Genomic DNA, 143108 nt, shown 5'->3' on the forward strand with positions numbered 1-143108 from the left:
CACAAGAATATTATACAATAAGTAATTTACATGTATATTATAGAATAAATGCTGCATTAACACACATCTAATGTGCATGCATCAAATACAAAATAGGTTTTGCATTCCATTCAAAAAAGATTCAGTTGCCAATTTTCCCCTTTCCTCCATGGACAGCAATGTCTTGGTAAAGATTGGCGACAATTATGTTGTTAACCTGAATTAGATTCCTATGGAAAGGTTGATTGTATAAGTGCTTTACAGTTTTTCTATGTGTAATGAAGTATAGTTCAAGTCTGTTTTCTTAGAAAGTTCAGTACGAAAGTATACCTTCCGTTAGGCAGATAGCACTTGAGTACTCGGCTATATTTAAGCAGAACCCAAGTAATAATAGTCTCTGATTTTGAAGATAATTGAAATCACAAAAAAGGTTTCCTCCTGAAGAAGAGGGACCTACATAAGTCGCTCTTAAAATTTTCTGAGTTTTATTTAAATTCTACATCAAATTAACCTTTATTTCCTTCTCCGTCTGACTAGTTTTAAAAATAGTTTTTCTATTGAGTATATATGTTTGAGTTACCGAAACGTAATTGGTACTCATTAAACAATTAAAATTGGATAAACATTCTCCCATTCCTATAAAAAGATTACTTAGAAAGTAAGTTATGTTTAGCTACAGCGAAGAAACAGATCGGACTTGATAATTCACATTGCGACAAAATAAGTTAGAGCTATCCACTTAAAGGAAGGGATGACTTCTTTGACGACATTTTAAAGGAAACTGATTCGTATTCACACTAAATATTAGAAAAATCACAAAATTGTATGCAGCCACTCAAATTTTCAGTATTTGATTTTAGGTTATTTCGCTATGGCAAATCACAGGATGGCTAATCCCTTAGAGGAGATGCTTTTGTAGAGAATGTTCTGGGGAAAATTGGCTTTTATTCACGTTACACATGAGAAAAACCATAAAAACCAAACATGCAGCCATCCCGTTGCTTGAGATCGAGCTTCCAGCTTTCTGCGGTCTTAACAACTGAACTAATGATTGGCCTTGCCAGGAATTGAACCCAATTGGAAATATCAATGTTCAAATGATTTTAGCATTTGTCCGTTATAGAAGACATGGAAAGGGAACTTTATAAATATAAATTACCAATATGTTCTCACTTTTAAACCATCATTTTCATAATTGCCAAGATGTTTTTCATTATCTGGCTGCAATATTTTTATCCATGTTTCATAAAGATGTGCCACTTGTCCACATAGCTAACGCCGCAATTCACTTTTCGCTTCTTCACCAACATATCATTATGTGGTGAAGAATATTTTTAATGCAGGAAAATATTAACTCCATATAGAATTAATTATGGATTGTATCTAGAAAGCATGACTCATTTGTTTCCAACAAAATAACTGGAAAAAAAAAGATTTACTTCTGTGTATTTTTGCCATGATGATGCTGTTCTATATCTTGTGCCTTATGATTCTTGTTATTGAACTGCTTGACGAAACCTATTTTTGAAACAATGGATTTCTGAGAACATCGATTTTCATATACGCAAGAGCTTCGTGAGCAAAATTCTATGCTGTTCCGGTGCATTAATCTTTTTTGGTTATATGCACTTGCCTGACGGAAAATCTTAAACAAAAAATATTGTATGTTGTTCCTTCTCTGGAGCAACTTACCCAGAAAATAAATATCAGGCCGTATTTTGCATTCGGTAGCATTTTAAAACATTTTTAAATCTTAGGGCACAATGATTTATGTTCTAGAACTTTAAGCAAAATGGCCTCATTTATAAAAGTTTTAAAGAAGTAGCATAAAGCCTTGTGTAAGAAACATTGCTAAATTGAATTTAACTTTCTAACAACATGTCTCGTATGAATAACAGAATATCAATCATTCTCACTTCAGTGAAATTAGACCCACTAGCGGCCGAGTGGTAAAATCGTTGAACATTGGTACTTCGGCCGGGGTTCGAATCCCGCGAACGGGATATCTGCATAGGCGTTTTCGTGGGATTCCCATGTGTAACGTATATATGAACCGGTTTTCCTTAGAAAATCCTCCACGAAAGGATCCCTTCCCTTTGGGCACATAGCTCTCGAAACTTTGTTGTAATCACATAAACCAAACCAAATATTTGGTAAATAGTTTAGATACGTACGTATTATCCCGTCGACTGGCGAAGTAGCACATTTTAGTGCCTATTACGGATGACTGCTTGCTTTAGATTTTCACAGTAACTATGGCGATTGACGAACCTTGCCGAAATTTCTCCTATCGGTCGAAGGGTTGGTTTGGTTTTTGGTTTTGGTTTATTTAGTTATGGCAAAGCACACTAGGGCTATCTGCCCTAAGGGGAGGGATGCCTTCGTGGAGGACTTTTTAAGGGAAACTGGCTCGTATGCACGTTACACACGCCCACGCAGCCAGCCCGTTCGCGGGATTCGAACCTCGAACCGAACTACCAGTGTTCAGCGACTTTACCGCTCGGCCACTGGCGGGCCTAACGGTCGAAGGGATAACACGTCCATAGTTTGTATTAATCTTTTCAGGTAATATTTCTGTTCTTGGAAGGTAAGAAAAACATTACCAAATGAATGAAAAAAAGTTTTACTGATTTTCATTACCTGTTCCAAAGTTATGTACGTCGATTAATTCTTCATCATGTATGATTTCATGCCAGTAATGCTTCAAGTACACTTCCCGCCTTCTACTACCCGAGTGCTTTACATTATTGAAATCAGGTACTCAATAGAGAACGAGTTGGCTGTATGGGGGTGTTCTTGGCTTTCTCCATGCTTAATAATTATAAGACACTTGTGTCAATTTCCTCTAAGAAGTTCTCGATGCAGGCATCATTCTCCTTAGGCAAACAGCCCTCGTGTTATTCGAAGTGTCCAAATTAGCAAATAAATGTAATCGGTGTTCTTAAAAAATGATTTAAAACCGAATTCCTTGGTATCAATTGCGTGTTTAAATTTTTTATGTATCGAGAGAATTTACACTACTAAAAGTACGTAGTATGTTTCTTTTAACGAGGCGCCAGTTGTAAAATGTGTGCCGAAGCGTCAAATATTGTATCGCATCACGAAAAGCTGTGCAATGATAAGTTATATGATAATTATCAATGATAATGATAACTTATCTGATAATTAATGATAATTATATGTTTATAATAATGAAAATTATCATTGCATAGCTGTGCGTGATGTCGAGTAGGCTATTCTATGGTGTTTCTTTAAGCGAAAACCAATCTCTGTGCACACAGGGAGTAAGTGTAAATAGTGATCTGTATTCACTTAAAAAAAATCAGAAAGTTGTACAAATTTGGCATCACGTACAGCCTTGGATTATGCACATTAAACTTTGTATGTATAATATCGTTAGGGCTGATGCCATCTGGTTTGATTTCGCTTCAACATTTATGTATGGCTTTAGCCACTCTGTTAACAAAAGAGTACCAAAAGCATGATAATTCCTTTTTTTGTTTGTTTGTTTTATGTGTGTGCGTATGTTCTAGTTATTTATATGCGAAAGTCTGAAATTCGCCATTTCACGAGCTTGATGACGCTGGCCAACTGGTAAAATCAAAGCCAAGATATCAATAATTTAACATGACATCGATTTGGGTTTGGCAGTTCTGAGTTTGGGCGATAAAAACTGGCAAAAATTTTATATCATCCTTATTTCTCTTCCAATGATTTTTCATGAAGCTTATATGTCTTTGGAGGATGAAAAGTTTGGTTTATATTATTATGGCAAAGCTTCGAGGGCTATCTGTCTAAGAGAAGAGAGTCTTCGTGGAAGACGTTTTAAGGAAGACTGGCTGTTATATATTTAATCATGAAGAAAACACAAAAACTTTCATGCAGCCAGCCTGCTCGCGGGATTCAAGCCTCGGACTGAATTACCAGTTTTCAGCAGTTTTACCGTTGGGCTGCTGGTGAGCCCAGAGGTTGAGACATATTATATAATATTTACTATTTAATGATATAACTGTTAATATGTACATTTTGTCATTAAAACATAATTGAAAATCTCTCTGAAGATTTCTATGCACATCAATCATAAAGGGAAATAAAATAAATAATAGATATGCGTTTCTCCAAACTTTAAAAAATTAAATAAAGCAGAGAAACCATTGATGATCTTGTCTTGATTTTACTTCCTTATACGAAGTAAAAAGGAAGTACTGTAATCGCGAAAAGTTTCAGCCATAATATTTCAAAGAAAACATTCATTTTCACCGCTGTCGAATGCAATTTAAAGATATTTTTGCGTGACATCTGTACGTAAGAACAGAATAAAGGACACATTTCCCCCAAAAAACATTATAAACTGATTTAAAATGAATTCTGAAGAGAATTTTTCGTGGCGTCTGTGCGTACGTACATATCTCGCATAACTCAAAAACGATTAACCTCAGAACGTTGAAATTTTGTATATAGGACTGCTAAAATACGAGGTGCAACATATAGATGTGCACCTCGTATTTTGGTTGCAATCGGCCGCACCAAAAGTATATAAATATATGTATATTTATATCTACTTTCTTCCTCGGCCCAGTGATCTCAGTTTCTTTACTCTTATATGTTTGTAAATTGTGCATTTTTTGCTTTAAAAATGATCGAATTATGTTGTTCTTATCTTCTGGTTAAGGTTTTTATGCATTTAGTTAACTTACATGCAATAATTGTGGAATTATCAACAGTTTAAAAGTTTTTTAAGCGCGGCTAAGCCTAATTTCTGATTACTATGGCGTCCATGTTTGTATACTTTAAAAATTTACCAGAATAGTGGATATATTTCCAATCTATAGAAACTAAGCTTCCCAACAACAAAGTAACGTCTTCTTTTATTAATGCCAATTAAATTATGCTTAATTCATTATGGAATTAAGATTTAAGTTATTAGCTTATTTTTTCATAGAAATTGTAAAAATTGTTTTTTAATAGTTTTAACTGTATTTGGCATTTTATGTTTTTCTATAGCTTTCAAATTTGAATGAAAATACTTTGAATTTTATTTATTTTTTGCCTTTCCGAGAAGTGAGAACTGAATTAATTATTAGCGCATGTGCATTAGGTAAGCGGCGCTGAATCGTCTGCAAAAAAGTTTTTTTTTTTTTTTTAATTTGTTTAATATGTTTTATATATCGTTTTAGATTTATTATAGTATTTGAATAGAATTTATGGCAATTCTTCAGATGAAATCATTTTTGTGCACTCTGAGTTTTAAAATGAATGTTAATGCTGTTAAGTGAACGTAGCGCCGAAGTGTCGCTATGGTTAATCAATGTAGTGAACTTTAAAGAGTGCATTTATTCTATTGTGGTTTAAGTGCTATCGACGAAGTAGATTTAATTAAAAATTCGTTAACTGTTAATTCAATAAATAAATTTAATATTATTTATTGAATTAACAGCATTGTTTAAATGAAATGCGAGAAAATTGCGTATAATTTAATATTCCGTACAAGGAAGTCCTGTGGAGCATACATCAGATTTTTCACTTTTATTTGTTTGTGAAGAAGGAAGATTGCATTTACTGCTTCGTAATATAAGTCAAAGGAAAGAATCCTGGGATAACAGCGAATAAAACAGCATGCGCAGAAAGTGTCTCCTGAGTTTATATCCCAACGTATCTGAACTTTCGCTTTCGTGGTTTTCCCCATCCATGGATCTGAATATAAACCAGTTTCGTTAGGAGAGTCCTCCGTAAAGGCTTCTGTCTATACAAGGAGGTGTTTTTTTCCCCTTATTTATTTTTTATTTATTTATTTTTTTATCTATTAAATCCAATTCACTTGAATTAGATGTTATAACATTACAGTGTCAAACTGTGCACGAAAGAGTGGGGAGGGAAAAGCATTTTATTTAACTGATTATGGCAAAGCACATAGTGGCTCCTCGCCCAAGGCCCTAAGGTAAAAGACGCATGTCTTTGCAGAGAAACTGCCGTATTAACTTTATTCATGCGGAAACACCTATGCAACCGGATCATATGCTGAGATTTAGAACATGGGTGGAATCACCAGCATTCAACGGTCTTAGCTACTCGACCATTAGTGGGTCAAAGAAATAGGTCATAATATAAAACTTATTGTCTATATGATTTAGATATTTTTGAGAAAATGTTTATTACTGTGTATGTTTATTTTACATTTTTTTCCTGTGTAAAGAAATCTACGCATTCATTTCTAATTATGCATTCATTTAAGCTAATGATGGGATTAATGATGTTTTTGCTTAGCTTATCTGATTACGGCAAAGCACGCAAGGACTATCTGCCTGAAGGAAGAAATGCTCTAGTGGAGGATTTTCTAAGGGAAACTTGCTCGTATCTATGTTAAACAAGGAAAAACCATGAAATCGCCTACACGAGACAGCCTGTATACCTGGAATCGAACCCAAGTAGAACTAGTAGTGTTTAGTGATATTACCGCTTGGTCGCTGGTGGGCCCTCGTATCTAAATATATAAAGATGAGTGTCTGTTTGTTTGTAATTTATACAAATGTACAGTTTTTATTTTGATCTTGACGAAATTTTGCGCATTTGATCTTCCGCACGATAGGAAGGTCACTGTCTACATACAATTTCTCAAAAACCACTCGATAAGCTTCAAATTTTTTATAAAAAGAGATTTTGCGCGAATTTTATGAACTTTAGGTAAAACAATTCAGCGATTTAAAAGCTTAGTGTTGCTAGTCTGCAAAGGATAAGATATTTATGTTTTAAACTAAATCAAAAAGCTCAGCGATAGAAAAGAAGTCTGTTGCCATTCGACAAAAAGCAATTATATTTATTTTTCGTGTTTAATAAATAAACTTAGCCATTTAAAAGAAATAAGTTTCCACTGCCTGAATTAAAGTATTTTTATCATGCACGCGGCAGTGCGTTGTTGTCCAGAAAAATATAAGATATTTTAAATTATATTTCAAATTTATTCTGATATCAATTAACAAACTAATTTATTTAAAATTAATAAGCTCGGAATAATTAAAGTTGTTATTAATTATAAAATGGTCCGGTGAAATTACACTAGCTGGATTCATTAAAATCATCTCTCTCTCTCTCTATATATAAGCGTGTAAGTTTGTTTGTGTGTGTGTAGTTTATAAAAATATGCAGTTTTATTCTGATCTTGATGAAATTTTGCGCACTTGACTTTCAAAAGTCACTTTCTACTTAGCATTTCGAAAAACCACTTTACGGGGTCTACACTTTGTGTAAGAATGTTGCGCTTACGACACCTATCTTGCGTACACATCACTCATGTTAGGTTCACTTCACAGTTGTTGCGTTCCCGCTATTAATGGATGTCAAAGAATTTATCTGAGCAAGAAATTTGCCATTTTGTATAAAAAATATATATTAATATTTCTACAGTTTTAATTTTGAAATCCCATTACACATCTTAGGTTCATGTCGCCGTTGTTGCATTCCATCTGTCAGTTCTCACTGAAACTATTACGTAGCGCCTTTCGCTTACTCTTTAGAACAGCGTAGAACTTAGTAAAATCTAAGAGGGTTTTCTGTTAATTTTTCATTAATATTTAAAAAACGTCAAAAAAATCGTACACAGTTTATGGTTATTTTCCGAAACCTTTTTTCCGAAAAAAGACATAACTAATAGCAAAGCAGCACTCAGCTTTTCTAATAATTGATCGAAGGATAGATATTAATTCATAACTAAGTATCAATCCGTGTTATCCAGGAAACGGTTTCCTTCAAGTCTGTCACGTTTTCATCCATTGATGTAGTAGAGGGATTTAGAGTAAGCTTTGTATTATCTGACAGTATTTTTAATGCTCTCGAACCTTTATAAATACCGCCATAGAAGCTTACTTTAAATTAAAGGATCCTCTAATCATATCATTACGTTACATCGATCCGCCAATCCTGTGGAATGGAACAAGGCTCACCCTAAAGAATGTGTTGCCGACGGTAATAGAAGTAATAATGCCATCATCACGAGCAACGTCACAATTGAAGACATATTCATTCTTCGTATTCTTTTCACACCCAATGACTCAAATATGTCCTTCGATTTCAAGCGACTGCCGTTTCTTATCCACCTTGTATTCGCTGTGGGTATCAACAAGATGCACAGGGATAATGACTTTGTGGAGTAGAAATTAACTTGAAAACACCACGTGCTTTTATATAGTCGATTACACGTGTGTTATTCAATATCCGGCACACCATATAAATTTTATGCTCCGAAAAAAAAACAGACGAAAAAATTTTAAACTTTCAAGTTTTTAGATGAAAGGTACGATAAAAATAATGTTTGTTTTCTATCTAAATAAAATTTACAGTTTTATTCGAAGCTGTTAAAATTTTGGACATCTCACCTTGAACTAACACAAGAGGAAAATCACTGTCTACCTGAGATTTCGAAAAAAATTCCTCCTACATTAAGCCTCTTCACACTGGGTAAAACCAAAGCAACTATCGGGTATTTCAGCTAGTTAATGATAAAACTGTAGCTTTTAACATTAATATAAGATAACAAATATTACTTTTTCCTTCATAATCAAGTCGAGTTGAAGTTGTCATATATTTGTCTGTTTCATAAGACATCTACACCTTTAAGAAAATGTTACAAACGATTCCTTCCAGTCCCCTGCGAACAGAAATATTTATAGAGATTTCTACTTGTATGCAAGCAACAAAATAGAGACACTCCTTTAACATCAGCAACGACATTTACGGTTAATCTAAAATCACAGTTAATCTGACAGCAGTTAAAAAGTTACAGGGAAGAAAAATAACCCCTATTATAATTAACAGGAAATAGTCTCAACGGTTTAGCTATATTTTTATGTAGTTTGATTTAAAGAGTAAATTTATTTCCTTACGTATATTAAATTAGCATTCAAAACAAAAGCACACTTCAAAAGACAAAGAAAATTTTTTTTTCTTTATATTATTCTCGTATTTCGATAGCAGTCTTAAAGATAATTTAACAATGTTTTTATACCAGGATTTGTTCAAGAAAATTTTGCATTCTTATGCATAAAAATAATTTTTAAATATCGTGACATCAACTGCTGTTATTGTTATTATCCAATTCCACCAACAGCCCAATTGTTAAGCTCCTGAATATTGATAGCTCGATCGAGTTTGAACCTAGGCAAACTGGCTGATTACAGCATAGTTGGGTTTAGTATTTTTCCAGATCAGTAACGGGAATACTCACGAGCCAATTTCTCTTAGAAAGTTCTCCATCAAAACAGCTCTTCCCTTACACAGATAGGCCTCGCGCGCTTTGCCACATTCGAATAATCTGCCAATCACTGCTTCTATCTAAATAATTTTATATTTCTTTTCGTATTTCCCGTAAAACTTCTGCTTTATTCTGATATGTCATATTAATTTCCTCATATTTCCGCAATAAGCAAACTTAAACGTTTTTAGAGAATAACCAGTTAATCCCCAACTTGGTTAATCGGGAGTCTACTGTATAGCATTTAATAGTTACTACGTCAAAGGACATCAAATACACTTTCATCCGCAAACATATCAATTTTGTGAAACGCACAGTTAGAGATAATTCCTAACTTGACCATGTTCTCTTGACAAAAGCTAGAACTGTCCAGCCAAAGCTCTAAAGTAGTGATAAATTGCTTTTGCTTATGCTGCTTTGGCTCCATCAGCTGGCCAGTGTAAAGAGCCCACTTTCGGCCTTTGGCTTTTAACATAAGCACATCTGCGCGCTATTCTTGGAGTTTTCTAAACGCAATTTACTTAAAACCTCTTCAGCTCGAAATTTCGACTATAGGAAGCTCTTTTCTGATGCCTTTAATTTAAAGTTATTGAAATTCGATTAATATTCGAACAAATGTTATAAATATTGCAAATTAGATTACCAAATTTTGAATTACACACTTTAAATTATTACATATTAGAAATATCACAATAATCGTTTCAGTATTAAACAATAAATGTTAAATATTTAAAATGGTAGTGCATGCAGATGCTTCGATATTCAGTTAAATGTTATACAAAATGCTACATAATTCGATTAAACATTATAAATATAATTTATTAATGAAGTTTTTATAATTTTAATGATTATAAAAATTACAAATTTAATGAAAAAAATTCGGTTAACTATCATATATATATATATATATTTTTTTTTTTTTATTTTCTATTAAATATTTTCTGCGTTTTGTTTACAGCAGTTCTTGCAGTGATTTATAGCAATTATTAAGCATCAGGAAAGATAATGTTTCAGAAGACAGTTTCTTTGACAACAGTTAAGTTACGAAATACGTTCTGACAAACTAAAATGTGAAAAGTCGCTTCGTGTATCATTATATCTTGTTGGAAATGCAATAGCGGCTATTGTCCACTCGGTATTAATCGGAAATGGCAAGCGAATATCCCCGAAAGGTTAGCTGTCGCTAAAGGTGGGTCGGAGGATATGTTGCAACAGGGATTGAAAAGAAAATTTCCTTCTCGGTTTGTGAAAGGAAAAGTTGATCATTGGCGCGGAAAACTTTTTCTCGCCAAGTCACCGGATGGGATAAGACTAGAGGATACAAGGAGAGAAACTGATCAGTCAGCATCCTGCGGCTATCAGAGACTATTCGGGACTACTAGTGATTTACCTTCTTGTGTGACTATGAACGGTCAAGTAAACGGGACGCCGGGTAAGCATATAGATAGATTTTATATTCATATAGATTATACATATTCGGATACATTTTATCTTTAGCGCAAATGTGTGATTTTGTAAAAGTGTATACATCTTCTGTATTATTTTTGACGTTTTAAGAAGAAAACGCTAAGTTTTTATTATTAGTTTTTATTGTACTGTATAATTTGGCTTTTACTTCACTTTAAGAGGCGTAAGAAATTATAACAATTTTTTTTCTTTTTTATGTTAAGTTTTATTTTTACTCTGTAAAAATTAAATTCGAAATTGATAATTTGAAGAATCAAATAACTATTTTATAGTAATATGCACACATTCAAACAATCATTAAAACTAATTAATGAGTTCTAATTACGTGAATTTCAATTCGAATATTTTTTAAATTTTTATTCTGTTTTGAATTCGGAGTGTTTTATCTACACTTTAAAATATTAATATTTTATTTATAAAAAATCTAAATTAATGTATATTATAACCATTATTAAGAATAAATACAAAAATGTTTAAAATAATTCAGCCAGTGCCTTCTATGTTATGAAAATAAGAATAATTTACAAAATGGAAGATGCGAAACTGAGAAAAATTCATTGAAACTTTTATTTTAATCTCTTTAATTTCTTCAAAACGCTTTCAAAGCATTTTAACATATTTTAAAGTTATGATATAGGTGTAAATTTACACTACAGTACTATTAACATAAAAGCAATAGTTTCCCCAAAAATCGTTGAATCGATATTTTAAAAGAATTTCCTAAAGAACCATGTGGGGTTTCAGCTTAATTAACTTTTATAAACTTTTAACTTAAAATTATATGAAACGTTCAGTTATATAATCTCTTAAAACTGGTTTCCTGTATACTGTTAGTACTATATTATCTTCTAAATAAGTGTGTATTGACATCTCTCAGCTTAATTGTAGTATCTCTTATATTCTACCTCAATATAAATATTTTTACACGTAAGGAGAACACAGCGATAAATAACTTTATACAGCTATTATTGTTTATAAAATGGAATATTATAACAAGAGTATATTTCGGCAAGTAGTAAAAGTCCGCAAATGTGTCTGAAGAATAATTCTTGAATTCTTATAGCGAAAACTATTAAGATTTTATATTAGTATATAATCTATGATGAGTCCAGGGAGTAAATATACATGTGGGATTTGAATTTTAAAGTTTAAATTAAATAGAAAATTTATATTTTTTAATGGAGACCTTTGCTGTCTTTCACTAATTCAATCCAGGAGCGAAAGGTAACCCAGAGAGATGGCAGAAAACTAAAGACATAACTTTATGCGTTTTTCTATATTTTCTCGACTTTATACGCATCTATTGTATATATAGATGTACATACAAATGCATAGAGGAAGAAAGAATCATAAAAGCTGATGAAGATTCTAGGAAAATCAGATCGTGTATTTCTTTTGAAATTTAGTCAGTCAGAATTTTATCATCTACGCTGACAAAGAATGCAAAATTCAACCTTCAAAATCTGCACCAATATTTTTTTCTTAATATTAAAATTAAGTGTACCTTAATTCAAAGTTTCTCCCACTTGTTTTACATTAAAGATCATTATTTTTAGGCCCCACCAGCGGCCGAGCGGTAACGTCGCTGAACACTGGTAGTGTGGTCCGAGGTTCGAATCCTGCGAACGGGCTGGCTGCATGGGCGTTTTCATGGTTTTCCCCATGTGTAACGTGTATACGAGCCAGTTTCCCTTAGAAAGTCCTCCACGATGGCATTCCTTCCCTTAGGCAGATAGCCCTCGAGGCTTTGCCATAAACACACACACACATTATTTTTAGGGTGAAACATGTTTTAAACTTTTTTTCCCAAGTTATGAAGTCATCTGTTTCCTGTGAAAAAATAAACTATGAGTAAATTACATTTACATGATGTAAATGTACTTCTCTACAAATGTCTTTTTAACATCATAATTCGTTCTTTTTGAGTTAAAAAGTATCTTATCTTATTAGTAAATTAGTAAAAATTGCAAAAACTTTAATTTATATAAGAAAACTTCTTCTTTGTCGGAATCAATGAAGTTTGATTTAATTAGATATGACAGAAATCCAATGCTTTTTGCCTCACAAGATTTATGCATATCCTTCCTTAAAGTAAAGATCTTCAATAGTTCTTTATTTATACATTTAGTATTTTTTGCATTGTATTTCAATTTTTACACCTGCACTTTGAATTCTTGTGAATTCAAGTGAGAACATGATCATTCAATTCAAGAAACATTGCAAAATAAATCTTTTGAATCATTTATATTATAAGCACCACGCCCAAACTCCGAATCTGCAGAATCGGTTGTTTCGAGAAAAACATGTTTAAAGTTTATTGCACTTTCTTGGTTCAGAGAGAAATCAAATTATGCTTTCTCCGTAATAATCATGCATTTACCTTATATAATGTGAAACTTTGTAATGCAGTCGGAAAAAAAAATGTTGCGGAAAAACTCCTTGATTTTTGTCATGATGATATATTTCTGAATATGTTACATGATAATAAAAAGTGGCGTTTAAAATAGCATTATTCAAGAGTTAAGACCGGAAAATATTTTATGCACGGTTTTTCTTTCTTTTTCAGACTCTAGATTTTTTGAGATTTTACGCAATTAAATTATTTATACGAACTCTTGTACGCAACCTTCGAGTTTTAATGTCTGCAAAAGTTTTGCAATTGTATCCAGACTGATTCCTTTATGAACAGAAGAACGCTTAAACTTCTACTGGAGAATTATTCTTGCTACGCAACGCACTTTGTAAATTCTCTCGTAAGCTTTGATTAAAAAATTGTTTACATAATGGGTTTGTGAGGATTTGCAAAATGAATGCTTCATTACGAATTAATAGTTTTAAGTAGTTATATATTAGCAAGTAATTCGCAAATTACAATACAAAATTATTATATTAGCATATAATATGCTTTTCTGTACAATTTAGCATTGCCAAAATTTAACACCCCATCGCTAGTAGAGCTCATTATTGACTGATGTCTATTATGAATATGGGTTTCTTTGCCTTAAAAATCCTCCTTGAACGCATCTCGTCCCTTAGGCAGATTGAGCTATTATTTTGCCGTAATTAAATAACCCAGAGACAAATCTGTTTTAAGAAGCTTCATCATCTCATATGGGAAATGCGGGTAATAATGAGCAGCTTTCACTGCCTTTTAAAGGCAAGGAAATGAGCATATTTATACCGATATTTCGTGGTTTTGGCTTATCAGTGGTGAATAAGACTCCTGAACATTCTTAGTTCAACCCAAGCTCAAATCCTGGCAAACGGATTGGCTGGCAGCATAGGCGTTTTCGTACTTTTTCTTACGTATAACGGGAGTACAGAGTCATTTTTCTTAAGCTCCTCCGCAAGGGTGTGGCTCTTTTTCAGGCAAATGGTCCTTACTGGCTTTGCCATAATTTCGTAAAAAGTATTATTAGCAAAGTATACTCTTAGCTACCTAAATTGTTTCGCCAAAATATCACTATATTGTCTAAATATTTCTTCTGATGAGTTTTAAAATATAGAATTCTAAACAAATGCATTAAAAATTCTATTTCTTTGTTTAAATATACATTTTACTGCAGATGTTTTGCTTACTTCCAATGTGAAGTAACTTACATAAGAAAAAATGCTATTATGTAGTTTTTCAAATGGCTGGATACTTGCGACTAAATGCCTTCATCTGGAATGACCTATACATATTGGTCATTTAGCTGTCTCATCATCGAGATCGATGCCTAAGTTGCACTTTAAGCACGCACTCCAGAACGCGAAAGCTATGTTTCAATTTCGTTGGAGAACCTTCCGGAGGAAAACATCCGATGGTTTCCTAATCCTTTTCTCCCTCTTATGAAGCGTCTCAAAAGGATTAAATCGCCAGCTCGCCAGAGCTCCCCTTGCTTCCCATCTACTATGTACTTAAAAACATCCAAGTCATCTGCGGGCTTTAAAACTGGACCCAATAGTGCGGCAACAAGCAATGCTAACTATTACACCAGGGTAGCATCTAGTACAATGTACCGAATAGAACTGCTAGGCCATTATTATAGAATTTTGTCAAGCAATTATTTTTATTGAAAACTAATTATTGTGTTCTATATTGTACCTTGGCGACTTACATCGTATAATTATTTCTGTAGCGCTCACCTGTGGCCAAACGGATAAGATCATTAAACACTCTGTTAGGTTCCAACCTGATCTGGGTTCAAATCTTGACAAACTGGTTGGCTGCATGGGTATCTTCGTAGTATCTCCTTATATGAAAGGGAAATACGGTTTCTCTTCGAAAATATTCCAAGAAGACGATCTTCTTCTTAAAATGAGTTTTGGGGTATTCAAATAAATACAACACTGTAATTGAGTATTAATAAACTAAATTTAAAGTTTATTAAAAAGAAAACTACAGTTGATTTCCTAAACAAACAAGATAAAGAAACAGCTAAAATATAAGCTCAGTATTTAGCTGGAAGGTGGGTACAAATTAGAGTGTAATAAAGTTTACAGAAAATTTAAAACAGAAAATATCTTAATTTTCCAAACAAATTAACGAATAGGAAACATTAGAAACTCCTTTCAGTTTTAGTGAGCTTTATGATTTTCGCAAGATCTTTGATATTCTCTTTAAACAGTTTTATTTCTAGCTTAATTACCGTAAACACAGTTTAACGAAATAATTAACTCTCCGTGATTGATCTCAAGTATTTTAACTTGTAGTACTTGTAGTCAAGTATTTTAACTTGGTACGATGGTCCAATTTACTAAAATGGGGCCCGAGGCAAGACCTTACGGAAGCCACTCCTCTTCTAATACTTTTCAATGTAGTAGATAAAATTAAGGCGAATTATGCAAGCATTTCATGAAATAACCTGATTTTTTTTTCATTTAAAGTTTTTATATAGAAATCTCATTTCACCTTCCTGCATGCAACGTTTCCATGGTTTCATTTTATTATGAATTGTATAAAATATAAGCCCATATATTTTAAATTGCTTCTTCTCGTGGGGGTGAAACTGAAGTAAAGAGAACGAAATTTTTACTGATTTTATTTTTAAAAATGAAATATTAAAGTGATGAGATAAAAATGAGATTAGTTTAATAACCAAAGTTTGAAGTAAAGTCTTCGTTTACAAATCTAAGACTTCGCTAAACGATGTATAGATTGTCAGTACGAGCAGAAGATAATGTTCCAAGTCTGATTTTTGACAACAAAAACATTAACTTTTATTACTAATTATTAACATTAAAAACATTAACTTTTTATTACTAATTATTCTAAAATCTTAGAATTAAAAATGTTATTAATTTCTCTAAAATCTTAAATTTCTCTAATATCTACTTGGAAGTAATTTCAAATTTTACACATTATAAAAGGATCTGGAAGGCCCTTGAAAGGGGTGGCAAAGGCCTTGTGTTCCATTTATCCTTGAATATATCAAGCCTTACATATTAAAAATAACGAATTTAACACAACGGAGTAAGTTCTGTTAAACAAAAGTCTGAACCCAAGAGCAGAACTTTTATATAAACATTAGCTCTAATATTTTAATCCTGGCAGGTATTATATTTTACTCAACGATAGTGAACATTTCCTATGGATAACAATTATGTTTATCACCATTATAGAAACTCTTAACAAAAAGAATTCCATGTTAAACGAACAACGGAAAGAGAACAAAATAGAGTTAGAAGAAAAGCGAAAGGCAAAACTTATCAGTCAAGTGATCAAAAAATCCGTTATTTGTTCCTTATTGATAATCTACTTCTGGAGTCCCGAAACGGCATATTTCACAGCCTGGGGTACCATAACCTAGATATTTACGAGCTTTCTCACAGCTGGGTAGCAGAATGGCCCACTTTTTCTACCTCTTGTAGTAACAGTGGTCAGTCAAATGGTCTTTGATTCACGGCTACCGTTTGTTGTTCACTTGTCATCTCTCACCTGAATGAGAGCAATGGGACATCCTCGTGTGATTTTTGCAATACCCTCAGGGTTTGTCAATCAAACGGTAGCAATTAAGATTACTGAAAACAATCTTAATAGTATTAGAAGACTCATGAAAAAAAATTTCCAAAGCAGTTTAATTGTATTTTGCATGAAGAATCAAAACCATGAAATGCATTGGTGATTTTATAGTATACCACCGTGTTTGATAATGGAAACTGGCGATTAATCTCTTGTATTCTAAAAACTAATTAGGCGTGTGGGATCATCTGTATCTAACATATTTTAATTTTTCTTGCGCCATTTCTCAGAAACGATTACATTTCAAACTATTCTAAATAAGTGAACTAATTGTGTGTTTTAGTATAATTTTATATTCATATAAACCTTTCTCATAACCCCAATTTGCAACTACAACGCATCCCATGCGATTATTTACATACGTTTTTTAATTCAAATTTATGCTATTGCCGGTTTGGAAAAATAAACGAATCTCTTCTGATATGAAAAAACACGACAGGTTTTCGTATAAAGACATGTGTGCCAATATGATACTGCCAACGAGAATCGGCTGTCGTCATTAGTTCATGGCAGTTCTAAAAGTCATATAAACGTACAATATAAACCATTTCTTAGGTTAGCTATTTGAATAAATGAAGAACAAAATAGAAGGACACACTTTAAAAGCATTTTATTGGCAATATTTTAGTCCCACTAGTGATCGAGTCGAGCGGTTAAAGACCGCTGAATACGGACAGTTTGTTTTAGGTTTGAAGCCATGTGAACGGGCTGCGTGGTTGGCTTTACATGGTTTTCCATATGTTTAACGTCAGTACGAGCCAGTTTCTCTCAGAAAACATCCATGCTCCGTGAAGATATCCATGCTATTAGTACATGAGGGAGATACGTGCTTAGGCGGATGTCCCTCGTGGTTATTGAAATATTTAAATAACCGAAGTTAATTATACTTACTTTGAAAACAAGAACACTTTTTTAGGCGACGAAAATAACTTTAAATTTAATGGTGGCCAAGAGGCAACGTTAACGCATATATCTTTCTATGCAAAATTGTTAACAGAAAAGATCTAACTAAACATCTTCTATTAACGTCGGTAATAGACAAGCTTTTATTATATAAGTGTTCCGCCCTGAGGCACTACACGGAAGGGAGGGATGCCTTCATGGAGGACTTTGTAAGGGAAACTGGCTCATATTAACACGTTACACATGGGGGAAAATCACGAAAGCGCCCATGCAGCCAACTCATTCGCGGGATACGAACCTCGGACCTGAACTACTAGTGTTAAGGGACTTTACCACTCGGCCGCTGGTGGGCTAATAGACAACATTGCCGAATATACTTTTGTGTAGGATACTGTTTGGTGCACGCTGCTTTATAAGTCTAAAAGTCTGCTGTCTTATAAATCTGCCTTTAAGTCTATTGAACTATCGGATATAATATTTACAGCTAATTTTGTCATTGTTTTTTAGCTATTTTCGTTAAAATTAATATTTTGGTTCTCATCAGTTTAGTACGTTACTGGTTGAAAAATCAAAAATTTTATCAATAATAATTTATAACTTTGTGATACTTGCCAAGAGTATTTTTTGACCTCAAACGCGCATCCTACTGGCCAAATGAAGAAACCTATTGAACACCGATAGTTTGACTCCAGTTCAAGCTACGGTGAATGGCTTGGTTTCATAAGAGTTTTCATGGATTTCATCATGGGAATACGAGCCATATTTTCTAAGAAGGTTCTTCATAAATGCATATTTCTCTCTGTCAGATAGTATATTTATCTTAATCAACTCACTAACCAGTTAACCGATTTTAAAGATTTAGAATTAGAACAGATGCTTAATGCCTGCAGTATCAGAAAAATACAATACTTTGTTTTCAAAATTAATAAAAAGAAATTATTTATAAAATTGTAATATCCAGTTGGATTTACAAGGACACAGTTTGAAATTTCTAAATCTTGAAAATCCAGAGTTTTATTTCTAGGGCTTACCAACGGTCGCTGAACATGCTGGAAGTTTTTTTATATCCATTTTAAACCTGCATTAATACGAATGGCATGCTACTGAAAATTTTAAGTTATTTAATTTTCCTTTTAAATGTATTTTGAAGCTATTTCAAATTGTTAGTGATGTGTGAACCCTTTAGCAGATGTAAATATTCTACAACTTCCCTTTCTTGAGATGCACTAAAGATTAATCTGTTACTTACATTTTAATGGCATTATTTGCGAAAATATTTATAAAAAAATATTTAACTTGCTTCAGAGTTTAGGTGATTATTTCTTTCTTTTAATTACCATCGAATCGAATTCGGTTTTCAAATGATTACGTTCTGTAATATTCACATATAATATTTGATAATTGTACATTAACTGGCACCCGCCGATATACCGCCTTAGAATCTGTTAGTATCTTTTGGCGATGATATATAGTATTTTCGATGCCAATAGATGAAGGAAACAAGTTTTTTGATTTGCCTCCACATATAATTCTTGCTAAAGTGGAAGGCAAGTGTTCGGACTAACTACTGCCTCGATCTTAATCCAACAACTTTTCTGTAGTTATTGACTTTTCATGAGTTTTTATTGCTAATTTTTTGCATTGTTTCGTTGCATAATAATTAACACACTTTTTTTTGGAAAGTACTACATCCTTGGAAATAATGGATTGCTTCGCCTTCATTTCTCGGTAAATCTAATAAACTCATGATGAAAATTACAGTAAAAATGAGATGAGCAACACGTCTTGAGAATTTTCCGCTGCAAAAGGATTACTCAAAAAAAAAAAAAAAAGGCAAATATGCATTCGCTCTAGCTTTTCTAAAGTTGATGTTGAAATAAATATACGAGCCATCTCCACTAAATGGAAAAACTTTTTGTAAAGAAAAATACGAGTTAACTGCTATTCTCCGTTCTTCTTTTGCACTATAAAAAAAATCTTAGACATATCTTCTACAGAACTGCAAGCAGTGGATTATTTTCAAAATTAAGGGACTGTTTATACTAGTGCGCTAATTCAAAAGCATTGAAAAATCTTTGCAGTTTGGCAAAATGGAACAGTAAAAAAAAAGTCCACAACCGCGATTCCATTACTTAGATTCGTATTTAACTGGGCGCCTAATTAAAAAGAATGACTATGTTGCTATTTCAAATGCAATTAAGGAATTTTCGCCACCGGAATGATTAGCACACGTTTTAATGAATTTGTCAAATAATCTGAAAGCTTCCTCATACTTAAGATATATATGCCAGAATGACTGGCGTGATTAGTAGGATCCCGCCAAATCTCATTATCGACGGGAAAATACGTAAGTATTTTAAGATTTCTCTCTTAATAGAAAAATGAGAACATTTCTTGAGCTGCAGCAACGCTAGCAGAATAGCATGCCAAGAGTGCTGTCATCAGCAAATATCGAGTCATACCTAAACGTCGAAAGTTCTTGCAGCATGGCACTGCTGCAAGAACTGCGTTTTTAAATCTACATCTTGGCTCTCTCTCATCAAGCATGCTATTAGACATTAAGGTTACTTTTTAATATTTCAGTGCTGTTTTTGTCCCATCAATATGTGAAATCTTAATTCTGATACTTCTTCGCATAACCCCTTTGTTTATGTCTAGTGTAATATTCATCCACAATGTTTCATCGAAATTTCATTAGAAGTCCACTGAATACTTATTTTTTAACAGTAGCCTAATTTTCCTTGCATTCAAAACTAATTTAGGAAAAATTTGTATGCATTGAGTTCAGTGATTATACTAAGTTGACAAAATCTGCCTTTTTAATTGCTTGTTGCATAATATAAATCTTATTAATTGCAAACCTCCTAACAGTTAACATATTATATATTTACTAATTGTAATATTGTCAGTAACACGATCATAAAATTTAACAAGAACAGTCTGAAAGTGAAAATTTCCTTCTACTGCTGAACAAAAAATTTGTATCGTTAAATCTCCGCTTGATGCGTTGCAATGTAGCGATTTTTTTCTGAATTAAGACTATTGACTTCATTACCATTGAGAATGTAACTTTTATACCTATAACAGGAGGCACATGAAAATATGTACAAAAAAAACTTCGATTTTTCGTTCACATTTTCATAAGCGCTAGTTTTTCTGTACACATAGCTGTACGGATACGTCATACTTATGTATACGGATTCGAGTAGATACGCGTAGGACTGAAAAACATGTATTTTACATAGATTAAAAACTAAATTATTTCGTACGGTAGCTTCATTTCTTTCAACTCTTAAGTGAAAAACATAGGATATTTTATAACCTCTTATCCTATAGCTTTTGATCTAGTTTTTAATCTTCGTTATCCAAAAATGTGACTTTTAAATTATTTTAACTAATACTTGTACATGGATGTACAATTTTTATTGCATGATATCTAAAACTTAAATATTAAGCAAAAACATTTTTAAGAAAGCTAACGTGATCTGTGTTTTATAGCTCATTTACCGTAAAAACGACATCTCAATAATGCGAAATACGTTAATATTGATTAGAATATGGAAATGTTTAATGCAAGTTAAAATGCGTTACAGACTTTTCACGAAAATCAACAAGAGAAAGAGGAATCCGTTAGAGTAGCGTTTATAGTAGTTCTTTACTCTCTTTTTCCATTGCACAAGTAAAAGTTAACGAACTCAAATCAAGGCTATGGCACTGACCCTCTCTGCAAATCGGATTCCTATTGGGTTTCACACAATAAAATATAGTTTTCGTTAAAACACATTGTTCTGCAGTATGCACCAGTGCTTCTTAGCTAATTTAACATTTTCCTGCGAGATACAGTTTTAATATTGGCACTGCTGTAAAACAACTAACTTCATACATATCCAGTATATAACAAGATGAAATTTTTATTTTCGAATTGAAAATTACGAAATTTTAGACAATTCATTAATGTGTAAATTTTTATTACAGGTTAGACACCATATTTATTTAATGTTTAGTTTTGGAAAATTAACAATGAAAACGTACGTCATCCATTGGGATTTGCAGCACATCTATGTTTACATGTTAAACCCATCTATGTTATTCTTTCCTAATAATGCTGGAATACACTAATATACTACTGATCGTAGTTTTACAATGGCATTACATACATACAGAATTTCATAACAATAGAATTCCGTACCCTTTTGCACACACGTTTCACCAGCGCGCCGGCACACGACAACTTTTGAAACGCTTAATGAAAAATTATAGAAATTGAAATTGTTAAAAGTTCGCCAGTGGTCTTGAACTCTCTTATTATTCAGTTGTCTCCAAGGTAAAAGAAGCAATAACAAAATACCTAGCAGAGAACTAATTTTTAAGTCTGTTCATTTACGCACAAAATCAGCTTAATGGCTTAAAAGATAAAATCGTAAAACCGCTCTAACTCTGCATTAAGATATTTCAAATTAGTCAGTTTCAGCAAAGCGAAACGCATAATTGTTATTTAGGTAGCTGCAAGGTTTTTATTTATTTATTTATTTATTTTTGACTAGGATACATTTAATGTTTAACTGTCGAAGTAAGAATTTTACTATTATTTTTGTTTCCTGTTCAGTTATTATCTGCTTAAAGGATAATATAACCAATCATAGCCCAAAAAATTCTGTATAATTTTTCCATTTTTCTATTTAGCCACACTTTCGACTTACACTAAAAGACAGTCGTGAATTCATAAATATAATATGCGGAAATTAAGTAATTATCGGGTAATTTATTTGAATTTTAACTATTTTTAATTTGGGGTTTTTATAGCAATGCATTTAATGCATTGAACTGCTTATTTATGATAATATGTATTCAAATATATCAGTTAGTAATAATACCACGAAAGGCAGATCGAAGGGCACAAAAATTACGGGATAGTTTGCAAAAGTTTTCTTTAAAAGCCTTAAGATTCCTACTAGACTATGAATAACAATGATCTTTGAAAAGTAAGTTTGGTTTGGTTTGGTTTGTGTAACTATGGCAAAGCCTCGAGGGCTATCTGACTAAGAGGAGGGATGCCTTCGTGGAGGACTTTCTAAGGGAAACTGGCTCGTATACACGTTACACATGCGGAAAACCACGAAAACGCCCATGCAGCCAGCCCGTTCGCGGGATTTGAACCTCGGACCGAACTACCAGTGTTCAGCGACTTTACCGCTCGGCCGCTGGTGGGCTTGAAAAGTAAGTAAAGTCTATTGAGGCCATTCATTGCTGTCGTTAACCACACCATAAAACGATCCAATGGTGAATGGTTACTTATTAGAATATCTTCCGCATAGTGCACAACTCAAGCTCTTTTCAGAAATTTTTCAAGTCATGTCCAATGGGATCTAATGGATGATCTAATGGATCTAATTAAGACACGATCTAATGGAATGTCTTATCTTGTGATGTAGCCTCCATCTGCAATATCCACGCAAGTCTGATTAAATCAGAATAATGCCAGAAAGTTTCAAAACGCGACATGAACAAATGACTTTCCTTGCACATATTTCTCCCTTACAAAGCCAGTGAGGCTCATTTTGTCGTGATACTGAAACCAGAAACAGAAAAATAAACAGATAGAAAGTCTCTAAGACTCCATGTACCTTGACACAGATAGCGACCATCGGCCGCGGCTGTTATCCTTAGTGCCTAAATCCTTTCTGGAAGGGCTCCATCAAATTCGCTGTGTATTTTCATGTATAAGCCAAAACTTCTTTACAAATATTTTGCTACTGAAGTTTAGAAGTCAATTACATACGAGCTCAAAATGTTTTACAAATAATTCGATCCGAAAAATTGTTTTAGGCTACATAATTTTTAAATATTTTATTTAATCTTCATTTTCATAGGTAAACCTTTTTACCGTCGGTACCGAATTATAATTTTCTAGCGAATATCAGAAATCTATATGTGTAACGTGACCAGTTTTCTTTCGGATGTCCTTCCCGAAGGCATCCATTTCCTTAAGAAGATATCTTAGGAGTAGTTTATCGTAATCTAAATAATTCTATCCTCAATGCTTAGTGATGCAGACAAGTTCGAGTGAAAGACATCATTCTTCGTTTTGCCTAACATTGTTGCTATTTCCCTCTTAGATAAGCACTCTTCAGTTCTATTCATAGCAGTGCTAATGCAACATTTTCTAAACAATTCGATGATCGTTTCTGGCGTAATTTTTCGAACAGACGGGGGTTCAGAAATCACCTTATTTAAGCTAGATGGCAATTTTTCGCATTGCCTGTATACGACTCGATTTGTAGTGCAATTTTAAACTTGACTATTAGACGGGTTTTGAATATTTGTTGGAGATTTGCAGCAAGCTCTTACTGTATATTTCCTAACGCAAGCCGACAAGTATCTCCTACCGTAGTGTCAATGCATAATTTGTTTTTGTATGTCAGTGGCAAACACGTTAAAGTATCTTGCAAGTAATTTACTCAACAAATGGTACATATTACTAAAAGGAATATACTATGATCTGAATAAGTGAAGGGGTAAATTGTTTTATTTTTACCTTCAAAAGCTTAAAAAAAGGTTATTAAATTTTAGTTCTAATAAATAAGTGAAGAAGGAAATACAACAATAATTTTCCTTTAAATTTTCTTAACGCCCTCGATTTAAAACAAAGCAAGTAATAGTGGTAAATCTTCTGTTGCTTTGTCATAATACATAGCTGTTTAACCTTAGATCCAAAGAGGAAAGGTAAATAAACAGTTATTTATTTTTGCTTTCATGCAACTAGTTTATCTCGAGTTCAAAAACCGAAGAAGTAAAAGCAAAACGGAAAGTTTAATTTGCTTTCAGCTTTACCACGTTTAACTGCTTGTCGAACATATGTTTACGAGCAAACATTTACATTGTTGGATGAAAACACGTTTTCATTAGTTACTTTAATTTATTTTATTCTTTAGAATTCTTAAACATAAAGTGTGATTCCAAAAACCTTAACGTGCATAATATGTATGTACACTTTATATTTGCGTACTGTTCGTTATTAGAAACTAAACGTTAAAATATATAAATAAATAAGTCGGTAATCAATAATAACATAGTGCATCATTTTAACGCCATTTACAGAGAAGAAACTTTTATTATCGGTTGGGAATCAGAATGGGAGTGTGTAAATCTGCTCGAACAGAGATAGAGAATAGAAAAAACAATAAAAGAAAATAACAAGAAAAATAAATCTTGTCTTTAGCCAAGTAAAAAATTTTTGGAAGCCTATATCTGGCCATTTCTGATTTAAAGGGGATTCTCCAACTTGTTGCACTAAACCTAATAGTGCAATATTAATAACCAAAGTTCAGAACTTTTAGACCTCATGCTGCTCAAAATCTAACAGAAGAGTTGTTCTCTAGTTAAAATTCTGGCATCACATAGTTATTATTAATTAAATTTACGTACCACTGAGAGACTGTGCCAGATTGCTTGACTAATCTCTGTTCACTTTCCGGTCAGCATAGATCTAAAAGCATATTATAAAAGAACTCAAACATTTGAGCAAACTGTTCACATTTTGGTTTAACGTTTTTCTTGATATCCATTTACCTTCTTAAACATGTATTATATTTTCATACCTTTTGACAAGGTTCAACTGAAAGGCGAGGAGTAAAGGACGTCGTAACTTGAAACAAATGATTAGTTAAATTAAAATTTACTAAACAAACGAAAAGAATAAATATTTCAAAAACAATTCTGAAATTGAATTATTGTACCGTATAAATGTTTCACGGAAGTATGCAGAAGAATGAAAAACACTATTGCTTCTTTACATTATTACAAGTACTCAAGAGCTCATTCAAACAGTCAGATTTTACCTACCCCTACCCTTGCACAGACATGACAACTATCCTTTCGCAAACATTTTTAAGTCTTACCCAGAATTTTTGACTTAAGCCCTTCCGATAATCATCATACCATAACATCTTAAGCGAATCCATAAACTGATTATTTTTTCATTGCTGAAGGGGCAGATCACTGATTATCAAATTTATCAAATTTGTCAAATTTGATAAATTTTGAGTCGGTTTTGAAATTAAAAGATTGGCAGTTCTAAATAGTAAAAAGTAGTTTTCATAGCGTTTCGTTTTCGTATAATAAAATTAAAGACTTGTAATAAAATGAAAATTTAAAAAAATCAATAATCAATTAAAAAATAAAGATAAACAATCAGTGATCTGCCTCCTTAATAAGTCGATTAATTGTCACATTTTGAATTCTAACTAAGCAGAAGAAATTTGTTTTTAATAGGATGGCGACAAGATGGATGGAAAAAATTTGTTTTTAATGGAATCTCTCGCCTTTTCCAACGAGGCCGTTGTTTAAAAGGTGAGCTTGAACAACACTTGCTATTTACATAAACACGAGGAGACTACAATGAACATTTTGTCACAATACCAGTACATGTTCGTTCAAAATAATTGATCCTATTTCATATATTATTTTATAACTTACAAAAAATGGTAACAAATAATATTACTTGGAAGGCTAATTATTTAAACTCTACTTCCTGATATACTGATCGATATTGTATAGTTACATAAACAATATCAGGAGGATAATCAAATGGCTGACGTTCTTGTTCAAGCATTTTCATTGTTCTATGTTAATAGAAATAACAGCGAATTATTGAGGCAACATAGGCTTGTTGGCACAGGTGGTACAAATCCGAACAGCCTTAATATATGCCTAAACGGAATGGTGAAAGCTAATCCCGTGACCTAGAAGGCCAACTATGGAACACTAATTGGCCATGTTGTCTTTCCAGCCACAGAAGAGCAATCCCAAAGTCATACTACATTTATATTAACATACTAATCACTGGAAATGCTAATGTCGCCTAAAAATACCTATAACTTAGAAAATGATGGCTTGTTCCCATGACATTAACGAACGAGTCTTCCGCTCTACCTGTTAGAGAACAATGAAGTGATTCTGCTATGCCAACAGTATCGACTCTGAACGAGAGTACCATTCCATCCCTCTGCCACCTCTTGCCTAATCTGCTTCTTAGAAAACGATGAATCTATTTCATAATCTCAAAACATTTGAGCTAGATTATCGGTCGACACTCTCTTCTTAGCAAGCTTTCGTTTTAGAGAATGATGAAGCGATTCCATGACATCAACGAAATTGACTCTGAATCGGATAACTGATCCGCCTAACTGCTTAGGTTTGCCTCTCTTAGAATTATGAATTATTTCATAACATCAGTGAAACTGAGAAAATATTATACGCCTACCTCTCCGCTTGTAACCTGCAGCACGAAAATCATGAGTAGATGCTCTTGGCTGCAGATTCATAATGGTAATGCCATCTTCGTTTTTGATGGCGTTCTAAAATGAAGACACAGCACATTCATACAAAGCTAATCAGACGGAATTATACTCATATGAAAAAGGATCGATTATTTTGAATCACCTTTTATTATAATATTTCCAAACATAATTTTAATATACCTTTGTACATGATATTATTCTTCAAGTGTAGAAAAGAGAAAAAAAGTTGTTTTTACATAATTTATTCAAGTTTATGACAGTTTAAACTGAAAACAGCACTTCGTTAAATATCTATTTTTGAACTTGTATCTAAACATAAGGCTTTAATTTAAACCAATTAAAAAATAAAACTAGGAATCAAAATACAATTCCACATCCGAGAATTTAAAATTACAAATCTAACACCTCAAAATAGATCTTAAGTTGAATGAACAAAAATATCTATTTCCTAAACTAAATTTTTACTGTTAAATAAAATTAAAGCTCAAACAAATTTTAATTAATTTTGTCTGTAACAAAATAAATAAGAAAATATCAAAAGCTTCAAAAGTACACTACCATTTTTAAAAGTTCGCTGTTTGATTAACCTTAAGGTAAGACATATGTTGTAGCGGATTTCAATGATTTTTAATTAGATAATAGCACACACTAAAACCACAGGCAAAAATTTTAAAATGTACGTATTATATAGTGCTTGAAACATTTATTACACTGATTTGTAAACTAGCACTGGCTGCATAATAGATTGCTTTCTAAATGATTCACTTTGTAAACTGAGCACACACTTTATATATGTAGTTGAGCAATATTATCAAAATATTAGACATATTTTATTACAGCAAGCAAAGACAAAATAGAATGAACATAACTGACCAAGAACCAGTGTGTTTTCAAGCGAAATTGTAAAGTTTCTCACCTATTTTATTCTAAATTACCTTTCTCTGGCTTATATTTTTAATTTTTGGAAAGGAAAGGGAAGAAATTAGTTCCATGGTTATCAGAAACAATTGTAAGTCACGAAACATGGTAATTTAACAAGAAACAAATGTAACTGCAAGAAAAAAAAAAGTAGCTACTTAATTTTATATGCAAAACTTTATTTGACTTTTTGCCAAATGAAATTTTAAAAGACAATCTAGTAATCAGTTGGCAATAAATATACGAACATTAACAAGTTTGAATCTCCGTTCTGTAGACTGATTTCTCATGGAACCTGTTTCAACGAAACTTTAAAAACTTAAATCCTTAAAACTGCGCGGCAGTGATTCAAATACTAATATTCAGCATTGGTTGGTGATACATGTTAGTTCAGCATTGTTAGTTCTCCTTAACTATTCTTCAAATTCATGCACATCTTCTGTTATTAATCAAAACTTCTTCCTACCCGTTTATTGATTTTTACAACTAAAAGTCGATCAGAAGTTGTTTAAAGCTGCTGTTGCCAAGAGGCTACAGAAAATAACTTTTTAATTCCAGATGCGTCTTTTCTATGTCCTTGTGGCTGGGCTCGCCTGAAGGTTACTCAATGAAATGGTAATTACCGTAGTTTTTCTAATAAAAATATTAAAAAGATTTATTGATCTGTTTGTAGGAAATGGAAGCTGTGTGGAAGTTTTCTGTAATATCAGAATATTACGAATGTGTAAAGAACATTTGAACAGATTACTTAAATGATACTTATACTAGCAACAAGGAGTCTTCTGTAGGAAAAATGCAAGGATATGTAAAAAAACTGTTGATAGCCAATTTCTAATTTAGATTCAGCTTTCGGAATCACTAATATTTAAAGAAGTTCATTTTAAAGAGATGGATTTATTACTTTTCGGAGAGTAATGTTTTCCATTAGTAGCTGTTTTCTGTCAAATCAAATAAACAGCTTACTATGAGCTATCTTTGAGTGTGAATTGATGATGGTAAATAATACCACTGAACCGCTGATAGCATTAAGGTTTGATTCACTGCAAACGTGCTTGCTCCAAAAGGGTTTCGTAGTGTTCCGCATGTATAGCATTAAAACAAGCCAGTTTTTATTAGGAAATCTACGATTTAGATTTTCTATTCTTCTTTCCTTTAACTCGGGTAGCGCTTGAGTGAGTAGCTTTTATTAACCAGATTTTATTTATCGTTCTACTTCTTCAGATTTGGTATATCACCGTAATGAAATCAATTGTTACCACAGAATTTTTCTTTTACACTACATAAGTATAAAGTTTATTTATAAAACTGGGGGGAAGAGGATCACTTCTGGCTTCAGAGTAAGCAAAGCTTTTCGAACATCAGAACAGCCCTTTAAAATAGTTTTGCCGGGACAATAGGTCAGTTTAAGGAATTCAGTTAATTTTGTTAGTAAGAGGAGGAGGGAACTAGAAGTTAAAAAATTTCCTGAAAGAATTCAGAAGGTTAAATGTTTAAACTTGTTAATTAATCGTTTATCAAAAGAAAAAAGAGTTCGATCAAAAATTTATACTACTACTATTGTTTTCTGCAAATTTTAATTAAAATTTTGAAGATATCGGATGTTTTCACAATATGGATTCAAAATAAATAGCAAAAAAAAAAAAACTGACTTCATTGAAACAAATTGTTTTGAAACCATTTCCATTTGTATAAAAGAAGGAAATGAATTATTACATAAAATCTGAAACGAAATAACTTAAACATTTTTTATTTTAAAATAGTAACATTTCCTAGAAAATATTATTATAACTAAATTGTTTCCACATGTCTCTCAAAGAAAACTTTATTCCATGAAATATTTTTATTCATTACAATCTTCTAGTTCCTGGTATGTATGACAGAGTAAAAAGAAAATTTTAATTATAGCTATAAAAAATATAAAACATATACAAATTCTGTTTGAAAATATGAGAATTTTACAAACTTTATGAAGATATGAGTTAAAACTCATTTTGTAAAGAATTCTGTCGGTGGAGAGCAGTGCAGGATTTACGTATAAGCTTCACAAGCTATAGCTTAGGGCCCCTCAAAAAATCCTCTTAGGTATCCCAAAATCATATTTGCCACTGACATATAATATCTGGACTTATAAAAGGCTCCATATCCCAAATAGCTTAGGGCCTTATAAAGTCTAAATCCGGCCCTGGTGGAGAGAACACAACGGTTTCTTATCCGGGGAGTCGTAATTCTGCTTTTAGATGCTTATATTTTCTTGTTGCTGTTTTATTCCTAGGAATTAAAACATTTCCCTGCACTATATTTTGATATAAAGAAAGCAGCATAACCCTTGAAGAAGGATGTGGTATATTATGACAGTTTCTTATTTGTGATAATGAAACAAAATATTAATAAAATGACCAATTCGAAAAACATTTTGCACAATTTAATACTGGAGAAATGAAGTTCAATGCAATAATCAATATTTGATCCAATTTCTACAGTATTCACAGCCATAAGAGTAATTATTAATTGTAATTTCACTTTGCAATTTCGTTGGAGTCTAACTTTATTTGTCAGCTACATATATATATATATATATATATATATATATATATATATATTTTTTTTTTTTTTGATTATTTGTTCTAACTATTAAGTTGAACTTAATTTATTTACTATGATCCGACTCCATAGCGTAACCAAAAAGAAGTAATATATAGTGAAGCATAAGTTCTCTGAAGCTGAACAGAGGCCTACCAGCGGCTAAGCGGTAAAATCGCTGAACACTGGTAGTTCCGACCTCAGTTAGATTCCAGGCGAACGGGCAGGGGTCATAGACATTTTCGCGGTTTCCCCATGTGGTAATCTGTATACCAGCCAGTTTCCCTTAGAAAGTTCTCCAAGAAAGCATCTCTTCCTACAGGCAGATAGCCCAAGTGTGCTTTGCCATAATCTACCAAACCAACTGAAGCTTAACAGTTAACTATTTAATATGAAGTTCTGCTTGTGCAATACGGCTGTTTGCATTTTAATAACACTTAAGATACGTTACTTATCTTCTAATTTGATAAGAAAGTTTGAATATAAGAAGTATACTAATAGTAAGTCTCTAGGCAAAAGGGCGGAAATATTACAATGCAACACCTTTGACAAGGCGAAGAGAGAAGAATTAAAAGAAACTGCAAGCAAATACTTTGTTATTGATGTTTGTTATTGATGGACATACAAATACGAATATTAATTATGTAACATAGACAAAACGAGAGAAAGATATCTTTAGATAAATAATAGTAAGAAAATGATTACTATATATAAGCATTAAGTTTTAATTTTTCTACATTTTATGGTTTTATACAGAGAATTTGTTACAATACTTTGAGAGTACAACATAGAGGAAACTTCTCACTTTGATCTGTCTCCAGTTAAATTACACTAATTTTCTCTGTCCTTGATATTTTCTGGCCCACCAGCGGCCGAGCGGTAACGTCTCTGAACACTGGTAGTTCGGTCCGAGGTTCGAATCCCGCGAACGGGCTGGCTGCATGGGCGTTTTCGTGGTTTTCCCCATGTGTAACGTGTATACGAGCCAGTTTCCCTGAAAAAGTCTTCCACGAAGGCATCCCTCCCTTAAAGACAGATAGCCCTCGATTGCTTTGCCGTAATTTAATAAAACCAAACCAAACACCAAACCTTGATTCCTTCTAAAATCTTTGTCGTCTCTAGGTAATAAAAGTTCCCGATTTTAAACTGGGATAAAATTTTACTTCTACAATGTAGTTCGAATATGGATACCAATGTGTAATGGGTGGAGTGGATACATAAGACAAACTAGCATTTATGTATATATATAGAATAGTTGTATAAATTTTTTAATCGCATAAATTCCTATTTATTCCTTCCGTTAGAATGCACATTCGGTTTCCTGAACTCCAGCATCTGTTCTTGGGATTCTCGTTAAATTTCGAAGAAAATCTGTGGGAAATACCGGGAATTAAAAATTTGCAAATATGAAAAAAAAAAAAAAATCCAATCGTAGCACAGCCCCTTGAATTACCTTTTCGAAACTGTTAAGTAATATTTATTAGACGAGCGCAAACTGAAAGAAAACGCTGCAATAATGATCAGCTGTCGAATAATATGTAACACGAATAATTCTTAGATTATGAGCATAATTAGACTATCTAACATGTTTGTTTATATCTGACACAAAGATATTCGTTTCAGACTGATTAATTTCATTTCTCGATGTTTTTAATCGGCATATTTCAGAATTATGAAATGTTTATATCTTTATGAGACAGTGTTCAGTAAGCAAAAAATTAACATATTAGTCTTCAAGTCATCATTCGCACTGAAAACAATGGCGTCAATTCACTAGTTTTAAAAAAAGCGAAACGCTGAAAGCACTAGGAAGCGTTGCATGTACTTAAACATGCATTTCAAGAATATTTCAAAATTAAGGCAAAATGTTTTAAAATTGCCTTTTAAATCATCTTAAATATATTGCGGAAAGTAAAGATATGAATCTTTAACAGTCATCTTATCCTAGAACTGCGTTTTTTATATCGATTTTCTTGTTTAATTGAAAATATCTTGCATAGCTCGGAGCCTGAATCATTTCTCCGTGAAAATACTGTGAATGTATTTTATTTTGAAATATTTATCATTTCTTTGACAATCTCGTTTTTTATTTGAAATTTTCCCGAGGAAGTGTAATTGCATTTATCGTCAATATAAAAACGGCTATTCCAATCAAGCACAATTATAGTTAATACATCGATTTAGTTTACTTTTTTATTATGTATATTTATTTAAGAAAATTAAAGAACAGAAATAATTTTGAAAACAATTATTAAATAGTTAAGAAGTGAATAGTAAAATTTACACATAATCTTTCTTGAAATCTGAATATTATACCGCTTCTTGGATTTTGAATATTATATTTGAATATTGTTTTCTTCAGCCGGGTACAGTTCTTCTCTATTGTACATTGATTTATTATTGCATGTGTTTATGAATAGTTAAATAGTTTTCGTTTAATGATATAAAACTTTACCAGTAGCGAAAAAATACGTTTTTCATCTATTGAATGAGCCTGAATCTATTGAATGGTAAAGTCGTTGACCAGTAATACGACCTGAATTCAGTTCCAAGCAAATGGGCGGCTTTCATGGCCGTTTTTGTGGTTTTTCTCCATGTGCAACGGGTATACGATCCATTTTCCCTTAAAATGTCCTCCAAGAAGACATCAATCACCTCAGGCAGATACTAGATCTAGCGAGATTTTCTAAGTTTCTTTCAAATCAAGGCCCACCGGCAGCCTAGCGGTAAAATTGCTGAACACTGGTAGTTCCGACCTGTGCTCGATTCCAGGCGAACGGGCTGGCTGCATGCACACTTTTGTTGTTTTCCTCGTGTGTAACGTGTATACGAGCCAGTTTCCCTTGGAAAGTCCTCCACGAAGGCATCACTCCCTTTAGGCAGATAGCGCTTGCATGCTTTGCCATAGTCCATCAAACCAAACCCTTTTAAAACAAGTGCCAAATAGCGTTCGTTAGCAAGACACGTTATTTCTCAGTGAAACGCTCTACATCTTCTTGACACATTTACTGTTTTATTACATCTTTTATACTATTTATCTTGCGTTATTTTCGGAAAATTTATTTAAATATATTTAATTTGAATATGTTAGGCGGTGATTTCATTTCACGGTGATTTGAATTCCTGTTATTCTTTATCAGCACATTTCAGAATTATGAAGCGTATGATTATATCGTTATTGCCAACTTCATATTCTCCTTTTTTAACTTAAACGTTGGTTGAAAAATAGTTGACACAGATCGGTCGTCACAACTAAATTTGTACTGTCAACCTGACTGACAGCTTTTTAGTTTAGCTTAAAACATTTCTCATGTAGTTTATCACTTAAACCTGAATTATTCGTCAGATACTTAAAAACACATTATTTTCATATTAGTACTTTTCAAACGTTTATTTCCTTCTTTTCTTTCTTACCGTAGTTTCTTGCTTTTCAAAAATTTCAGATGTCATTTAAGCATATCTTTGCGTATAAAACTGGCCGAAAGTTCGAATTCCAACTACGTCAAAGAGGAAGTCAAGCTGTACATTATCCCGTTTCGTTTTTCAAAACCAATTTTAAACCTGTTAAATAAGTAGCGATTGATTATTATTATTTTAATAGTTTTTGTTGTTGTCTTGTCCATATTACATGGAACAATGGTAGCCAGAACCTACTCCGAAGACAGGTTGGACTTCTATTTTCCACCCCCAATTTTGAGGGAGAGCGCTCCGGAGGGAATCCGGGGGTCTCCCATCACTCCCCTCTCCCACCAATCCACACTAGAGGACTTGCGGCCTAACGCATACTTATAGTCCCACCATGCCGCACCAACAGTTGTACATTTACAAACATCCATGTCTTACCCGGGATTCAAACCCGGGCCCTTCGGTACTGTAGTAGGCTTCCCTAGCCACTATATCGTCTGGGCGACGATAGTATTTATATTAACTCATTAATAAACTATTAATAAATAATTAAAATTAAACTTTAACTAATAACATTATAAAACTGAACACAGACTGAACACTGCTTTTAAGAATTTCGTTAAGGGACTTTGTGAATTCATTGGAAGTTATTTATGTAATTAATGTTCATGAATAAAGAAAAAAGGGTTATTTATGCAAGCTTTAAAAAAACTGATATATTTCTTTCAATAAATGTATTAAATATTGATTTAATGCAGGTTTTTTTCGCATTTTATATTCCTTTTTAAGTAATAAAGTAAAAATATACGGTTATTTGCTTCTGTCACTGTTGAATGAAAATTTATTCGTAATACTCCAGAAAAGTATCCTCATACTTGAAAGGTTCTTCAGACTTTATTCTTGTGGAATCCTTGATATAATCATGTATCAGCGGCCTTGATCGGTATGTTGACTATTGGTGCCAAATGCCAGGTACAAGTTAAAGTATGGGGGACACTAAGCGATGTACCACAGGTTAACTGGTTGTGACATTCTATTCTAACTATATCTTAAAATTGCTGCAAGCTTTATAACAGCTCTCAAATAAAAGGCTGAGTTCCACCGAGGAGATGAGCATTTGAAGTTTCCAAAGGATCTAAGGGTATACCTGTTATGGTACATCGTGCAATCCCACTGCACACCCCGCATCCAGCATTTGCTAGAAAATAATGATTTAGAATGTAATGAGATTACAATACAATTTCAATACAATCTGAAATTCTCAAATTAAATTAAGAACATATGTTTTCATGTAACAAAATAACGGATAATCATGAGAGAAGTATGATTTGATGTAATTAAAATAGCAAATAAACAGTCGATAAATGCGATAAGTACTGGGAATACAATTTTATAATGAAACTGTATTAATAATAATCACTAAGTGTCCACGAAGTCAAATCATTCGAGAATATCATCAAAAAAACAATGTGAGTTAAGAATCCGCCAACTCAGGGACTTGGTAATGCAGAAAATAATTTTCACAGAAAACCAACAGTTAAAAAAAAAAGTATTTAAAATGCTATGCTAGAGTAGATAATTAGTTTATAAAGTTCAAAAGTGGAATCTTTTTTACCATATTCGCAATTCATTAAACTTATTCAGCAGGAGGAATTTATACTTGACAAAGGAAGAGAATAATTGCATAATATTTTGAAACTTAGGATGCTGATGTTTATCTTTAATTAGAAATCTCTGGAATGCCAGGAAATCTATTTATGGAGACTTTATTATTATCATTAGTTAAGATTCATGACGAAACAAGTTCGAAATTAAGCAACTTTATTAAATGAGAGCTCTCTTTCTAAAATAAACTAGAAAAAAGTCTAATGGAATAAATATAAGAGAATTTTTTGAATTAACAGAAAACACTAGTGTTAGGAAGTGCATTAGATGCAGACAGAGTAAAGAATTGCTAATCTAGTTAATGATAGATGCTTCTAACCCCTGCAATTATTCTACTCAAAGATATTAGTTTAACGATCTTAATATGTAAAACAAAAAAGAGTAAAATATCCATTATATTATCGATTTAGTCTCATCTCCCTTTCACTACTACATCAATAATTATTGAATTCCGATGACTTCGATAGTTTTGCAACGGCTGTCGAATAGTACTACGAAGCTTTTCCGCCTGTCTTGGCAGATAGCCGCAAAATCTTCGTGGCACGATTCATGTAGTAAAATTTCTCAAAAAAAAAAAAAAAAAAAAAAATCGAATTTCTGGAAGCGATTTTTGAATTTATTTTGTTAGTGGGAACTTTTGAGTGGTTGTTGCTGAAAATAAAGTCCAAAATACTATACTGGCAATGTATGAACATATGAAATGTGCCATTTATAAAAATATATGCAGTTAACACAGAGCGTAACAAATGATTGGACGATGATTAAAAATTTAAATTCGGTGCTAAATGTTGTTAACCAGGAAAAAGAGAAAATGTAAACAACATGTATTATACTGTCCCCTCCCTCTCAAATATTATTCATAAAAAAAATCAGGCTTCAGTGATTGAGAAAGGAAGCAACATAGATGACATCTTATTTTGATATAAAATTTTTAGTTATTTATGATGAACTTATCCTCTTATATAATTTCGTGAATTAGGAACGGTAAACAACATTTTGCTACTTTTCATTTTTTATATAATTATTGTATTTTTCCTTTTTCGCAGAGCGCAAAACTAAGAAGGGGTTGGTTGACGTCATTGCTTCCGAAACAAGGTGTGTCTGGAACAAGAAAGTTGAAAACACTGAAATCGAAAAATTCAAGGCTGTCATCAACAAGAAGTACCAGACAAAACTACGTAAGTCTGCATTAAATATCTTTGTCTCGGAATACCGTTTTCAAGTGCATGTTAGTTCCGCTACCATTTAAATTTTTTATTGTCGTCGCAATTTAACTATTTTTCAAGCGTGAGGAACACCGCTATTGCAAAATGTTTACATGTAATGTAAAAAAGAAGCAATTTTTTTTCTTTTACCGGAAACCTCATGAAGATTCTTAGAAACTGAAAACTCTTAATTGTTTATGGCTTAATCCTCTTGATGAGATGAGTCTTATATAAATGGTTGTTGTCTTATGGAAGTAAAGTGTGCTTTCGTATTTACTTTAAAATGAATTTCGTCTAACATAATGTCATAGGAAACTAATATTTTCCTGAAATTAGTTAAATAACGTGAAACTCTTACACAATGTGTTTACTTCGCATGAAATGTGCCAGTGTTTCTAGATTAAACATTATCTATAAACTTTTTTATGGTTTACGTTATGTGAAAATTTAAATGTGAAAATTACTTAACACAATTTTAATATCAATTTTATTCCAACTAATACTTTCCCATACTGTAGGCCAATAGTGAATCTAGACATTTCCTAAGATACATTTCTGTGGTGGCCAACTGGCGGTATTCGAGGTCATTTTCGGAAGTCTACAACCAATTTCATAAAACTTGTTATTTTTTGCTATTGATTACTAATTTTCTGAAGCTTGTATATTTGCGTACTAAATTTGCTTCATAACCCAAAGAAGTACGGTATATCAAAGAAAGATACTATACAATTGCAGCCCACCAGCGGCCGAGCGCTAAAGTCGCTGAACAATGGTAGTTCGTTCCGAGGTTCGAATCCCGCGAACGAACTGGCTGCATGAGTGTTTTCCCCATGTGTAACGTGTATACGAGCCAGTTTTCCTTAGAAAGTACTCCACGAAGGCATCCCTCCCCTTAGGCAGATAGCTCTAGTCTGCTTTGCCATAATTACACCACCACCACACCACCTATACAATTGCAACTATATGACTACAAAGTAAATGCTCTTACAGTAAAATGAAAGGGTATTTATGTTTGAAAAATGTGCTTACAAGTAAACTAGCCCGATTGGGTAATTTTAGTATTTGAATTGCAAGCACTTTGAAAGTACATAAATATGTGACGGTATGAATTTACTGCATAGGAATTGAGTGTTTGATGACCATCTTCGGAACCTTTCGAAAATATGCACACCGTTGGAAATTCTTTCTGGGGCAATTTCTTGCTTCGCGTGAAGGCCTACGGTATTCTCATTGATTTGTATTTCATTCTGCAGACAGAAATTATTCACCGAAAAACATGCATTGAAAATGATATTTTATGCATGCATTTTAACTTTTGATGCATGATTTTGAAAGTGATTAGAAATAATTGTCTGTATGTTTTCAGAACTTGTTCTTGAGTCTGTCTGAATAAAACCTACTGTGCAAATCTTGTCTCTTGCTTACTGTTCTTCGTCAATCTTGCTACTCTTCGCCAAAATATCATAAACTTTTATTTTTTCCCCGTCTGCCCAGTCGTATTAATGGTTCTCAAGATTTAAGATGCTAAAATCTATCAACTCTGCCAAATCAATCGCAGTTCCGTTTTCCTTTTAACAGAGTCTCAACTGGACTTCGTCAGAAATATTTCTTTTATACGTCTTTCTTCCAACGTTCAATCCATATATAACCATATCAGTCTTCGTCTTTAACATACTTGACAATGCGTGATTCTTTATATAGTTAAACTTCCTTTGCCATATCTCCTTTATATCATCAAATATGTTTCCTCAAGTCTTTAAAAAAGTTCCTTATCTAGCCGGCTTTGCTTGTATACGGCCCTTCGGTGGGTGAGTGATAAAACCGTTGAACCCTGGTTCTTCGACCGGGCTCGGCTCTCTTAGCAAACGAGCTGATTGCAGGAGAGTTTTCGTAGTTTAAATACGTGCAACGAGCTTACTCTTAGAAAGCCCTCCACGAAAACCTCTCTTTCCTTAGGTTTTACGCACTCGCGTGCTTTACAGGCTTAACAGGGATTATTTAATCTAAGTAATCTGATTCAGAATATTTTGCAGTTTGAAAGGCATGTTAATGACCAGGCCTAATTTTTAAAAGAAATAAATTGATAAAAATAAAACTATTAATTTAAGAAAAGCAGCACCGATTTGTTTTGTTAAATCGCCTTTTATATAGTTTTTCAAATAAAAACGGTACGAACTAAATTTAAGATCAAACAAATAATATAAACGATATTTTGAGCAAACATTTTGATAATTCATGGCATTAAATTTAGAGATTTAAATGTAGAACAAGTTAACCAGAACTTGAATTATGATACAGGTTAATGAGATACATATGATCGTATAAAGCAACAAGTTGAATTAAGTTAGTTTATAATTACATATTGCTGTAAATTTTCAAATGTACTCTCTACGTTTGTGACAGTTCATATGAGGACTGCCCATTATAAGAAAAGGTATAATATATATATGCAAGGAGGAAGTTCGCGGGCAAAGATAATAAATTTTGCTGGCCTTGGCCTTGAAGAACCCATTCTCTTGACCTAAATGGACCTGTTGTTGGCTACTTCTGCTTTAAAGCATTGATAAGCATACATCTAGCTTTCATTATGAATAGCGTTTTAGTTATTTTGCTTGAATCCGGTTTCAGGGATTTATACAATCCCAAAAATAGCTGTAATATTTTTCTCTAAACTGTATGATCCTGTACCACATTTAATATTAAATTTTAGAAACCTCAATAAAACAAATTATCGGCGTTTTCAAAATAATTATTTGCTTTATTAGACTTAATTCGGTAATAGGATTAAAAATCTCCTATGGTATGACATTTTAAAAAATTTTCTTAAAATATGATTTGGAGTTTGAAAGCCTGAAAGCAGTAATTTTTTCTGACATTTTATGTTTATTTTGTTTTATATTTTGTGAAACTGATTTTGAAAAAAATTAGAATTTTCTGTTTAGGAATTATAATGTCATTTTATTGAATTTGCACGTAAGTAATCAAGATATTAAATACTGGAATTCTACCACTTTAGAATTAATGAGAAATTTAAATATTCTGTTGTAAATTAATAATTTTTTTAAATGATATCTAATTAAATAAAAAGAGTTTTTTTGAACACTGAAAATAATTTACGCATAACTACGTTACTAAAATTATGGAAATGAAACTATTTTGAAATAACGACTGATATATTTGTAACTTTCTTCCTTGTCATTACAGAGAGCTATTGGGATCTCCATGAATGGTCTGTAAAGAATTATGGACGCTTTTGGGAAGAAATATGGAATTTCTATGGAGTGATTCATTCTAAGCCTTATCAGGAGGTTTGTCTTTACTTTTTAAATATTTATCACGTTTAGCTGCAGATTTGTTTGACCTTTTAAACTTAATTATCAGCTGTCACCAACAAAAATACAGTTAAATACACTGTGTAAAGCATGAGACCAACAAAACCATATTTGTATTAATTTTCACATTTGCTAAAATTCTGCACTAAATTTCAAAACTCAGCAGATCCCTAATCAAGTTTTTAAATAGCTCAATTGTAGTTTGGGTAATCGAATTTATTGCATTATCAATAGCTTTTAGCTAAGTTTCTAAATAATTAAACAATGTTTGTTCTTTTCCAAATTTTAGATAGGCTTGGCTCGTAAGTGGCCAATTGAGTAAGGCCTTTAAACACCGTAAGTTGACCCAAATGCAGATTCTCGGCTGGCTTCTTGGGCTGTTTTTGTGGTTTTCCCTATTTTATCCTATGAATACCAGCATGTTTCCCTTTGAATGCCCTCCATTAAGAAATCTCTGTCCTTTGACAGATATCCGTATCCTTACGTAATCCAGTAGTGCTTCAGAAAAGGTTTTAAAATTGTTTACTCGTTATAACGTTTCACTTGTTCTGTGCAATAGTTAGATTGTAGTTTGAATACATGAGTAGTACTGAGCAAAATTAATATTCTGATCATCTTCCAACCAAATTTTAAAGATTTTGGTGGGACTTCCTGGCAGAGTTTTACGTAATTCATTAATTTTTTATACCAAATTCATATGGGCAAACTTAATAGTAAACGAATTTGGAAAAGCGAGTTATTTTAAAACCTTAGAAGAATGACACTGCATAAAAATTATCAAAGATGTTATCACTCTCCTTAAAAGCTTACTTTACAAACGGAACACTCTAAACTCGCTTCCGCTACCTACGTCTCGTGTAGGGAAGGAAACATTAATCCCCTTCCGGCTGAATTCCGAGCATCTCTTGGATCTCGGAAACCTTGGCATTCAGAAAAGTTTGCTTTGAGGAGAATCGAAAAGGAAATCTTGCATTTAATTTCAATAAAGCTCCTTACAAATATGTTTCCTTAAATGAAAAAAAAAATGGTATTTTTTTTCTTAACAGTCATAATATGTTTGATGTGAATTGTACAATTTAACAGGAAAATTTCCTCAAAAAGAACGTTGAAAAAGCCATTTCAGCACATCATTAAAAAAAATGAAGTTTATATTTTATGTAAAGGTTTTTATTTAAAATTAAATATCAAAAATCAGCCTACCTTTTCTTCCCGGGGTGACTGTTGCTACGATAATGTTGAATCGGCATTAAAAAAAAATAAAAAAAGCGTAACTAAATTAAGAGGCCACACGTAGATGAACACTAGAATATATTTAAAAACATTAAAAATTACATTTCAAATTTTCTCTCTCAAGAATGCGTTGTTTACATGTCATGGAATACATCATTATCGCCGCTTGTTCTAAGCGCGCTGTTAGAGAAGCGTTGAGTTTCAGTGTGCTTCTCACAAACGATAATTATGCGCGAAATTTTAAAGGCTCTGTTTTTAACAATTGTCATTGCTATATCTTCTATATATATGGTATGTGATTGTTATTATTTAATGGTTGAGCTCATGAAATTCGCTGGTATGAAAAATTAAAGCAGCCAATATAAACCAATTTAGTTAGAGAAAATAAAATAAAACCTATATCTTCGAGTTCTTGCGCCACCTAACAGAATTACATTTTTCTATAGATTGTAAAGAATGGTAAAGGTTTTGTGGACATAGACTGGTTCAGCGGGGCTCGACTGAATTTTGCAGAGAATATGTTAAGGTGCAGAGATGAAACCGTTGCCATGATATGCGCCGGTAAGTATTGCAATATTTCTTGTTAAGTCCAAGCATAAGTAGGAAAGTCTTTAATTATAATATTTTTCTCTCTAAAGTAAAGTAATAAAAATCGCTTATTCAAGCAAAAGGAAAATCGGCAGGTAAATTCTAACTGTAACTGAGTTTGACAAGTAAATAACGACAGAATCGTTAAAGAAATCTCTTGAACACGAAATTTTAAAGACGGTGTATCAGAAATTCTAAAGATATGCCCATTTTAAAATTATTTTATACTATTGCTGTTAAATTGAATTTTATGTGGTTTCATTGCGAAGAACATGATATTTAATATATAAATGTAACACACAAAACGTTAAAAAAACGCCCCTTTGATTGTAATATAAATTCTCAAAGCTTTTAGATTTTTTAAAAATTTGTTTTTAAATTAATACATCGACATATTACTCATCAAAAAATATTAACGGAAATCAATTGATTTTTATGTCTTACTTATCGTTCACAAAAGTAATTGACCACGACCATTAGAAGAGATTCTAGTAATAATTACCTTTTTATTTTGTTTTAATTGCACTGTCCATGAATACTTCTGAAACAAAAGGTCTATTCCAAGCACTATCTTCCTCCCCTACTACATTTTCTTTGTTTTTCAGCGGTAAAGACGCTGAACACTGGTAGTTCGGTCCGAGGTTCGAATCCCGCGAACGGGCTGGCTGCATGGGCGTTTTCGTGGTTTTTCCCCATGTGTAACGTGTATACGAGCCAGTTTCCCTTAGAAAGTTCTCCACGAAGGCATCCTTCCCTTTAGGCAGATAGCCCTCGTGTGCTTTTTCATAATTGGATAATCCGAAAAAAAAATCCAAATCCTTTTGTTTTTTTTTACATTGGCAAACAAAACGAAAGAATAGCTGGCACTTTGTCCCAAGGTCTATATGCTGGAAAGGAAAAATCACTGTCTGTGACAGGAAGGTAAATTAGATGAAAATTATTTAGAACAATATCATTTTAACACGTTTCTGTGAATATAATAAAAAAAAGTTTTCAAATATCAGTCAGCATTAGGCTTGAGTTTGTCTACTACTATGAGAGTCACGTATGTCTATTCACCGTTACAACATTGCACTGAAAACAATATTTTATGAAAGGATAAAATCAAGTACTGCATTTTGTTTAAGGCGAAAAATTTTTAGCCAATTTCTTCATGTTAGTTTTATGGCCGTATAATATAAAAGTGCAAAATTATTTACAAATAACTCGATCATAAAAATGCTTAATATATGTTGAATAGTAGAAGAAATATTGTTTTATTTGATACTAATGCACATTCAAATTTCCTAATATCGATATCCTACTCGGAATTTTCTAGAAAGTGCTTGTTTACTGAAAGCGAGTCCGGATGAATATCATTTCTCCACTGATATTTTCATCTTCCTAGTAGAAAATGCAATCTTCAGTTCTGTCCTCAACACTGATTAGCAGATAGACTAATATTTAGTATAATGTGTCAGAATACCCAAAATTGGTAGTATTTAGCTATGTTGGAACATTAATTATTCTCACTTTTGATGATATATACAGGGTGATTAAAAAATATCTGGAAAAATATAAGAGCACATAGAAGGGATAAAAAAATCTCATTTTGTAATTGATGTATGTGCGGGATGGTCCCCTTGAACGATTGATAAAACGATTCGCGATAAATCGTAATTTTCCGCGTGCACGTAAAGCGGTATGCGTCTCTATACAAATACGAAGCTCAAACAGCCATTTTATCTCTCAATCCGGAAGCGAAAGAGGAACACCTGTTCAGAGAAGGTACTCTTCATTGCTCTCTGAACTACCTTTGAGTAACTGCTCCGTTTTAGGGCTCGCCTCAGTTTTAATAAAAAAAATGCATGTTAGCGGGCTCTGCACTGATGTAGTGATGCACATCGCTCGAAGTACGAACGGGAAAGGATGATTTCACCAATAGAACGCTTTTTACCGCTCAACTGTGCCCTGTACGACCTCAATGCGCCGTTTTGGCACACACATTTCACTACATAGTCTGCTTAATTCAGTCTCCTTTGCCTGTCTTGACATTTTTATCAGATATTTTTGGATCACTGTATAGCTGAATTTTATAGTGATTTTAAATTTAGCTTATTCAAGGGTTTTCAGTTTAACTGAACTTTTGCTGCCCAAAATTTTACCTTTTGGTTTATAGGCGGATCGACTTGTTCGAAAATATACGTTATATATTATTTATCTTCATAACAAAACGCGGTTTGCCTTAAATGAAAACTTAAATTGAATATTAATTTCGCAAACTTTAAAACAACAAAACACTAAATATTTAGCTCATGGCCCAAAAGTGAATGCAAAATTAGCCAGATACTTTTTTCTGTGTAATGCACACTGAAAGTCCGATAACTCAGCATCCAATAATTTGGCATACATGATAACCTGGCACCCTTTCACAAACACTTCTGTCTCAATATAATGATACTAGTATTTCATTTCATCGTTTGGCATTAGGCCGGAAGGACCAGAATCTATGCACAGGTGGACATTTAATTTCTTTATTTGAAGACTTAATACGCTGGCAGTCATGGCGATTTCTAAGAAAAAAGTGATTAAATTCAATAAAACTATGAATAAATTTTTGACTTATTAAATATATTTGCAAAATTTCTGTATGCAATGTTTCCATTCCTCAATACGTTCAATAGCACACACAAAAATAATAAGTTTACGATAGTATCCAATTTCAGCCCAATAATCCTGATCTTTGATAATCTGAAATCGCTCATGCCGGATTGCTAAATTCTGTCTGTATAATAAAATGCATGCTTCGTGAAAACACTAGAAAAAATGTAAACTACTACATTAGTTTCCGTTTGTTAAATTTCGAAGGAAAAAAGACTCCTAAATTCCAGCTACGTTTGGTGTATAATGAGGAGAGATAAATATATAAAACCAATTTCAGAGTCAAAATCTTAAAGCATGAAAAGAAGATATGCAATTAACATCTACCCCAAGAATATATAAAATAAATTTTACCAAGCCAAGTGGTTAATGTTTTTATAAATGTACCTTAGGAAAGGTATAATTTAAAAAATAGGTCTACAAATACTTAAATAATGATTGAGGGAAACGTATTAGCCATATATTTTTTAAGACTCCGAGAAGCAAAAGCAAATGACGTCAAAGTTCACTGTGTCAAATTTAAGCAATCAAATGCTTTAATTCTCTGAAGATTTGACTCATGCTGTTCTACCTACTTCAACAAACTATTAGTTCAGTTTAGTGTTCTTTAATGAAGCACCTAGAAAACCTGCTGAAGTGAAAACAGCAGTCGTTTATAACGCTTTCATTAAAAAAATAGGCTTAGTAATTTAGGCACTAATTTTTGGCTATAATTTGCAATCCATGTGCTAGTTTTACGATTACCAGTTTTGGTGTCGGATTCTTCATCGCGGTGCTAGATTTTTGCTCTTTAGAAATCCTTTAAAAAGTAATTTCTGTGTTGATTAATCATTTTTAATTACCTGGTTTACGTTCATTAAAATAATTATATACTAAAAATTTATTTTCTGAATAATTATTATATACAATAATAAATATTTCAGTGTTAATTAATAAAAATGTAACAAAGTGATGTAACATACAACAGTCATATTATATATAGGTAATAAGAGATAACATAATACCACAGAACTAAGAGACGTAAATTATAGTACGAATATTGCTCGTAAATGAGGTTTGCATGTCAATAATTATCTCATATGCGCTTTCTGCAATATATCAGATTTCTTAATCCTCTAATAAAAAATGTAATTTCAAAAATCATATTTCAACATACACTTTTCTATATCCTCTGAGTACGTAAACACTCTTTTACACTCCAAAGCATGACAATCACATATACAGCAGATCATCTGTTTAAAAAGAAGCATTTCCATTACATTATTTAGTGTTTTTATGTAGGAACATTCGAAAATACATGGGGCATTTCTCATCATTGATGGCTAATTACGATGTGAAATAGCTTGCTCTTATTCTTTTGATGCTGACCCTTCGGAATATTTTCTAGATGCAGACTACTTTTCCCTTGAATTCCATTTTTGTTTCCACGTATGTTCACTTGCTCTTCGAGATGAATTTTTCGAGTATCTACAGAAACTGGTAAATGTACATCAAAGATCACTTTTATTGCTAAATTGTTTGCTGCCTGTTCAGCCAGCTTACTGCCTCTTATATTAAGAACGGCTTCGAACTGAAAATTTGACTTTTCACTAAACTTTTATTTATAATTTCTTTTTAAAAATTACTAAAGAATTATGGTTTAATTTTAAAGAGCCTGGAGTAGATATTGGCTATCATACAATATGTTGACACTGATTTTGAATATTCTCTGATTTTGAAAATATAGTTAAGACTTTTGTTAGTGCCATTCGATACGGCATGAAGATGCTTTTGTGGAATATAAACAATAATCAAATAATCATGCTCTTTAAATGTGTGTTTTAAAGAATGCGCTAGGTGCAAAAGATTTTTAAGGGACTGGTGGATTTTTATTGGAGCTGTGTTTCGTAACTGCAAACAAGAATAAAGTTAAATCATCTGAAGAATTTTAAACAGATCACCTTTTGAAAATATTGCAGAATATCATCACGTAAAGAAAAATTTAATTTTCGAAAAATATTTTGACAAAGAGTAATTATCGAATAACTAATTCAAGTATTATATTTACAAAAATATGAAATACCGAAAAATTAAATATTTTCGCCGATATCGGCTGTACCCATAATCGCAGCACTCAGTTTTGCTTCGAATCTGTAACATTAAGAACAAACCCTGCCAAATGGAAACAATTACAGTAATGCACAGCATATTTCGAAGCAAAGAACAGCGATAATTCACTATGGGACCATTTTTAAGTGTACAGCAGTCAAACCATGCATTGGTTATTCAAGAATTGCCTGTTACATTAAAGACTAGTGCTCGTATTTTCCAAGGCGATTAACTTCACAGAAGAGAAAAATTATTTGAAACAGCGGAGTCTTATTTCGGGATTTTACTAACACAGAAGCAATTTTTGAAAAACTAAAAATATTAATTCTAAAATAAGATTGCTTCAAGCATTTTTATCGCATTGTTTTCGAAAATATTTGACTTTAGCGAAATGTATAATTTTATGTTTTATTTATTATGTAATTGATAGCTTAAAATTGTACTGTCTAATTTATTTTTAAAATAGATACGTATTGGATAGCAATTTACCGACTATATTGAGCGTTTTAGAGCTTGTACGTACCTTGCACCCATTTCAAAATTCATAACCTGCGACAACAAAAACAGTTTTGTAGCGGTTTTTTTTTTTTTTTTTTTTTTTTTTTTTTAGATAAGTAGCTTGTGTTATCCCATAGCAACATTCTTTGTGGGGTAACTCTAAATGCAATGCATGTTTAAGCCGTTAAAATTCCATCCCGGTGTTCGTGCCAATAGCAAATTTTCTACCCTTGAAGGACGATTGTATAACGAAACTCATTCGTCAGGCTCCTGCTTTAAAAGAAGCAGAACGTAATAAGTAATTTAGGGGAAAAAAGGGGGAGACATTCGTCCGAAGGTCATTCGATAAACATACGTTTTTTTTCCCCTTTCACTAAGGAAAAAAAAATTCGACCTACGACCCTTTTACGTAAGTTTCATTATGTGTTTCGCATTTTTTACTAACCTACCTAGCTTGGTAAGTATACACGGCAAATAAATCAAAATGCTTTCAAGATTACAGTTAAAGTTATATAAGCTGCATGAAAAATTTGATTTTTATGTTTGATCGCATTCCAAAACAGTTACAGCCTCGTGAAGGCTTAACTATTGAAAAAAAAAAATACTTAATTGATAGTGTAAGAAAAATGAATTCCCCGAGGAAAAATTTAATTCGTATGGTACGAAAAAAGGAAAAAAAGAACTGATTTATCTACTTTACAGTTATTATTTTTTCTATCTGATTACTAACCTGTTTGGTGATTTAGCTAATACACAAAGAGAAATGGCAGAAATACGCTATCCATTAAAAAAAAAAAAAAAAAAAAAAAGAGTCAAACGAATGTTTAAAAAGTGTACGTAATGTGCCTAAAGAAACTTTCTATTACACGACAACAGACGCTAAACAATTTTTTTAAAAGAAGCCGTAGAAGCCATCTGTTATATGTATATATATGCCAAATGATAATAAGATATTAATAAACGGTTATGTATTTAAAAAAAATCATATTGCCTGTTGGCCATTGTAACTCTGACTTATCTGTTAGAAGGTAATACGTATTTTAAGAATACCCAACAAAAAGATTTTTAAAATGTTATTCGTTCCTTTAAGTAACTAAAAGAGTTTAATTTTATCTGCTTATAAACATTTAGCATAGTCTGAAGAAAGAGGTTTCCTGTTGAAAATATGAAATTACCGTATGTATACTTCTATATAGAACTGTTTGGTACGTGTTGTCCTATAACACCCGTACCCCAAAAAGAAACAATCAGAGCAATCGGAACATTTTAAATTAAATATTTCCCCCAAAAATCTTTTTTCAAAATATCATTTTTTCGCATAAATTCAATGTACGTTATGTTAAATGAGTACATATACCATTTCTAAAAACTAGATTTTAATATAACTTCGTTAATCCTTGTCATGGCAGGCTCCCCAACGACCAAACAGTAAAGCCTCTAGTAATTCGACTTGGAATCGAATCCTGGCAAACGGCCTCATTGCATGAAAATTTTCGTGGTTTTCCCCTTTTGTATCGTGGATATGAGCCGGTGTTTCTTAGAAAATGATTCACAAAGGAATCCTTCCCTTAGGTAGATAGTTATCGCATTCTTTACAATAATAATTCCATTTTCCTATTTCAAGAAACAAAAAAATTGTTGCATGATGACATACCTGATGTAGATATTCACATAAACCTGTAGCAGAAATTAATTGTGTAGTAAAAATCTTGACCTACATATTCAGATAAACCTTTACAGATGTCAGATAAACCGGAGCAAATGACTGGATAATATAAACTTTTCTTTTTTGGCTAAAAGGTGCCTCATTCGAAACAGTAGCACTATATTATGACCTGTGATTTTATTTTGTCAAATTTCTCATATTCGAAATAAATGATGAAAATTTTGCTGAAGTTTTTTTATTCCACCGATCAAGAAGTCATGGATATTTCGAAAGCGGCATGAGGAATATTTCAAATATTATCGAGATAAAAATCCTTTCGAAAGAGCGATGGTAGCGAATGATAGATAGAAGACCCTCAGACACATTCCCTGAGATTAACTTTCAAAATTGGAACAGAACTGAATATATTCGCTAAACAAATCTGCTATATGATAATGTCCTGGTGTCGTCTCTAAGTTGCTAATGATAAAACTCATAGGTCCTGATCTGGCTGCAGAATCGATCAAGAGGTTTAAAAGCAACAAACATGAACAAGGCCACCAAGGTAAATTATTCGAATCTCATCTTTAAGCATGGCTGACTTCAATTACGTTGCCTGCCCTCAAAAAGGAAACATAGTTCTTCATAGTGCTGTTCAATTGAGAATAGCTCTTACAACATAAGAACAGACATCAATTATGTTACACATGTCCGGGGAAATCTTGTTCCAAAAAATAAGATGTACGAAGTGCATACGCTTGCTGCTAGGCATGCGTTTAGATTGTTGCGTGTCTTCTGTATTACTGAGTAGTATTTTAAATATTATTGCATTTCTGTATTGATTTTTATGTAGTACGAAGTAATATATCAATGCATGCCTGCTTGTCATAACGATCCCTCGCGCTCTAAAGAAAAAAATGCATTAGAATGAGTAATTGCTGTAATAAAAATGGGTTTAATATGTTGTCGTGTATTGGACATTTTGCACCGAATCGGACCTTTTTTGCTTTTATTGTAATACAGCAGTTTCTTTTAAAAAGCAATAGCTATAAAGCGACCCGGCTGTATTATATTACTCAATAATTAACGCTGTAATAAAGCAAAGTAATTCAAAAAATCATAGAAGATTTCTTTCACAAAAGGAAGAAAATAATAAACAGGTTTCAAAATTCCTTTCCTAATCTTTCTGATTTAATGCCCTAATCTAATTCTAGTTCTATTAATCTAGTTTCAAAAAGACAATAACTTATCTTTGCGTATAATTTCAAGCCACTTATTACTTTATGTCCGGTTTCAAAGAGACAACACATAACTATTTACTTGTTATTTGTAGATGAAGAAGGTAATGAAGAGACAATAACCTACGCTACCCTATACGAAGAAGTCGAGCGTTATGCTGCAGCTTTCAAAAAGAATGGTGTCCAACTAGGAGACAGAATAGCATGTAAGTAAACTCAATTATAATCCCATTTCTTCTACTGCATAAAGTACTTCTCAATTTTAAAATATGTTTTTCAATAAAATTAGAAGATTTGTTCGGAAACATGCGATACAAATAAAATCTTCAGAAAATGTAATTTCAGCTAGCACTTTTTTAATAACAAATATCTCGAAAGATTAAAAATTTACTTCATTAGATGCTCTGTAAAATATTCAAATAAATTACAAAAGAACCAAAGTAGTCTTAAAAAATCAAAAACATAAGAATTATACCCAAATATGTATTGAGCTACCTGAAATGGACAAAATCTGATAGGAAATGTCAATAAACAGTTAATATTTTCGATTTTATCTTTGGTTACCTTTCTTAAGTGGGCGGTCAAAACCGCTGAAACACTAATCTTACGAAACGGAAACATTTTTCTTTTGAGCAATTAAAAAAATCATTTTCGCTTACGAAACAAAATGTGGGTAAAAGTAAAACGATTAATATGACCGCGATTGCAAATGTTACCTTAAGTCTTGATGTTTTTAACAATTTTGTTACAATTCTTCTTATACAAGTAAAACAACTACCTAAATCAGTTTCTAAAGCGGGGAGATGTCCATGCATTACATTGTTATATAGGTTTAAAATTTTCACGAGAGAATATAGCAGAGAAGATTTATGTATTTTAGATTAATAACACAAAGGTTTACTGATTATTTAAGTTTTAGTAAATGGCTGAGCATGCAGTTTTTAGAAATACTTGAGCTCGAGCAAAGTTAATATCTATGTGGATAATTTTAAGACAAATTACGTACGGTAATCAAAAACGTTCCGGTAGTTAGAAAGAACTTCGACAGCACGCAGAACTGGTTTGACAACATGGTGTAAAAATAAATAGCAAAATCATAAAATATATTAAGTTAAATAACAATGTAAAAGGGATAATTTGAAGGTGTAATTTTTGAAATTTGCTTCAGATTTTAGCATCTATTGGTATTGCATTTTCACATGTATAATGTGTAGCGTGCTTAGGATGAGGCGATACAAAAGATATTGTATATCTATGTGTTGATATTAATATCATCAAATGCGACCGCATTTGCATCTGATTCTGAGGCTATCAGTATAAATAAAACAAAGTTGAATCTTAAAAGCACTTCTAAATTTTTGGCAGAATAAGAGGAGCTCTTTAACATTAAAAAAATACGAATTAAATAAATAGACGGTAAAATATGACTCACTAATTCCGGTTTAAGTCAATTCATATTTGGACATTGCCCGTTCCTAATCTATGACTATGAGAGAAATGGCTCTTAACAATTGCATTTGCAGTTGTCACCAGAGCACTACACTATATTTGAAACACCAAAGCACTACCTTTTCTTGTGGCTATTAAGTAATCACTTCATAATGCTGACTCAACTGTAAATGAGCTCGAGTTCGTGAGGTATTTGATGAATACTCAAAACCTCATCACCGGATCAGTAAAATTATGAAGTATCTTTTGGAACAAAGCTAAGGTATAGTATAGTATAGTAACTGTCACATAAGATGTCCTTTCTTGAGTGTACGTTCAAAAAAAAAAAACTGCATCTAAAAGAATTTGGAAACATAGCAAGAAAGTCCTCTGAGGTGTGTTAATGAATCAGTAGCATAGAGGAGCAACACCTACATCACGAAAAGATCCTGATGTCCAATATACTTACTCTTATCCTGCCCAATACATATTAATACTAATGGAAAATAAAATCCAAATAACAGTAAGAAATCAGTTTAGATGAATTATTATTTCGAGAAGCAGCATCATGGTACCACTGTAGTTGCCACGATTTGAATGCAAGCATGCAAATGCGCTTTGTGGCGTACAGGTGCCATGTGTCATTTTGTAGGATGGAGATCGATTCCCTTTGGTCTTGGATAATCAAATCAGCAACTATCCATGCTGGTTGTGGCTGACGCTAGATTTGTCGTCCAGTCATATCCCATATATGCTCGGTGGTAGACTGATCAGATAATTTCGCAGACCAAGGAAACCTGTCGACACTCTATGCAGCACGTTGTGTATTAGAAGGGGTATGGGAATTAGCATGAGCTCTATCCTTCTAGAAAATGTTCCCTGGAACATTGCTCGAGAATGGCACCGGTACAGTCAGTAGTCTGCGTACAAAAGTCCAAGGTGCATCGCATAACAACAAGAGTGCGCTTGCTGTTATAGAAAATTGCTCCTGAGACTATAATTCTTGTCAAATGTGATCCAATGTAGCATTTCATGTAGCATAACTCTTAAGTCGAATGTGTCCACTCTGCTAACAGCTTGGTTTCAAGGTCTTCTTCTTATCAACAAACGGCAATCACTGGCACCAAGGCAGAAATGACTCTTATCTGGTCTCCACTAATTGTCCAGCGAGTTCAAGCTTGACACCACCGAAGTCAAATGGCGATGATTTGGAGTTAATGGCCTGGCCCTTACAGGGCATCTAACTTGAAACTGCCCCTCAAGTATCTATTTCTCACAGTTTGCTGGGTCACTTCTGATTCCAACAAATAGTCGAACATCTGCTGTAGATGTAGTTGCGATATGCCAGACATGTGAATACGACGGTCTACCCTTTCAAGGTAGCAAATGTGAGACCGGACCTTAGCCTTCTTGAGACAGTACCTTTCCGTAATCACATCTGCCAATACACATGTACAGTGGATATATCTGTCAAATCTTTCTGCAGTATAACAAAGAGAAAATTCACCTTCTCGTAACCCTATTACACGATTCATTTAAACTCGGTAAACTGCTGATGTTGCCTTCTTTGTCTCCTTAAAGGCGTTCTTTACTCAAATCTCGCTCACAAGGCTCAATGCGGAAGATAAATAAAACGTACAAAAGTTCACATTGTGTATTTAAAGGAAACGTGATTTGCATGTTCATAGTGGCGTTACTGACGCCACACTTATTCGCCTTGAGAAATATGAGTAGACGCTATCTTTCAGATGTGCAAACAATATTCCCAAATTTCGTTTACATAGCACAATTCATTTTGGGTGTTGGATTTCATTTTCTATCAGTGTATGAAGTTGCATCTTTTCGGTTTAGGAAAGACTTAAACCAGTAGAAATTTGAATGTTGTTGATTTTTCAGTTTTGATTTGCATTTAGACTGAAACATACATTTAACTGCCGAAAAACAGTCATCTTGCTGCAAAAGAGCTCGTGCAATCATGTTACTAAGTTCGTGAAGCAAAGGTCGGCGACATTAAATGGAAACCATGTTGCTCTGTGATTTTCAACTTCTTTCTTTGAAAATATTTCCAAATACATGACCAACAATGAGCTGAAAATATCTGTTTCGGAACTATTTATATGCTGTTGAGATTTCCACTACGAGTATATTTTTAATTTTCTCCTCAGTTGGCCATTTCAACTTCGATCGCCGTTTTTTCTAAATACAGGGAACTTATGAAGCTGTGTTATATCAAAATTTAACTAAGAGCATAAAATTTTATCAAAATTAATATAGTATATTTCCTTAAAAAATTAGATTTACATCTAATATTTATATTTTGATTTCAGGTTATATGTCGAACAGAAAAGAAGCTGTATATGCCTATTTAGCTGCAACAAGTATGGGCGCAATTTGGGGCGGACCTCTGCCCTTTTATGGAGATAAAGTAAGTGGAAATAAACAAAATGTGAGAACAGCGAATAAGAGAGTGTAAAACTGAAATTCTTTAAATTTCTAAATTTGAACTGAATTTCAGTCTTAAGGCTTATCATCTGTTTCCGCAATGCTTGGATATGTGAAGTAATTTTCTGTCGTTGAAATACGCATCATGTCATGTTTTCACAATGAAAAGTATTTCAAAGGCTAACTTCACTTCAAAGTTACATTTTATGAATACCCCGACATGAATGGCCATCGCTATGAATGGTTTCAATCCATTTATTATAAATGTCAAATTGCTCTGAGAGGAAATAAATAATGAAATTTGATATTATTTTACGCTGGAATTTGCAGTCAGTGGACAAAAGAAAATAATTATCTTGTCTTAGGGATTCCCTTCTGGAAAAAGTATTCTAACTGTTCAATTAATCAGAGTTCTATTAATTTGGTGTATGTATTGCTTTCCAATACGTCCCAGCCGTTTTGTACTCCTTGGAACAACCTTAATCGAACAAAAATAGAAGTAGATCTTCCTTCCTTTATATCGCATTAAATAAGAATCGTGTAAAAATTGTTTTTGTAGTAAAAGAAATTCGTGTGTCTATTTTATTAGGATATCCGATCTGAAATACATGGTTGTTTTGGAATTTTGCGAAACATGTTTAATTTTTTTATATTAACAGGCTAATAATTTTATATCTAGGCTGCTTCAAAAATAATTCGGCCCATGCTTCCGAAGTTCCTCTTCACAGTCGACAGATTTATGGATCTCAAAACTGAAAAGCATCTGATGCAAAATATTCCTACCATAGTCCAAGGTAAGATTCTCTGTTTTATTCTCATTTTCATTTCGGTTCTTTGGTATGCGTGGACGAAATGATCCAAGAAATTACCACTCTTTGATAATTGATTTAAAATCATTTCCAGGCATATGTTATACAACATTACGGCAAGATCGATGGTTGAGTATTTATTTTCAAATTAATCTGCATTTAAATACTCTTGACCCTTCGACACAACGAGGATATAAACTGCTGAATTTTAGTAACACGAGAACGTTTTTCACTAAAAGCAGCAGAATGTTTGGAAAATTTATTAATTTAAAGTCTGACAAAAAGGTTTCATAGATTAAAGTATTGAAACAATTATGGAAACGTTGGGTAAATCTCGAATAAATGAAACTACATGAAATATATGGAGTAATGCAAAAAATATGCATGCATTTTGAATGATTATAAATGCACTATTTATTCAAATATCTAGATATTTAAATTTCGTATTCCAAATTAAAGAATACAAATGTGACAGTTATGTATTGTGGCTAGCGTTTAGACCAGTCAATATCCTAGTTCAAGTATTCATGATAAAACAGGCCAATAAAATTGCAAACAACATGAATGATTTATTTGGTATTTGAGTAGATGCTATTTTAATATTCACCTTCAGTTTATTAGCTGTTGAGTATTGGTATTTTAAACTTTATTTTTGATTTATTTATAATACAAAATGTCAGTCTATTAGCTTGATGTCTAACTCTAGAGAAAGCTATTGCAACCTTTTGGTCATCCATCAGTTTGTCAGATTTTCATTACAATAGATCGTAGTGTCTACAGATAGTGGGAATATACTTCAAACTGCTGGAATTAATACTGCATTATATTGCAATTCCTAGAAACTTTATAAATTGTGTATTGTGTAGAAATAACTAATGGCGTAGAATGATGATCCATGAGGAAAAGCAAATTTCGTAGCCGAAGCAGATTAAATATTTCGTTTTATTTCAGTAAACATTTGCGGCCACAAATACTTGGCACATTATTCGTGCCTGTTCCAAAATATTTATATTTTTGATACTGTTTTGCGGAAGAAAGGAAAACAGCAAACAGCACTATACCTAGTCCGAGGTGCAGAAAGCAAGTGCCTTGTGTTCAGGATAAAATCTTAATTATGCTTTAGTTCCGGGTATGTAAAATGATCTGATGTGGACATCATATGACTTCCTTGTACGGTTTATTAAATTATGCATATATTTGCTGGCCTTTCATTTAAACTTATTTCCTCGAATTTCATTAGAGATATTTTTCACACAATTAATTCAATTTTCAACTCGCAGCAAGGCAAAAATACATAAAAAGTCAAAAAATCTTCATTAAAAATTGTAAAATACATAAAAACATAAAACATCAAATACAGTTAAAAAAAATTAAAATTGAAATTAAAGTTTCTATGCAAAAACAAGCAGTTCAGCCAGCGAGCAGGAAGTCTGTGTTTCGTTGCACAAAATTGTATTTAATTGTAAGTTTACTTTTGGTCCCACTCGGAGAAAAGACATTGAAATTGATGCACAAACTTACTTAATACGTTATTCTGCTAAGAGTTGAAATTGTAAACAAATGGCGGCAAATGCACAATTTACCAAAGTATAAGAACAAAAAAAAAAAAATAAAATAAAATAAAATAAAAGGAACTCACTGAGGGGGATAACAGAGTTTGTGCTAATGTGTAGATATACAGGGTGATCTTTTTTAAAATGACAGTGTTTGGAGCGCCCTGTAGCGCGAACTAATAGCCGAAATGGCACCAAATTTGGTATGTAGACTAATCAAGACATGGGACATCAAGACATACAATCGTACAGTTAAATTATTAATGTTTATTTACTACATTCACTTTCCCGTTGAGGAATTAGACCACATTCAATGTGTGCACCGTTCTCAGAAATAACACCGAGCATTCTGTGCACAACGTTCTCCATAGCCGCATGTAACATATCACGAGAAATATTCCGCACTGTCTTTGTTATGTTGTACTTTAGGATAGACAAATTTGATACTCCACCAACATAAACTTGAGATTTCAAATACCCCAGAGCCAAAAATCGCATGGCGTGAGGTCGGGAACTAGGCGGCCATGCAACTGGAAAACTGCGACTTATATCATCAGTGAAATTTTGGCGCAACAGCTGCTTTACCTTATTACTAATGTGTGGCGGAGCTTCATCTTGCATAAAGATTGTCTGTTGGAGTCGGTTTCTTTGCTGAAGTTGTGGAATAACAAACGTTTATAGCATTTCGTGGTACCTTTCTGCATTTATGGTGCACGTTTGGGGTACTGTCGGAGCGATGGTCTCAAAAAAGAATGGCTCAATTACAAATACGGCTGTGAAACCACAGCAAACAGTGACTTTTGGGGAATTTAATGGGATTTCATGCTCAGAAGCCCAAATTCGGCTATTTTGTGTGTTTACGGACCCATTGAGATAAAAATGGCACTCATCTCCCCAAAGAATGTGCCAAGGGAAAGCATCATCAATTTCTACCCTGGCAAGAAACGATAGAGCCAATGTCACTAGCTTATCATAATCACTTGCTTTCAGTTCGTGCAAGGGGCTGATTTTTGGGGGTAAAATCCAATAACTCGCCACAAAACTCTCCATACCGTGGAATAATTCATGTCCAATTGTCGAGCTACACCTCGGGCGCTGCTAGTACCAACAAGGGTTCCCTGCGATCCTTCGACAATTGCAGTTGCCACATCAGTTATTACATCTTCTGATACTGGTTTACGTTCTCTCTCAGCGCGAATGGTCAGTAACCCCGTTTCCTCGAACTTTTTAATCATTTTCTTAAGACCATTCAACGATAAAGGCCCCTTTCGTAATTCTTTTCTGGTTTGAAATTCTCGAAGAGCTGAGGATGCATTACATTGATTCATGTAATACAGCTTCACCAGTAACGCACCTTCCGGTAACGTGAGAGGTATGTCCACTGGAGCTCTTTTACTTCAGCTGAGATTATTTGCCGCAGCTCTCTACTACTTGCTTTTATAGCCTTATTACTGGCGCTGTCATCGCATAACATTTGCATTTTTCTTTGATACCAGTGTTTTATGCTAATTCTCGTTATTGTAAGCTACAGCAGGGCCACAAAATGCCCTAGCGGCGATTTTTGGAACTAAAATGTTTTTTCACGGAATCCTTTTTCCCATGTCTTGATTAGTCTAAATACTAAGTTTGGTGCCATTTCGGCTATTAGATCGCGCTACAGGGAGCTCCAAGCACTGTCAGTTTAAAAAAGATCACCCTGTATATAACGTTTTATGCTATTGCATCAAAACGGGAGATGCACGCACAACTACATATTATGGCAATCCATATAGAGCATTTCAACGTTCTGAGGCTACTCGTTTTTGAGTTATGCTAGATACATACATGTGTGCACATATAACCTAAATTTAAACTTCGTATTTGTCTTTTACTGTCATTCTTCAAACATTGGACGCTTGACCAGTATCCTTGAACTCGCCACAGCGACTATTACATTTAGTGAATCTTCAGTTTTTAAAGTACTGTTAGTTTTTAACTAATGCTACTTTAACATAGTGTCTTCTATTGTGTGACTACTTCATTAGAAGTTAAAACTTCATGAAAGGAAGAGTCCTTTGCATGTTGTAGGTGAAATCATATATTTAATTATTAAACTGATACAAACATAATGACGCTATTTTAGAGTTCTCTGTAATTTAAGGTTTTTAATAAAATATGAAATTTCAGCAAGCACACATCTGCGTTGCATCATTTCTCTTCTCTTTAGCATAGTTTTTCCAAAAAGAAACAAAACCCTCATTCAAAATAAATATGATTGTCTTCCATAGTTTAATAAATTTAACATATAATAAATATATGAAACTATAAAAATAAAGCCGCACAACCGGTATAGTGGTTAGCATTGCTGACTGCCGTGCCGAAGGGCGCGGGTTCGAATCCCGGAGAAGGCATGGATGTTTGTAAATGTATAGTGTTCGTGCGGCATGGGGGCACTCTAAATATGCGGAGAGTTCTCTCGAGAGGTTGTGGTAGGGAAAGGGGGCCTGGAGACCCTTGGAACCGTCCCTCCAGGGTGCTGACCATAAAAATTGGGGGGCGGAACTGAGCTAAATCGCACTGTCACCTGTTAAGTGCTCTAGGCTGTGGTCAACGACATGCGTATCTTGCGCTCCTTGCCACGAGGAATTTTGTGGGTTTGGGCTGATGATAGGTCAGACAAGTGAGCATTAGCAAAAAAACAATATAAAAATGAAACTTGTAGAAAGATCAAACGCCTTTTTTAATTTAAATAACACTATATGAAAAAATATTCTTTTTTACAAAATAATATATACATATAATTCGCCTCGATGATATCTACTACACTGAAAAGAATTAAAATTGGAGCTAACATAAGCGACTTGCCCCTGAGGTTCCGTCGATATTACGCCTACTATAACATGTAGCATGTGCGTTAATCTACTTTTTGTATTATCAGTATGGTTTTCGGTCAACAGCAAGATGTAATTAGTATTGTTAAAGGGGTCTTTTTGGATGGGGTCATAAGAGTCCTTAATACTGTAACAACAATTTATTAACAGGTTTAAGTTACACACGGACATAACATTTAATTTTATGAATATTACAGATCAACCATCATGATAGGTCTGATACAACCTATCATGTTCATCATTTTGCTTTTGTTGAAGTCTTTCTCTAGCTACTCACCAGAGGGCACCCTCGTTGCTACAGTTAGTCCAACACAGTTTATATTAACAGCAGACTTTATATTAAAGGACTGGTTACAGTATCTAATTTTCGGAGAAATTCCAAATTCATTTATGAGTTTGATAGCTCGACAACTCAAAGATAATAATTACGTTGATCAAGGGTCTATGTACGAAGTAATAACTTGAAGAGCATGTGAATAAATCAAGTTTACCTCGTAAATTAAATTTCTCGAGTTCCCATCTACGACTGAAATTCGGAAACTTAATCGTTACTTAGATTTCAAGAAAGATTCGACCAGTCACGGAAAGTAAGGAAAGTACATTCAGTTCTTCCGTATTAACCTTTGCTTATAAAGCGCGTGGTTTTCATGAAGAACGAGGCTAAGAGAAACCCTCTGGCAAAAGAAACTCAACCAGCGTAGCATCATGAAGCACGCGACGAAGCTGGCGGCTGCATAACACAGATAAAGATACAATTATTAGGGTTTTCAGCTGGGACATGTTTTGAAACTCACGGAAAGGTTAAATCCCACGCTCGAAATAAAGAACAATCTCTATCATCTTCAATTAAACATTTTATACCCCTACACGCAGTCGGTAAAAAACCTTGCCTTGTAATACAATGCAGATGCCTTTCCTTTTACAATCACTCTAATGGTTTTCTAAAGTTGCTTAATTCTCTTTCACATTTCTGCAGTATTTCATTGTTAGCAGAAATGTTGCAAAACATTTTCTCCGTATTGTAAATATTACGTTTGTCATTAATTTTGTAGTCCGCCAAACCTGGAGTGACCAGTAGTTGAAGCTCCGAATCGCATCAGATTCTATTTCTTGCAGCTAAATGGTTTGATTATATAAAGTTCTCGTGCTTTTAGTCATGAGTAATATATCTGCATGCCCGTTTTCTCTAGAAAATCCTCCACGGAGGCAGTTCTTCTCATAAGCACCATAAGCACATAGCCTTAGTGTGTTACGTTAATCAAATAATCCGGCAACATACAAGATGAACAGCGCGAAAACCCACTTTTCACGTATTCCATTCATTTAGAAATTGAGTCATCAGGTTCTGTGGGAATTAACTACTTGTTCATTTCTTGAAGTTCATTCTAGTTCGTAGATTTTCAACACGTTATGGAAGAACATGACCATTTGAAAAAACAGAAAAAAGTCTGCAAATAATGTAGACTCGATTTGTTTTTAAATTTAGTTTTAAAACTGCCCAAAAGAATCCAAAATTAAAAAGTAAAAAAAAATTGTAGCAGCCTTTCCAAAAACTCAAAATATTTAAACTTCAATGTAATTCGTTTCATAGACGTAGTTTCATAGACGTTCGTTTCATAGACTCGTAGACTCGTGTAGAAAAAGTCCCCCCCCAAAACATCTCGAATTATGTGCAAGGCGTCCCATTAATGCAGGATCATAAGACCAATTTGCAAGTTATTACATAGGATATCGAGAGCTTGTTGATTGGCCCTCTGCGAAATCCAGCTTTGACAGCATTTGACTTTTACCTGTGGGTTTCCTTTCATACCGTAGTTTAAGCACAGAATTTAGAATTTAGAATTTTCAACACCTAAAACAAGATCTGTCATAGATGTTATTGCACGGAGAGTATTCTTATCGAAGTTGGCAACGTCGACTTGATGTAAATAAATGGCTTTACATTTTACCAAAGCGTAGATTCAAATAAAAAAAAACTAGAAGTCTAAATTATTTGTAAGAAAGTTTTATTTTTCGAAAATCATCAAAATTTCAAATTTTACTTCAAAATAGCTTTTCGGTTAAATTTAAGCACTGTTGAACAAGTGCTTAAATTTAACCGAAACTCATCAAAGGTCGCTTCCCGTCTGTTCACATTTTTAGAAGAATCTCAATAATTTCACCCGAAGCTACAAATACGATCGGCTCCGGTAGTTGGTTGTAGCATTAAATTTCAACATTAATATAAAAAAATTGAAAGTCGAAGAAGAAATTTCGAAGAAAATCTCAAACATAGCACCAAATATTATATCTAGGTATTTGCCAAAAAAAAAAAAAAAAAAAAAAAAAGTCCAGTTTAATGTCTTTCATTTAGATCAGCTCGGCTTTGTTTAGTTTTCAAATTCGTGACAGCAAAAATTTCTGCCCGTAAACAGATTATGTCTTAGAATACCAAATTGAGATATCATGAATGAATGCTATCAATTATCTTTTCTAGATTCGCTGGAATGTGTATAAAGAAAATAGTCTTGGAACTTTGTAGACGCATTGTTAAATTGACATCATTAAGGCAGAAGAAAAAATGCTAAGTTTTTCTCCTTATATTTTATATGAAATTTACATTACTTCGAAACGTACGTAACTATATTTCCAATTAAAATATATATATCAACTACACATTTATCCCATAGATATGTGAATTCTTATAAATTATCATAGAATGTCTTTATATCAATAGCTGCAAAAACCGCTGTCTGCAATAAACAGTGTGCATACTACTATGAGCAGATTGTTACCACACACATTATTCCATAATTCCTTTGATGACTGGTTTAGATAGCCAAAGACTATCTTGAACATTCCGATCTATTAATAAATGTTAAAATATTTTACTCGATTTGCAATAATAAAAATTCCTTAATAATAAAGTTAGCACTGCAGTTTTTAAAATTTCTTTTAATGTACTTACAGAATGCAAAGCTTTATGCATAAAACACTTTAAACCCTTTTTGGTAAACTGAATTTTAAGGTATATGATAATTAGTTATTTTATTTTTACATTTCAGACTTGGACTGTTTGGAAAAGATCATTATTTGCCCCAGTAAATTAGAAACATTATCTGTCGATATAAAGAAACTTGATCCAAGATGGTAAGAACTGCATTTTTGTTTTCTTCTTAGTTTTCACTATCTGAATTTTAAAGGATTCGGAATTTGTTTTCTCTAAGTTCAAATTATCGTGCTTAATTTAATGCGAAATAATTTATTACTTACAGATAGATGCCGTAGTCAGATTTTGTTGAAAATTTTCTCTAAATTGTATCTTGAAAAGCTGCTTTCTATTCCTAACCGTCTAAATTTTACCTAAAGACTTATTCCGACATAAATGAATGAGATAGTTATTTAATATTTACTTAGCATTGAATACATAAAATGTACTTTTCTATTCTACCTGGAGGAACTTCCGTATACATCCTTTTGGCGTTTAAAACTCGTTTTTGGCTAAACATCTAGCTCAGACTGCGCCATCTCCTTCCAAAATATTACTAAAAGTTATATTAATTACGCAAATTTGAAAATACTAGATACAACAACTAAATAACGGAAATAGATTTCTAGCTCCATAATTACCAACACTAGCTCGAGCCCATAATATACAGGCAATAAATTACACAGTATTTTTTGCCTCCCAAGTAATGTGACAGTGGCATTTTGGAGGACAGAGTTAAAGATTCTTAACATCTCTGGCTTATTATGGAACGGTTATAGAAATTCCTGATACAAAAATAGAGCAGAGAAATGTTATTAAATTATACATTCAATCGAGTGAAAAGAGGACAGATGGCATGGTGTGAACACTGCTTATCCACAAGCACGGAAATATGAATAAGCTTGTCGTTTAACGATGGTCGAAAATTTTTCAAATCATGGTTTGGTACACAAATAGTTCATAGTATTGAACTAACTATACTGATAATATATTCTTTTATCGTGAAGTATTGAAGCGTTTAGGCCGCTAAGTTAACGAGTAAATCCAGGTCTGGTAACGAGAAGTTGTATCTTACTTAATGCGCCAGTTTATATCAGCATCCTTAGTCGCTAAATGTTTGGTAAAAAATAAGCTCCTACAGACCATATCTCATGTTATGTAATATTTTTCTTTTTATGAAGCTGAAATCTGTAATTAAAGGAGATATATTTGAGGATTTTAAAGACGTTAAAAGATATAAGGCTTTGGATAACTTATTATCTGTGTTTTGCTTCGAGAGAAAAGCTGGCTCAAATGTATTAAATTTTCTGGGGCTTATTTTGAAAGCCTGGTTCCACTTATTCGCTAAAAAATTGTTCCACAAGAAAATTATCGTTATTTAATTGTCAAACGTAATATTTGAATGAAAATAAAAGAATTTACTCATAGTTCACTGTTATTAACTTAAATGAAGCTTTAAAATACCTAATTTTTGTTATTTGTACTCTTGAAATGAATATAAGTGATATTAGTATCCTTTCTTACCTATCATGAACTAATTGAATATTTTATGGCACAATGTGAAAACAATATTAATTTTTCTAAGAATTTTGTGCTTTATTCTGAAATGTTTGTTCATACTGCCATTAAAATGAAAAACCAAGGCAATAAAAATTTTAAACTTTAAATAATGTCTGTGTGTACAGATTTTTACCTTTCATTGATAATTCAGTTAATGTGTAAAGTTACTGCTATCAGAAATATCTGTCACAGGAATCAAACTTTAACATAAATTCATAAAAATTAAACTTTTTTATATAAGTGCTTTAATACACATCGACATTGTTATATTTAAGTAGTCAGAATGTTTTTAAGATTGGGATTAAAGATTGAAAAATAAAGCATTAAATCGGAGGCGGAATAAATTGTTGTATAAAACACGTTCGTAGGCCTTTCAAAAAGAACCTTAACAGTAATAAGCGTTTGAAATTCAATATACGTTGTATGTTAGAAAGTGTAACACGAATTATTAAAATAGCTTAAGGCATCTAATCTCGTGTCAGCTTTGTTATTATTTTCTGTTGGTAACAAAACCAAGCTACACCTAACATGTTCTGTGACATTCAAGTAGTTAAGAAAACAACAGGAAGAATGAAAAAACGTTCTGTACAGATAAATATTTTTCTTTTTGCTGATTGCAACGTGTTCCTTATTTAATATAAATTCTTAAAATTTATAGTTATTTTTGACGAAAGTACAATATAGCAAAAAACACCTCGGGATGTTCAAAATTTTTGATTTTTTTTTAAATTTCCGGGCCTTATTCAGATGCACTGAAATTAAAATGTCATTCTTTTAACTGACAATTTTCTTGGTCATTTGAGACTAAAAGATCGCCGGATTTTAAATTAAATATCGCCAAGAGGAAATAAAGACACGTAATCATTCTTATATGTAGCTTTTCTATGTTACTGCTTCTACTGTTGTTGAAATTCTGTTAATATCCGAATATTTTTTATGTAATCCTCTTGGTTTCATTTTTATTTTCAAGAGTGTTTCGTTAGTAAAAACAACGTTGTAATTTTTAATAAATTTAATTAAAGTGGGTAGTATAAAAATGTTGTTTTATACATTTTAGTCCACTGAGAAGAAAACCTGAAAAATAAAACAGAGGTAGATAAAAACTAACTCGAATAGATTTTTTAGAGGAATATATGCTTAAATCTACAACAACTTCAAGCCTCCTCTGGAACTTGCAAGGATTAAGCACAAATTAAAATGTCGGTAATCGAAGTATAAAACTTCAGTGAGATTTATACTTTGTCAAAGGAATTGTTGACTGAATTCTCTCACCAACTCGCTTTTACATTCATCAAGGTTTTAATTGGACTGTAGCATAAACAAATATCGTTAATCAGTTTAATCAGACACTTAATTCACTGTGAGGGTTGGTCCAGAATCTGTCAGTGCTTTCTCCGATAAAACTGGAACAGACGGGCAAACACGCACGGTCAGGGTCTAGGTCAATAACAAGTGCCTTGACTCTTGGCTACTGTAAAATTTGTGCGCTTTATGTGGATGATGCTAAGATTAAGAGGATTAGAAACAATAACATAATTATATTAAAATAAAGTTTATGTTGTTGCAAACAAGCTGCTCATATAATGCTATATTTTTATGATTATCTTTCAGTTGTTTCTTGGAGGATTTCTTAGAAACAGGAAAAAATGCAGATGGTAGCATTCCGCCATTAGAGTTCGAACAGCTTCCTTTCAATTATCCTATTTGCATCAATTTCACCTCAGGGACAACTGGAGAACCAAAGGGACTCGTACACGGCTGCGGGGTAGGTTAAAAATTATATGCTAAAGTATCTTGTTGAGTATCATGCTCACTCTGTTTCTCTAAAAAATAAATTTTTAAGATTTATAATTTCTACTAAAAGAAAAGTTTGATTAACTTAAATTTATTTAGCAAGTTATTAAATTTTGGTAGCACAAATATTAGTTAAAAAATGAATTGACATATTTATAAAAAATTAATTACTGAAGTTAGATTGCTACATTAAATTGTTTTATCACAAGTAAAAATAAAATTTGCATAGCGGAAGTGCGCAGTGTTTTAGCGGAAGAAATATTAATTACAGTAATATAAATATTAACAACCTTAATTGAATATATTAAAAAGTTATTAAGAATTGTTTTATCCAAAAGATAAATAAATTGCTATAAAAGATGAACAAATATTTTATGTGGCGTAAGCTCTTATTTCCCGTACGTGCCTTGTAAGTATTTAGATACGTTTAGCGATTAGTTAGTATATTAAAAAATAACTATCTTTAGTTACCGAAAAGAATTTTTTTAAATGTTAAGCATATAAACCTTGATGTATCACAGTTTATACGAGTCAAGAGAAACGCGCAATACTTCCGTGTGAAAAAAGAAATATTAATGTTTACAAAAACTTTAATTTCGTCAATGCGATCATTAATGAATTTTGAATCACTCCTCATTGGTTTATGCATTGTTTTGAATCAGAATAGGCCATATAATGTTTCACCATTGTACTATGAAGACCTACATCTGACTGCAGATGTAATAGTTGAAAAATAATTAAATAAAAATGTTTCGTATATTTTTAGTAAAACTTAAATTATGTTAATAAAAATATTTCTTTTACAGTCATTCCTACCTCTTTTGAGGGATTTCAACCTACACTGCAATTTAACTAAGGGAGACGTCGTCCTTACACCCTATCCAGTAAGTAATCTCCGAACGAAGTTGGTGTTTATTTGCAAAATGTTACTACAGATGGCGCCATCAAAATTGAAAATATTCTCAGTTCGTTCGTTCTTTCAAGAATGAAACCTAAAATAAATCTCTCCAATTGTCAAACGTAGCCGAAGAAGTGAACTTTAAGCATAAGTTGAAAATATTCCGAAAGAATAATAATTGCGAAAAACTATTCAAATTATTTAATTTTATGATTTTAAGTAATTATTCTTTCATCACAACTATAAGAGTTGGACTGTTTTTAATGCAATGATATTTGCATATTTACTATTTCCTCCAAATTTATTTCTATACATCATGTATTTTACGTTTTAATTGCATATTTACACTTAATAATTTATTTAATAATTTACACTTAATAATTAATTTACTTTATTAATGATGTTGTTTTTAAATTTCTAATTTTTACGAATTACCATCTGGCTCTTGATGAGGAAAATTTCCTTAAGTAACAAACACTTCTTTTATGCTTACATAAGCAAATTTAAATCTTACATCTTAATCCAGCTTTATGCGTTGAAAATTTTAAAGCTAAATTAAATGATTTATCTTCCACTTTTTATACATATATTGTGTAAGAAAACAAATAATAACCGGAAACCGAAATGTAAAACTTAACTGATATAAAAGCTCATAAAGCTACAATAAGAAAGTATTAATACATGTGTAATATGCTTGTGGCTTATGCATATGATATAGGTATAATATGCTTGTGGTTATACGTATGTACGTTATGTATATATGTAATACGAATACATGTATAATATGCTGTGATCAGTCGCAGCTCAAAAAAAAATCGAAGAATCTTTTTTATTAGTTTGTTTAGTTTAAAATTTATTTATTCAAATAAGTTTTCATCAATTAATTTAGCCAATTTTATTACATAGTTTCACGGTCTTATGCAGTTTTATCTTGTACAGGTCTTTTGTAATTTTCACTGTATATCTATAGATTCTTAACTACTATATATAGTCTTATTCTAAAAGTTATATTTATTTTTTAATTGTATTTAGGTGGGTTGGAATCTGTGGAATTTGTTTATAGCGAATTTTGCATTGGGCATTACTGTAGTCTTATACAATGGTTGCCCATTTTATCCAGAAATTGGATTTTGGGAGATGATGGACAAGTACAATGTCGCTTACACCTTCCTTGCCACGAGTGTTGTTGACAAAATGGAAAAGAACGATGTTTATCCAGGTAGGTTCAAAGCAGCATTGTTTTAAAAAACTTCAGAATTGCTTTTTCTACATAATAAGTGTAATTTTTAGTTTTAATTTATAACAGTGGAACATAGACAATATTATTGCAACATAACATATGGTCATTAATTAAAATTATGAATTTATTAATTTCTGCTGTTGGCTTGATGTAACATAAGACAGGTATTATTAGAGTAGTAATTTTGTAAAATTACTACTCTAAATTATTGCGTAAATTTGCGAAATTTGCGTAAATTTGCGATAGCTGCCATGTAACTAGGGAAAATTGGTCAAATTTGCTAACACATCCTACCTAACATATAAAATATAAAGTTCTGCTAAAAATAAAATAACAAAACTAAAAATAAATACTGCACAGATACGTAAATAAATATTGTATATATTTTCATTAAAACTTCCATTTATAATCCAGTCCAATATCAGAAAAATATTCATAATTATCAACACAAGGATTACCCTTTAATAATGCTTTTTAAAGTTGTATAGCGGTCTACAGAGGGTTTTTTTAATTAAACAATGCGATTTAAATTTTGGAAAATTATTATTCCTTTTCAGATAAAAATAACTACTAAAAGCCTAACCGACACTCGGACAACAAAAAGTGACTTCGTGTACAAGAAATAATTTTGTTCTTGAATTTCATAAATCTAATAAAACTGTATAATTTAAAGCTCTGAATTGGATTCAGAATGTAATTATTATGCTGTGAAGTTTTCATGTTAGTTCTAATAGAGAATAGCATTAAGATTATTCAAATGTAAAAAAAATAACCAAACCAATTGTAACAGAAATTAAGAAAATGGAAAAATTTTATATCTGTAAAATCTTGGGAAAATGCTTCCCTAATATCAATTAAAAATAAAGCAATACTAACGAAAAGTTTGAGTAACTTGCAATGAGTAATTTAATATTTTTAAGAATGTCTGAAGTTTCTCGATATAACGAATCATTTCTCTTGTTTAAATATAAACCATATTTTTCTTCGAAGGACCTGATTGCAAACTTGAACACCTGAAGGTGCTTACTATTGGTGCCAGCCCAGTAAAGCTACAGAATTTCGACTTTCTTCTGAACAAGGTCAAGAAAGATATGTTCCTGAATTGTCTATACGGTAAGCTAACGTTCTTTTTAACGATGCTTGTAAATTTCACATCTAATTAAAATTCTCATCGATTAAGTTTTAGCGATTGCAGACTTTCAGTGTAAGTTTACGAACATTTTCAACTGCCGGCAATGGGATAAAATTACCAGTTCTTAAGAGTTTATTGGCAATTTCTCATTCCAAAATTCGCATATAAAATGAATAATACAAAAAATTACTTTATTAAAAACTTATCAAGCACTGCAGAAAGATTGAAAATAATTTATATTCTGAAGATAAAATACAAAATGATGTAGTATGCACGCATGTGTGTATATATATATTCCAAAATTACCTGTGCCCTATTAAATGTAAATCATTGATAAACATGCTCCTAAGTCTTTACAATAACACAATCTTTACAATAAAAACTATAAAATTTCGTTATTTGTATAATTATTTTAAAAAATTGGGCCTAAAAGGTAACCTTAATTTTTCATAAATTTGAATAAAACTCGATCGATTGCGTGAGATATCAGACACAGGTCAGTCTTTTTCGGGAATTTCTGTTATTCTTCAGAAATTTTTGAATGGAAGAAATTCCCATTTAACAGCATCAGAATTACGATATAAGGCCATGAAGTTATGGTCATGGAATAAGACACTTTGTTGGTGGAACCCGTTTGTTACAGTTCTGTTCCAAACGGTATTATGGTTGGCAGTGCGACTCTCATTTCTTTAAGCTGGGCTTTGGTTCTTGGAGCAAGTATGAATGCATACCGCAGTTTTTCTCCTTGATATGTGCTTAAATCGGGCTAACATCTGCGATTCAAAACCCCATCAAACGACAAATGTTTAAGACTGCCGAATATTAGGAGTTGGAACCCAGGCGACCCGACTAGCTACACTGTTGGTTTCGTGATTTTCTCCCATGTATAGCTTTAACACGAGCAGTTTCTCTTAGAAAGTCCTTTCACTTAGGAGCCTTTACGTACTTTATCATATTCGAATAACCTACCTTGTCGTGCAAATTGGATAACATTCTTTGTGATGACATTACTGAATCTATGCTAATCGAGCAAGTATCCGGTAAGTGTGGCAAAAATATGATTATAACTATTTTAATCATAACCATAATATTTTAATTTGGATATGGATCGCATATGGTACAGGAAATCGATTTAGAATTTTTCCTTTAAGCTATTATAAGGGGTTAGAAGGCTGGTGTTGTATTCGCCACAATCATGGTGTAAAATAACTTTTTGCGAAAGGTTGTATAAAAGCACAGACAAAATTAACTTCAGCGATTAATTTAAGGTATTGAGCAACGCCATTTCATAATAACGAAGACGAAAGATCTTAATGCATTGTTAGACTGGCAGTGTTTAGTAAAGGACAGAAAAAAAAAACAATAACACATCTTTGAGGTTTTAATGAACCGTAAAGAATTTAATAGCTAAAATGTGAGATAGGCCGATAATGCAATAATTAAACAAAACAATATAGCAAAAACTTGAAATAAAAATGATTTTTTTCTAGTAAATACTTATTAGGGAATGTTGGAAATACCCTTGAGTTTTTAAAACTGTAAGTGGAATTTGTACGTTTTTTGTCAGTATTTTATTTTTACATTACTATAAGCAAGTGTCGGTAATAAACTAGTAAATAGAAATAATTTGTATATTTTAATTCCATAAATATTTATTGAAGATATTTCAGCCATTTGAATTACGATGTTTAAATATCGCTAAGGATTATTCGTTAGTAAAGCACGTTTCCAATCATCTGTTTAAAAATACCATACAGCATTGATTCATTAGCGGTCCACCAGCGGTGAAGTCGTTGAAAACTTGTAGTTCGGTCTGAGGTTCGAATCTCGCGAACGGGATGGCTGCATGGGCGTTTTCATGGTTTTACCCATGTGCAACATGTATACGAATCAGTTACCCTTAGAAAGTTCTCCACGAAGGCATCCCATCCCTTTGGCAGATAGCCCTCAAGACTTTATCATAATCACATAAACCAAACATTTATTAGCTGCTCTTTATTTTTAATTATCTTTTCATAAAAAAATTCTGTATCTGTCATTTATGAATATATTGTTTATTTTGAAATTCGAATTTTTTAACTAATTTTCTGGAAGTATTGTCATACTTGCGCATTATGATTTATATCACGTGGAAATCAAATCTGATACTTGAATCGACTGAAATTTCGTAACTTAAGAAACCTATAATTAAATTAATTTTCCTAATTTAATGAGAAAGATTTTCACGATTAGAGTTTAAAAAATCTCGAAGTTTTTGCATGTAGATTACTTTCTCCGCATACATGCTTTCTTAATGGTATGTACACATTTCAAAATGTACGCATATATGCGCCGTTACCTAAAGTGACGTAAACTGTTTAGGATGTATGTATGCGGATTTAATAAGTAGATGTGCAAATGGTGAAAAATAGACTAGAAAGAAGAAAAGAGAAATTTAAAGGTGTGGACAGAAAACTCCACACCCGTATCCTCCAGAAATATTCCCCTCCTCACGGACAAAAACTCATTAAATGCCCACGTCGTACCATCTAAATCAGTCTCACATTCGATTTAGAAGAAATAACTGAGTTTTTATCTAAATATATTTCGATGGGCAATTTTATTTCCCACCTTTAACATATATAATTGCTAGCATTTTTTTTATAAATTGATTACCCAACATTTCTATATTTTTTCATGATTAGCCAATCAAATAAATGCTACTTTTTCGGCATACCAATGACTTCGCAAAAACATTTATAAAAAGTAATTCAATTTTTTTAATTACTGCTTGAATGTAAAAAAACAATCTTTGGGTTTGGTTATAGCAAAAAAAAAGTTTTAATTGGAAACGAATGTTTTAGGTTTCCCTGATGTGTTTAATTTCTTGCATTTAAATCTTGTTTTTATTCTTTGTTTTAGACAGGTAGCTCACTTGTTTTAATGTATCAAATTAAATAAACAATAAATTTCTTGACTGAAAATTACAAGAATAAAAAATAATTAAGTGCTTAGAAGAAATAAGATTCGGGGAGGGGACAATTTATGATAACTGACAGGAATTTTGAGAAAAAGGAATTTTTAGTTAATCTAGTTAAAAAAATATTCTTGTAAAATCATACAAAAAAAATTTGTAATAAACTTTCAACCTTTATTTAACTAAATTTACATTACAAATAAAAAAAGAAACGAACTCTAAATTTTTTTTTTCTCTACGGTATTTCCGTCAACGGCCAAGATTCTCTCATTTCCGTATCACAGTTCCTTTAATATTGCGGAATGAAGCAAAGACGTTTTTGCAAATTTGCGCAACATTACATTGCACGTCTTGGAAACAACATACTCGATAAGAGTAAGATGCATTGTGTGAAGATACTTTGTTCCCCAAATAAGAACGTCAGCGCATAACAGACAAAAAACGACCGGCGCAATAATGATTTTGGATATTATAATTTCAAAATCATTAAAAGCTTTGAGAATCGTTGTTTTCCACTATCACAAATCGGAGCAAAACATTGCAATATTTTGGAGAACGAACATAAATAATCCTGATGAAGGAAATCTGATATACGTGCCTTTTCCCTTTTGGCGCGTGACCAAAAACTATTTTTCAGACAGACAGATAAAGGAAACATAAGTCTTGTTTTGCAGCTGCTAAGTCTTTCTGCCCGCAGAGCGAAAATTCAAGCTTAGGTGCGAAAGAAAGGTATGTAGACAGACGGCAATTTCTCATTTCAGAGGAAAATGTTTCGTATTTTTTTATACGAATTTGAAAGGCTTAGTAACAAAGATGGGACAAAAAAAAGCTCGTATTGAATTCATTATATAGAGAGGGAAAAATTAAAAAATAAATATATATTTTAAGGGCCTACTTTATTGAGCAAATTCTGTGTATCCTCAATGTATAATGTCTCCCAAGAGTGTATAGTAAGCATGTGTTGTATTTTATAACGTGTTCAAGATGCTGACTAATAAGGGTAATAAAATAAGATATAATTTGAGACACTTAAGTTACTTTTCATATATAGGAATACTCTGAACAATTGTTACCATCAGAGGAAAAAAGAAGCTGAAAAACCTCTGATCATGAATCTGACACTGCGTAATTAAATGTAACTGAGCTAGTTATAATCGCTAGCAAGGCCGAAAGTAAGGTTAAATAATATAAGAAATGATAAATGCACATATATAAATAGGTATAGTACTACTCAAAATAGAGTCATGGTTATCGTTATGGGTATGAATACTTTTTTCTCTCGAAAGTGATTCATAATGTAGTAATATAGAAGCTATTCCTATTGCCGCTAGATTTGTTCACCTAGCGTGTGACCAAATCTAGCGAGTATCTTCAGTTCTACATTGGTTATCTTCAGTTTCTTTTTTCTTCCTTAATTAAAATACAGAAGTGCAGTTTTATTGGTTATTGGTCATCAGATGCGTGAATTAAATACCGAGATTTTACAGTCAAAATAAATTTATAGAATTTACTTCTGGAGATACATGTCGTTTTCCCTGTAACTAGATGGCAATGGACACAAAAAATATACATATTTTAAACTGAATTAGGAAGGTAAACGAAGTAAAGAAAACATAAAGGCAAACTGTACATCGTAAAACCACGTATTCAGCCTAAATTGTGCTGACAGAAATAACTATTTTCCGTTTACAAAACTTCGAATTCAAATACTTTAAAATCGCAAATTACCGCTATTTGTGTGTCTTTGAGTTAATATAGTATATGACCTAATCTACTACTCATTACTGCGGAAGTGATAGTTTTTACCTTGAACTTCTCTCTCTTAAAAATGATACGATCTTTACACACATTGCATTATACTGGGAAATAAATAATTTATTCCACTTTACACTGTTCTTAGAATTTTGTTGTCATTCTCTGTGCGCCGATTGACTAGATTGCGCCACAAATTGGTTTTTCAAAGCAACAGGTTTAAAATTGGTGTAGATGGATAAATTTCGATAAAAAGACTTCCCTCAATTTCCTCATCTTTAAGATACCCAACATAGGCAATACGGCTGTTATTGTTTACTGTCCACTCAACCGATTGATCTAAGAAGTTCAAAGCATTCAGATTGCTATTATGAGATAAAAAGGGTTTTTCATGTGAAATATTGTTAACTTCTGGGATTTTCAAAACCTCATCACCAAATTCAGTCGCGACTGTATAAGAATTGACAGCCGTACGTTTAAGGTATGCATTTCCAATGCATATTAAATTCTCAGATATTAAAGTATATTTTATTTTTATAACGATATTTACGTCAGTTTCGCTTTTCGTCAATTATGTCCTTTAAATTAAACCGTGATGACTATTTTTCAGACAGACAGATAAAGGTTTTCAGACAGACAGATGGGTCTACGGTAATCATCGGTTGACACCCCTTGTAGCATACATTTTTTAATAAATACCTTTCTTTTGCTGAATGTATGCGCCTTTGGAGGCATGGAACAAAATCAACCTATAAATTTCACTGCGGTATCTTTAACATGTTAGCACACTCACATGCATGATTATATTCGGCTTTTAAAGGGCAGAGTACCAAGATTGAATATTTCATATTCTCTGAATAAAAACAAATTTGGAAAAAGAGAGTATTTTAATAAGAAGCCCGCTATGGAACTTCAGATCGTTTACGGGCTCTGATACGGACTAGTTTTAGGTGCAAACTATATTCAGCGAGATTTACGAGACCAAACTTACAAAAAAAATTGAAAATGTGAGTATCAAGCTATTTTAAATATTTTTTGCTTAGGTCTATTTGTGGATTTTACTCTCCTACCTGGTCCTTTTTTTCAGTCAATCGTTTGACACCAGAAATAAACATTTGTTTTACTAATGACAACTAAGCTGCAAATGCTAAAAAAATCCATTTAGACATAGAATAACTTTAAAAAATATATTATTTTAGTTAAATGCAATACTAAAAATAGCAAAGCTTTAAATTATTAAGAAGTGTTTGTTGCCTTTTAATCGTTCAAATTGTTAATCATTAATAAAATTATTAAACATGAATATCTTATGCTTTGCCTAACGGCCACACTTTGACAGTTGGGTTTACGGTGAGTGAATGGAAGATAAATTAAATCTCTGCGTTTTAATCTTCTGCGCAATATTTACCAAAACGCATTGATGATAACGCCTGTGTCTCATTCCGTTTTTCCATCTGTCGATTGCCAAGTCTATGTGACTCCATCAGTGCCCATGTGATTAAGACAGATGAATACTGGTAGTTCAACACTATTTGCAACCTAGGCGAATGGTCTTGTTGCATGGTGAGTTTTTGTTGTTTCCTCATGGGTAACGTGATTACGAGAGTTTCCCTAGGCAAGTCCTTCACGAAGACATCCCTTTTCTTACGCACACAGATATCGCGATTTTCGCCTTATTCAGGTAACTTAATCTAAGCAAGGCCTTACCAATGGATTTCATCTTGCCAGGAAGGGAAGAAAATGTATTTTCATGATAGGTTATTAAAGGCAAAGCAACTCGAGGATTATCTGCCTATGAAAAGGGATGCCTTCGTGGAAGACCTTTTTAAGGGAAATTTGATTGCATGGACGTTACACAAGGGAAAAACTACAATGAAGCTAGCCTGTTCACCGGAATTGAATTCCGGTCGAACTACTGACGTTCAGCAGTTTTACGGCTCTGCCGCCAGAGGGCCAAACCTTTTAGAAATGATTTTGGAAAAAGAAATGAAAGCTTTCCAGAGCAGAAAAGTTGGCTGCTGTTTTTTAATAAATCGCAAGCCTCAGAGCCGTGTCGCCTTAGGTGAAATTAAGAGTGAAAATTGCAATGATTTGTCCGAAAACATTTCCGGCGAAGACAACATTGTTTACAGCAAACTGTTTCCCTCTTTTTCGGTTTTACAGCATTGAAGAAATCGACACAGTTTCTGCACTTGGTAGGAGGAAATTCAGCTTCCGAGCTCGACCCACATTACGTGACTGGGACGCACCATCAGTTCGACCTTGAAGAAGGGATCAGTATCGATAGTCGCCATGGCGTGACGATCGACCGACTTTGATACCAACTCGAAATTTCGAATCGCGAACGTTCTTTCATTTGTCTTTATTCATCGCTATTTGTATCTTCGTTTTGAAGATCTTTGATATTTTATATCAACCCGTTTATTTTGCAGCTTGTAGGCTAAAAATTAATTATAATGTAAAACTTAGTTGTATGGACCAGAACTTGATACCCTCAGGGATCAACAGGGTCAAGAGCCCCATGCTTTTACTTTTAAGGAGCCTTCAAAATACTCTTGTAGTATTGAAAATATGTAAATTTTTATTTGTATTTTCAATGCTAGGATATTCACTTCATTAACAAAATTGGAAAGATTTGCTTCGTGCCTCCAGTTACGTAAATCGGGCTCTGATACGGACTAATTGGTATCACAGCAATTTCCGACATTAGAAAGTCAGGACAGTCCGGTTAACCTGTTATCTGTAGACTAATTGCGTAGTATTCGAGTGATGAATTTTTAACATTTCCGTTTTTCGCATTTTACTTGATTAAAGATTATACACTTTAAAATAGCGTTTTACATCAGATACGCATATAAAACTTCCTAGGGAAAAAAGTGGAATTATTAATTTTTTTATTATTCTTGAAAATCTTGAAATTTTGCACACATACGTATTTGTGTCTACAGTGAGAGTTTTAAAAACTTGACGCAGATTTTAGACAATTTTTGTTGGGGGGGGGGAAATGGGCCAAACAATTATCTGCAGAGAGATCCAGCGTTACCTATTAAGGATGGTTAAATTAAACATGTTGCTCTAGTGTCTTCTAACAGTGTTCTTATTTTCAAAGAAAGTATTACTAATAAAAAAACTTTTGAATGTGTCATTCTGTCCGTTTTGCTATTTACTAAAAGAACTAACCTAAGAGATGTTCCTCGTTTTCAGAAATTTGATCGCAATTGAATTAGGTTGATGACGAAAGCATCGTTTCATGCTGAATGTACCGAACTGGGGCATACATATTTTCAAGGAAAATGTTTTGACGGATGTTGTTGCGTGTTATAACGGAGAAAATACTAGGTTTTATTTTTATTTAGTGCTGGAATTTTTTCGCGTTTCTTTTTTTCTTTTTTGAAACTAATCTCTGCGAAATTTCATTCTTTGCTTATCATCAAATAAAAGGGACATTCTTTGGCATGGACCTGAATTTAGCCAATATGGTCACTTTTCCTAAAATTCGAATAAATCTTTTAGTTAATGTGTGGCTGCCAACAATGAGGGATTTTAAAACAAGATTTAATTCATTACTGTTATTAATTCCATCAATATAAATAATGGAAAACTTTGATTTTAAATCAAATTAAAATTCAAAGGAATTGAATGTTATCTTGCAGCACGCAAATAATCGGAAGACTTTTAAAAAAAAAAAGATGACATCATGTAATTAATTGCAGCACTTATTTGAAATACAATACTCCTATTGTTCTTTACCTTAATATGTTTCACAAACAATAATCAATCAACAAATGGACTGTATTCCTTTACTTTTATTTCATTACACTAATTATAAATAAAATGTCAGCGATGCGAAATAATTCATACAAAATAAGCGAGCCATTCTACATGGCTGTCACAAACACAATTCTATCAATCAATTATCTTGTTGCCACACATAAAGTTCAAAACTAAAGGAAGAAAAACAAAAGAAATTTACGCTGTTTGCAACAATAAAATGAAGAAAACGATACTCACATAAACATCTGGCCCTCGTTGAAATCCCAGGGGATTTCAACAGTTGGAGCAGCATTTTGAAACTTCTTAGTCTGTAATCAAAGATAAACATAAGAAAAATAATACAAAATATTATATGCGAAGCAGTTCATAGTCTGAATAGGAAGAGGACACAATTTCACGACTGGTCGTTTCATGACACCATGACCAGTTTTAATACTAACAACTCTGACTCTATGATCTGAGCCCGGATGAACAGCAATTATTCTCCCTAACCTCTATTTAAGAGGCGGAAGGTTGTCTTCTTTGATGAGGACTAAGTCATTGACTTCTAAATTGTTTTGACTTTTTTGCCATTTAGGTCTTTGTTGAAGCTGAGACAGGTATTCTCGACTCCATCTTTTCCAGAAGTGCTGAAAAATAAACTGTCTCACATGCCATCTGTCAATGTGATTGAAGGAACTATAATTTAGGTCTGGTTCAAGTATGGCAGTTAAAGACGTTCCTATTAGGAAATGACCAGGTGTTAATGCAGTTAAATCATTTGGATCAGCCGATGTGGACACGATGACCTAGAGTTGAGACAAGCCTCAACCTGCGCTATCAAGGTCTGAAATTCCGGATAGGTCAGCACAGTATCACCAACAGTCCTTTTTATATGTAATTTCATTGACTTTACTGCCGATTTCCATAGTCCACCAAAATGGGGAGATGATGGCGGGTTGAATATCCATTTTATTTCCTCTAAAGACAAATTTGTGAATTTCTTGATTTTGCTTACATTGCAAAAAACATTTTCTGATTTCTTTGTCTGCACCTTTAAAGTTAGTACCGCAGTCACTATAAATCTCAAATGGTTTCCCTCTTCTTGCAATAAATCGTTTCAATGCACTTAAAAATGCCTTTGTTGACAAATCTTCTACCACTTCAAGATGTACTGCCTTGATTACAAAACACACAAATAAGCATACGTAATATTTAAATGATTTTTGTCCACGTCCTGCATGATGTTTAATCATGAACGGTCCAGAAAAATCTATTCCAGTTCGATGAAATGGTTGCGATTGTGTTACTCTAGATTCCGGTAGATCAGCCATTATTTGACTTGCAGTTTTAGCTCTAAGTTTGCAACACGTGATACAAGATCTTACTACTTTTCGGATAGCAGATCTAGCAGCTATGATCCAAAATTGTTATCTAATTAAAGGTAGAAGAAGTTCCGGTGCTGCATGCAGATATTTGACATGAAAGTGTCTAATTATGATTTCTGTCAGATTGTGTTTTGAAGGTAATAAGATTCGATGTTTTTCATTTTCTGATAGTTGCGCATTTTTCAGTCTTCCTCCTACACGTAACACTTTGTCATCTAAAATTGGACACAAGCTAAGGAGGTTGCTGTTTGTAGGTAAGTCCTTTCCCAACTCCAAACATTGAATTTCTTTAAAAAAGTAAAATCGCTGTATTATTCGGACAATACAGAAAGTTGCAGCTCGAATTTCATTACTAGATAAAAAAGACGTATTTCTTTCTAGATATGCTACTTTAGAATTCGATATGAATCTTAATATCCAAGCAAATATGCGTTGTAACTTTGGAAATGAAGATATATTTGATATAATAGCAAGTTCCTGTACAGGTTCAGAAACTACAAATGAGACTGTTTTACGTGCATTTGGTAATGCCTCTTCATCTATAAGAATATTTTAGACAAGGCAATCTCACTGCACTTTAACCAAGAAGGACCATTCCACCACAATTGATGAGATAATAGTTCTGCAGGAAATAACCCACGTGAAGCACAATCAGCTGGATTTTCCTTTTCATCAACATGACTCCAGTTCTCAGGTGGTAAGATGGATTGTATTTCAGAAACTCTATTGGATACGAATACTTGCCATTTTTTAGGATCTGACCTTAGCCATGACAACACGATTTGCGAATCACTCCAAGCTTGCACTAAATCAAAATTTATAACTAATGCAGCTTTTACAGACTGAATCAAGCGTGCCAATAACACTGCTGCACATAATTCCAGTCTTGTAATCGTAATAGATTTTAATGGTGCTTCACGAGTTTTAGCTGTTAAAATTTTAACATTAATGTCAGAGTTATTGCAAGTTTTGATATAAATAACTGCTGCATAACCCCTTTCAGACGCATCACAAAATACGTGAAGTTCACATCGAAAATAATCAGGTAGCAGAATTTTCCTAGGTATATTTATAGAATTCAAAAGTTTAACTTCTCTACATAGATTTCTCCAATTTCGATCGATCTCTTCTGTTACAGGATCATCCCATGATAATTGTAATTTCCACAATTGCTGAAGGATCATTTTAGCAAGAATTACAAATGGAGCTATCCACCCCCAATGGATCGAATAGTTTTGCTACGAATGACAAAATAATCCTTTTAGTCGGAACACTTTGATACTCTATTACACCGACATTGCATTTGAATTCATCATTGTCCAGATGCCATTCAAATCCCAGAACTTTCAATGTTTTGTCTTCTATTACACGATGAATATTGTCACTATCTGTGTTTTTTAAGCCAGAGGTTTTTAACAATGACGGTTCACTTGTCGACCATTTGTGAAGCTCAAAGCCACCCCTTTTTAGCAGTTGTTGCAATTCGTCTATCAATGCAATACCTTCCGAACTATCTTTTACACCAGTTAACATATCATCAACATAAAAATCTCTTAAAACTATATTCTTTGACTTTGGAAAGTTCAATCTTTCATCAATCGCTAACTGACTCAAAACTTTGGTTGCAAGATATGGAGCAGCTGCAGTTCCATATGTAACTGTTTTCAAACGACAAAATTGTATTTGTTTATACGGGCTATCTCTCCATAATATTCTCTGAAAATCTCTATCTTTTTCATGAACCTTTATCTGTCTGTACATCATTTTAATATCAGCGGTTGTTGCAATGTTATGAAGTCTAAATCTTAGTAAAATACAAATTAAGTCATCTTGTATTTTTGGGCCTATCATTAGCGTATCATTTAAAAAAACACCTGTGATTGTTTTAGCGCTCGCATCGAAAACAACTCTCAATTTTGTTGTTAAGCTAGCGTCCTTCAACACGAAGTGATGTGGGATATAATAGTGTTTATTCTCTAATTCATAATCTGTGTCTGGCACTAATTCTCCGTGTTCTAGTGAAAAGTACTCTTTCATAAACTGAATATCGTGGTTGTAAATTTCTTTCATAGATAACAGCCTCTTCTCCAAGTATTGAAATCTTCTGTACGCCATTTCACGGGAGTCACCTAGAATATCTCTATTATGTTTGAATGGTAATGCAACTGAATAACGACCTGATGTCTCTAAAATGCGAGTTTTTAAAATGTTCTTCACAAAGTTTTTTTCATTTGTTAAAGGTTGTACATTTGGAAACTTTTCTAACTCCCAGAAAGAATTTACTAACTCATCTGTGTTTGTAATTCAAATGATTTACATATACTGGCTCAAAATTTGTAGATTCAAAATTTGTAGTACCCGAAATTATCCATCCCAACCTCGAATTTAGAGCAAATGGTAGATCAGGACCACGTTTGACAATTTCTCCCGTCATTAAATGCAGAAATACATTTACTCCAAATAAGATGTCAACTGGTTGTGACTTGTAAAATAATGGATCAGCTAATTGTAGATCACTGAAGTTATCGAAGATGATTGATGGCAAAGATACATAGGGAATGTTATCTGTCACCTTGTCCAGTACAAACGCTGATGCTGATACACGAATATCACTTTTAAAATGAGAAGTGAATACTAAATCGACTTCCCCATTACTTATAGTATTGAATTCTCCTAGACATGATACAGAAATGGAATTATCTTTCACTCGTAATCCTAATTTCTTCACACAATCCCTTGAAATAAATGATCTCTGAGATCCAGTGTCACATAAACATCTACACTTCACAAACTGTTGTTCAGAATTTTGAACTTTTATTAAAGCAGTACACAATAAAATGTGACTGGTTTGATTACTTTTTGCATTCGAATCATAATGAGAGGTACAAACTGTGGCTGAAACGTTCTTAGGACTCGTTAATTCATCTCTTTTAGGGATAGATTGCGTAGGCGGAGATATACTGTTTAACTGAGTTTTATTCCTTGAATTATTTACAATGTGCAAAATACTGTGATGCTTCTTAAAGCAATGTTGACATGTATTTAAACTCTTGCATTTTTTGAGCATGTGCATATTAGATAAACAATTAAAACAGTAACGATTAGATTTTACAAATTCTATCCTTTGCTGAACCGATAAATTTAAAAATTTCGAACATTTGGCTAAACTATGATCTTCTTTACAATAACCACAACCCAAAGTAGCAACCAGAACATTATTCTTATTTTGAAACACAGATTTAGGTACCTTATTACTTGTTGATTTGCTATTTTGAAGTGTTCTTGCATAGTTTTTTAGGAATTCAATTAAAGTATTAAGTTTTGGAATCTCATTAGATTTTAACTGACGTTCCCACCATAATTTTGTAGAAGGGTCTAATTTTTGCAAAATTAAATAAGTCATTAAAGTGTCACCAAAATTATCAATGGTTTGATTCAATACTTCTAAAGAACCAATTACTTCATTAATATTGTCAACTAAATTTAAAATAGCAAATGCTGATTCATTTTGAATAGTTGGTAAGCTTAGAAAACGTTTCATATATGCAAAAATTTGTTCTCTCTTATTTGAATATCTTTCGTCTAACAGATTCCATGCTATTTCAAAATTACAATCCGAAATTTGAATGGTTTGAATAATGCGATATGCTTCACCTTTCAACGAAGCCTTCAAATACTGCAATTTTTGAGCTTTAGATAAATTTGTATTATTTCTTACACAAGCACTAAAAAGATCTTTAAAAGCTATCCATTCTGTAATATTACCACCAAAAGTCGGTAATGTTAACTTGGGTAATTTAATATTGTCAAAAACCTGTTCTGAAATTACACTATTAGAATTATTTTTACTATTTTGATTTTTTAATATTTTTTCGCCTTTAAATTTTCACAAATAAATTTTATCTGTGTACTCCTGAACATTATCTATTTCGTTTTCTAATTCTTTAGTATCTGTAATTAAACCTTCGATTTCAGAATCAAGCTTCCTTAACAAAATTTCTTTTTTTTTAATAATTCGACACATTCCTCTAGTTCTATTAAATTAATTTCATCTACAGTTAAAATGGTTTCAATTTTCTTTGCATAATTAGTAACACTCCTGCGTAAGACAGCTCTTTTTGTTTTAAAAGTTATAAGTTCACTCATAATTGATCAATTCAAAAACAGAAATTGTTCTTAAATATCTTAACACTATTATTAAAATGAAATCGAATTCTATGCTGTATTACAACATTGTTCTTAAAATTTAATAACAAATTAAACGAATTTTTGTTCAAAATCCACTTACCTCACAAAGTGGAGTAATTTTTCACCAACCATATGCATATTTGCGTTGTTAGAATACGCTTAGAACAGTCACTATCTTCACTAGCTCTCCGGCTAGACTTTTGACCAACAATTTATGTTCTTAACCTTAATATGTTTCACAAACAATAATCAATCAACAAATGGACTGTATTCCTTTACTTTTATTTCATTACACTAATTATAAGTAAAATGTCAGCGATGCGAAATAATTGATACAAAATAAGCGAGCCATTCTACATGGCTGTCACAAACACAATTCTATCAATCAATTATCTTGTTGCCACACATAAAGTTCAAAACTAAAGGAAGAAAAACAAAAGAAATTTACGCTATTTGCAACAATAAAATGAAGCAAACGTAACACATAACACCTATGTTTCGAAACTGTCATTTTGTTTTTATTAATAACAGCTCCTTCGCTGAGCCGAAAACTGCAAACTAAAATACCCCTAAAAAAGTTTAAGTTAGACAAAATAGGATTTAGTTACATTTATAGACGCTTGTACGAAAATTGTATTAGGGTATTGAAGTTTATTTAAATACGATACGAATACTGACTGACTAAGGGGAAGTATCCCTTCATGGAGAGCTTTCAAAGAAGAATTGGCTCGTATTCATGTTAAACATGAAGAAATTTACGAAAGCAAACCCTGCAATCAGCCCATTCGCCTGGGGACCAACACAGGTCGAACTTCCAATATTTAGCGGTCGTTAATATATTTAAAGAATTTTATGGACTTATAAAAAACGCTATCCTACAAATTAAATTAATTCTTTGAAGTTTTCATTTAATCATTGCAGCAACGCCATGAACATTTTATATGACCAAGAATGTTGAGCAGGAAACCTCAGAGACATACTTTCTGGTTTTTCTGTTCTTATATAACTAACCAAAGTTACATGGTTATATGTGTAATATAATTATTATGCATTTTAGTGCCTTTAATTAAAATCACTTGGCCTTTTTTGGAGAGCGCTCTCTATATATAGTATGCATAAGCATATAAATATAATAAGTATCATAAATATAAGAATATAATTAATTTTAATATATCATGCTTTCCCTAATTTGTTTTAATTCATGACCATCTGCAAGGCCAACATACACCTACAATAATCACGATACAATTACGTCAACATGCAAATCAAATTAACAGAATGTAAAGCACACAGGATACAGCAACACAAATGAGGAATTCTTGATTTGACATTTGTAACTGCAGAAAGTAAAAATTTAATGGCCTTCCACGATGTTTAAATCCATACTCCTAGAATCACTCTGACATTTCAGAAACTGAAAAATTTCATATTTGAGTAAATTAAATAGAATCTTCAGATCTCGTTGGTGATACGAAGGGTGTGGCCATTTAGAGTGCCGTGAATTCATGATAAAGTCAACCCAAATAATGTATCTCTAAGCTGTTGTACGTGAAAAAAGTGAAATAAAAACGCAATTACTTCCAAGGTTAGGAACAAGGTCAAAATAACTGGATTTTGCTCAAATGGGATACCCTACGAGAGCCTACCAGCATATATTGGCAATGAATGGCATTCTCAAGGAAAAACAGAAGGCTTGACCCTGGATAAAAATTCGTCCCACAGAATAAACGTTTCCACGGAAATGGCAACTTGTTTCTCAAAGTAAATACCCGCCTGCGAATAAGGAGGTGCACAGTTATTTCTAATTTATAGCGCAAGAATACAAAATATTAATTGAAGGGGGGACAGATTTTCAAGGACTAGTTCATTCAACGAATTTTAAGGTTATCAGGGTGGGTTTGTGAGATCACTACCAACTGCTTGCTCATTTCCCGGAAATTTAGTTTACTAACTGGTAAACAAATAGCTGCGGAAATACATTGATCATTGGCAGAAAATAGTCGAGTGAATATCTTTGACTAGAATATATATGATTTACTTACGAAACTTATTGGAAGTTGAACAATAAATTACGTAAATCATTGCGTTGTGAGATAATGCTGTCTCTTCAATTACTAACCATCTTAACTTCGCGTAGTTCATTTGCAACTTACTCAGGCCAAGGTTCCTTTCTAGTACGCTGGACTAAATAGGAAAATAGAACAGAGGCTTAGAAGATATTAATAAAGCTGACAAATGGTAAAACTCCATGTAAAGTGTAGCAAATTAGTCTTCAAAATTATTTTGAAAACATCCAGTATTATTTGGTAATGGAGCTAATTAACAGGAAATATACGAGTAAGTTCTTACTCCTTGTTGACTCCTTGTTCTTACTCCTTGTGAAATTGCTTAGATTATAGAACAGTAGACTATAATACTGTAGAATGCTGTTTACTACTGATTTATTTTTACTGTTAGTATTTGCTGAAAAGTCTACCAGAGGCCGAACAATAAAAGCTCCCTGTGTAACGTGGATACCGAACCAGTTTCTCTCAAAACGTCCTCCACGGGACATGCTCCCCTTGGCGTAGCTGCTAACGGTGGAGCACTTGCAAAATATTTGTGATTAGACGATATTAATAAAGCTGACCAAATGGTAAAACTGCATGTGAAGTGTAGCAAATTATTCTTCAAAATTATTTTGGAGACACCCAATATTATTTGCTAATGGAGTTAATTAACAGGAAATATAGTTCTTACTCCTTGTGACGTTGCTTAGATTATAGAACAGTAAACTATAATACAGTAGAAGGCTGGTTGTCACTGATTTATTTTTACTGTTAGTATTTGCTGAAAAACCTACCAGTTGCCGAGCAATAAAAGCCACTGCACACTGGTAGTTCGATCCGAGGTTCGAGTCCCGTCGGAAAGACTGGCTGTTTTTGTAGTTTCACCATGTGTAACTTGGATACCGAACCAGTTTCTCTGAAAACGTTCTCCACGGAACATCATTCCTTTGGCGTAGCGGCGGCTAACAACGGAGCACTTAAAAAATATTTGTTGGGAGGCTTATGTGATACCGCTTTATATTTAGATTTCATATTGCTTGTACATGTAGTGATTGTCAGTTTGGAAGCCGTGAGGTATATTACACATTTATTATACGTAAAGGAAAGTATTTGTAACTACTGTTTCAATAAGATAAATGAGTCAAATAGATTTTCGAATTTTAGCCAACTTTTCATGTCATTATCCTTCAGGCCATTAGTACTTAAAAGTTACCTTCTACAGAAGAGTTTAAACAAATCTTATCTGTAACTAGTCAAATATGCTATTTTCTTCATTTCGGTTTACCTCCCCTTAAGTATACGAACATAATTATAAATGAAATCGTGATCATGATGACTGAAAACATGCGATTTGGATAACAAAACTTTTCTAAAACTTTGTTACACAAAATGTTTTCGATTAGTGTCTTTGTTTTACATCATTAGTCTCGCACACACACTGTTTTCGTAACGTTGTTGATTTAAGTGATAACGCTGTTGATTCCATAATGATTTTTTATTTAAATAACTTTGCACAGAAATGAGAAAAGTGTGCCACGATTTAAAATAATTTCTCAATATTTTGAGATCATATAACAAATAATTGTAAAATTTTTCGTTTTTTCAGTAATGAAAATTATTTTAAAAATTAACACATATAAACACGAATACATTTTATAATACGATCATATACATACATGTCATAATTTCGAAGCACACTCGCGATGGCTGAGTGGTAGGGTTGAGAGAAGGAAGTTGATAGTAAACTAAGTTCAGCCAATTATCTTTTATTTCCAGGCACACTAAAATAATTCCTCTTAGACAACATACTCTTTAATTATACAAATTACGATAATTTCTTATGCACATTGTTTTTAAAAAGAATGACGTAGGCATTTTAAAGAAGCGAAGAGGGAAGATATTAGCAATATAGAAGCTAGCATAATAATGACGTAATTAGCTAGCCAGAGGTATACCGAAATGGGTGCGATTCGGGAGACAAGCTATGATTGTTTAATATTAGTTTTAGTTGCCCTTTTCCAGTAGCGTTACATAACGTAGAAAGATGTCGAATTTGGGAGAACAGATGAATTTAGGGGGAGAGTACCAAATCTAGAATGTTAATTTTATGGTCGCCAATTATTTTTAAAGCAACTATCGTATTTTGTTACATCTTACTTGCATATGTGTGTATATGTATATATACATACAATGCATGCGTACATAAATTCATAAAAATAATTTTTACATGGGAAAAAATTAATTTTAATATTCATATACCAGAGTTTTGATCATAAAGATCATACAATTTTGCATACTTTTAATGAAAAATATTAACCCTCAGTTTTCTGATCTTCTAGCAGTTGTAGAAACACTCAATGAAATCTTCTTCGGAAATCTGTAAAATTTGAAAAAAATTTGTAAAATTTATGAGTTCGCAAATAATGTCCTTTTCATGTTTTTAAAAAAATGCTGTAGAATTCCTCAAAAACTTAATTCATTTTTACTAAAATTTCCATTTAGAAATTTTAGATTTTGGAAATTTTAGATTTTAGAATTACATCTCCATGTTAATTTCCTTGTAGGTGCTACAGAAGTAATTGGTGTGTTTTCGGGATTTGATTTAAATACCCCTGTTTACAGTGCCGAAATTCAAGCACCAGCTCTGGGAGTGGACTTGAAATGTTTTGATGAACAAGGTAATAATTTATCTGTATTTTCAATATATTTTACTTATAGTAATTACTGTCTATTATGAGAAGTACTCTCACTGGTATATCTTACTGAAGGCGGTCACTAGCATAATATATTTCAGGTAGGGGAAAATCAGATGGAAATTTTATTTTATTTTTAGCGAATGTTGGTCTCTGGAAAGACAAAAAAGTTATAAATGAGTTTTATTTAAATCAAAAGTATAATTGCATGTTCGTCATTAGTGCATCTGCATCAAAAGAGCACATTCGAGTGTAATTTTTCTTTTCCCCACCAGGTGACCCTTACAAAAAAGAAATTAGGGTTCATTACTACGGCAACAAGCAGTTGTAGACGTTCTGCCACTAAGTGCTCTCTTTCTGTCACGAGGGATTAGACAGACTATCATGTAGCGGTTTTTCTTGTATTATATCATGTTGTGAGAAAATTCGTTTTTATGCATAAAAGTTAAAACGTTTTCAAGAAAATTGATTCGAAACTTGTTATACGATACATAGCCAATATTTCTCGGTATGTCAAAAAATGTGAATAAAGTTACTTATTGTAAGTAGAAAATGAAAACAGCATGAGAGGCAAAAACTTATAAACAATAAATAACCCATTAGTAAAGTATCGCAGAGTTATCTTATAAATTGGTTTCAAAATTTTTTCCGTTCCACATAGTTAATAATGGCGAATGACTTTTTAAGCAATAACTTCAGATCGATTAAAGTAAGTTCATATCTGCATTGTATCATTCTTTAGTAACTTCTGTCCCGCGGAATGCTCCCGGGGCAATGTTTTCCCTTCTCCTTTTGTTTTTATTCCATTTTGCCTCATGAGCCTACTAAATTTACCAAGAAATGAAGCATAAGTAGTTTTATTACTTCAACTCATGTATTTTTTTATTAATAACTGTATTTAGTGTTAAAAATTCCCGAGTGTTCCAACTCTCGTGGAATGGAACTGCATATGATGGAAGTTATGCAATGGAAACGTAATACCAACAACCGCCTGGAAGGCAAATCAGCATTTTTGGGAAAAAGCTCAATTTTCTGCATATAAACAGCCGAAAATATTATATTTATACGAAGGTTATTAAATGGTTTTAATTGGTTGTTAAAACTTGTTTTCAATGAACTAATTAAATACTAAAGAAAGTAATAATTATGAACAGGAGTTCGTGCAACTTGATTAATTACGCTATACATGTACATTACGTCAAATCCTGTTGATAATTCTTTGTTTATTTAACATTTTAGCTTGTTTTTATACAAAGATTAAATGAAGAATATTGGAATTCCGTCTTTAGTTGCCTTCTAACAATAACTTTAAAATTCCAAAAAAATAAAAATACCTGTTCATTTCTATTGAAATGTTGAATTTGTGACAATTTCTTTAACATTAGACTCAAATTTTTCTCAGTATTTAGAAGGTCAACAGTATCCAAATTCTTATGCTCACGAATTGATAATTCTGAAATATATGGGGGAATATTATATTATTGGCCAATAAAAAAATAGATGTATTCCTTCAAAATGTTGCTGTACTTACCATTGTTTAAAATTTGTAATTGGTTATATAAGAAGATAAAGCATGATGAAATTTCTAGTATGTATTCTAAAGGCCTATGAATTATTTTTACAGGAAATTCAGTTTTAGGGCAGAAGGGTGAACTCGTCATCTGCACTCCAAATCCTGCTTTTCCTGTAGCTGTATGGAATGACACCAAAGGAAGAAAACTCGAAGAACTGTATCTGACAAAGTATCCAGGTATAGTTCTACTTGTTGAATTTTATAAGTGAAATTAAATAGGTGGGATCTGTATTGAAGATCTCGGACCAAATGAAAACTAGAATCGTATGCAACATAATTAGATATTTACCTGGCTTGAAATATACCTAGACATCCATCATTTGATACAGCAGTGATTATCTCTTGAAATCCTTTTTAATTCCTTTTTAAGACCGTTTTCCTACTACTTCCCAGTCTTGCTCAATTCTTTGCTCCTGATAAAGAGGGAGCTGTACCTGTTTACCTTCGAAATTGATTAAGGTTTTGACTAAATATACGCTAAACGCAAGATTATTTCATTGTTAATTTGATTATCCCTTTTGAGGTTGCAAATGTTTATTAAACGGTTTATGGCTTTTTTTTATCAATAACTGTATTAAGTTTTGCTTTAATGTACTTGCATGCTATTCACTTTGAAACTCTCGATCTCTAACTGCTAAATGAGTTATGAAGCGAAATCTAACACGCGAATGTTAAATAAATACCAGTTTAATTAGATATTTAATCCTTTGTTTTATTTATTTAACAGCGTAAAGTGTTCTAAAATTAACTATTAAAGAGATTTGCATTAATATAATATAGCACATCACTGTTCTAATTCATGATAACCATCGCCGATTTGATATACAATACTGTTGACTGAAAGAAGACTACCCATATTTGCAGGCAAGTTGGTCTTCTGTGCAGTGGTCACCTTGTATGTCAGGTACCAATGTTTATACTTCAGAAAATACTAACCGCCCTGACCTGGAGGTGATTATAATAAAAGAATGACCAACACAATCAACTGGAGATGGTTAACCTCTTAAATGAATGACCATTACGTCAACTTTATGTGCTCATTATAAGAGGTTACACTAGCAGATTTAAGCAGATTAATATGTAACTAATATTATTTTAGCGTTTTACTTTACATTGATTCATCAAATGTGTAAAGTGGAATTTAACGGTTAATCGCGGGATCATTTGAGTGTAAAATACTTACTGAAACCGAATTAGCAGCTACATTCTGAATTAAAATTTACTGAAAATGACAAAAGCAACATAGCCAGCAAACAAGATTACATTTTCACCAACCTTGGCGGGTTTATAGGCAGAGTTTTAGAAAATGATATTCCCATTGAATGCTCACTTTCTCTTTATTCTGAAATCAATCAATTTACAAAAAATACATTGAAAATTATTTATTCTTTAAGAATTATTTATTCTTCTTTTCGTTATCAAATTAAGGTACAGCGTTTTACTTATCGTTCTTGAATATATGAAATCCCTCTTCCTGGCGCTAGTAAGGAATAAACACTTTTAAAAATTGTGATTACATCAGATACTTCATAAGGAGTTCTAAAATATGTTTTCTTATAGTTCGTGAAATAATCATAAATAAGGAAAAAATACACATGCATTCATAAGTGTTTGATTTTTTTAAATAACCCTTTCAGGTGTATGGTGCCAAAACGACGAATGCTGGATCGATCCCAGGACAAAGGGAATTGTAATCATCGGCAGAAGGTTTGTAAATTAAATTAATAAAAACTATTTGCAATATTTCTGCATATGGTATCCGTAAATTAAAATTTCCTCATGAAAAGCCAGAAATGATTTTAAATCTAAAGTGTTAAGAATTATTTTTAACATTTCTTTCAAACACTTTCGTAAATTTGGATTAGAAAATAACTATTTTAAATATTTAAATATGTATTTATTATGCTGTTGTTTCCATTTAACTTACTGAGTTTCAAATGAACTTAATGCTGTTTTAGAACCCGACCTTTTTTTCTTTCTTTAAAAATATATTAAATTCTAAAAAGTTTTCATTACTGAAGTATAGCATACTCGTGAAAAGTTTATTTTAAAGTACTCTTTCAATCTTTCTTTTAGTGACGACGTTCTTAACCCAAATGGAGAAAGATTTGGAAGCTCTGACATCTATTTTGCAAGTGAGTGCAAACATAAACTATTCAACATACCTCATATAAACATATTTCTCGCGAGAATCTGTCAAGGTTAAATAATGTAGAACATCACAGAAGGTACACTAATCAGCTAAAACATTCTGACCACCCTTTTAATACTTTGTTGTTCCACATTTATATTCTTCAAACAATAATATAATTTTGACTTTCTAACAAGGAGTCTTGTCATGCTGGAAAAAGTGAATTTCCGATAGGAAAAGATACACGAGAGAAAACATGAAAGGCTGTAAATGGTGTGTTCTAAAACTATCACCAGTCCTGTCTATATATCTATCTATATTTTTGAACTCCCACCCCATTCATTGAAAATCACTTCGAGGAGACGATTTTGAGTCCCCTGTGAAATTGCTGAAATAGTTGATCGGTTCACTATATGCAGCCACAATCCTAAAGGTATACGGAATAATCGTACTTCACTGACAATTTTGCTGACCTTGTCAATGGGACTTGCTTGTCTTTTGTTAAACATGTAAAGTAATTCAATAATAAAGCAAAGAAGAAAATCATATACAAGGTACACAGACAGAAAGAAGACTTGATATAGATTTCTCTTGCTCGTTACAAATCACCGGTCCTAAGAACGCTTATGAAAATATCCCTCAAAGTATGCCTCCACGACCAGGTTGTTAATGTACCGCGTTAATGTGTCAATCAACTGTTCGCATGAAAAGTAGCTGACCCTAATATAAAAAATCTTAATCAATTCCATCAAACAAACCTTTCCATTTTTGCAGGATCCGGTCAAAACTGTGATCAGCGCAGCGAATGTGTGAACTACGAGATAAATCGTTGTTGGCATCAAACGTGTTAAGCTCGACGATGCGGAGTTAAGAGCCACATAAGAAGGGAAGCTGCAGTAGTGACCTATATTTAATATTCAGAGGATGTGTGTGCTCAAATAGTCATGAACTGTGTTCAGCTGTCAGTTGCGCCACCAGCAGTTACCTATTTGTCTTTATGAAGCAGAACAGTTTCTGAGATCTGCTTCTGTTGATCAGACTTGGCATTTTATCTTCTGTTCCCTGTTACATTCTTCTTTGATTTCATAGGAACTAACAACGGCAGCTCGTGAATGAAAAGTTACCATTACTGAAACACTCCTACCTAATCTTCGAGTCATAAGAACTTAGCTTCCACAAGAGTCGATTAAAATAACCGCGGTCTCCATTCTACATGTACGTAGTGCACAAAAGTAATGACTTAGTGTTCCTGGCAGCTGTTAAACAGTTAATAAACAAACTAATATTCCATCTCTGACGTTCCAGCGAATACATTCTCACATTTATGGGTGATCTAAATGTTTTGGCTCAACTAACTAAAAATTTAATAAATGTACCGAAACATATTTTACAATATTTTTTTATTGATTTATAATTGGAACATTTTTCTGCAGTCCACACGATGGATGAACTTCAAGATTACATTTGCATCGGTCAAGACAACGATGTAGGAGACCAAAGATTAGTCCTCTTCGTGAAGCTCAAGAATGGATACAAATTTTCTCCAGAATTAGTCAAAAAGATCCAAAAACAAGTCGTATCTCAGTTGACAGAAGAACATATTCCTGAAGTTGTTTTGGAAGTTCAGGATATACCGGTAAATTATTTTTTACATATTTGCTATATTTAAACTCAAACTGTTATCTTCAGTCTCATGATTGGTGCATGAAATGCTAATGTGTAATCAACGGTAAGTTAGGATGCGCGTCTGACAACAATAAATAGGCCCTGAGCGCCAGCGGTAACTTTGCTTTCAGTTCTTCTTAGCAATTCTAGTGGGGATTATTCTCTAAGCTGCAAGCAGGCAACTGACTTATTTTCAGATTTCCGTATTGTCAATCCGAACTGTCAGTCATTTTTAACTAACCCACCATTCAGAATAGGGTGATAAACTGCCGTAAATAAATCAAGGTGAGGTATATGTTAGTAGTCTTTGCCATTAAATACTTTTGGAAACTTCTTGGGATATTTTGAAAATGTGGTCTAGAGGCATAGGGGTATCTCTTTTCATTCATCCCAAAATCAATAATCTCTGATAGCAGGTCAATACGTCTCTACAAGTGACGCCTCACAAACACAAGTCCACGACAAACAACGAGGCCGAGAAGTCAGCTATGCGTCTAGATTAGCTTTCATTCAACATTTGCCAAGAGGGTATCCTATGTTCATTGAACACAGCGGACTGCTTTATAACAGTGCTGCGGTACGAAAGCGCGAATACCCTTGTGAAGATAAGTTCCTTGCTTGTATATAGCAACCTTCATTAGGAGGCAACTTCGCGCCGGGATACGTTGTGCAGTTAGGGTTTTAGTTTGCTACTCTTATTAGGATAGTAAGTGACATATAAATTATAGTTGCGTAGCAGTTTCATCTGCTTAAAGGCGTTCAAACTTTTATTAAGTTTCCGTTAAACTTTGGAAAATGATTCTGTTTAAAGATGCGGGCACTTTCATACTTATACACCTTTATAAAAGTTTTCTTTTCGAAAAGCATGTGAACTGCATAAAAGTGCCAGTACCTTTAGGACTAGGCACAGGTATGAGGGGGAGGCATAAAAAGGACCTATTTAATGTTCTAGCCGATTCTCGTATGCGATAATCGGCTAGCGACTGCCTTGAAGATCCTCACAGAAAACCAAGGGAAAAACTACTTCATATGCTGTAATTTTTGGTTATTGAAAATTTAAGCAAGAATTTGATTTTTTTTAGTACTATACTGAAAAATTTGGTTTTTTTAGCACTATACTGGAAGTATAGTATTAAAAAAATCAATGTTTCTACTGCTTCAGAGGATGTTTTAAGGAAAACGTGGTATTCCATTAACTATAAGTAAGTGGAAAAATTATATTATAAACAGTTTCCGAAACGTAAAAGGTTTTTGTGTACGTGTGTTTTCATGCATTCTTGCCTTCGTGTACTTTGATTTCTTGACGCATGGAAGGACTTAATCAAATATATTCATATGGCTCAAACTTTTTCCATTTACCTTTTCCTTTTTTTTCCTTTCATCCAGTAGCTCGCAACTGTTATGCTCCACCATAGGCGAGTTGTATCAAAGCCTACATCTTTGTCATTTATTTATGTGATTCGGTTTTTTAAAAAATGTTAATGTCTGCGTAATATGTATACTTTTATTAGAAGGCAAAACTGGTTTTAACTAGTTCTGTACCATGCATAAATCAGTGCATTCAGTTTTAACTAATTCTGTACCATGCATAAATCAGTGCATTCAGTTTTAATTAGTTCTGTACCATGCATAAATCAGTGTCCCATGCATAATAAGTGCAAGAAAAGGAAAAGAAAAAATAGGGGGGAAATTAACGGTTTCCTCTAAGCTAGCGATTCTCAACCGGTGGTAGTACGCAAAGAAAAAAGTATTTTTAACTATTGAATTCAAAAATTAAATACCCCAACATCCTGTTTACATTTTGTTAATAATCCGTTAAAAAATTAAGTTTTTATTTTCGCAAATATTCTTTTAGTGATAGACATAGCAAAATTTGTCATAAATCATAAATGATGTTTTTAAAAGGAGTAATAGAAATGGATGTTGTATTTAATAGGAAATAAAAATAAGTTTCTATAAAAAGATAATATCTCATTAATTCTTTTAGACTTGATCAATTTATTTTCATGTTACGCATGTTTACGCTTCATTCCGCCGCCATTTCCGGGCTCATATGTAAATGTAAAATGTTTTCAATTACAAATTTTTTTTTCATTTACAAAATTTGCCCTGCAATTTAATTTTAAATTGAAACCCGTCCAATTTACTTTTAACTTTAGATGCTTTATTTTTAATATTTCTGCTGAAAAATTGAAAAGTAGCCATTGTAAAATGTTTTCAATTACAAATTTTTTTTTACATTGATTTCCTGTCTTTAACAGCAGCGCGATTTGAGAATATGCTTGTTTTTGAAGAACTTGTAATATACCGTTTATTTAAATATTTGTGAAAATATAATAAAACAAACCTAGATTTTCAAACTTGAAAAATGGCTAGAACTGACTTAGCTAAAAAGTGGTGATTACCAGGTAATAGAGGCAGGACAATCTACTAGCACTACGAAGCTTCGAAAGAAAAGAAAAATTGTTATTCATCATTTGGGTTTACTTGGAATGGAGATGAAATGGACACTCAACCTCGGTGTGTTTTTTTGCGGTTAACTATTACCCATTCAAACTATGAAATCATCGTTTCTTAAAAGGCATCTTTAATTTAAGCATGCCAATTTAAAGGATAAATCTGAAGAATATTATAAGAGGAAATTATCGGAGTTCAAAAATAGTAAAGGCAAAAGCGTAAAGGCCATAAGAGGCAAAAATTAAAAACAAATTTTTATACCTGTAGGTTTAAGTTTTCTTTCCCTTTCAGAAGTTTCTTTTCCTTTTCTTTTCTTGTTTCTTTTCCCTTTCAAGTACTATGTATACTTTCTTTCTAATATTTTTTTAATTTATAACTGGCAAATATTCTTTCTTTTACTAAAAAATGGGCTTTTTAGTTTGAAAGACGTTTTCTACCCCTATTACGTGAAGACATTTTAGCTTTTATAACATATATTTTTCCTTTTCGTCAACTTTGAGCCAGTACTACTTTCACGTTTTAAGATTTTACAGAAAGCAGTATCTTTTAGAAGTTTCTTAACGCCGCCATTTTGGAGTCGACGATCACCCTCCCCTGTGGTAATAATTTTTACGACCGCACCCAACGTTTGACACCCCTGCACACAAAGTCTAACAGGATAGGATTTTTTGAACACATGATTAAATACTTAGTTCAGCTATTGGGCACTTTGAACCTTATAGCATACTTTTTCCAAGAACTACTAGTTTCAGCTTCTCCAGAGCAACTATGAATTCTGCAAAAAACACACTTTGGTCACCTGAAGAATTAGGTAAATTTTCGTTTGAAGATCGTCATATGATTTGAGTAAGTGCATTTTTACAATTTGGTTGTAATAGGTTTTCAGTTATTTGCCGAAGATTTTATTTTAATATTCAAAACAATCTCTACGAAAAGTTTCATTTTCTTGAAATTAAAGGTTTAGTCAAGCATAATTGGGGACCGCTCATTTTTAGAGTATTGTTTAAATAACTATTTGGTTTAAAGTATAACTGTATTGTGCTCTATATTCATATTTGATTTTGAATTTCGGATTTGCATATAATGTTTTTAGTGCAATTTTTTTTTTCGAATGGCCTTTTTTCATAATGTAAAGTTTCATGGGTTTTTTGTGTAGTCAGTTTGATATTATATTTTATTCTTTTTTTCCAAGTGTTTCGAAGGCATGTAGGGAATATCCTGGTACATTTGAGATTCACAATTTTAGGTTTTATATACATTTTAATGCGATGAAAATTTTCTTTTTACGGTTTTTGACCTCAAATGAACCAGGAGAATGAAACACGTTTACGAATCATATTAATCAACTTTTATGAAGCTTTAATTCATTCTCCCCTGATGATCTCTGAAAGTTTCAGTAAAAGGAGATTAATTTTTATATTTTTATTATCTTGTATATTTTTTCCCTTTTGCATTTTGAGTTTCTGAGTTTGTACTACTATGATCCTTTTTTCAATTTTGACTTGTTTAGATATTGTGTTAAACATCTTATACAAAGACGCAATTATTAATATTGTTGAGAAATTGCCCTGCAATTTAATTTTAAATTGAAACCCGGTCCAATTTACTTTTAACTTTAGATGCTTTATTTTTAATATTTCTGCTGAAAAATTGAAAAGTAGCCATTGTAAAATGTAGTGGTGGTTCTAGTTTTTCAATTTTGGGATGTTAGCGTTAGTCAAAAGGTTAAGAATCTGCTCTAAGCTATCAAAGTATTCCTCACAGGCACTGCCAAAGTTTGGCGTTGTATTCAAAGTGTGCCTATTAGGCACACCGATAATATACTTGTCTGAAGATTACGCCATTGTAATTGACAGTTAAATTTTAGTTGCATGTGATTCAATGTTTCTTTGATTTCAGTATTTAATCATCTGTTTGGCTGAAAAAATAAAAAAATACTCTCCACCATCGCGAAAAATGTGATAGAAGAAGCATTCTTTCAAGGGTACTGTTCTCTTATCCGAGACCGGATTCAGAAATGTATATGAACGTGTGTTTGCATTGTGTGAGCATATATGTGTATATGTATACACACATATATTTATATTTATATATATATACATGCAAACATGAACACATACATTTTTGAACCCGGTCCTGATAACAGAACAGTACCTTTTCAAGATAGCAGTGATGATGAATTTAATGTGGATGAATATTGAAGCGATGCTGATGACAGCGACATTATTCCACCAGGGAAGGAAAGAAGGTATTCTAATATTGTGATTCTAGTGATAGTGATGAAAATTTAGATAGCGTTATAAATTTTAATTAAAATTTTCATTTACGAAATTTTCACATTTTGATAATAATAAATTAACGTTAGAAATATCTTGTCTTTTAAATTTTATATGGAAATTTTACCTTCCAATAAATCATATTGTTACGAAATGCACAGGCGCGGTAAGATGGCTTCCTCGCAAAGCAGTTTTATGGTTGCCATAAAGTAATAAGAAATGCTGGGTTGCCACATTTGGTGAGAAATCGCCCATTTGGCGACAAAATTGACGATAAGCAGCCATGGACGGAGGGAGAACCTTCTGAAACGAATACTTACCGGTTTAGCCCAAAATGTCCTCAAACACAAGCCGAAAGCTATATAAACCCTGCTGGTTTGCAGTCAGTTAGTGCGTGCCTCGTCTAGAGAGCTGATAGTCAGTCATTGAGCGAGTGTCTCGAAGTCTAGCGCCGAGTAGGTCGTCGAGTGCATCGAAGAGTCTCTTGGTGTATCGCGATTAGTGCATCGTCGAGAGAGTGTGTTAAGCTCCGGGAACGACTGAACAGAAGAGTCGGGAGCTGTGATCTGTGTGTCGTCGAGTGCATCGCGAGTTGTAGCGTGGAGAGTCTCGAGAGTACGTGGAGTTCCGAGAACGACCGAGCAGAGTCGGGAGCCGTATTCTGGTACTTTGCAGTGAAGCTGTCTCCACCTTTGTAGCCTGATAACCTGAAGGCTGTGCCGCTGATTGTTCCAGCGAGTGAATAGTAGATCTTCGACGACTGTAAAACGTGACTGTGGTGCTGTCCTGATTAATATTGGTAAATAAAGTGTTTTGATATTCCATCAAGTGCTGTCTTCTTTATTCACTACAAATCCACACAAATCGAGTACGAACGTAAAGGAAGAAAATAACGTAACAACTGGTGTCAGAAAAGAAAAACTTAACAATATGTTACGTAGCCAGATAAATCAGAAAAGGATCCGAATTGCTGAAAGCTTCAGGCGAGAAAATTCCGAGTGCAAAGGGTTAGTTCAATTGAAAGAAAATGCATTAGTTATGAGAAGACCCATCATTGCCCTAACGAAAAATAATGTCGCGCTTATTTAAAAAAAATATTTTTCAGAATATCGTTGTTTTTAATCATGTTTTGTATAAAATAAACTGTAAATTTAACGTTCTAATGTTTTTTAGATTTACGTAAAATAAAAGGTGGTGTTTAATTCCAAAAGTAATTTTTATTGCCATTAGTTTCAAGTTGTTACGTCTTGGCGGTTCAACTGTATAAAAGACTGAAAATAATAAATAGTATTGTACTTTAAATAAATTAAAAGACATGAAAAAATGCAAAGCTACCTATTCTATAATTAACTTTAAACTTCCATCTCAAAGCCTCTTTTGTAATCTTGCCAACATAATACGCAAACACCTCGCTCAAAGACATTATTAGATTTATTAAAGTACTAGCAGCTTAGCTGCTAGCCTTCGTCTGTCTTTTAAATGTACCGGAAAAATGGCTGAAGGGAACACCAAACGTTAAATTTAAAAACTGCGTAGAATTTTACTTCTCAGAATAACTTCATAGAAAAAAATTATTACGTATAACAAAATTACAATGAAATAAGCAATATCCCTTAATACAACTATTAATTATCCTAATAAATAAATTAACCAACTTCCCTTTGCAAAATCTTAAGAACTCAAATTGTATAAAGGAGGTTAAGAACTACGTTTCCTAAAAAAATCACTCAAAATCCTAGTAAAAAAATGAACCAACTTTCTGTTGAAGAAAAAAAAATCATGCAAAAATTTTCAATATCTTACAAACAGTGAAATAAGCAAAAAATAACATGAAAGCAACTCAAGAAACGTAAAATTCCGCGCAGAATTTCACTCTGCAGAACAACTTTATCAAAAAAAAATCAATAAAAATGTATTTTATATATATATATATATATAAATGACAACGAAATATTCCAATCTCTTAAAATCAGTGACATAAGAAATACGATGAAAAATTTTTGCCAAACCCAAAAGAATGAAACTATTCAAAATGATGCGATTTCATCAAAATCTATCAACAACAATAAGACAGGAAAATTGTTGCCAAAATCACATTTTTAAAGATGTGAGAAGTGTATTCGGAAGCTTCATTTAAAAAAAATTTAAAAATACAAAATATTATCATTTTCCCAAAATTCTTTTTGTAAAAGCAGTCGCAAGGATAAAAGTTTAAGGTGTCCAAAAATCAAAATAAATAAATAAATAAATAAACTAAACATTTTTAAAAATAAATTTTTTAGAAAAAACCCCGTTGAAAAGGTGTTAAGCTCCCTTTGTTAAATAAATTCGTATTTAATCGATTTATTCAAAGACGAAATTTATTTAAGTTCGTAAAATAGTTAAGAGCCTACGTTTCATGACGATGTGAAAATGGAGTGTGTAGAGTAAAATCTCGCTTTCCTATAGCCCATTATGTCTCAAAATGACGCGATTTCGTCACAAAACATAAAATTAAAAAAATTTAAATTCGAATTTCGAAAAAATCGCTTCGAGGTGCACCGGCTTTTGTCTAGATGCACCTTCCAAATTTCGTAGCCGTGGGTCTATTAGCTTACGCGCAGCGCGAACGAAAGACACACACACACACACACACACACAGACACAGACACAGACAGACTCTTTCTTTTATTATATGTAGAGAAGAGATGAAAAACACACAGGACTTTTCTCCTAAGGAAAACTGGTACTTTCGTGGAGCACTACGTAAGTTAACTCGTATTCATGTCACATTGGAGAACATTATGTAAACGCCCGTAGAGCCAGCTCATTCTTTGGAATTTTAAATCGGGGCGAATTTACAGCTCTTCAGCTGTTTTAGCAATTCTGATGCTGCTAAGATTTATTTAATTTAAATGTCATATATAGCCTTGTAAGTAAATATTTAAACAATTTAAGAGCTTTTTAGAGTCGGATTATGTTTACCACCAGATATGTTCCTTCTCATATTATTCATATTTGATACACGATGCAACTCGTTAAACCTTTACATAAGCAATCTGTTTAGTTTGTAAGATCATTTGGAGTTACTCACAAGAACTGTCCTTTCAAATTATCTTTATGTTCAAATTTATGTTCATTGTCCTTGGTATCTGTAGTCTAGGCATAACGCTGCCTAATAAATAAAACTTTTATTTCTAACAGAATATAAGTAAAATTAAACACAAGTAAACTTTTCAGTCACGCTTTTCAAGGATGTGTTAGAAACTGGAATGAAGTTCATGGCGAGTAGAAGGTAAACAAGTATGCTCAGATTCGTAATAACGAATCTATGTAAATTAAGAGAATTCGATTTTTATAGAGGTTTTCGATGAATAAAATCTCGCTTTTGATTTCAAGAGCAAACAATCATTATGAGAACATGAGGAATATGGCCTACTTTTTAGCGGGAGAATGATCTTTCATGGTTAATGTTTTTCATGACGTCACTATGGTGCGAAATCTTACGTGATCAGTTAACGAGTTAGGAAGAATGTTAATGCTCGTTGGAATTAATATCTTAAATTATGAAAGGGTGTTAACTAGCTTGAAAGAGTTTAAAATGTTAAAAGGAATATCGTACACAATTGGCCGGGTGTTAAAAGAATAGTTCTGTGCATTTTTTTCTTTAATGTCGATTCATATGCTTCCAATGGCATAAGTAAACCGTTTGCTTCCTGAGATTGTTCATTTGCCATTGCATAGCACAGCAAAAAATTCAAATCTATAAAATGTTAAAATGGCATATAGGGAAATAAACAAAAGCTGTGTATATCTTTGAAATAAAAAAATTATTTCAACATTTTAAAATGTTCTTTTCATTGTTTATCTGTTATCGTTGATGACTTTCTAGAAGTTTGCTTCGTTACTCCATTTGCTCTTCTTTAGACAGAACGGTAATATTATTAAATGCAAAATACTCATTTTCATTTCTTCTTTGCCTCTTAGTAGATTTTTTCTAGACAAACTCCTCTCATAACAAGTTATACTTAAAACAAGTGTAAGGAAAATTTAAAAAAATGTTTGGAATTTCGTTTTGGAAATTGTGTTTTCGAATAAATTGTAAAGATTCACCACCTCTTGCTTTATCTTATCCTTCCACCTCTCGGTTTTGTCTTCCCAATCAGTAATCGAAGTAAAACACTGAAGTATTTTCTCTCTCAGTAAAGGACGCTTCCTTATTTATATCAATAGGATCATAATTTGTCTATTTCATTTACAAAAGCTTAGATGGAGTAAGAAATTCATAACAAGAAAGAGAAGCTATTTAAAAGCTTTGTAATTTCTTTGAATACTCTGTACAGTATAGAAACGCTCTTAATTCAGTTACGTATTACAATTTGGCATCTCGTTATTCTTCACCTAATCGGTGAACGAATGGATAATACTAGTAATTCGACTTGGCGTAAAATTACAAAAAAGGGACTGGTTGCCTTATGTTTTATTTTGCATGTAACGTATTATTCACATACGTGTGAATTGAATATTAGCCAATGCCTTTTTCGCAACGGGAATATGACCCAGTTCCTATTTTTTAAGTCCTTCGCTGAGAATTTTAGTCTTTAACGAAGACATACCTATCCTTACACGGATAACCACTGTGAATTTTGTAATAATCCAATGAATCTATTATTCTTTCTGTCCCCATATTACTAATCCCTATAATATGTTCACATAAAAAACCGCAGCCCAATGGACCTCTCGGCTCTTCTCTTGCTATGTCACTGTATATTTCCAGTACAAAGTTTCTTCAATTAAAGAAATATTAAGAAAAATGTCTTTCTTTATAGATTCGGAACTTTCTTTCAAAGTATTTTTATATGGTTCCTACGACGTAAAATAGAACTTCATCTAGTTAACTTTCTTTAAGCTTTAAGATTTAATTTTAAAAGCAAAATGTGTGATAACTTTACGTTCAAAATTCGGGGCGATTAATTGGACATTTCAGTCAATGTATTAATAAATTAAATTTTTAACGGGGATTGTTATTTTCCTCAAGATCGAACCGTTAATTTTCACAAACCAGTAACTTTTCTTTTATAGTTGCTTACAATTGTTTCTCGAAAGTGCATAAAAATAAAGTAGTTATATTTGAATAAAAATGTTTGAAGATGACGTTTGAAATATGTTAATACCCTTATTAGAAAATATGCGTAACAAAGATGGAGTTTTCCCAGTTATTTCAAGTAAAAATTAATTTTGTCTAAATCATCAAGGTTATTTGAATTACTAATCATACAAATATAATAAAAAAAATATGTTCATTTATTTTAATTTACTTCATTGTTTTTATCTTATAGTACAATCTGAACGGAAAGAAGATGGAACGACTTCTGAAAAGAATTATCCACACGAATGAAATCCCAGAGACGCCGAATATAAAAAATCCTGAATGTCTGAAGGCCTACCTGAACATACCTGAACTCCAGGATTACTAGAGATATCAAGTAGAGAATAGAGTAGCAATAATAGAATCCATAGCAGCATTCTGTTATACTAATTACCTGCAAAGAGCAGTGAAGCAGTTAATCCAACAGATGTTAAGGACAATGAAAAGCAATATCTTTGTTCTCAGTATTCTCAGTACTGCGAAACATTTTCCATGCAATCAAAGCCATTTTTTTCTCTCTAACTTCAATACCATTTATCACTGTTCAGTTTAGCGAAGATAGTTTAGTTCCCCTCCAAATATAAAATAGTTTATACCTTAAATACAAAGATCTAGTTTTCGGAAGTAAAAATATTTTTGCCGAATTCAGAATTAAACTCTGAAATTTCGATGAATTGAAACAAACTAATGTTAGGTATTTAAAATGAAATAAACCAAAATACATTTGGTAGATTTTATTTACGTAATGTTTTTGTTTTTAAAAGTACTCTTAATAAAGCAGTCATGCTGTTGATTGACAAATTACCAAATAAGCAAATTTTAAGCCTAAAAGCTATTTTGCCCCTTGATAGTTTCATTCGCATCTGAAAGCTCATTTGCTCAACTCGTCTTCTTTAAATTTATTAAAATTGCTTATTTGAAAATTACTTGCAAATTTTAAAAGGTAATACTTCAAAAATTAGTTTTTCTTGCTTACATGTGGGAACAGTTATACTAAAAACATGATTTTATAAATCTAATTCTGAACTTAAAAAAAGACGTGTTATTTTTGTTTTGCTGCAGTCATTCATACAAAGTTGCAATTCAGTAATGATTTGTTTCCAGTACCTGAAGTAATCATGATTTATAAGCATCTTAAATTCACCACGAATTGTAATTTTCTCAATGCTCTTCCTTGCCTAAAATTTCTCATGTAGTAACACTAAGTTAGTCTAAAGTACTGTCGAGTCGAAGGTTATTTAACGAGTCTTTTTGATGCTGCCGGTAAAAACCGCATAGAACTTTTACTCCTAAAAGGTGCTGCATAAACTTCACTATGTCTTTTGAAAAGACAAACATTACATCTGAAAAACTGTGTATTTCATACTCTATTCTTTTTAGTAATGATGGTATGGATCTGGTCTTCATACTGATGATGATATGAAAAATGTATTCGATTTTGATATTTCTTTGGTATTGTTCGGCTTTAAGTTGAAATTTTAATCTAACATCTAAATATTTTCAAATGCGAAAGTTCTCATTAATCGTCTTCTTGATATTACTTTTAACATGAAACCGTAGCAGACTGTTGTAGTTACAAAAGCCGAAACGTTTTTATCAACTGAAAATATTTTAAACTGGTGCCTTTTAGCTAGCTGGCTTTAAGCTAGTTTCATTTAACATTCCATTTAAATAGATTATCGCCCTGATAAAACAAGCATTTTCGCTAACTGAAGATGTTTTTAACTTGTGATAAATGTCCTGCGTTTGTAACAATTAGTGTTCGTATTTTCCCTATATATCTATATGTATACATATTTAATACACTTATACTGAAGTTTTGTATTTAATATATGATACATTAGTCTATATTTAACATGGAAGTCTTATTTTGTACAGCAATGTTTCTGTTTCGTATATACGAGATGCAGCATGTTACGTGATGAAACCAATTGTGAAATTCAATATAAAATATAAAGAAAGCAATATTTTACTATGCTTTCTTTAAATAATTGTTTTATGAATATTGCTATTTTTAGAGCCCAAACAAATTAAACGGGCAATGTTAATTTCAAGAATTGGGGAATTTATGCATGAGAATTAATCGTTTCGATAAATTAATAACTAAATAATGATTTATTTATCGAAACCATTATCTGAATATGCAAGATAATTGATTTGCTAATTCAGTTTAACAACAGTTAAAATTTTTGGAATAAAAGCTATTAGCAAATTTTTATTTTTATACGATGTATAAGAGTTCCATATTTTAACCAAACATGTACTGTAATTTTTTTTGTAAATAAAATATCTTTTGATTTGTTTCTAACCTGTGCCCTTTACTAAACTCTGACTATTGTTTGTTTTCCCAAATGCATTCTTTGTCATATTAGCATTAAGATATCTCAGACTAGCCACACAGATTTCTGAGTGTGCTACGGGAGATTAATTATAATAATAGACGATTCTAAAGTAAAAGATAAATTTATAAATAATGAATAAACTTGACACTAAGAAAATAATGAAATCTAAGGGAAATTAACTCCATCGTAACTTCATACATGGAGTTAGCTAATAACTACAAAATAAAACCTGGAGTTGGGTGTAGTTTGATACATCACTTTTCAAAAGAACCCCATAAATAGGCCAAAGTTGCACCGTGCGTGTTCTCGTGGTGTAAGAAATTAGCAGATGCTGTTAAGAAACGGAAGATCGATGGTTCGAATATCGGCGAAGCCACAGTTCATTTGTCATGTTTAACTAATGTATTCTACTGTGATATCCGAAGAAAAAGTAGACTATAATTCTTTGCCTAGGTTTATTAAACTGATTTTTGCATCTCTCACGGGCGCTCTTTAAGTGGTATAAAATGTAAGGAATTATCACCCCCTTGTAAGAATGTAAGGAATTATCACCCCTTGCGAGTGTTTCTATTCATCCATGTAACAAGGAAAGATCGTGGGCTTAAATGCTATACAAGGCACAATTGAGTTTTCAAGTTTGTTTTTATTCGAAATATCAAAAGATCTCTATACACTCACAGTGCAACCTAACAGATATTTGCACTTGCTATTAGCCACTTGTAGTACGTTTGTATCAGATTCTTCTACGATGCAGCATCTTCAATAATTTTATCTTACTTGTCTTTATTCAACTATGTTTACTTTTAGGACAAATGTTTTATAAACTCCCCCAAATATGCTTACGAATATTTGACATCATTTACTACCTATGACATCCAAACTTGTTTTTCTTAATAAAATGTTGGCCGTTTACTGACAGAATTTTCGATACAATTTATTTGCTTTGATACAATGATATTTCCATGGATTCGAAAGCTGAGAGAATAATAATAATAAACTATTGCTTTAAAACGGAGAGAAAATTATATCTCTATTTCAGACAAATCGCAGTTCTCTGCTTCGGCAGAATATCTCCAATAGCCACAAAAATTCAGTTCTGACATTCTGGAGTAAAGACCATGTTGATGACGCTTTTTGATTGGAAAGGGAAAATTCTCAAAGGAATCTTGAGAAACAGGAGGTGAATTCTATATTTAAAAAATAAGTATTGGACAGATTTCTGAAGAGAATTAAGCGATTTAGCTATAAATACCTCCATCAAAAAATAACTTTTGCTGCACTATCAAAAACTTTCAAGTAGTTTCTAACAAAGAAGAGTGTCGCAATTCCCAGTTAACCCCCTTATCCACCAGATTTGCAAATACATTCTGTTATTATAGAATGAAGTCTAACTTTACGACATTTACTACGGAAGAATAACGCGAGCCAAGCACTTTATAGATTTATAAAGTCTGTATTTTGAAGGTAAAACATAAGAATGTTTTCTTCAATTTCAATATTTTAAGACTAGTGCATCTGTAAAATTTTAGGATTATGTGTCTCAACCTGAAGCGTCATTTTTTGCAGAAAGCAAAACTTCGGCATCCCAGGGGGAAAGAATAAGAATATTAAGTTATACTGTTTAGGGATGCATTATTGTAATTTTTAACAATGGTCTGAATTCTTGGGTTCCTGTTATTTCTTTTCGTACCTCTTATATTTATTAATTAGCTTAATTCGCGAATCCGCTAATTGCGACTCACGCTGTCATTCATTTCGCATATATGAAAACAAAAATTGTTTATCTTTAATTCATCTGCTGTTAAATAGTGCTATGAAATTATAATGAACAAGAATTTTTTAGAATGGTACAATTTCTTTACATCAAGTTTTTGAAGTGTATGCACTACAGTGAAACAATTTTTGTATTAAATATAGTATATATATTTATAATTTCGGACTAATGTGTCAATTTTAATAAAATATTTAAGGAAAATCAATATTTTACAAAACGTTTATAACAAAATCCTTCATTTTATATTATTCAAATTATGTTAATGCATGGCACGGAGTAAGCGTTCACATTTCCTCTGCGATTTAACGTGCATCTTGCGGCTATAGCTTAAATTCGTAAAAAACAAAATTCGAAGTAAAAAATTTTTGTCTTTCTTCTTAACGCGTAATACCTGCCCGGCTTGATACATTCGTATACAAGCGGAAGGCTTGATTCCTTCGTAGAACTCATTTGGAATAATGTTAATAATCTGGTGAAGTTCTGAATCTCCTTAATGCTGCTGAATCTCTATTATAAGACTTAACTTCAAAGAGAAAGTAGTGTATAAATATTAAATCTGCTGAATGATGAACTAGTAGTTGGACCTGTGTCATATTTCTTTGCTAAAAACTGTTTATATGATCGAAAATGTGTGATGTAACATTATCGTACAGCGCAAAACAAGATAGAGATCCTCACGACCATTTTATAAGAAATGTGTTTGAGGATGACCAACTCCTCCTTCAATTCGGTCCAAGAGACGGGTGGCGATTTTTCAGCGAAAGCTGTCTAACCTTTCAATGCTTTTTGTGCATTCGATGGGTAAAGGAATATATACCCTTTTTCTTATGAAGGAAGTCTTAAATATGCGATTTTTTCTGAGTAAACCACTTATGTTATATAGTAGTTATTATTGGATTTTAAAGGTAGGCATTGCGTGAAACTCAAATTCAATTAAGTAAAAAAGGCTTTTAAAGTAACGCTACAACTCTAACATAAATAACCTTTGTGCAGCTTCCAGTATGGAAATGGCGCAATATATAATTACTGTGACGTCATCCATATATTTATAATAGCTTCACGTCCCACCCCAAATAATAACATCCAAATATTACAACATGGGTGGTAAAAATATGATTCGCGATTTCTTCGAAGTAAAGGCAATTTTTTTTATTTGTTTCGTTGCAGAAAAATTTTGTTTTAGAATTGTTCTGTAACGGATTTCATTTGATCATCGTTAAAATTTGGATGATCACTGTTCAAACTATGACGTCATCCATATATTTATAATAGCTTCACCCTCTACACCAAATAATAACACCCAAATATTACACTTTGGCTCATAAAAATATGATGCACGATTTGGTCAATGTTAAGGTCTTTTTTTTCCCTTCGATACTGAATTCGGTTTTGTGACCAGATTTATGCTCTAAGTCAGACATTTCTTTATCCTCAATTTTAGAAATTGTTGAAAGCTGTAGATTATAGACATTGCATATTTGCAGTAAACAAATAATAAAGATAGCTAACATTAATGACATGCGTAACTGAAATACAAGCTAGCTTTGTTTAAACAAATCTCCCTGAAAGGATTTCTCCGTTTAGACAACCCTCGTGAGCTTCGTAATCTAAATCCAAATTTTAACAATGATCAAATGAAATTCGTTACAGAAACATTTTGTTTCAGAATAAGCATTTCCTGAAAACCTTGTATTAGATACATATCAGAAAAGGTAAGAGAAAGAACAAGGCCTTACTATGTTTCTACAGCTCACCAAACATAAGTTCTGTTTTTCAACTGAAACGAGTTCTACAGAAATCAGCGACGATAAGAGTTAAGGCCAGTTGCCTTAAAATAACTTCAGTTTGTTACTCCGTGGTATGTTGTTGTTTAGACATTGCCAAGGTCGAGCAGAGAAAAAATATCAATGTCATTCGATTACCGTACCGCTTGTTTGCTTTCGAATCCATGACTTCGATTCGAAAGTTCTCAAGATTCTCAAGAAGTTCCTCAAGATTCGCTCAGGTGATTACTCGGAAAAAAAACTGAATTTTGATTCACTTGGAGATAAATACGAATAATTAAGTCATACACAACGTAAACAACTCTGTGTATTATTTAAAAAATATTTTGCTTTTAAGTCGATCAAAGCTAAATTTTCTTTATAAGGGAATAGTCATGTACAGTAAAATGAATTATGCATGTTATACAAAGAAAGATATACATCAAATCGTATTCAGCATCCGTAGTTCCGCTTATCGCGCCTAGTTTAAGTCATAAACAGTGTAACTATGCATATTGTGTAAAAAATTGTGTTGTTTTTGTGACTTATCTCACTTGTCTGGCAATAGCACCAGAACAAGCTCACGAAATTCATCGTGACAAGGACAGCAAAATTACACCTGTCGTTGGCAATCCTTGAGCACCATACAGGTAACAGTGCGATTTAGCTCAGTTCCGCTCCCAATTTAGATGGACAGCTCCCCGGGGGGGGAGTACGGGCCCGAGAGTCTTCTAACCCACTTTCACTACCATCAACCTCTCGAGAGGACTTTTGGCTCGCCGTGTATTTACAGTGCTCCTATGCCGCACAGGCACTATACGTTTACAAATATTCATGCCTTCTCCGGGACTCGAACCCGGGCCGTTCGGTATCGCAGTAGGCTCCCCTACCCACTATAACGTCTGGGTGGCTGTATAAAGAATAATATGTTTAAAGTTAGAAGCCGCATGAGCAATTATGTATGTTGCATAATTTGACAAGAGCTAGATCGTAAACGTTTAGGTTCGGCGGGCCATATAGCACACTCGAAGACATTTTTACATGTGTAAATTTACCCAGAAAGCCAAAAAAGTGATATTTTTACATAATATTTATACGCATTGTGCTGACACAAAAAAATGAATAAAATATTTCCATTTATTAATAAACGTATAATAGAATAATTTAAGTTTTATACTAATGAGGTATATATAATTGCTTCTTCTGAGATATTTTATGGTACTGGAGTTCGATGTCAGTATTTCCTTTTCTTAAACTTGTTTACGAATGATCATCTGTTAATAATGATTTGTACTGCAATTTCGCATATTTTATTTTCAAAAATATTCTTTCCCATTGGCAAAAAATACACTCAAATACTGATATAAATTCCCATACTTATGACTCTAACTGACTGTAATTATCATTCAAAAGATACTTATCGAAGTTAGATCCATTCCTTTAAATATCATTTTTAGCATATCATTTTGCAGATCGCTCACATTAGCTGACGGTTTGACAGACGCTTCTTTAACTGTACAGTCAAACAGATTTGAAATACGAAAATATTTATTTCACTTGCATCTAAATTCGAAAATCATTATTGTAAAAGGGGTTTAATTTCAGAAACTATATTCGGCTTGAAACATTGGTGAATGGGAATTTAGCTAACATTTGAAATCTTTTACAGTATAGAAAATCGTCAAACTTATTTAATGTAATTTGCGTTTCACACAATGCAAATTTTCCAAGCTATGGCTTCCTATAAAATTTACATATGAGCACTGTTTTTCCCTGTAGTTTTAAATTAAGTTCATTAGGACATCCCACTCTACGTGTAGCAAATTCAAATTTCCATAGCCATTCATTGTTCAAGAATAGTGGCTGTAGGCAGTTTTTCTTTTTAGAAAAATTTCTATTACTTTTGTGAGTTAAAAAAATCTCAATAAAACTTTTCCGTTGCTGAGTTATCTAACTATTGTTTGGTAAGGTAAGCCAGGATATTTAGCTTCGATTTCTAATAAAAAACAACGACGATTAAGTCCACAAGAGCGAAGAGTTAGCCACTGAAACAGCTTGCTCAATAACACGTGACCGATTGCTGTGTCCCATAAACAGCCTGCTGATGAATAATCGAATGGGATTATTTTATTATGAGATTCTGAACATTTTGTTGAACTGAATTTGTTGTTTTGTTTATTAATTGACATTATGATACTAGACTCCAGCTGGTAAGACTCTCGATGTCCTCAACGTTTCTAACCGTTGTTCTAGATGAAAGACTTATAGACTGAAATAAATCCATTTTCTCTGTGTCCATTTCTTCCGCTTCCACAAGCAAACGGGATTTAATCAGTTTACCATCAGTAAATAGTTTCCATTACGTAGTTAATAAGTCAGTTATTCTTAAGCTGACTTTAGTTATTACTTCAATATCATTTTTTATTTTTGGAATTAAATTGCGTTGTAATGAATCATTCAGCGATTTTTCTTTTTTCTGTGAGTTTTAACCATTTTGTCGCGAGCTTAGTTTTATAATAGCTACGTATAATGCATTTGCAGTGTACCACGCAAAATAAGGAATTCATGCATGTTGTCCTACAGAGGTCGCACTGTTTGAGCTGTTACGAGCTGTGAGACGACAGGCTATGGCATTGCAGAAGAAATAATTTGTTCAGTTATGGCTCCAGTTTATATTACAGGAATCACAACTTCACGACCAGTGTCAATAAACTAGCCATCTGTACCGTGTAAACAAGAGCCTCTCGATTTCGAGGAAGCTGACGGAATAATGATGTTACTATTTTCATATCGTGTCAACTATAACGAATCACAGGATTTAAAATAGAACCGGAAAAAATAAGACGGCATAACTATAATTCAGTCCACAAATTGTTTTATACAAGGCAAGAACTTAGAATGCTCTTAAACTTTCGACTAGAGTGACGCAAGGGGAAAACCATCATGGACCTTATAAGAAATAGACTAATCCAAACGGGTTTTCTCCCTCGTCTGGGTCGTTGCTGGCTGTCACCTTTATCACATCCGGAGGAGTAGGGACGACTTGCAGAAATTTAACATTGGTAGCTTATTGCAGCGTGTATAATTGTCAAGAAAAAGCTGGTTGTAGCGCCTCATTTCACAAATTAGAATTTCTACATATTTTTATTTTTGAAATTGAGATTGATTTTTAAAAATTTAGCACATTTATCAAGCATAATTAACGTTCCAAATAATTATAAATCTATTGCATGCTTTTAGGGCTGAATATTTTTTTAGCTTTTCCTGTGCTGTAAGAAAATTTGTAACTATTTCTTTTAGAAAATAATATTTTAAATATGAACTAATAGAAAATTTCAAACAAGCAATTTTCTCTTGCAATTTTGATGCTTTTTATTGGTGTAAATATAAGTAAAAAGTACTAAAATATTTAAAAACGAATTTTTGAAAGTTTTGTTCAAAATTCTAAATTGTGCTGCTTTTTTAAAATTATAGATGTGTATTATAGCACAATTTCTATAAAAGAATTTTATTTCAATTATATTTCATAATACATCATAGTGATAAACACTTTTGACCCCTTAAAAATTTTTATACATTTAATTCTAATATTAAAATTGTATTTAACCGTAATAATTAATTTTTCTTGTACTTTATAGTGATTATTTTTAAAATATAATTCTAGTTCTTCATAAGATTTTTTTTATTTACTGTTAATTTAATTTATTAGCCCAAAGCGGCTGTAGCCTAGAAAGGCTATTAGTTTCGAAGCGGCATTTTGCGCTGTTTTACTATAAGTATCCGTGTCTCCTTGCAAATTATTGTTACCAAATATTATCGCCCTGTATTATATGTAAAGAAATTAAATATTGAAGAATCTGCATGAATACATGTATGTTTCTTGCACTGTGACAAAAACGACAGTATGTAGAGCCATCAAATTTTGAATAATGTAATCCTCCACCCGAACTTCGGCATCCGGACGGCCGAATTTCGAATTTGTTTTAATCTATTTCATATTTTGTAAAACTTTAACGAATTTTTGATTAACAAAGTCAACGATTTCAGAGCGAGTATTGTACGGAAAATAACAGTTTTATCTCCAATGCGGAAATTCTAAAGATATGCTGTTTTCAAATGTACGTGGTTTACGGGCGAAGAACATTATATTCAATAAATATAAGTAACACTCAAAACTTAAAAAAAAGGTTCCTTTTGAGCGTAATATAACGGTGCATTTATTATCTGAGTGCTTCTAGATTTTATTTTATCTTTTTTTTTCCTCTTCATTACTCTCAGAAAATTTTATGCTCCGAATTTTATGAATTATTAAAATAACTAATCCACTTTCATGTTAATAATTTAATTATCATATAGTCAAATAAATGTGATCGTTTTGTAATGTCATTATAGTTTGGAAATTCACTGCCTGAAAATGTTCATTAAATTTTTAAAAAATTTATCAGATCTTGTTTAATTTTACATTGTTTATTTCAAAGCATCACGTACTATCAATCTTATTTAATTTTACTTCATTTTTACGCAAAATTAAGTTCATAAATTTTGTGCTTGGAGTTTTTACCGTTTTACCGAAGTAAAGATGTTTGTACAAGAATTACGCATGAAAAAAATGCGCGAATTGCAGTAAAAAGTGCTTTAATGAGATATATTAAATCCTATTTGGAAAACACTGTGGCTTTCATAATCTCATCACTATACAACATATCACATTTAATAATTAAAAAGAGTTATGTGATACAAACGCCATAGGTTTCAGTGTTAAAGTAAACCAGATCGTCCCTACTCTTTCTTGCCGACATGTCGGTGACGCGCGCCCCGCCCACTGGGTTAGTCTATCTCTTATAAGGTCCATAAAAACCATGAAAACGCCCATGCAGCCAGCCCATTCGCAAGATTGGAGCCCCGGACCGCACTACCAGTGTTTAGCGCTCGGCCGCTGGTCGGTCTGGTATTTTATTGAAGCTTCTGAAATTTTCCACCACAATAATCACTTAATAACACGATTTCTACCCCTTTCCTCAATCTATTAACCATTGGTAAAGACCAGAGGTCCCATTTATAGTCAAATGAACTTAATTAAACTGAACTAGAAATATGCAAAAATTCTTCCTAGCTCTGATCTCTTCTCATGTTGCTACTTATCTCACTTCTCTGATAGTAACATCAGAACAAGCCCAAAAATTCTTCGTGGCAAAGAGTGCAAGATTGCACTTGACGTTAGCGAAAGTCTTAAGCATCATACAGGTGACAGTACGACTTCACTCAGTTTCGTGCTCAATTTTGAAGGAGACAACCTCGGGGGGGAATGGCTCCAAGGGCCTTTCACCCCTATTTCCCTACCACCAACTTCTTGAAAGGACGTTTGGCTCGCTCCCTCCATGCCGCACGAGCACTATACATTTAGAAATGTCCATGCCTTCTTCGAGATTCGAACCCGGGCTTTTCGGTACCGCAGTCAGCAACGTTAACCCCTATTCCGATTGGGCGACTTGTTCCCATCCTTCGAACAACTGCTACAAATTCCCTTTCCATGTTTCTGCACCACATTTCTATTGCGTTCATTACCGTAACAATAACGTTTGGATAATGTTGGAGTAAACTCCAACGAAACTGCAGTCAACGATAAATGTTTGCTTGTATATGCTAATTATAGTGTTGAGTTTCTTCATTTTCTTTATTAATAAACTCAAAAAATTGTTTTTCTGAAGAGGTATTATAGCTCACATGTTCAGCATAAGATGCATAAAAGTACACTGCGCAAAAAAAAAAAAAAAAAAAAAAAAAAGGGGGGGGGGACAGTTTTATATCTCTCGTTCTACTGGGCCGATTGATGAAATTCAACTTTCGTTTTCTATGTCTCGAAAGCGCGACTTAGGATATGTACTACATTTATATATGGCATTGTTCTAACATAGGTATTTTGACACAAAATGGGATTTTTTCTGAAATAACATACCAATTTTTTTCCGGTATTTATATTCTACGACTCAAATTACGCCAAACTAACAAGTTCTGTAAAAATCGTAAGAGTAGTTTTCAAAAAGTTAGCTCTCAAAATTTTAACTCCTCAAAGTTAATTGAGTTTGGTATATATTTACTAATCTTTCTCTTTTTATTATACTTATTTGATTCTTCCTTTCCCATTTCGAAATTCAGGTTCATTCCAGATAATTTCACCTATTCTTTATGATTTATTTTTAAAATTTCTATTTTTAAAAAATTTTTATGAATTTTTCAAAAACATTTTTGAATTATAATCTATAAAATTTTTACCATCATCTTGAAGTAGACGTATTTCTAAGCATATCTGCAAAAAATTACAGTTTTTTATTCAGCATTTCCGAAGATATACGTGAATTTATATATTGGAGCGTTTTAAAATTTAGCATATTTGTTGAAAGCGATAAAACATCAGATGTGGTTTAGACACTTTGCTAAAATTATTTGGAAGTAGAAACGCAGTAACTTTTTTTCCGCTCATGCACAGTGTAAAAAGGCAGGAACGAAGTGCCTTTTATTACATACATTGAACTGCGGTGCTTAATCACCAGGGTTACTGGGCGCCATAGCCCTACCCCTCGTCGAATAACATGATAAAAGTTTCGAATAATGAGAAATATAACTGAATGTGCTAAATAATTAAATGAGTAAGAGTTTAAATACATAATTTCTAATAGTTAAATACATATTTTTTCCTTAAGTACCTAATTAATAATTCATACATAATTAACTATTTTTTAACAACTATTTCACAGAAGAATACATGTACACACAAGAGAAACAAAATACGAAGTGCGACGCCTTAGTGCCACTAGTAAAACTAAAATGCAGTCAGGAAGAAAAAGAACAATATACAATAAAGAATCTGAGCAACAATTTGCATAACACATATACAAAATTACATACTACTAACATTTAGGATCGCCCTTGGGCGTTTACTGAAATTGGGGTCTCTAGTATCATAACAATAGTTAACAACCACAGGATTGTCCAGAAGTTCCTGTTTATCATAAAATGCCTTAGATAGGCGGCAATAAAAATCACAAAGATCCTCTATTCTTAACTCTTTACGAATTTGGCTATTCCGAATGTACCAGGGGGCATTACATATTACATATCATACGCAATACCCCGTTTTGGGCAGCTTGTATCTGCCTTCTCAAACTTTTGCACGAGTATGCCCAGACGAGGCATGCATAACTAAGAATTGGACGCAACATGGTTTTGTAAAGGAGCAACTTATTATCAATTGATAGAACACTGTTTCGAGCAATTAAGGGGAAGAGTGAAGTTTTACTAGCTCGAAACTTCCTGAGAACATGTGTAACGTGTGGGTTCCATGTAAGGGATTTACTGAGGATCACCCCATGCCTTTTATTACGCTCCGGCATGCCTTTTATTACGCTCTGGCATAATGGAAGGGAAAGTAAAATTGGTTGCCACATAGTAAGAGGTTCGCCAAGTGAATTATTCTTGGCGCAAACTGAAAACAATTGTGCCAAGACAAATTTTTGAATTACTCCGTAAAATTCGCACCAAATTGTACAAAATTTAATATCTAGCCATAATTTGAGTCGTAGGGTCGAAATATGGAAAAACATTGGTATGTTATTTCAGAAAAAGTCCGATTTCGTGTCAAAATACCTATGTTAGAACAATGCTATATATAACTGTAATACATATCCTAAGTCACGCTTTGGAGACATGAAAAACGCAATTTGAAATTTGTCAATCGGCCCAGGAGTACGGAAGATATGGGAACTGTCTCATTTTTCTTTTCTTTCCTTTTTTTTTTTTTTTTTCGCAGTGTATTATTCTTTTCATCGTAAAGTGTTTAATTATTTTCAGAGGAAGAAAAAGTAAAAAGCTAATTTTAAAATAATGAGATGACTTTGTTCTGTACTCACATTTTCGGTGTTATTTTTATCTTTTTTGCTGAGTGAAGTATTACTGTAACATTCTGCTATCCTTTATTTAGGTAACTTAAAATAAAACGGCCGTATCATCCGGACACGTGTGTGATAAGAAAAAACCTGATTTAGATATTTAAGATAATGAAGTTTCTATGTTGGTGAAATTCTAACATATGTTTACTTTAAATGTCAATATAAACATAACAGACACTAAGTCAGTTACACTGTAGAATGTTCGACGGTTATCTGATCCCTCATTCCTTTGAAGAATTATAGAATTACGAAAGATTTTCCTTGAGAAGTGATAAAAACATATTTGGGGAATAATTTCATAAAAATTTTATCATCTCTGATTGGATATGATACGTTAGTTATCATCTTTTTTTTATCGACTTATTGAGTTTCTGAAGCGATATTTCAACATGTTGGTGAAAATGTATAGTTAATTTTATGACCCAAAGTACAAGGCTGAGGCTAATATATGACCCTTGTAAAACTGCTGTAACTCTGCTTCCCAGCTGCTGCTGAAACGAAATAATGCACGTAGAGCAAAGTCACGTTGCCATACTTCAACAAGAAATCTCTCAAACTGAAATTATCGCACGTTCAATACTATGTTATACGTGTTCATGATCTACGCGATAACTATTTCATTTAATACTTCTTATGCAGAAGCTCACCACGGCTTCTGCATAAGGAAGTACCGGTGTTAGCGGTAAAGTCGCTAACACTGGTACTTAGATCCGGTTTAGAATGCCATGGAAAGCGCTGGTTGCATGGAAGTTTTCGCGGTTTCCACCGGTGTAAAGTGGATGCGAGCCAGTTTCTTTTAAATATTCCTTTACGAAGGAATTCATCTCTCCCCATAGGCATATATCCCTCGAATTGCTTTTATTTACGAGGTTTAAGTTCATTTCTAGATCACGGTTAATGAAAGACTCATTAAAAATACACAGGAAGGTTTAGCTTATACGTAATTAACACAAAAAATTTGTTTTCTTTGAAAAGTGATAAAAGCATATTTGGGGAATAAAATTTCATAAAAAAAAAAAGTATGAAATGTTTCAGATTTTTAATTACGTCCAAAGGGGCGTTTTTTTAACATTTTGTGTGCTCCATTGATTTGTTAAGTATCATGTTCTTCGCACTTAAACCATAAAATTTAGTTCAATAGCAACAATGCAAAATAATTTTAAATTGAGCATATCTTTAGAGTTTCCGATACACAGTCTCACGCACTGGAGATAAAAATATTTTTTTCTGTACAACGCTGCCATTTCTCGCTTTGAAATCCTTGAGTTTGTTAATCAAAAATTCTTTAAAGCTTTACAAAATATGAAATCGGTGTAACAAATAAAACAAATTCCAAATTTCAAATGTGGGCTTTCAGATGCCCATATTCGCAGTAGGATTATGTCATTCAAAATTCGATAGATCTAGGCACCGCAGTTTTATCACAATGCGAGAAACATACATACATTTATGCAGATTCTTCATTCTTTAATATATTGAAGTATAATACAAGACGATAATATTTGGCGGCAACAGTTTGAAAAGTAAAAGGACATTCAGAGTGATTCGACGCAAAATCGTAAAACGTAAACAATGGTCCCTTAGGGACAAAGCCCCTTTGGACTAACAATTTTTCAATTTTAACAATTTTTTCTTGTGTTTTCAAGCGCTTTTAATCTGAAGAATAACGAATAACTTGTTTTGTTAGGTATATTAAATCATTATTCATAACAGAAAGAACGCCTGGAGACTAAGTATCACTGGCAATGGAGAAATGCCATTAACTAGTAATGACTACAAGGAAACTTGAATAATGCCTCTGATTTCAAACTAACGTAAAATGTCGGTTAGAACGTTTCGTTTTTTAATCTAAAATATGTTTCTTTTCCGGATTACGTGCCATTAAATTACGTACTTTTTAGAATTGTTTTTTAAATTTCAAATTTTAGATCTGTCACGCTGTTAGCTAACTCGTATATTTTAATAAATCTTCAATTGGACTGCATTCATTCTTTTTGTTTATATTCACTTATTTAAATTATGTATTTTTTTTTAATTTTAGATAAAACACCAACAATTTACATTATCTATAACTACGAGGGATACCCCTGAGGATCATCGATTTTACTTAGCACGAACTCTCGCTTGTTGTTCATGGCACACTTTTTCTTTTCATAAAAGCTCTGAGCAGAAAGAGGTGCGCGCGCAACTTTCTGTTTCACAGTATGCTCGAACATGCACTCGGGCTTTGTCCTGTTTACATAACTTTCAAGTCACAACTACAAAATTTTTAAATTTCGTGAGAAAGGTTAAATTTTTGCAAATTCTAAGTTTTTTAAACAACAAAAAAACTGTTTATGCAATAAACTTAACAATGATTAAGAATACAATACACAACTATAAGCACACACATAATAAAATAACTATATTAATCATTAAAAGGTAAAACACATAATTTCCTCGCAAGCGTCTTGAATTTTCCTGTAAATTTTGTTTACTTCCACAACACGTACTTTTTGGTCTTCCCAAAGACCATTCTCGTAGAGGCAAATTATCCTCTTTTAAAACAACCCTGTATCCTATTTTAATGTTTTCTTTCTCGAATTTCCAGCAATATCTTTGTTGTAAATAGCTTAAATAGTAATCCAAATGCCATTATAGCCAAATGTTCTGAAATAATTTAGTTGTATTTTTGCCATTGGCTGAGCATGTTCTCATCAATGGTTATTAAATCTGAGTCAGTTACAGAAATAATTAACCTCCCAATGAGAAAGTAGTAGGAAGGGGTTAGTGCGTTTTGATCCTCCATGTCAGTTAGTAGAACCAGAGGTCTATAATTGTATATTACCCATACTTGTACAATTACGTTTAGAACATTTTCATATGCTTTTGACTCCAATAATATTTTCCAATAATATTTAAAGGCTTTAACACCTGTCTTCCAGAGAACTCTGAAATTTGGAGCTCGAAGCAGTAATGCCCTCGAAGCAGGAAGAATATTCTCTGAATTCATATATTTTGACAAAAGGTTGTCTGGCTGATATACCAGCTTGGACACCTTTTCTAGCTCTGCATTTGCTAATATAAAGTTTTCCGCATTGTCTGTGTACAGTTTACCGCAATTCCCCCTCCTGGACGCAAACCGCTTTAGTGCAACTATGAAGGCAGCTGAAGTCAAATCCGTGACCAATTCCAAATGTTTGGCCTTGGTTACAAAACAGATAAAAATGCATATATAAATTTTATTGCATATCCCATTTCTCTGATTTTTATATTTAATATAGAAATTATCACGGAAATCTACTTCAGTAACATTGAATGGATAGTTTCGAACTGTTTGATCCCTTGGTAAGTTGCCCGTTAATTGCTGTTAGACTTAGGATTAGCTTCAAATCAAATTACACACTAATTTTCCTGCACTAATTTCCCCCTTTCACATCCCAAAATTTTCTCCTTATGAAATATAATAAAGTATTAGGACCAGTAAGTAAATATTTTACATGAGAATATTCAACTATAATTTCAATTAACTTATGATTGTAAGGTAGAAGAATTGAAAATTTTTTATCTTAATTTACATCACTTTAAGGTCTTCCAACTACTCTTAACAATCTATCTTCACCAACGAATGGATGCAAATTACTTACCTGAGTCTTTGAACTTACTACCCCGCTTTACAATTGATTTCACTATGAAATGTAATTTAACGTGCTTGTAACGTCAACAATGCGTTTTAGCGAATACAGTTATTTTAGTATTAATTTGATTAATATTTTCTCAGCTTTATTTTACCAATTTCTTCTGTTGATAGGACTCCTATTAGCCTTTCCTTTTTTCGACATTTCTCAGAAACCTGCAAATAAAGCTTAAAACCCGAACATGTTTAGAATAACTATTACTTATAGCAAGAAAATCAGATAAAAATGTATTATTAGTAATACTAAATATTTTTAAGTAATAGTCGGCTTTATTGAGTTTTCCTGAAGTTCGTTTGAAGATTCTTTTTGGATCACTGCATCCGGAATATCTATATTAGGATATTCTTGTGTAGTAAGGAACTTGGATCTTCAAAACCACAGATTACAGTGAACAAGTCTGTCATGTTCTACTCCACATGAGATCAAATCTGCAGGATTACTTTCCGATGAAAGTCAACATTGCTGCACGTCTAATATCTCCTGAATGGTTGTTACTCTGTTGGTTACAAAATTGTGAGCATCCTTGTTTGACCACCATAGCACAATCATAGAATTACTCCAATGACAGATAGAATTTATGTCCGATTTTAATGCTACTTGCACTTTTCTCATGAGTTTCACTAGGGAAACCGCTGCACATAACTCAGTAAATAATAATATCGAAGCATTCTAATGCATTTCTAAGTGATCCCTCAAGGAAAGCCAAAACGATGGCTTTATGGGAAGTGAAAAATTTTAAAAACTTCAACTAAATAAATTCAACAGTTTTCGTTGACCGGGGAGGCAATTTGCTTTACTTTACATGTTCATGTAAGGATAACCTCTTAGTGAATATAACTGTACAGTGCGAGACTAAGTTGCATTTTGTTATTTTACAATTTAAAAATTCTGTAACAGGAATATTTATTTCCTTTATAACATTTTTGTATGTGAAAGTTTACAACCAGTGGCTGCGAAACAAAAACTGCACAAAAAAGTTTAGGAATAACGCTATACAGAGAAAGACATCTGTAGCGAAACGTGAACTTAAAAAGCTATTTATTCAGAGAAGACAGCATGCTTGTTATAACTTAATTTCATTCAGGTATAATAGATGTCAACAAAATACTTCATTGAAGAGACAGATGCAAAATTTGTATTTTGACATTTCTCCATTTTAGGGTGTAAACTCGATTGCAAGATTTACGTAAGCACTGAGATGTACAGTATTGTCTGACTACATATTGAACTGCTGTTGTTAATTTTGACGTATAAGTTTCTAACCTTGAACTATAATTGCGATTTGACATGTAACTGTCACTTTGAATTACAGGTAATGAATATTTTCCGCTATACGCGCATCTAGGCTGAAAGCTTTATTGTAGGTCAACTGCCCATCCAGAGCTTTAAGAGAAAAAGAAACGATTAACGTCTAAATATAGATTTATAATGTTATTATTTTGCTGTTATTGTTTTATTTCCCTATATCTTTTTTACTGATTTTGATACCCTGTGTCTTTTATTTAATTTCCACCTTTACATGTCCCCACTTTTTCCGTCTGCTATATCAGCTATCTTAGATTAATTACAATTTTAAGCTTATATTCTAATACCCTCATTCCGTCCAAAGGAGCAGTTAGATTGCGAGTAAAATTCATCACCGATTGTAACTATAGAATGGTTCAAAATTCCATAAAGATTTCAAAAATTTGTAAAAAGCAAATGCTCATTATTTAAATTTTATAATTTCAAAATTAATAAAAATCAAAGCACATGTTTATAACGGAAAACCGTTTACTTAGAAAATGAGTAGAGAGAGGAACAATTTTTAGACAGAAATAAATATTTAGTTCGACATTTCACCAGCAGAGATCGTTGTTTAACATCGACAGTAATGAACACAGCACCGCTAAAAACGCTGTTGAATAATTTCATTTTTTGTGGAGCTTGTAATTTGTACATTCTCTACATGCATTTCAAACTTTTGTATATATGATATGATTCATCGTTTTCTATTAGTGAAAAGTGGAAACGAATATTTACCGTTTGATAATAAAATTGCATTTCAATCTGAAAATTTTAATTTACATTGTAACAATTCGAAGAGTTCAAAGTTTCAAAAATTAAAAAATTGTTTAAAATATGAAATCATTTTAAAGTGAAATGAAATTGCAATCTGATCTTAGTATACCGATTTCAGTTGAACACTTAAAACATTTTAAGTTAAGTAGTTATGTTAAGCCTATCAGTTTTAGAATTGATTTCCCAGAAATTAAAGATATAGAACGTAAAAGCTGGTATTAAAATAAACATTCCAAAATGGCAAAACTATCCGAAGGAAACAATAGCTGTAATATTATTTTATTGTAAATTAATGTTGCGCACTTATTTAGTAAAGAAACGTGTAGCTGCGCATGTATTTCACTGTATCGCTTGCGTACTTGGCTTTGAACAGACATTCTTTCAAGTGGTAATACTTATTTTGTTAGAACATGAAATCTATAACCTCAAAAGAAAAAGTAGATACCTCTTAGAAGTTTTCTATTGAGATGTTTAAAAAAAATTCTCTCTCTGTGTAATTCGTTTTAATGCAAAATGAACTCGCTTACATTTTTGTTTGATTTTCAAAGTTTTTTTAAATGATTATAAACACTTGGACAACCAGTCCATGTGAAACTTCGTTAGCCTTAAGCAGTTCCAGAGATATTTTATGAAGCAAAAATGTGTAGGCGCAGGGCTTGAACTTCCCACACCAGCCTTCAGATTCTCATTTTAAAAAAATGTAAATTATTAATTACTTTTTTCTTCCAAAAAATTAGTTTTAGGAAACTTTTCTTTCTTTTTTACTTTTTTCTTGGTTTTTAAAATTAAAACATTACAAGTAAGAATAAATGTTAAACTAGCATAAAAAACTAAGTTTAAATTTTTTTTCTTGCTTGTAATATTTTAATTTTATAAAATACTCCTTTTTAAATAAAAAACTGGTTTTTTTAAACTTTAAATCATAGGTCATTAAATTGCGATTATTATAGCAAATAAAATTATGAAACTTTTTCAAACAATTCAAAAATTATTTTTTTAGGTCTGACCGTCTTATACCCCAGATTAACCCACCAAAAGAAATAATTTTTGCGGATTTGAAAGAAAGTGAGTTTTTCAAGTCCACATTTCATTAATAAATTTAATCACTGAATCGCTAAATAATTTAATTGCATTAATTTAGTCACATAAATATAACTTTATTAATTAAGTTTTATAATAAAATCGCTAAAAACTCTTTAATCCGTTTACCTTGTCTTTCAGAATAAAAAAAAATCATGGTTGACAAATGTGTAAATTTTTATTTAAGGTAACATACACTGAACTAGAGCCTAAAAGAGAAAGTACATTAAAACGTGGCATGCATATTTTGCTTCAAATTACTTTGAATAAAAGATATGACACTTTAAAGCTATTTCACGAAATAATTTATATGAAATATACTTTATATGAGATATAATTTGCGTGTCATCTGCTACTCTGAAGACCTTTACGAACGGTCTCAGTTACAGATTTTGGTTGAAGTCTTCAGTTTTGGAAATGTGGATGCATAATTTAGGAATATTCGAAATATATTAAAGACAAGGAGAAATTCATTTTCCTTCGCATTAAATTAAATGTGTAGATATATTAAAAAAATTGGTTTTAAAGTATTAGAAAGCTCCAAATACTTTACTAAAATCTATCAGATTATCACTTAGCGTTCAAGGTCACTCATTTCTCGTACAGGTCTGCTTCGGATGAACTCTTTCTTTAATTGAACCCTGAGAATGAGAGCTTTCACTATTTTTCGTAACACGAATTGAGCTCTGTTGATGACGCAATATGGCAACTGAGCCGAAAATTTAACAGATCTTAATCGGTATTACCATAGCTGTGGAGCTATATTTAATGAGTGTAATCCGTGCGAAAAATGAAAAAAAAAAAAAACAGAGAGATTTGAAAAAGGGGAGGGGAGGGTTCTGAAATCTCTTTCTCCGAATATTGGATGTATAGCTTGTCTCGTGAGACGAATCTGATGTTTGAAATTATTTTAAGTTTTTTATTAATTGTTATTAATTACTTTATTATCTCTAGCTTCATCAATGTGCTGAAACGTAATGGAAGTGTAATTATGTTTCTTAAATTGTTATTTGTAGCTTGTAAGTATTATTGTGTTTTATGTATACAACGTATAAATGCCCAGGAATTTGTCAACCCAATCAGATGTTGAATCAAATCTGACGTGATAAAGCGTCCCCCTTCTCCTACGTTTGCTATGCTTCCAATTTGGAACATCACTTGAAAAGCTGTACTCAATCATGGCTCTTGCAACCTAAAGCGGAAGTTGAAGTTCTTATTAAGAGTTTTAAGAGTACAAAAAACATAGCACCCCATTAGCACGGTTTCCAATATAATGAATTCTGAACTCGAAAAGCTTCTTCTTAAGAGGTAAAGTTAGACTATTTGAATATCTTAAAACACACGAAGGGTATTGGAAAGTGTGCCTTTGTGGAGGACCTTCTAAAGAAAAGTGGCATATATTTATATTACATATGGAGAAAACTGCGAAATACATTCGTGCAGAGAGAACTTTCGAACATCTTAGTTCGAACGCGCGTTCAACTTTGCATCAAAATAGTACTTAGCTACCTTAACCTCTCGGCCAATTGTGAAGCCTTTTTCCTGTTCAGAAGAAAATCTTTATAACAGAACTGAAGCCGAAAATTACTTAATGAGTGAGAAAAACTCCTTATAACTTCTATTCCATACAATATCGTTTCTTTCTGGGTAAAAGAATTGGAAAAATGTTCATAAAAAATGAAATTACTATAATACCGTTTTACTCCCAACATATCTAAAAATATAAAAGACCTTTATATAAGACAAAATCCCCTCAATATTATTTTGTTCTAAAATGAGACCAGAGTCAGAATAATCTCCATGTACGAAAACCTTATGATAAGCTAAGGTTGTTCGGAACTTAGCATTGTATTACATTGTCGATTTACATTTCACATCAGCGAAGAAGGCTCCATCAGTGGCCCAACGGATTATACCCCTGAATACTGAGAGTTCGATCTGAGTTCGGTGCTAGGAGAATGAGTGGCTGCATAGTTGGTTTTCGTTATTTCACCCATGTGTAATATGAATACGAGTAAGTTTTCCTTAGAAAGTACTCGCGAAGGCGTCCCTATATGTAAAAAGCTAATTGTTTTCAGACATTTCTTATGCTGTTACTAAAAAAATGGGCCTATTTCATAATCTTTATTCTGTCAGATAGCTCTTTGACAGTGAAAATTACTTTATTTCCTTTTCTTAATTTCTTTCCCGTTCCGACACGACAATTAGCCAAAAATTAATTAATTTCCATTCACTAGTATATTCAAAATTTTAACACACGTTTTCACTCACATAAGAACTTTGTGTGCTTTACCGCATTCAAATATCCTAACTTAAAAATGCAAAACAGTTCAGATCTTTACCAGTTATTCTAGAAATGGTACAATTAATGGTACATCTAAACGGTAAATTTAAGATCTTATTTGTAGTTATAACAGAAAAATTATTTAAACTTCATAAATTGTTTAACGTACATAAAGCAATCGAAAGTCATCCAACTTAGGGGGTATAAGTTGGATGACTATCAGTTGAAGGATTTGTACATAGTGTAATTACAAAGTTGTATATAATGTAAAAAAATAATTGTTTTCAGACTTTTCTTATGCTGTTACTAAAAAAATGGGCCTATTTCATAATCTTTAGTCTGTCAGATAGCTCTTTGACAATGAAAATTACTTTTTTCCTTTTCTTAATTTCTTCCTCGTTCCGACACGACAATTAGCCAGAAATTAATTAATTTCCATTCACTACAGAGGCTGTTCGTACATTTTTTAGACGATTTTGGTAAGCGGTAATTAAATATCGTTTGCTGCAAAAGAAGTAATTGCAATTGTACTATGTTTTTAAAAGTCAAAGTTATCGTCTCTGGCTTGAAAGTTTTGTTTATATTCAAAATGGCGAATTTAACAAAGCAGTGGTTCGAAGGCTACATTTACGCTCTTTTCGAAGAGAAATACGCATACTCCGTTATCCAAAAACGATGTGAGAGTCATGGTTTTGTGATATCTAAAACGTAGATAGGTAATATCATCAACAAAAAAGGAAAGAAACGTCAAATTGGAGCCTCAAGTGGGTCAAAAATTCCAAACAAGTATCCAAGGAAAAAACGGACATCTTCGACTATTCCAAAGGTACGTTGTTTAATGTTAAAAGAAAATCGTCCTAGTCAAAGGACAGTTTCAAAATAATTAAAATGCTCGGTGTCCACTGTAAACAAAATGATAAACGTTGATTTAAATCTTAAGAAAGCGAGAAAATGCAATGTGCATCGTCTTCTTCCAAAGCATATTGCTCAACGCAGGACACGCTGCAGAATTCTATATGAGAAACACTTATCCAAAGAAAAATGGAAAACAATTGTCACAATAGATGAAGCATGGGTGTATTTAAATGATTGTAACAAAAAAAAAGAGCCATTTATTATCATAAAAGGAGAGAACAATATTTAAGTACATGGTTCAAAGAATCGAAAGAAAGTTTTTCTAAGGGATTCATGATTGTTACTGGTTTTTTTCTTATAATGGCAAGTTAAAAATAAAGAGAGTGCAAAAAAAATGTCAAGATTAACTCCAAATACTATCAGGAACATATTTTATCGCCAATTTTTCTGAATGAAATACCATCGCTTTACCCACAGTGCCATCAATCTGTGAGAATCTATCAGGACAAAGCTATCAGTCACACATCAAAATTCACTGTAAATTTCCTATAAGAAATGGAACAAAAAACTGGTATCAAGGCCATACCCTTCACTAACATCCCTACTAAATCTGCCGATGTATCACCTATGGATTTTTGTGCTTTCGGACTTTTAAATACTGCATTATTATTAAACTGCATTGTATGTTTTTGAATTCTCTTCCTGAAATTTTAGAATGCTTTTCCTTGCTTCCTCTCTCATAGCTTCTCGATCTTTTATCATAATATTTTTTCTTCTTCTTCGAGAATTTCCATAATCTCTTATTATATCCATTATATTATTCCATATCTCTTCGAGAATCTCTCTCTCTCTTATCGTCCTCTCGATTTCTTATTTTAACACCAGTGAGGAACTCAAATCGAGAATTCTTTATGCTTCTGCTCTTAGTGCTGTTCAAGATACGTTGTACATCTCCAACATATTTTTACCACTTGGTTGGATCATCTATGGATAATTTGGATAGGACTGGAATCAGAGTGAGATGAATTCTTTCCACTTTTCCATTTCCTCTAAGAACGCCTGTAGTTGTAAATATGTACTGGGTCTTTTCTTGACTACAGTAATCTTCAAAGCCTTTAGAGGTAAACGCCGTACCTTTGTCCCTTATTATTCTCAAAGGATTATCGAAAGTTGATTGTTGCAGATTCAGCTTCTGCAATGCCTCTTGAGCTGATGTAGACGTTGCTGGATAGAGACCCACGAACTTTGTGAATGCATCAACCACAGTTAAGATATGATTGTATTTCTTATTTGTCGAAGGTAATGGTCCTATAAAATCGATATGAAAAGGGGTCAAAGGGATACTATCTTTTGGTATGGGACTCAGCAACCCTTCGCCCTTACCTCGTTTTCTGTCGCACAAAATACATCCTACACAATTTGAGATAACTTGTTCAATTCGTTTTCTAAGGTTAGGAGTATAAAAGTCTATTTTCAGCAGATCTTCCGTTTTAGACACTGCGAAGTGTCCCTTGTTGTGGATACTACGTATGATTTCTAGCTCTAATGCTTCCACAAGTAACTCGCGACCACTGTCGAACTTGTATAGTATACCATTCTTTACTACGAAATCTTTCTTTAGTCCTTGCTCGACTAAGGATTTTAGCAACTGGAGCCGCTCATTACTTCTTTGCGAAGATGCAGTCTGCAACGTCTCCCTGAGAACAAATAACCATCATGACAACGTTTCTACTTAATGAATCCACATGCTTCATTTGCTGCCCAGATCTATGAATAATTTCATAGTCAAATTCTTCTAGAAGTAACTCCCATCTCGCCACCTTAGGAGTTAGATCTTTCTTGAACATAGTCTTCTGGAAAGCATTGCAATCCGTAATTATTCTGACCTTAGATCCTAAAAGGTAATTCCTGAATTTCTTTACAGCTATAGCTAAAACTTCAAGCACATAACTAGATAGCTTCTCTTGTTGGAGGCTAGTTTTTTTACTCATGAAGTAAATGGGGTGTAACCGTCCATCATCTGACTTTTGTAGCAATACAGCGCCAAAACCATGATTGCAGCGTTTGTATGCAATTCTAATGGTGCTCCTTGTTTAAAATTATGGAGAACAGGACTTGTCGATAAAAGTTCTTTCAATTTGCTAAATGCTTCTTTTTGTTCAGGCCCAAATTTGAATTCTGCTCTATTACGAAGAAGATCACTTAGTGGTTTCGCTATTTTTGAATAGTTGGCAATAAATTTCCTAAAATACCCAGTAAGACCCAAGAAACTCTGATTCTGCTTAAGGTTTTTGGGTTCCGGGAAATTTTGAACAGCCCTGGTTTTTCAGTAGAGGACGAATAGTGTCATCCTCAATAACATACCCGAGAAATTCTATTTTTCTTTTCAAAAACTGACATTTCTTAAAATTGATTTCCAAACCGTATTTTTTGGCTACTTCTAAAACACGTTTCAACTTTTCTAAACCTTCTTTCTCGTTTCGTGCTGGAATAATAAAATCGTCCATGTAAGTAACGACAGTGTCATCCCGAATTAAATCTCTAAACACATTATAAATAAATCTTTGGAACACACTAGGGAACGTGCACAAACCAAAAGGTGCTTTTAGAAATTCGTACAAGCCTGCATGAGTAATAAATGCCAAATATTTGGTGCAGTTTTTCTCCACTGGAACATGAAAGAAACCCTTTTTTAAGTCTAATGTCGAAAAAACTTTTACTTCACCCAAACGAACCTTCATTTGAATTATTTAAACTCTGGTGGGAAACAAGTTTTATGTTGATTTGCTAGTTATTACGAGTTGAATCTTTACTATAACTTCTTTCCGTCGTCCGCTTCAGAATTCAAATTAGTTTTTTTGTGTATTTAAGCTGAGGGTTTTGAATATTTAGATTAGATATTCTGGCAGCCGCGTCCTACTGTTACTTACTATCGCCAGAGCTGCTTAAGTTTTATTCCGACTTTAGCATCTTGCTAGCCGACGTAATACGCGCTGTTAATTATCTGAGCCAGCTTGAATAGTGTATGCCACAGCAACGGTATTACAAAATTAACGTAATCAACATTATCAGTATCATTAATTTCAGATATTTACATGTAAGGCAATAAAGGCATACAACATACCTCATAATTTTCAGTTGAATATTAGCGTACGTGTTATGAATATTTTCCTAACATCGAGATAAGCCTAACAACAAAAGTGCACTGAACATGAATGTATAGGAATATTTAAAACTAAATTTGAATATGGAGAAGAGCTATGAGGTATGTAATAAATAAAGAAAAAAAAAAGTCATACAAAATACTAAAATTAGATACATGGTGCGTGGAGGAGTAATAAATGTTTAACAAAAGGACACACTGTATTTACTCGCGTATTTTAGCCCTAGTTTTCTAACACAATGTTCTGATTCTTTTTTTAAATACGTACGTAATCTCCCCCTTTCTCAAAGAAAAAGGTTTTAAGAAAGTTAAAATGCTTTTGTTCCCGCAGCTATTGTTTTTCTCTTTATAATTTATTTTCTCGTAGATTTTGGGTGCATGAGCTTTGAATGAAGAAGCAAAGAGCTTCAAAAAAAGAAGGATAGCTAATGTTTTTTATGGTTCTGAAGGTCATTGCAAGTGGGAAGATAGACTGAACGATGATGAAACGATGATACGATATGCAAGCTGTAGCAGACAACAGTGACAGCAGTCCCAGCAAAATTAAATTATTTAAACAGCACAGTTTTCTCTGTAGGTGTGAAATTCTTGATTATGGGGGAAGCATAAAAATTAATAATTTTCTCAGTCTTAAGCTGTGGAACTATATTGGAGAATGTATATTTTGCCGAAGCCATTCAATGATCAGACGCCGGTGATGCGAGATTGTAGTCCTAAGCAAAAAAGCATTCAAATATGTAGTGATCGGGGTTGCTGACCCCGCCACATTAACGACCTAAATCGGCTTAAACAGTACAGAAAAAGGCCATGACTCATCCGCAGGGCTGTGAAGTTTGGTCAAACTGCAAGCATTCAGTGATTACCGGTCAGCCACTGATGTCCAGAAAATTCCTCGCGATTCCGAGGGAACCTGTCTTTCATTTCTGCCACCCTCTAGAGAAGAAGTATAGATCAGAAGATTTCTAATGCTCTCTTATCAAACATGCAGATTTTCCTAAATAAAAGTATGCATAAACCGAAATTTAATGCAACGATGCACTTATCTTTATGCATGTAACATGGGCATACGTATAATATACTGCATTATGGCAAAGGCAAGTACAGTGTCATTATAGGAGGTGGAACTTGCCTCCTACATCTACATACACAGCCCATTTCTTTTTAACATAATCTGAGGACACGTTTTAACGTGTTTATTTATAGCGACACATTTTAGTGATGTGAAATGAAATTTAAACTGAAGTTTTTTAGGGAACTTTTAATGAAGTTGTATTTTACAGAGGCTTGGAGTACGAAAAACCTTTGTTTCAGCGTTAATACAATACTATATTTTGCGTCATCTTCAATTACCTTCTGTCACATAGACAAAAATAAATACAAATATTAACAAAATTTTCTTTAGTATTACTACCTCAAATTAATAAAACGCAATTACAAGAATCAGAGTTTTTATAATCAATCACCGCAAATTAAATCAATTAAATGTGTAGGGTTTATATTTATTTTAACTAACATTTATTTTAAGTTTAAGCTATCTTTCCTGTCAAGCCTTTACTTTCCCCTGGAATTGCCAATGCCAGAGTATGTAAATTTTAGTACGAGTAGAACGCGCAAAGTATTCAAATTTTTAGCAGAAGTTAAATAGAAGGGAAACGAGTTTGTAGGTGTGCTTTCTTGATTCACGAGCGTGAAGGTTGCTTGGTAGAAATTTAAGAACTGCGCGTTTCGGCCTGTGAGCCTACTTCGGCAGTTAGTTGAATCTTTCAACTTCTTATTAAGAAAGTTTGCTGAAATCTCAGCTGTATCTTAGAATGCGGTTACGTTAGTCACGTTTAGAGAGCCTCGTAGGTAGTTACTTGTTATTTATTCATTTTTAGTTGTACTTTCTTATTTTTATTTAACCGCCGGGTCGTTAGTTTGTGAGCGTCAAGTGAACGCATCTGTAACTTCTAAAGTGGAATAAAAAGGGAGTTAAACACTTCTTAAGAGTTTGTGTAATTCCAGTTCATAGCAGTCGCTACTATTGTTGCGGGCAAGTTGGGGCCACGCAACATCACATTGGCGCCCGAACACTTTTTCGAACTGTAATGGCCGAAAACTGGATAGAAACTCCTGTACAAGTCCAACAACAAGAAATGGCGACCCAATTAGACGGATTTGGATACCTGGTCCAGACGATGAGAGCGTCAATCAAGCCAAACGTCGACTGAAAATATTCGGTGGCGATATTCTTAGAAGATCTCGAAAATCATTTCCAGCTATACCCTGTGCCTGAAACACAGAAAGTTGCCATTGCCACGTCTGCATTAAGAGGGCAGGCCTCGCTATGGTGGAAGAATATAGGCAAATTTTTATTAGGGGAATTCGGAGGCCAGACATATACATTTGAAAATTTCAAAAAATCGTTATTAAAGGCCTTCCCCATAGTGAAAGACCGAGCAAAGCTAGAAGCCGAACTTTATAGTTTTTATCAACGTAATATAGAAGAGTTGACGGACTTTATTCAGCGAAAAATTAAGATGACGGATATGCTGTATGGGAAGAAACCCGACGCGGAGATTATTGAAATAATCTTACCAAGATTGCTACCTGCTGTTGAAGATTACTTCTAAATTCGAAACCCAAGCACATTGCAGGAACTCTTCGAGTTGGCGGTCAAGTTCCAATATCGCAGAATAGCGGAAAAAGCTAGAGGGGTATCGTATTCTCAAGGTCTCCGAAGGCAATCCTCAACTGAACAGACCAGAAACACAAATCGCTCTTATGGGGGAAAGAGCTATCAAGCTAACTCATCGAAGCTCGAAGGTCAAGGCCCAAAAAGAAAATTTGAAAACAACCGTCCGCGTACCCAGAAGGCAGAAACTGAAAGGAAAGCTTTAAACGAGTAGACGGGCCTGTAAAAGCGAGGGTCCAGACCCCGGAAGTTTCGAAAAAACCCTCAAGAAGATACCTAAATACGGTCGTCGTAATGAACTCACAATTACCGATTATACAAGTCCTGGTTGGCGATGTACCAGTAGAAGCCCTCATCGATACAGGGGCAGAAGGTAATTTTATGAGTGATACTTTTTTTAAGAAGAATTTTAATAGGTAACGATTATTTAAAAATAAAAACACAGAAATCAAAGCAGCGCAAGGACAAACTTCTCAATGTATTGGCAAATTATCATTACAAATACAGGTTAAAAATGAAAGCCTTAAAGTATTAATTTTTGTGGTAAAAAATTCGCAAAGTCCACTTATTTTACGTATGGACTTTTTAAAAGTCGCGAAGGGCAAACTGAATTTTCAGGAAAATTCTATTATGCTGGAAATGGATCGGAGGGTGGTGGAGCCAGTGGAACAACCGCAAGTCGACCTTAGCCATTTGAATGACCATGAAAGCCAAGCCATCCAGCAAGTGGTGAGTACTTTTTCGAACTTGTTTTCAGAACGGCCTGGTAACTGTCAAATTGTTACGCATGATATACAGTTAACTGCCGACAAACCCTATAGGACTAAACCTTACCGGTATGATAAACAAAAAGAGCAAATTATCGAAGAACACATTCAGGAAATGTTGAAGAACCAAATAATAACGCCCATAAATAGTGAGTACGCGAGTCCAGTCGTACTATGTAGGAAAAAGAATGAGTTTACTCCTTCGCATAAAAGAGCTTGGAGGTTTGCTATCGATTACAGAAAGCTTAATAGTGTTACTAAGTTCCCAGTTTACCCTTTGCCCGTTATAGAGGAGATTATTAGAAAGATTAAGTCTACGAGATACATGACTACGTTGGACTTAACGTCTGGCTACTATCAAATAGCTATGAGACCCGAAGACATACATAAAACCGCGTTTATCATAAAATCGGGCACTTATGCACTTTTACGCATGCCCTTTGGGTTGTGTGGGGCCCCGTCAACATTCCAGAGAGCTATGGACATTGTTTTAAAGCCTATCCTAGGAAAATCGACTTTAATCTATCTCGATGATATAATTATAACGAGTAGTACGTTAGAACAACATATTAAAGACTTAAAAGAGGTTTTTAAATTATTAAAAGAGGCCGGTCTTACAACTAACGCATCAAAATGCAAGTTCGCAACTAAAGAACTTAAATATCTGGGTTATAAAATTTCGCAAAAGGGTATAGAAACTCAGGATTCAAAATAAAAAGCCATCAAGAATTTCCCACCTCCCAACACCGCCAAGAAACTTTCTTCTTTCCTTGGGTTATGTTCTTATTATCGGTCGTTCATAAAAGATTTTGCGAATATTGTTGAACCCTTGTTTGTAATTAAAAGAAAGAAAAGTAAATTCACGTGGACAGCAGAAGCAAATACTGCATTTGAGGGGTTAAAAGAAGCACTCATCAATGCCCCTGTTTTGAAATTCCCGGAAGGGGACGAAAACCTGGAAATTGCAGCAGATGCGTCGGACTATGTCGTAGGTGCGGTTCTCATGCAAAATGGCCATCCTTTGGCATTTTCTAGTAAAACTTTAAACCCTACGCAAAGGAATTATACAACTACAGAGGGAGAAACATTAGCCGTATTAATGGATGTACCCAAATTTCGAGTTTATTTCGGCAAAGCGCCAGTAACAGTCTTTTCGGATCATGCGGCTGTTAGTAGACTTTACTCGGGGTAAAACCTAACGCCTAGGTTAATAAGATTGGCTTTAAAACTTCAAGAATATAACCTCATAATTAAATATAAACCGGGTAAGGAAAACAATGTTGCTGACGCACTGTCTCGTATAAAACAGGACGATGAAGGCAATGAACTCAAATGCGCTGTGTTGACTTCAAAAATTTTAGATTCTAGAGAAACAATTATTGCTGAATTGAAAGCTGATCCTGAATTTGGAAGTATCTATGTGTATTTGAAAGACCCCGAAAGCTTTGAACACACAGATTTCGATGCGATAAGAAATAGAGCAGAAAACTATGAAATAATAAATAATTTATTATTTTATACGAAAACAACAAACGAAAATTTCGAATATAAACCAGTCATCCCAGCCTCGCTTCGATTAAGCATTTTGAAGGAATTACGCATTACAATTACAATTTAGGCATTACGCATTACAATTTGTACCTTAAGAATGAACACGACGCAAAAACAGCGGGTCATTTAGGGGTCAGAAAGACTTTAAAAAGGGTACGCGAGGCGGTATATTTCCCGCAATTATACAAAATAGTAACTGCGTATGTCAGGTCCTGCAGTCAATGTCAGTTAATAAATGATATTAATTTTAGCCCGGCAGGGAACTTAAATAGCATTCGCGCTACATTTCCGAATGAAATTTTAGGCATAGATCTTCTTGGTCCTTTCCCCTAGAGTGAGTTAAATAAAAATCGTTTTCTTTTAGTAATTGTAGATCATTTTCCAAAATGGACAGAAATTGTTCCACTTAAACGCGCGTCAGCCAAAACAGTCTCAGATGCATTCTTACACAGATACATTTTAAAATACGGTGCACTGATAAAAGTCATTAGCGATAACGGTCAACAATTCGTTAGCCAAATATTTGAAAACATTTGCACTGGACTTGGGATACGCCATATCAAAATGGTTCCGTATAGACCACAGGCAAACATCGCAGAAAGAGTTAATAAAAATATTGTAAAAATAATTCGAAGTTATGTTAGCACACATCACATGCGCTGGGATGGCTACACAAATGAGTTAGCTTATGCTTTAAGAACAGCAAATCACGATACTACGGGAAAAACTCCAGCAGAATTATTTTTAGGACGGAAGTTAATTACGCCACTAGATAAATTATTCTTTGTGCAACAAAGAGAGCAAGAGTTCAAACAAAAAGATGTAGAAAAACTCAATGACCAGGCGGTTAAAAGTTCGGATACGGCAAGAAATAGACAGAAATTGTACTATGATAGAAAACGCCGTGAAGCAGATTTTAAAGTTGGGGATAAAGTGTTAAAACGGAAATTTTCTTTATCAAGTGCCCCAGACAATTTTTCTGCAAAGTTAGCTCCAAAATTTGAAGGCCCCTATGTAACTCAGGAAATCAAGGGAGTCGTATTGTACCTTAAGAATGAGAGAGGGGAAATCTGTATAGCAAGTCCCGACCAGGTGAAAAAATATTATAATCAAAATAATTTTGAAATCCTTAAAGGTTTCTTGCAGGACTCAAGCGCAAAAGAAGTGGAAGGTCCAGAAGTAACGTCACCCGCTCCACCACCCAAGAAGCAGAGAACAGGAACCTAGCCCTTCTACAAGTCATACTACGGTCCCGAAAAGAAGAAAGGAAAATGTTCAGACTCCAGCATTTAAGAAATACAAGAAAGCAAAGCCGCCGTGTACAGAATCTTTCGTAAAGAGGAAAAGACCAGTTACAACGCACCGCAGTAGGAATTCTGCGTCGAGGAAACCACTTCCAGAGCCAGATAGTCAGGAGCAAACAAGGCCACCGTTCACGAGAACAAAAAGACAGCAGGAGGAACGAAAAGACAACCACCAACAGAAGAAATTCAAGCACGATTCCAGACCGGAGGCCGAAAAGACCAGCCGTCCAGGGGCCAAACGGAAAAGACAGGAACCCGACGACTACCACTCCAAGAGGCCGGCGTACAGAGGGCGAAAAAGGAAAAACAACATGGACGAAACTCGAAGGACACAAAGGAGACGACTGACGTCGATGACCTCCATAACGTGGGAGCCGTTCTGCCGGAAGAGGATGTCGGAGTTCCAATCATCGAAAACTCAAAGATAAGTTAAAATCTTCTATAAAATTTTTTTCTTTTGTTCCGAAATGTTATGCGTAAATACGAAGTTCTATGTTTTGACGGAAGTCAATTTGTCTCGGTTGAGACTTAGTTTTGTGTTACTTTATTTAGCTAAGACAAAAGTATTATTTTCTTTAAGTATAAAATCTAAGAACAAGCAGTTTCTGTTGGTCGAAAGACTAATTCGGTTATGTTAAAGCCAAAATTTGGCCGAAAGTAAAATAACTTCGTATTCTTGTATTAATGAGAACTTTAGTTTCAGTGCCGCCAGCTTGGCGAAGAATGCGTGAAGTAAAAATTTATTTTTCTCTTATTCATTTTATGGTAAACTGTAAAAATCATATGGATTAGAATTTTGTAAATATACGTAAATACTTGAAAGTTATGTAAAAGTAGAATTTAGTCTAGAGGCATAAAATTTTAGATGCTAAAAGTAAATACTCGAAAGAAATGAATTCAAATTTAAGTATTAAACTGTAGATAAAATCATGCTTTAGAGCGAAAGCCTGTGTGTCTAAAGATGAATGAGGGGAAATTAGAATGAATGTGTTTTGTAGGGTTCTCCACCTACACTTGAATTTTAAGAATGTTAAACATAGCTCATCGAGTTTCAGAATGTCGATTAAGGTGTGTCTATTTGGTCGCTGAATTCTAACAAATCATTGTGGTTAGGGGAAGTGTTGCAATACTAAAACACGAATATTCCCGTTTGACACGACGCATGGTGGAGAGCCAGGGTAAAGTTAAATTCATGTTTGAATACTTGAATGAATGTAAATTAAGCAGTAATTAAGGAAAATAAAACGATCAAAAACGAAAATTTTATTCAGTGTCAAGAAAGTGTAAATTATAATGTATTTAGAAGATACTGGTACTTATTCCTTCCAGATGCTGGAAGGAAGAGAAAAGATTGATTGCTGAAGTCTAGGCAAGGTTCCTATAAGAAGAGATGATAAAATGATGTATCGAGAGAAATTTATTCTAATTTTTGAGAAAACAGCTTGTTTTATGTAAACGAGATTCTTGAATTTTAGTTCAGAATGTGGAAACTTTTCAACAGGTCGTTTCTAGGACCTGCTTCCAAGTTTACCAAATTCTAGCAGCGGCAAATGTAGGGTTTATATTAATTTAACTAACATTTATTTTAAGTTTAAGCTATCTTTCCTGTCAAGCCTTTACTTTCCCCTGGAATTGCCAATGCCAGAGTATGTAAATTTTAGTAGAACGCGCAAAGTATTCAAATTTTTAGCAGAAGTTAAATAGAAGGGAAACGAGTTTGTAGGTGTGCTTTCTTGATTCACGAGCGTGAAGGTTGCTAGGTAGAAATTTAAGAACCGCGCGTTTCGGCCTGTCAGCCTACTTCGGCAGTTAGTTGAATCTTTCAACTTCTTATTAAGAAAGTTTGCTGAAATCTCAGCTGTATCTTAGAATACGGTTAAGTTAGTCACGTTTATAGAGCCTCGTAAGTAGTGACTTGTTATTTATTCATTTTTAGTTGTACTTTCTTATTTTTATTTAACCGCCGGGTCGGCGTAGTTTGTGAGCGTCAAGTGAACGCATCTGTAACTTCTAAAGTGGAATAAAAAGGGAGTTAAACCCTTCTTAAGAGTTTGTGTAATTCCAGTTCATAGCAGTCACTACTATTGTTGCGGGCAAGTTGGGGCCACGCAACATCACAAATGTTCTTTGACTTGGTTTGGGTATACCTTAATTTGATATAGCCAGTCACAAACTTTATTTTTCAGCTTAAACTCCATAAATCCGATCCACCAACTCGGTAGATTTTAAATTTAAGCTGTGTAATGTAAGCTATTGTATCTATTAACATTTGGCGGTAACTATTGGTATTCCAAGTTTATTACTAAAAGATTGTGATACGCCTTTTTACATACAATAGAAAAGCAATGGAAGTAATTGCTGTAAGTCCTTAACCTCGTTAGTAGGGTTTCTGTCCCTCCTTTTCTCTAGGTCATTGTTAACGCACTCACCCATACCATTTTCATCGAGTATTTGAATATACTTCTTTCAGTAATGCTTCGCTTAAAAATGAAGAAATCTTGAATTTTTAATTAAAATAGGAGAAGCAAAGAACTCAGGATTTAATTTTAAAATTTCCCATTCGGCTTGCATCCCATCTCCATACAACTGCGGATGAATACAATACAGGATTTTATGAGGTTTCATACACGGTTTCTTTGTACAGGCTTCCAAGACCATTGCGTTCTGCAAAGTTAAGGCGTACTAGATTTTTTTATTCTAAAGCTCACCTTATTTTTCTTTTAAATGCCTTCTCCATAAATGTCCTTAAAAAGCTTAGAACCGCATTTCTTCCCTCCCCTGTTGTTCTGTACGCCACTTAGCAGCTAGTTGTCAAGCGGAAATTCAACTTCGTTTATTACTAAAAGTATTTTGTGGTATTTAGTGGAAACTGCTTTGTGCAGAGGTTTGAATTCCTAAAAAAATGCTTATAAATATGTACTACTATCTGTACTGCTGAAAGCCATTCAAAATAGTGTCTAGGCAAAAGTCTTCTCTAAAGGTTGTGGCAGACGATTAGAAGACCTTCGATTCCCTCCTACAAGTTATTTCCATTCAAAATTAGAAAGGAGCTGGAGAAATATGGTATGTCACTTTTAAGATGCCGATATCCTTAACCAGCGAAATGTTCCCTGTTCTTGACCATGATGAATTTATGGCCGTGATTTAGGTCGTCTCATGTTAGAATGATAAATTGTTTGGCTTGTCTTAATTTTCCGACAATAAAGTCAGAAAATGTCCACGATATTTGAGCATAGTATTGTTTTCATCGTTTGCAAAAGCCTTGGGCACCTCGCAGGTAATACTACGACTTTGCCGACTTGCTCTGGGAAGACACATTTATGGATATCTCATCACTTTTCCTAATAACCAAACCAACTTAAAGCATGGTGGATTAATCACCCCCATGGCCGCAAAGTCATTTATAAAGATCCACGTTTTCTCTGGGATTCGGATCGAGGTCCAACAGGGCAGTCAACATCACTAACCATTACACAGATCAGGGTGTGAGGATGGCAAGAAACGACAGCAACAGGAATACAAACCTCGCCTGTTTTAATTCCCAATGTTCCATACATGCCTTCAAAGCAAACATAAAAACATCGACATCTAGTTGCCAGAATGAATATGGGACAATAAAACAAGTCCCAAAAGTGAACTTCAGCATTCATTTGAAAATATTGTATCACAAGCACTTTCTCTGCCTCAGATGTATTTATATTTCAGAGAATTGAAGATAAAAACTGTTCAGATAATTCAGACTCTGAATTGAATGAACTAGATTCTAATGTTGATTGAGAAGTAAGTATCGACAACCCTCAAGACTCAAACTCTGGGTTCGATTCAGAAAGATATAAAAGCGAACAACTAATGTTATACTGAATTATACTCAATTTAAAAAAAATACTTGTTAAATATATTTCATCAATTTTTAGATATTCTCAGAAACAGAGATTTTTTCCCTGTTGGTATCACTGAAAAGAGACTGCGGATTGCATCTTAGAGTTATACGTCTACAGAAGAAAAAAAAAGTAATATTTGATTAAAGGAATTTATCGCATTTCCCGGTATGCGTATTCTAGCTGCGCAAGTGGTTAGCACATTCAGCAGCTAGAAATTGGGCGATCCGTTTTTCTGGATTCCGAGGAGGGCGCAATTGATTTTTCAAATTTCCTGCTTCAGAATGTTAATTAGTAGCTATATGAGTCTTAAAAGGGCGAACGGTCCTGGTGTAAATGTTGAAACCTAGGATCAGCTGGATAAGTGACATCAACAGTCAGCTAGATAAGCGACAGAATGTTTTCATCATTTTAAGGCTCATAGTGGGGAAAAAAGAAGTTTTGCTTCGAACCACATTAACATTAGTGTATTATAAAAATCACTTTTCATTATTTATGTAATATTAGAATGTTGTTTTTAAATGAACAACATTCTAATATTACATAAATAATGAAAAGAACTTTTCTCTGTTGTTGGCGTCTTAGCTGAGAAACCTTATTTTATAGAATTGAGCAACATGTATTTATAGACTTGAAGTTCAAGTTGCGTATGGAGCACATAAATGTCATTTTAAAGTTTTCGTAACAAATGAAGATTAGCAAAGTTAAATATATTTGGCACCTTAAGTTAACAATTTTTTAACTTTATTATGCTACCAGACGGCTTATCATACTCAAGAACATTAACGAATACTACAAAAGTCAAATCTGCTTAAGCACATCTGCTTGGTTTTCATGGTCGTGCTGCTGCCCATAAGCCTTTGATCATTAAGTCCAACCGCGCTGCTCGGTTAATGTGGTGCAAAGCACATCAAAATTGGACCGTAGATCAGTAGAAACGGGTTCTTTGGAGTGACGAATCAAGGTTCACCCTTTACCTTTCAGATGGCAGGGTCCCTTTACCGTTCTGGCGTCTACCGTTCGGATGGCATGGTCTGGGTCTGGCGTCTGCCTAGAGAAAGTCTCCTGCCAGAATGCATCGTGCCAACAGTCAAGTTCGGCGGAGGTGGAATTATGGTCTGGGGATGTTTCTCCTGGTATGGGCTGGGACCCTTGGTCCCCATTCATGGTAAGCTCAACTCCGATTCCTACTGCACTATTTTGAATGACAATGTGCTTCCTACGTTGTGGCAGTTTTACGGGTTGGACCCCTGTTACTTTCTGGACGACAATGTTACTTGGTTAACGTCGAAACATGACACCAAGGCTTGGTATGGTGCCAATGGAGTTCATCGAATGGACTGGCCTGCCCAGAGTCCAGACCTGAACCCTATCGAGAACCTATGGGACGAGTTGCATCGCCGAATTCAGGGGTGCACTACCCGCGCAAAATCGGTGAAGGAACTTCTATGTCTTCTCCAAGCCGAGTGGAAGAAAATACCACTAGCTGTCATACAAAGACTTGTGAAAAGTATGCCCCGGAGGGTCCACGCTGTAATTACCTCTCGTGGAGGCTCTACCAGCTATTGATTTTGAATAACGTTAGTTTTTCTTTCTATCACAGGTGTCCAAATACTTATTTGTAGTCAGTGTATGTCAGACGGTTTCACTCAAATAAGAACTCCACAACATACGTTCCTCAAGAATTACTAGTCACTCACACTCCCATAAATTACTTCACACAAGTCTCACCGACTGATTTAATTCAAGTCCCCGCTGCCGATAAAGAATTTCGGAAACACAACCCTTCTGAGCCAGACGCGAAGAGAACACTTTGCCCACTTCCCACTAGAACCACTTAATTAATGCTTTTTCTGACCTTTTATATCTTCATGTATTTTTTATTTTTTTATTTGTTTTTGCAAAGATTGCATTATATTTCTTATATTTCGTAATTTTCTAATGTTTATTTCAATTACCAATTCATATTGCAATTTTCAATGTTTAATATTTACAAATAGTTTTGAATTAAAATGCATAAACACGAGGGTGTCGGGGGACAATTACTCGAGTAATTTATCAATTTTACTGCAAAAATTTCTTTTCACTCAAAATTGAATTAGCGACAATGCTTAATCGGAATGAGTTCTTTGTTTATCTGCATCGGTTCTTGATCTCTTTTATTCACGGAAATATTTGGCCTAGCTTGAATTGCCGGTTTGGCATCGCCTTATTACTTGAGTAAAGGACGAAACACCTTCGTATTTATTTCTTAATTATTGTTCATTGAAGGGGAGTTGGTTTGTTCCCCTTGAAAAGTCAACTAATTTCCGATTAACGGCTATGATTACTTGCTTTTAATAATTACTTGCTTTTAATTTATTTATTTTTACAATTGAAATTTTGTTGTTCATGATTTAATTCAAGTCCCCGTTAAACATTTTTAACAATTTACATTCAAGTTACTTTAAAACAATTTTCGGGATTGAACTTACTACATATGTATTCATTCTTTTAAGATAATTCTACTAAAATTAATCTTAGGAGATAATATAATCAATATTTCTTTAATAAATAAATTATTATTAACTTACTTTGCAGCAATTGCATAAGTAGTAGAATAACTCGATTTCGCACTAAGTGAATTTAAGATCCTCAACATGAAATAGATGAGACAGCAGAATGACATTGCAAGTCACCAGTTTACAGTATTTACATAGATTCTCATCACCAACACATAATTACTGGCAACCTGAATATCATACAAAACCATCAACTAAAAACACTAATGAGTTATTTTACAAAATTTAGACCAGTCAGAATCAGAAACATAACTAAAAATTACTGTTGCAAGACTTTCGAAAATAACATCAACGAATTTATAGTTAAAGCAAGCTATCAACTGAATTTACCTATAGATACCGTTTTAAAATGGAAATATAAAATTCTTCAACGCATATCCACCGAAATCAATCACCTCAAGTTTAAAAGTACATTGAATTGGTCGCAACTTACATCAGATATTAAAAAATTAAAAAAACTTTTTACTATTACAGAAATAGATAAAGCAAATAATAACTTTAGCGTTATATGAAAACAATTCTACGCAGAAATTATTCATAAAGAACTATTCAACGCAACTACTTATCAATTAGCCAACCTTACAGAAACATCTATAATAAACAGAATTAAAACTTTTCATAAAAAAAAAAAACTAAATATTACTTTAAATCCAAGCTACAACAGATTTACTAACCTATATGCACTTCCCAAATTCCATGAAACACCATTAAAATTCAGATTAATAGCAAATGGAACTAATAATTACAAGAAAAATTTAGCTTATTATTTTTCAATTCAACTTAAAAAAATCTGTAAAT

General features: G+C 33.0%; 1 protein-coding gene across 1 annotated transcript; it reads left to right on the top strand.

The window, feature by feature from the left end:
- Window positions 1–10497: 10497 nt before the first annotated feature.
- On the top strand, window positions 10498–104938 carry LOC118194267 (acetoacetyl-CoA synthetase-like). Its single transcript, XM_035365490.2, has 18 exons — window positions 10498–10655; window positions 36511–36642; window positions 39874–39977; window positions 41678–41792; window positions 50024–50134; window positions 53684–53781; window positions 54478–54592; window positions 62075–62159; window positions 65170–65323; window positions 66159–66236; window positions 67283–67469; window positions 68481–68603; window positions 87272–87385; window positions 89025–89150; window positions 90611–90680; window positions 91050–91108; window positions 92538–92740; window positions 102821–104938. The coding sequence occupies exons 1-18, from the start codon at window positions 10628–10630 to the stop codon at window positions 102956–102958; spliced, it is 2040 nt and encodes a 679-aa protein (XP_035221381.1). The 5' UTR covers window positions 10498–10627; the 3' UTR covers window positions 102959–104938.
- The last annotated feature ends 38170 nt before the right edge of the window (window positions 104939–143108 follow it).

Source organism: Stegodyphus dumicola, chromosome 1, assembly GCF_044657685.1.
Source record: "Stegodyphus dumicola isolate Sdum_Otavi_A_Nest chromosome 1, ASM4465768v1".
Lineage (NCBI taxonomy): Eukaryota > Metazoa > Arthropoda > Arachnida > Araneae > Eresidae > Stegodyphus > Stegodyphus dumicola.

Excerpts from the sequence above, each read along its gene's own strand:
- LOC118194267 (XM_035365490.2), top strand. The coding sequence starts at position 10,628 with ATGAACGGTCAAGTAAACGGGACGCCGG. Across the intron at positions 36,643-39,873 it reads GAAGTACCAGACAAAACTAC|AGAGCTATTGGGATCTCCAT; the intron begins GTAAGTCTGCAT and ends TTGTCATTACAG. Across the intron at positions 53,782-54,477 it reads TGCCCTTTTATGGAGATAAA|GCTGCTTCAAAAATAATTCG; the intron begins GTAAGTGGAAAT and ends TTTTATATCTAG.